At 40.8% G+C, this 122,668-nt stretch overlaps 1 protein-coding gene across 11 annotated transcripts; it reads left to right on the top strand.

Annotated features, from left to right (window-relative positions):
- The first annotated feature begins 10,412 nt into the window (after positions 1 to 10,412).
- On the top strand, positions 10,413 to 93,450 carry KLHL13 (kelch like family member 13). 11 transcript variants are annotated; one of them, XM_069015230.1, is made up of 10 exons: positions 10,445 to 10,517; positions 16,033 to 16,284; positions 28,178 to 28,236; positions 70,215 to 70,403; positions 72,407 to 72,548; positions 73,732 to 73,864; positions 74,121 to 74,317; positions 80,506 to 81,301; positions 86,974 to 87,087; positions 88,670 to 93,450. In XM_069015230.1, the coding sequence occupies exons 4-10, from the start codon at positions 70,369 to 70,371 to the stop codon at positions 89,155 to 89,157; spliced, it is 1,905 nt and encodes a 634-aa protein (XP_068871331.1). In that variant the 5' UTR covers positions 10,445 to 10,517; positions 16,033 to 16,284; positions 28,178 to 28,236; positions 70,215 to 70,368; the 3' UTR covers positions 89,158 to 93,450. The 11 variants fall into 11 exon arrangements, with proteins under 11 accessions (XP_068871338.1, XP_068871328.1, XP_068871335.1 ...); XM_069015235.1 differs by lacking the exon at positions 70,215 to 70,403; XM_069015228.1 differs by lacking the exons at positions 28,178 to 28,236; positions 70,215 to 70,403 and adding an exon at positions 20,688 to 20,752.
- The last annotated feature ends 29,218 nt before the right edge of the window (positions 93,451 to 122,668 follow it).

Below are 122,668 nucleotides of genomic sequence, written 5' to 3'. Positions count from 1 at the left end.
CTAGACGGACAGCAGGAACGGATGCTTTGATGGAGACTGGTCCCTTCTCTGATCCCAATCTCCAGGGTACCTTTCCCTCTAGCGTCCTGCAGCAAGCTCAACAGGTCGGCATGGCTGCCCTGTTGAAAACCATAGAGTTGTCTGTGCCCAGAAAGCGATATACTGAAATAGTTCAAGGGAGGTCAGAGTCATTCCTCTCTTTTGTAGAGAAAGTCGCTGCTTCTCTTGAGAAGCAGGTTGAGGATGATGGGTTAAGGCAGATGTTGTTAAGGCAGTTAGTGAGAGGTAACATGAATGAGGAGTGCAGAAAAATCATAGATGACTTGCCAGGGGATCCTGAGGTAACAGACATGGTCGAAGCCTGCGCTAAGGTGGGATCTGGGAACCAGAAAAGGTCTGCTTTGGCTGCGTTCCTGCAGCCTGTTCACGCATCTTCTGGTCATGAACCAAAGCAACTAAAACAGGTGAAAAAACAGAAACGGCCTAAGCCGAGCCAAAAAGAGAACACCCTGATCCCCCAGTGCAAGAGGTGTGGCAGGCCAGGGCATTGCTCAGACTATTGTAGATCTCAGACTCATGCTGACAGTCAGCCTTTGTCGGGAAACTTCTGCTGGGGTGCAAGGAGGGGGAATTGCTCTCCGATGCAGTCGCTCCCCCAGAGGGTGGCATAGGTACAGGCACAGGCCTACTCAGCCACCCTAGAGACGGCACCCAGGGATCAGATGGTTTTGACGTCCACACCACAGCTGCGGTCGTCTTAGACTCTAGCGGTATTTATAAGGTTCCCTTGGATGCATAGGGACCCTTGGCCCAGGGATCCAGTGCGATGCTGGTGGGAAAACCTGACATTACCCATCAAGGAATCTTAGTGCACTCAGGAGTTATTGATGCTGACATTACAGGTCAGATTCATGCTATGGTCTCCACGCAAAAACCCCCTGTCACTATTCTGAAAAGACCTGCCTTGCTAAATTAGTGCCTTTCAAGTCTTGTGTCCCCAGGATAGAACAACAAACTCACAAAGATAATGGCAGTGGATCTACGGGACTTCCACAGGCCTTCTGGACTGCAGACATCTCTGACCAAAGGCCACAGATGACATGTACCCTGATCCTGCCAAACGCCTGTCTGCCTCGGACTCGGCTTCGAGGTTTGATTGATATGGGTGCTGATGTAACTATCATCTCCTTCTCTGCATGGCCTCCCTCATGGCCTTTAGCCCCAGTGGGATTGGCCATTGCAGGATTAGGAGGAACCACACAGAGCTATTTAAGCCTGTGGTGGTGAAGGACTCAGAGGGACACACAGCTACAATTAGGCCTTATGTTACTACCACTTCCCTTAACCTTTGGGGGAGGGACGTGTTGGCAGCTTGGGGGGTACGGATTGGGATAAATTTTTGATAGGGGTCACTGTGCGTAAGGGCGCACAGTATCCTACACTGCCTTTGCAGTGGCTGACTAACACATCAATCCAAGTCAGACTCTGCTTAGTTAGTTGAATTAAGGGCTGTTATCATGGCTTTTCAATGATTCTCACAGGAACCTTTGCATTTGGTTACTGAAGCCGACAAGTAAACCTTTGTATAAAATTAATCACCTTACAGTGTCACAAAATTCAAATAATCCTGTTATTCTGAATCATTTTCTCTCATTGCAGTCTTCAGGAGATATACAATTGCCCTGGGCAAAAGTCTGGGTATGGAATTTACTCACTAACCAGTGGGAAGGCCCACATGAGTATATCGTCTGGGGTCGTGGGTATGCTTGTGTTTCCACAGATACTGGGGTACGGTGGCTTCCTTCAAAATGCGTTCGCCCTGACCTACGGCACCAGAGGCAGAACAGGCAACCTCCAAATGATGACCAGAACGCCAACCATCCAAATGGCGACCAGAATGTAGATTATCAGCCTAATGACTCTTCTGATGATGACCAGGATGTCAACCATCAGGCAGATGGTCCTTCCACAAGCAGAGACTGGGATGGTCCTTCCACAAGCAGAGACTGAACTTTAAATTTCTTGTTATGGATTCAGATAATTAAAGCCTGTTGGGATTTTAGGAGCTCTCCTGGTTATTTTTTTTTTCTGTTAAAGGAATTTTTCCAAACGTGTTGCTAGGGGGAGAAATGGCTGGGTACTCAAGAAAAACAAAAGAGCTGGCTACTCCTTTGTTTCACCTGGGTGTGTGGACAGTCGGTCTCAAGCGTTCGGACAGAGAGGGAGGCTGCTTTCTTCAGCTGCTTTTCCTTCTGCTGGAGAAGCCCCGGGATCCCAAAGCCCGCCTTCCCCGCCCTGCTGGGAGCCGGGCTGTGGCCACCCTGCCCCGCTGTTGCTTCAAGCCTTCGCTACATTGTAGCCGTGCTTGCCCTGCCTACCCAGACCTCCAGGGGGCTCCCCGTTTGGATACATCTCGTCTGCCACCCGGGATTTGTGCCCATCCCTGCCGCTCCAGCCTGCTGTTCCAGCCTGCTGTTCCCAAGGGTCCGGCCGGACACCGGGATCGGCTGCCCAGGGGTTTGTGAAGCTTTTTTGTTCCATCCCTTCCCGGGATCCCAGGGCACCAGTGCCGCGTGCTCCCCGAGCTCGCTCCGGAGCGCCCCCTGCAGCCGCGGGGGAACCATCGCACCTGCCCTGCTCACTGGGAGCCGCCAGCGCCCCTGCCGGCTGCGAGCGGAACTGCACCCGAGGGGAAAGGGCCGGACAGCCGAGAAGGCTGGGACTGGGTTTGGGATTGTTTGCTGTTACTGCCATGGTTATTGCTGTTTGTTTGACTGGTTATACACATATAGATATATAATAGTAAAGAACTGTTATTCCTATTTTCTGCATCTTTGCCTAAAAGCCCCTTGATTTCAAAATTATAATAACTCGGAGGGAAGGGGGGTTACATCTGCTATTCCAAGGGGGTTTCCTGCCTTCCTTAGCAGACACCTGTCTTTCAAACCTAGACAAAGCCTTAAGGACATATTTAGAATTAACAACTGATGTAAATTTCTATTTAGGATTAATAGTAGAGTTGTTATCTTATCAAACAAAAGGGAGAATTGTAGATATAAAAATGCTGCTAGCGAGGATTTTCTTGCTATTTTCTAAGTCCGTGAGAGACTTTTCTCTCTCACAGAAGAGGTAGCAGAGTTATGTAAACAACCAAACACCTGCAACCTTGAAAAGTCTTGTTTATGGTACAGTAGAAAAATATTTTGACAATGGATGTTTTAGGATTTTAGCCAATCACCCCAACGGGTGGCTGATCCTTTTTCCAATTAGACTATGAAGAAAAAAGTCTATAAAAGAGTTTGTAAAATAATTAAATAAATCAATCTTGCTGCACAGTTCCTGTCTTCTCTCCTCTTCCTCCCTATGGCTGCGGGACATGGTGATATGCGCTAGGGCAAAGGCCTGTGGTAATAGTTGGTGAGCTCAGCTGATGCATGGGTCATTCCACACCACTGACAGTCACTAAATTTGCTCCACTTGGAACCATTGAGCTACTCTTGCTTGGAGATGGATTTATTAATGTATTTCCTGACAGCGATCAATAATTTATTTTATATTCCTTGTGATCTCTAATTGGGACTGAACCTTAAAGACAGATTGCTTTGATATAAGAACTATCGTCTGCTGCAGAAAGCCCATTTAGCAGCTCACATTGAGGAGAATGAGAGCACACAGTTGCTTTCACTGCTTTTGTGATGTTAGGGGAGGTCAGAGGCAGCTCTTTCTGCCAGGATATGGCTAGGTTTTGTCACACCCAACTTTGGTCGGATCTTACAGCTTTCACACAAGCAGTGCTCCAGAGATCAGCATGAGTGTTTGCAAAAGGCAAGCAAAATCCAGCCTTTAATATCTTTCTTTTTGTGATAGGAGAAATAATTCACGACAGAAGTTCATGTCTTGTTTTGATATTGTAGTGATAAATGATAACTTATTAAGACATACAGAGGTTTCTAGAATTCCACATTTTCTATCCTTACTGCTAATTATAAGGAAACAAAGGTGCACTGCTCTCTTTACTATGGGAAGAAATTCCCAGATATCAAACCAGCATATGGATTATGCCATGTGCAGTGAGCAAACAAGGAGTGCAGTGCTGTACTGCAAGGCTCCATTGCTTCATCAGGAACTACTGCTCTCCCTACTTCTCCAGGGGCAATTGTATATATAATCCGTCCATCTGGCACAGGCCACTTCTCCTGCATCCTGGCTGAACTGTGTTAGCTGAAGCAGTTTCCTCTGCTGGCACTTGTTCCCTGTTCATCTCCACCTGTGGGAAAGAAAGGAAGATGAAAGTGATGTTATTTATCTTGCTGCATTCCTGGCCCTGTTGAACTCCCATTTCCTCTTGGTGATAAGAAAGACCTGTAACACCAGTTTTGTGAGTTAAAAGTAAGGTGATTTTACTCAAATTGAGAATTATTATTAGTGTTTTAAAATTCCTGTCATGTTCTGAAAGCTGCCCTGCAGTCATATGAAAGGAGTTAGAAACATTTGCCAGCAGGGAACAAAAGCATAAGCATGCAATGACAAATTGTTTCGCCTGGAGAATACACAGTCTACAGTGGTGGAAGTAGTTATCTGTGATGATTAGTAATTCTGTGCAAAAAGTGTTGTTCCAGTTGTTGCCCAAGCTAGAAGAACAGTGAGAACTTGCAGAAGACATTGATTAATCCAGCATTTCTGTTGGCTATTGGAACTTGTATATGGTGAATGCAAACATAATTATTTTATGAATCATAAAGTATCCCTCTGCTGGTACTTCAAAGCTCAATGCTGGTACATTCTGCTGTACAGACATTCAAAAAAATAAAAGAGAGATTGATGGGAATGATACCAAACACCTTATTGTAGTGCATTTTGGAAATGTATAGGGTTGAAAGAAAGTATTGTATTTTGCTTTTTTCGTCTGACATTTGTTGGAAGCACTTCCTAACTTGCACTACTTCTACTACTACTACTTTTTGCCTCACAGTGAGAAAGAATTCCATCTGGCTACTTTTTCCCCAGGACTGTAAAAGCTATAAAACAAGCCAAACTTTACAAAAGTTACTATGTTTACAATGAAGATACAAATCTGACAGTAAAAAAACCCAGATAACTGAGACTTTGAACTTGCTGATAATCTATAACTCAGACTTCAAATTCCTACCCCTCTCTGGACTGCCTCAAAATGTGTATAGGAAATCAAGATAAAAGCCATGTAGAGAAATAATACAACTAAAATACTGAGTTGTTTCACTCGTCTTTATAGATTTGAATCTCAAAGAGGGCAAGCAAGGAAAGACTTTACAGGAAAATTCCTGTATTAAAAATGAAAGCTGCTGTGGAAGAATGCCTGAATTACCAAAGAAATGTCTTGACTGAGTCCTGCACGAATTTCAGGCACAACATGCAGCCTGCCCTGGCTCCCAAATGGCTCTCTACTTCAGCTAAGGAAAAGCACTCTCTGATCTTTTGGTAGTGATGTTTTATTGTAACATATTATAGCATGAAGAAATCTATTTTAAAAATAGCTCTTCCTCTAAATCTGAAATTCTGCTTCGCTGATTTTTGCTGGAGGAAAAACATGATAAACTCCAAAATAACTTCAGAGGAAATGACAAGTTCCACTGCTATTTATTTTTTGAGTTAAATCCTTTGAGGTAAGGGAAGACTTGGGGATGGGACTGGCAGACTGCAGGTGGTAAAGGTTGTTATTTGTCAGTGCTTATGTTCCCAAGGAAGGCTTCCAAAACAATTTAGTCAACTGAAGATGAGGGAGTCCTTGCTGCAAATGGAAATGTTGTAATCATACCCTGCAAGACAAAGTGGGCAAAACATTTTGTGTGTCTACCATAAGAAGCTATATCCTGGGCAATGGATCTCTGACTGTCTGATCCCCACTTCATCCTTTTATGCACAGCTGGCGTGATACAGAATGTAAAATCCACTGGTATGTCTTCAAAAGGATAAGTCAATTAACAATTTTAGCATGTATGAATTTTAAAAATAGCATTAAAATGTCAGTGATGTTTTTATATCAGTCCTTTATGGCCTCGAACTACAGAGGTTATTGCTGCACTGGACAATGTAAGAATGTAAGTGGCGTATTTAGGTCAGATTCTCTCTTTGTAGTTGTTGGATTAAATTTTAGAACCACTCTGAATCCTTGAGGCATTTAAATCTCTGCCTGCTCTGGATGGCCTCCTTTCTGCCTGAATTCTAGTTACAGACTGTACTCCCTGCAGTCATCTTCTCTGATTTCCCCATCTTTCCTTCTACTCCCTTCACATTTCATTTGTCTTTCCAAACTCCTAAGATTTGGATCAATTGTAACCTAAATGTTTTCTGCCTTTTTTTTTTCTTCCACATGATGAATTTTCATGCTAGTGGCTAAAATAACTCCCTCTTCCTACATATTTTAATATTTTAACTATGTCTCTCCAGTGAGATGCTCCATTTACATTGGAAATGTTTCTCTGAGAGGAGCAATGACGTTTATGCTGAATTCTTCCCTGTTCTGCTGTGAGCTTACCTGGTAGAGAAGGGCAGGCTGTCCAAGCTGTCTGTGATTCTCTGCAGCCTCAGTAATTCCCATTTCAGTGGTGGGTGACTGTGTGGAGGGCAAAGAGAGACAAAATATTAAGAGGGCAAAGAGGGATGAGGCATTCAAAGTGGTATCAAGAAAAATTAATCTTTAGGTTGTTGTTTGGCCCTCATTTTTACATTTGTGAAAATAGCTGTGGATGGTGAAAAAAAGGTTGAAAATTGAGGCTTGCATATGCAGGATTTATCGGTATTATAATTTAATATAAAATGCTTTTGTGTGCTAGCACACATCAGGCAGTTATTTCCTCTTCCAAGCACCATGAACAACTCTACTATCTGGTACTTCTGTAATGCAAAGGCACTGACTGTGTAAGGAGAGACCTTTCAAATATCTTTCTAACAAAGCTTTAATAAATATTTTAGTGTCATTTGCTTTTGAGGGCTACCTGCAGCTGTCTGGGGAGGCATAGCTGTGTCTCTGCGCACCTCAGCTGGCTCTGATCTGACCAGTGCTCGGGTGGTGAGGAAGGTAATACCCATTTCTCTTCCCTAAAGCCTGAGGCTGATAGGTGCAATTTCCATTTTTCATGCTGGTCACCAAAAATATCTCATATTTGCATCTCAGGATAGGGAGAGAGGCTGTCAGCTGTCTTTCTTACAGGAAATATCTGAGAAATTGGGAGGCTTTCCTTGCTGATGTTCCTGGAGAGTGGCTCGTGTCTCCCGGGTGCTGTTGGAAGTGGAGATGGAGTAGGGCAAAGTTGTAGAGCACTGCTCTGTCCTCTAGGGACAGAAGGTTATTTTGATAACCTTCTTGGGGAAATTTCCAATTCACACCGTGGGGAAACACCAAGAATAGGGTGTAGGTACACTCCACTCTGAATGAAGATTTTTTTATGAGGCTTCATCAGCCTCAGCAAACGTGGTGTATTGCTGCTCAGATCCCTCTCTCTCTGTTGGAGGCTGGAGCGGTGCTCACAGAGCCACTCCAGATGGTCAGCTGCCGACCTGCTCCGTCTGCATGTCCCGGCCTTTGGAATGGGATGGCAGCCTGCAGGAGCAGCCATGAGCTCAGGATCTGCCTGAACTCAGCAGATGTTCCTTTCTACTCCAGCTCCATAGGCTTTGTTGTGCATTAGCGGGAGCCAGAATTGTCAGTGAACTTTGGAAATGCATCATGCGTGGCTGGAATCAAGATGTCTTGAGGGGGAAATTCAGCTTTAAAAACCCTTTAAATGAATGATTTCTTACCACAAAACATTTTCAGTGTTTACTGCTTGACAAATATGCACCTTGCCTCCCATTTTAGAATGATTTTAATTTTGTGAGGCTGTTATTGTGGCATGAATATGCAGATCTACACAGAATATTTTCACTATAGAAAAGGTATAAATCCTGAAAGTAACTTTTCTAAATTGCAGAATGAAGAAAGTAAGAGGTAATAAAAAGCATTCATGCAGCAGAGGAGCTCATTTCACATCTGGAAGCACACAGATGCCTCTCTACCTGTAGCCCTGCACTTGGAGAAGGGGTCATGGATGCTACAGTCCACTTTGGCCGGCAATGCTGGTTGAAAGAGCTGCAGAAATGCTGCCTTAAACACGTGTGGGTACTCACTACACGTGAGCTGCAGCTCCTCACATGCTCAAATCAAGTTCAACATTAACCTGCAGAACTGCAAATAGTGAATTAATGTTGTCACAAGCAATTGAAACTTAATAGAGCTTAGTTTCTCCTCTACCCAAGTTCTGTGTTCTGCTTTGTAATAGATTCTGTTACAATTTATGGCTAATGCTCAGAGTAAATTGTTTCAAGCTCAGGCAGTGGTGGGTACGTGTTTTCCTTTGAGATAAAATCGAATTGTATAATTTCTGAACAGGAAATACTGTTGCTTAATGGATATTGCTCTCTCTAATCTGTAATATCAATGCAAAGTGATTGTGAGGTGGATGTAAACCTGCTCTGCCTGAACTGGTAACTGTTCATTTTTTATACTGTTCTTAGATGCTGAAAACATAAATTATCACACCAAATTGTGTTCAGTATAATTATCAAATTGTATCAGATTTGTCAGCCTAAATACTTAGAATGCGGTTTTGAAAGGAACTATTCTGTAAGTAGACTTATACAGGAAATGTTTGTGAATCCTGTCTTGCTGTAATATAATATGTAATATATATTATAATTATGCATAAAGCTTACTTTGTAATTTGCTTTGTATTAGTAATTTTGTGTATTTTTCTTGTGCTATGTTTATACTTTGAGATGCCTGACAGAGCCTGCAGCAAATTTCTGGTGAATTTCTTGCAGAGAAATACATAACAGGCATCAAAGCTTTGTAGAAAAGTATGCTTAGAACAAGTTTTTAAATGACAATATAATATCTTAGCAACCCTAGTACATATATTTTCAAGGACTCCTTGGTGACAAAGCCTAGGTCTTCTGAACAGAGCTTTGCAGCCCTCCCCTGCACAGCTGGGCTCCTGGGGGCTTCCAGATACATGTTAGAATTTGGTGCTGAGAGGTCCCAGGTAAAGACCAGGAAAACTTGCCTGGTTTTCAAGGTGGAACTGTTGGAAGGACACTGGAGCACTATAAACAGTTGATTCATTTGCCAACTCCTTAGTAAAAAAAAAAAAAAGGGAATATTCAACTGTGAAACAAGATGGAACCTGGGCTGTAAAAAACCACTTTTGCCAGGTAAATGAGCAAAGAGGATCAGAAAGTTTCTATGCCATTGGAACTGTGGGCTTGAACTTGGGAGAATCCATGTTAAATGTGCATTGGAGACATTACCTTGGCTTGGGATAAAAAAGAGCAGTAGGAAAAAAGAGCAATATCTGGAGTGGCATGTGTTTTATAGCTACTGTCCGTCTAAATTTCACTTCCTTTTCTAATGGAAAGAAAGAAGCAAAAAGGTGAAGAACTCACTGTTGCAACCTTCTTTTTATAAAATATTGTGACTAATCACATTCCTATACTGGAGATATTCTATTTGGGAACATTTGTGTAATATCCACTGTGTCACTCTGTCCATGTCTCTTCCCAGGAGAGGTGAGTTCCTCCTAAAGTTTTGTAAAGTTAAGTTGAGACTGGCACTGGCTTATGCAAGAGGTCATTTTCAAGGACAGGAGTTGGAAAAATACACACAAAAAATGCTTTCTTCTGCAACTGAGATACTGATTTTCTTGTCACCTTCAGAGTAGAGGTGGTTTGGTTCCCTGTGCCTAAATTTGCTTCTGTTGCTCTTAATGATGTGAGAACAGAAGTGAACCCAAAACTGCCCATAGCATATCTCAACCAGGATATCTTTTGCTCTGAGATAGATGCTGCACTGGCTTTGATAAGCCAATGCAAAAAATGTCCAGATAAGAGAGTAGGTTTAGATTAGATATTGGGAAGTAATTATCTGCTTTGAGGGTTGTGAGGCACTGGCACAGAGAAGCTGTGCCTCACAACCCCATTCCTGGAAATGTCCAAGACCAGGCTGCGTGGGGCTTGGAGCAACCTGGGATAGTGGAAGGTGTCCCTGACCATGGCATGGGGGTTGGAACTAAGTGGTCTTTAAGGTCCCTTCCAACCCAAGCCATTTCTGTGATTTTATGACTGTTGCTGCCTCTTTCTGTCCTCCCTGCTGTTCCAGCAGCTCTCCTGATGCACCAAGCTGCTGAAGACAAGTCCTGCTAACAGAGCTTTTACCTGTGCACTGCAGCCCCACCCTCCCTCCTCTTTTCCTCCCTCCTCTTTTCCTCCCTCCTTTTCTCCGTCCCTCCCTCCTTCGATCCCTCCCGACGCTTACAGAGACCACGCCCCTTTCCCCACTGGCCCCGCCCCGCTCCCGCGCAGGCGCAGTGCCCGCCCCGCCGTGCCGGTGACGCGGGGCCGGGCGGGGCGGGGTCGGGCGCGCGCGGAGGAGCGGGGCCGTGCTCGCCAGTTCGGGGACGCTCCGGAGTGGGGCCGCGGCCGGGGCCGGGCGGCCGCAGCCGCAGGTGAGGGCGGGGCTCGGGGACGCCGCTGGGTTCTGCCCCGTTCGGGGGCCTGGCGGGGCCGGGGGCTTTGCGTCCTGCGGGGCCTCTGCGGCCGCGAGGGAGAGCGGGGCGCATTTAGTGAGCTGCGCGGGGGGCCTGCCTTGCACCGGAGGGGCTGCCCCGAGGGTCTCGCGTTCACCGGGGGCTGCCCTGAGGCCGCGGGGGGAGCGCTGCTGGCGGCAGGGACTCCCTGCCTGCGGGACAGGACCGGGCTGTCCCGGCTGCACTTTGGGGGGCGGCGGGCGGTAACCCCTGTGCCGGGGGGGGGGGGGTCGGCGTGGGGCAGTGGGGGGACCCCGCTGGTGGGGGAGGGAGGACGAGGGTGCCTCCATTTCAGCGGGTACCCAGCGAGGGGTGTGCAGGGGCAGAGCCAAAGTGCGCCGTGCCCGGCGTGGCGAGCAGCGGGGCAGGGACGGGGGGTCTGGCAGGACGGGGGTCCTGGCTGGGAGTGTCTGGGGACAGAGCGGGAGTGTCCCGGCCGGGGTCGCAGCTAGCGGCATGTGCGGACCGGGCTGCGGCGCTTGTGCCGCTCGGGAAAAGTATCTTTAACTCTCCTTTTCCAGGCTTCATTGTGCAGCCATTGTAATCGTTCTCTTCCTTCCCCCGGCTCGTTCTGCTCGTCACTGCTAATTGTTCCTTGGTCTTTAAATAGGCTGGACGAGGTCTGGGTGCAGGAAGGAGTTTTGGGGATTAGTTCTGAGAAACAGCCATTAGAAAGGGGGGCGTAGCTGTAGGTTGTAATTAACTTGCCAGTTTCCTCTTCTCCCTGTTCGCATAAAATTTAGGCCAAGCTCTGTTTTTAGTAGGTACTGGTCAGGACTTTTCACCTCCGTATGAAAAGTGCGGTGTTAAGAACTCTGGAAGTCTTGGCTCGGCTCCTTTGTATCATTCAGGAGACACAAGGTGCACATCTTTTTCAGTTTTGTATGGCAAAGATTTCTTCAGCTTTGATGTTCTGAGTGTTAATGAAACTGATGGTGTCTTGGACCTGCTGTGAAATCTGCATCAGAAATACTTCCCTTACCCATTTAAATATGCCTCATACATTTGAATAGAATGACACGGAGGAGTTTTCCTTATTCTTTCCCCAGTGAGCTACACATAGAGATAATGCTAAAGAATAACCTTCAGGGCACTCTTCCCACTTCTCTGATTTCATGGTAGAGCTTGTTCTGCACTCCTGTTTAATACTAGAGTATGCTGGAGAGTGTTGATAGTAAAAAAAGTTTGTGTAGTAATTTGGATTAAATGCTGTCCTGAATGCACTTCTGGTGATCTCTTTGATTCTATGATTTTCAAAATTGTGCTTCTAAACATTTTCCTTGACTTTTAAAGTTCAAAAAATTGTAGCATGCTGCTCTGCTTCAAAGAAGCAAGACTGCTTCTAGTGAGCCAATGACACTAGGTACCAAAAATGAATTAAAGTGACTTTGCCCCAGCCAGCTTTTTAAAAATTATTATTAATTTAAAGAATTTCTTCTGCTCTTTTATAGAAGATTCACTAAACTGAAAGTCATCTGAGGCCGTAGTTCAAATGTACCTGATCTGTAGCAGTAATAGTGGCTTGGAGCCTTCTGCAGTTCATGGTATCATTGGCACAACTTCTGGTGATGTATGAAGCAGATCAGCAAATGTACCCAGCCAGAGGGAAAGGGTTATGCCCAGATTCCCTGATCTAGTTTGCAGTGGAGTCCCCCAAACGACAGCAGAGCATGTCTGTGGAATGATGATGAGCATTGGAATCATCTCAGGCAGCCTGTGGGGGAAAAGCAGGAAAGGGAGTATGTGCAACTGGTATCACTACTGGGGAAGCACGTGAGGCTCAGAGGGGAAGTGAGATGTAGCTACTGCAGGAAGGATTCTTCTGCCGGCACATGAACTGTCCACAGGCATAGTGGTATTGGGCATACAAAGTAAAGCCTTGCCTTTTCTCCCTGAATTCCAGGCCAGGTTGGATGGTGCATTGAGCAATCTGGTCTAGTGGGAGATGTCCCTGCCCATGGCAGGGGGGTTGGAACGGGATGATCTTTGAGGTCCCTACCCACCCAACTTGTTCTACGGTTCTATGAATTCTAATCACAAGTGTGGTTGTTTCTTTGTTTTGTTTTCCAACAGGCTGAGAAAAATGCTGGAGATCTTAAAAAAAAAATCAACAAGCTATCTCATGTTGAATGTATCTTAGCATAATAGGATACTTGTATGTGTTTCTTTGACAATGGTGATCAAGCCCAGATTGTCTGGATCTAAAGATACAATCTCTATTGTCTGAATAAGAGATCATTGAAGTTACCTCCAGGACTGTATGTTCTTGGTGTGGTCCAGCTGTTAGAAAGGGATACTTAATCAACACTACAAAGAAAGTGTTGGTAGAGACTCCAAAGGAATCTGCAGGGTGTTCTGCTAGAAGTGTTTTTGCTAGCACTACTCTATCACCTCCACAAACACCACAAGCAAAGCTGTCAGAAATGCTTGTGTTTTTCATTGTTGTTAGGTTGCTGAAATAGCTGTGATGCCTAGTATATGGCTTTGTTTTAAACTCTTTAAGATGGTATGTCTGTGCTGGCAAAACTTTCTGTGAAACTGCACTATGGCAAAAATTGTTCAATTATGAAGTGTTTTAAGAACAGCAGCCTCTGAACATATTCAGTGTTTGGCTGTTTCACTGTATCGATAGTGCAAAACTTTTCTAATGACTCCTAAAAGCTTACCAGAGTTGATTTTGACAGCCTGGGTTCACAGGGATGGATGCTTTTGTCACAGATCTGGCATAGTGTTTATGGATGTTAGTGTGAGTGGGAGGTAAAAGCTTAAATAGCTGGGGCAAGTTATGTTCTGCTTTCCTTTCAAGGTTCTCTACTTTCAGATTTTTTTTAATTCTCACAGCTGTATTGCATTGTCAGAGTACTGACTGGAAGCATTTTTATGGTTTTCTTTTTAACGGTGATGCAACAGGTTTATTAAAATTGTGAGATTAGAGCTTTGTGGATAAATTAAAAACACTGCTGTGGAAGAAACTTTTCTCAGTATATTGGCTAGCCCTAAGCAAAGTATCTTTGAAAAACTGTGAAGTAATCCAACAATGTTAGATTGTAGTCTCTGGGAGCAAAGGCATGTTTTCAGTGGGCATTCAGGGGAATTGAAAAATTTTCTGCTTTTGTCTGAATTATTTTCATAGAGCTTTGTCTCTGAGGGTTTTACACAGTAAGGAGGTGTTTTGGGGTGTAAGTGTGCCTATGCCATGTAGTGCAGACAGCCTATATCCTGTATCAGGAGGTTCTGACAAGGAAACCAGGCTATAAATGCATTGGGGTGGGAGATACAGGGACTTGGAATGTGTGACTTGGTGTTGGTGACAGAAGTGGATTTCCTGAAGATATCTGTTGGATTTGGAGGTAGTAAGGCATCTGTTTGAACTGAGGAGGAGCTTGCAACCTGCAACAATATTTAAACCTGACTCCTTTAATTAGCCTTTGTATTTCAGAATACTAAGAAAATTTGGGTGATTTTCCATGTTCAGTGTCCTGTAATGAATTTGATGTCTTCGATGCCTGTTCTGAGAAGCTGTTTTCAAGTGAGTTGGCTGTACTATTTTTTGAAGAATACCCCAGCTACTGATTTGTATTATTGATATTTTTGCTTTAAACTCGCTGTAGGAGATATGTAATTTGATTTCTTTTTGTGGAAACAGTGCTTTGTTAATACTAATGACAATGGCCATATGATTCCTTGGGGCTTTTGTTTTACCTTCTCTGTGACTGATGCAGCTGCTCGGTGGTGTGCTCTGTAGTTGTGAAATGTGAGATTTGTTTGGCAATGCCAGCTATTCTGCTTGGTTTCTTTAATGTGAAATATTTAAAATATGAGCAAGCTCATGTACAGGAGAAAGTATGCATGAAAATAGCTTGTGACCAGAAGTTTTGCTTTTAAAGAAGTTCTTAGAGCTTTTGCCCTTACTTGTAGTTGCTTAAATTTTGGGGAAAACTTCAGACCTTTCTCCATTTCCTTATTAAAGAGCATTGATCTTACCAGGGACCCCATGCCTGCTTGAACTGTCAGAGTGCACATTTTGCCCTCCCTTTTCAAGGGCCCCTTCTCTGGAGGGTGCCCAGACAGTGATGCACATGGAAGGCTACTGACAGAGCAAAACTGCTGCTGTAATCTGTGCAGGTGTGGATGGGACCAGAGCAGAACTGGTTGTCAGTAGGTAAAATGGCATGATTATTTACCCGTGATGTCAGACACTTGCTTTGGCTCCTGCCTCCTGGCATATGTACTTGTTTGTCCTGCCTCTCAGAAGTCTCTTTATTTGCCTGAAGTGGGAGGTGTAAGCTGCTTTAGGACAGAGGTCCTGTCTAAGCTGTTCCACCTTGCAAGAAATAAAACAGTTGGCGCAAAGCTCGGAATGTGTTGCATGGATCTCACGGTTAAAACTGGGGTTGTGGTGATTTGAGTGCCTGTCCTTGCTCCCAGGACTTCAAAGTATGTGTTTTAACAAATATTGCAGTACTCAGCCACAAATCATGTGAGTCCTGTTATGAGTGTAAATTTCCATCTTTGCAGGGCAGTGAGGAAAGAACTTTGTTTGTTTTTTCTTGGTGAGGCAAATAAACTCATTTTATCAGATTGTTATTCAGAAATTGCAGACCAGGATTTAGCATCATGACAAGTGAAAACCATGGTGCATGGTAAATGAGCTTAATTCACACCATAACCATCTGGTCAAGTGCAAATTGTTATGAGGAAGGTGAGGTGCTATGTAATGAAAAAAATAAGCAGAATGAGTGTGAGTGATAATTATTCAATACTAGAATCTTACAGGTTGAAAAAAGCAAGGACAAACGTGAATACCAACCCAGTTCTTTTTCCATGGTTGTTCTTTGGGATCTCCATGTGAGTGATCTGTTCTAGTTTAAGTTGAATGTGTTCCACATGTATTTAATTTAGTATTGTGAGAACTTTGATTCCTTTGAATAACTGACCTTATCTGATAATGCTAATGGGAGGTATTCAGCAGTATGTTAAGATGATGATTTGAAATACCCAGCATGTTTGTAGTGTACTGGCTTTCTAAAGTTGAAACTCTGGTTCTGTCATACATGATTGTAGTATGTTTTTTACACTTTAAAATAAATGTGTAAGAGAAGAATGAAAAATACTTATTTTAAATTTCAAACTTCTTCATAAACTTGTTAGGGATTGAAAGTTAAGCAGAAGATTCACACTCAGACAGCAAAATCTGATGCTGGAGGCTTTGGAGACAGTTTGGTGCTGCAGGTACCTCATCAGATGTGCCTCTGGGTGGTCCTGCCTTGTGCCCTGATCTCCTGCTTCAGCTCCGTTGGCAGAGCTAATGTTTGAGTGATTGCAGGGTGTTTTCTTTCATGCTGCTTAGCTCATGGGAAACTTACCCACTCATTAATGTTTTTATCTGTTTGCTAACTCACCCTGTCACTATACCTTGCTATTGCTCTCACAGGTAGAGGCAGGAATTGTGTCTGGAGGTGAGTGGAGGGAAAGCAGCACATCTTTTCCCAGCAGATGAAGCATCAGATTCTGGGGATGAAGTATCAAACTCAGCTCAGCAGGACGAAGGCATTGCTCCCACTTCAAACTAGTCATGTTTCCAGATGCCTTTAAAGAGCTCTCCCTGGGATTGCTGTTCTCCAATTAGCTTTCCATCTGTGAGGAAGCCGCATGATCCATGTAATGCTTAAATTCGTGTTTTCAGGTAATGTTTATATTAAAACGGAAATTTTACACTACATTAAGGAAGGGGGATGACTTTTTCTCAGTTCTGGAGGATTCAAACACTGCCCTGCATCCTGCTGGCAGATACCTGGCTCTTGAAGGGAGCCAAGAGGGAGAAATGGGTTGCTCTTCTGCCTTGTCAACTTTTCGTTTCTTAGTGCCTGCCTCTAAACCAGTTTCAGTGTTATAAAACACATGGTTCTGGGCAAGTTTATGGCTGCCCACAGATTTTGAATTAAGGAAGCGAGTAGCACATCCGTTATTTAAAGAAAGCTGCGAGTGGCACTAGAATCCTACAGACGTGGACGTGTTCTGTATATGTATTTCTTTTTTTTCAGAAGCTGATTATCCACCGTGGTGCTGGAGTTGTAGAAGATGTGTGTTAATAGTTTATGCCTACCAGCCCCCTCCCTAATCATCTTTCAGCTTACTGTTAGCAACTTTTTAAGTAGTAGCAACTACAAGTTATAAAATACATGTGAGGTTTTATTGCTGACACTTATTAACAACTATATTTCATTGCCTGTTTATGTTGGAAGCTTTTAACAGTAACAGTGTTACCAGTTTTGTTCTCTTTAATGTTGAATTTATAATATAGCAATGATTTTTTGGTTAGAAATGTAATCTGGGCTCTTGTGTTTGCTGTTCTAAGCTTGTTTTTATACAGTGAAATGGAAGTATTTCCACTGGGATGTATGTCCTATGAGAGATACAAACAAAAGACTTTACACATTGAAGCTGGAAATTAGGAATTAAACACTTAAACTACAAAGGAATCTGAGGATAAATCTAGATAAGTCAGCAATACTGAATTTACCAGATTGCTTGAGCTATCTTATGCTGCTCCCTTGCTGGCTCTGCAAATCTGCCCAGTCTCTTGTGGTTGTTCACATTTGTCATGGGGGAGTAAATGTGCCAGCATTCACTGTCTCTGTTCCTTATTAGACTTGGGCAGTACCAAACACTGACATCTCTAATGATAAAGGGACTATTGTGGGGAGTTTTGTGATCCAAGTGAGGCTTGGTACCATATTTTACCCTTGAGTCTGAAAATTTTGTCCTTAATGTCCAAACAGAGTTCTGTTATTTAAAGGATAAGAGTAATGAGATGATCATATTATCACCTGTCTTGGGATTGGTGGAAGTGTTGTTAACTCATCTCTTATTTCAGTGATGTTGGTGGTATCACTTGCTACAAGAGAGCCTGGTCTGTATCTTTGCTAATCTTTTTCAGGAATGGTTTAGTACCTTGTCTTAATGTAAATTTTGATATGTGGAGGAGTTTGCTGTGAGGCTCTAAATGAACCGTGGTACAACTCCCCTAGCACTTCCCTTTAGCAAGAAGGTAGGGACTCTGAGATTTTGTGTTCGTACTGCAGTTGCTTATCTTTTTTTTCGTAGTGTTCTAGCTGGTGTGTCTACCTGATGATAATTAAGAGCCACAGTGATGCACCAAGACCTTGTTATGATAGTGCCTCCCATGTGCAGAACAAAAAGACAGTTTCTGTTCCCAAATCTTGCTATGCTGCTGTAGTCTTTCTTCCACTGGTTATTTTTCTGGTGTTTGTGGTGGCAGTGGGTGGGGTTGGGTACAGCTGTAAAAAACCCCCAGTTATTGTTGATAACATCTTAGTAAGCAAGTAGTCTAACTCTAGCCTGTGGTGGTAGCATTTTTCTTTCTTGTAGCCTTAAGGCAATGTGGTGGACTTTACCAGCATCTCTTGCCTTCCTCCAAGGGCAGGGGTTTGTGTGAAGTATTATTGTAGGTGCTCACATGGCTGTCCTGGCTCATGGAGCTCCAAGTTAACATCTTCTCTGAGAGAAAGGGTTGAGCAGATGTACACTAGACTTACTGTCCTCTTAAAATTGATTTCTTCAGTGATGAGTGTGCCAACAGCTCTGGCTTCTTTTGGGATGACAGTAGGGTTTCTTGTCTGCTGCTGGCTTTCTCTTGCTATTGGCTATCATTCTTAGTTTGTAGGAGGAGAAAATATTTCAGTGAGGGGGTTGTAAACCTTACCTCTGGCAGCATAGACATTTATGTGAGCTCTTTTACAGAATGTCAACCAAAATAAGCTGGAGTGGTTTAAACAGCCTGAATAATCCCTCTTTGTATTGGTTGATCCTGAGTAAATAGGCTAGAAAGTACTTAAGAGCAGCTCGGCTGGAGCCTTATGGCAGAGAGCAGGGACAGGCAACCAAGGGTGCTGAGCTCTTCCATGGCACAGCTGTACCTAGAGGAGGACATCCAAGCTCAACCTACGTCAGAGATTCACAAGTTAAAGGGCTGCTTGGAGGCAGAAATGTGGCTTCTCCCTGCAAATAACCCCGAGATTACAGCTGACATAAGAAGATCCCACTTCGCCATCCTCATGGGGAATGAGTGTATTTTCTGGTTAGGCTGTAATGATCTGCTGGTGTGGAGTGAAAGAAGTGATTAAATTTAGACATATTTCATGGGGAAGCAGGGGATGGCAGTGCTGGCACCTTTCTAGTAGTGCTGCCAGGCGCCAGGGCACGTGGTGTGGGGCTGCTGTGCAGCAGTGTCTTGTCTTCCCCATGTTTGTATAGAAGAGTCCACGTTATGGTTGTCACCAGCTCCCATTACTAGTTCCAATTGTTTATTCATTGGTAAAATTAATAGTAGGAGGGAGTTGGGCAGGAAAACATCAATGTGCAAGGTAAGAGGTTGCATGGCAGCACTTTACAGTCCCAAACAAGGAGTCAGGAATAATTAATGGCAGAAAAAGAAATGGGAGGAGGAAAAAATGCATGGGTCAGAGGAGAAAATGTTATCTTTGTATTGGCTTTATTGTTTCAGTGCCATCCCAGATGTGTCTAACAAGTCTGACATTGTTTGAGACTTTCATTACTAAGAGCCTTTCACAAGGCCCTGCAGTGTAAATGCTCATATGTGTCACTGGAGCAGCCTGACATGGCTCTGCCACCACGCAGGTTGGGCAAAATGTGCTTATAGGGGATGGGGGGGAGCTGGATCTTACTCCCAGTTTTAAAGGGCTTCTTGCCACCAGAAGCTACTTTCTAACTTCATGTCTTTCTGGCCTTCTTCACCAAAACAAACTGTGTAAGAGGCTTCCTGATGAATTGTGTGTCATTCCTGACACAATGGTATTTTAATTCTGGAACATGAGTCATTCTGATTGCTGCCATCCAAAGCTGTGCATATATAAAAGCAAAATAATTTGACACATTTTAAGGAGGAGCATCAAAAGCTTAATGAAAGGAGACTTCCATAGCCTCTCATCTTCAGATAAACTCTTTGTTTTGGTTAAGAAGTTTGAATGTCCCATAGTGCTTCTGATCCATTATTATTGGTTAACCTGCACTTTACTGTGTGATTTTGTTGTTAGTATCGTTTTATTGTTTTAACTGTATGAATAATTTGATTGGCAAGGGCTTGTAACTGAAAAAATACTGTTCATTCAATGAATGTTAATTCATTGAATTATAGAAGTGACCCTCAGTAAATGATGCTAACAGTGTGAAAATATGGGTTGCCAAGTGCAATGTTTTCATTTTTTTCTCTTCTGAGAGGAAATGTAGAGGAAACGAAAGCGTTATGGCCAGCATTTCTTCACTCTGCTTTACATTAAAATGAATTTAAAAAAATTAATGGTAGTGCAAATGACAGCGCTGCTGATTTTTCCTTGTATTTTGAGGTAACTGCCTGCTGTTTTCCTTTTGAATTGGTTGTGCTATCTTTTCAGCATTAAAAAGAAATGCACTGTCTCCTCCTAAGTCCCTCTATCCTATTCTTCATGGCTGTAAGATGACTTTTCACTGTAACTTCGTGCTATTTCAGCTCTTCTGTGACTGGTGCTCTCTGTGCAAGCCCAGCCAGAGCTTCCTGCTGTGGTAACAGCTGCTGGGGGGAATTTGTGAGAAGGGGGCTTGGCTTGGGATCACGGTGCAAGGTATTATTTCTGTTAGGACTTCTGTACCTCCTGTGACTTGTATGCATTTAGTGATTTACATGAAATGGTGGCTGTGATTCTGAGACAGTGACTGCATGAGTAGCTTCAAAGCAAAAAATTAGATCTGACTTTTTTTTCTTCTGCGCTACTGTTGAAATTGATTTTATGTGGAGCTGTGATCTTGTGGAATTCTGTATGAAATATTCCATATATAAAGAGCAGGATACCACAGATTTTTAGTGAGTTGTGTGAACTTTCCATTCAGGCAAGAAGCAGGGCTATACAATTTTCCACTCACACTAGAGACAGAGCTCAGAGGGCTGCAGAAGCCAATCATTAACTCTGTTGGAGATGCTCTACCCTGCAGTTCTTTAAAATAACATCTACTGTGGATAATGGTGTGCAAACTTGTGTGACAATTTTTTTCTCTTCCCAAACCTTGTTCTAGATGTCAGAATTAACCTGGACTACTTGGGAATGGCGAAACATAGCCCTGGGATCCTGCCATGAACAGTAAGAAAGTTGACATACTTTGTGTATGCAAATAATAATTTTCTTTTAGTGACTAAACTGCAGTGAAACTTCCTGTTCAATTAACACAACCAGGCAGCACATTGTGTAGCTCAGTGTGGAGGTGTCCATACAGTAAAGAAGCAGTACAGTAGGTCAGAGGGGTGGATCAGCAGGGGAGGATTCTTTGGGAAACTATAGTGGGGAAGTCTCTGCAGTCAGTATGGCATTGGAGGTGGGAAGCTACTATGGGTGGTGTCTTAGGAAATTTTTGAGGTGGTAGCTGAAGGATGCTTTCCTGTAATGTGTAATTATATTGGGAAACTCCATTGTTACCCAGTGTATAATTATATCAAGACTCCATTGTCATGGGATATCTTGAGTGCAAATTAGATTGAAATGTGATTAGACAAATTAATGGAAGAAAAAAAGTGAATTTTGAAGTGCTCAAGCCTGAATTCCAGATGCAGTTTGTGGGAGAAAGTCCCTTAAACCCTGGCCGAGGGAAGCTGCCAGAAGGCAGTGTTCTTTCACGGTCACTGCTCCTGCTGTTAGACAGCATGGCCAATTAGGTCTTCAGTCTGAGCTTTCCTGTCTGACTTTTGTGTGGAGCTTTTCTGATATGAAACTTGGTGTTTAATGGAGTTTAATTAAACAGTTCATGTAGCCAAGAAAGCAAGATAGCTTTAAAGATATTGAGTGTTGATCAAAAAATTCAGATATTTTTGTGCTCTTGGTAGCCTGAGACTTCCTAGTTTGAAGGATACATAAATATTTATGTATGTACATGCTCTGTATTCCTTACATAGCCTTTTCCAGATGTTACAGTAGACATCCTTAAATTAACACATTGAAAATTATTCTGATTAATTTTCCCAGTACAAAATAGATGACTTGAGAGACTGTGTGGGTGAGTAACATGTTTCGAAAGTGTCAACAATGTCTGCTGAAAACTTACACAATTTGTCAGCCTTCACTGGGACAGAAATTAGAAGGCTTTTGTGTTGTTACATATAATAGTTTGGACATAGTCCACTGGAAATGTACATCTCTTGAAAACTCCTGCACTCTAAACTCTTCACAGCAGTGTAAATACTTAACATGCAAATGCTCAAATGAAAAAATATTTAATTTTCTTTTGTGGGATTCTCTGACCATGTCATGTTTAATTCTTCCCTGGGAGCAGTTTTTTTCTAAGGGCTTTCAAAAGCTGGTTTATATACTTGAGCTGTTAGGCACTACTAAGGTCTTGAAAATATCAGAACTCTCTTTTGATGAACAAACTATAATTGTTAAATTCTTGTAGATCAAATTACAGAGCCTTATGTCCTTTATTAGGAGAGCAGACAAAGACACAGGAAGGTTTAGTGCTTTGTACAAAGTAGGATATGTAACTCAAGCAGATTCTGCTAAGACTGATTGCTTTTGGCTTTCTGAGACGTTTGTTCAGCTTATCTGAAAAAGATGAATGTATATATTTGTAGAATATTAAGTAGCTTTGAAATCTTACCAGAATGCAGCTAAAGCTGCATTGATCGTGGATTGACTGAGCTAACAATTTAAGCTGTGCTGCTCAGAGGTAAGACAATCCTTCATTTTGAACTGTCTTATTTAGCAAATTCACTGTTTGAGAGGTAAGATAAGAAACTTTGATGTTCACAGATTTGGTCAGACAAACCATTTTCTGAGAACAAATATCTGTAATGTCAGAGAATAATCACTCATTAGTGATGATTAAGAAAGAGGCATTTTAAGGGTAGAAATGATTCTTGGTACAAGTTGGGACATCTGGAATGATCCTGGCATTTTTTGTTCCCTGCCAATCAATTATCTAAAGGTTGTATGGCTTCTCTTCTGGCTTTTCTTTCAAGATGGTTATTGGAGCCAAAAAAGCTGGACTGTTACTGTACTGGTGTTCAAGATCCTTGTGTTTGGGAAGTTCTTAACGTCCCTTTCTAGCATAAGTGTAATCAGAAATCCAAATCTCATTTTGCTTTTAAAACTGTTGTGTTAGAAAATATCCATGTGCCACTAACTAAAGCTGAATGATCAACATGCAAAGCGCATCTCACTCAGCTCTCATGTCATTTGTGAGGCTTACGATAAGGCAGTGACTAGTGTTAGCTGTGTTGTGCGCTGGGTACATTTCTGACCTAGTGTGTCCTGAATTGTCAGTTCAGTGTTTGTGCCCTTTCAAGGTCTGCTCAAAATAGCTTTAGAAAATAAAGGAAAACTAATGCCTCTGAGTTCATCAGCAGCCTGGTGCTCCCTTAGCTTCCACCTTTGCCCATAACAGCACTGTGAAATTAGTAAGCTTGCTAACAGTGATTGGTGTTGGAAATCATACTGACTAACTTGATCTAGGAGTATTTTTCTCAAGCCTTTATTTGCATATGTAGATTCTTCTTCTCCCAAGGATGTAGCTTAGGTGAAGCTTCCAGGTAATGGACATTGTTGATGGAAATAACAGCAGGTGGGAGGGCTTGGAGTTCATGGAAAGTGGTTCCAAGGTGGCTTGTCACAAGGATACTTGAATGGTAGCAATAAGGAAATACCAAGGGTTCAGTTTCTCAGTGATGTGGGTGGTTCTGATACTCTGGTGTGTGATATAGGAGAGGGTGCCAAAAGGTTTTACAGCAGAAAATGGGAAAACGGGCTTTAATGTTCTGAGCTTTTTTGCTTTTATTGCCAGATAATGTATACTGGCTATCCAGGAGTCACTTGTGAAGACTGGAAGATTTCAGTCTGCTGCAGTGTATGTGCGTTGTTTTACTAGGAAGCTTCACAGGCTTTTACCTCCTGTTTTTATCACTTTTTCCAGTCTGATGTGAAATAGCCTTTTCATTAATGCTTCCAGAGTTCTAGTTGGTGCCTCTAAATCTGTGACATAGACTGTCCAGAATGGAGTTCCGGGCAAATGGAAACAATCCATGGAGGGTAAGACTCATAACTTTGTACTGTCAGCGCTCTTGGGAGATAATGATTAAAAATCTTCCTCCAGTCACAAGCACAGAGGCAGAAGCTCAAATTGCCTTTAGGAGAGAGGTGTCATGGAAGCTGCTTTATTGTCTGGACATGGGCAAACAGCAGGAGTTATGGGCATTGCACTGGTAGGGGCCTGCTCTGTGTTGTGGCTATAGGAGCAGCAGTAGGAGGACAACAGCATTTTGGGCAGCTGCCGCTGCCAGACCATCTGGGTGCTGTGCACAGCTCTGAACAGGGCTTGGAACCTGCAGCTGGGGATGATGAGAGGGTGCAGATGTTTGAGCCAAGGGCAGAAGAGACAGAGCAGTGCTGCTGTCCAGGGAACAGAGCTGATGTGAACCCAGGTGAGTCACTAACCTGTCAGGTCATTGTGGCTCTGGCAGGGAGCTGGCTAGTCTCACACGTGTTTTTCTGTGTTTTGGGGAATCGGTCTCTGCTGCATCCTTGTCCCCTCCCTGTGCTGGCATCTTAGACTCACTGTGACTGTGGTGTGTCATCTGCAGCCTATTCCTTGTCCCCCTCTCTTTGGTCCCAGGCTAGGATTGCTGTGTGTGGAGATGATCTTGTTAGGGCTCAAGGTAATGGGAGAGAAGTCCATTCATTTCTTGGGACTGGATTATGCAATGTTGAGAGTATAATATAAGGGCATCCAACCCAGGTCTGTTAGGCTTAGCACTGCTATTCAATGTAACATAGCATTTTCTTCTTGCCTATGGTGCCATTTTAAACTGCAGGTGTTTTACTTAGGTGTGGTTTATATGCGGTGTATTAATGACTCTGTCTGCTTCAGGGAACTGTTTTCTCTTTCTGTGTGAGTGAAATACTACACCAAGAAGCTTGGGTTTTTTTAATACTTGAAGTATTACTGAAGACTTCCAAGCTTGTGTGAGCATGCTGAAGCTTGTTTTATTTTGTGTTCCTAAAATAGGTTGAAAAAAATACTTATCAAACATATTTTTAAAGTACATTAATGAAGGCTATTCTGTAACTGCAGTTTACAAGCACGGTAGCACTGCTTTTGGTGGGTAAGACTTCTTTACAAATACAGTTGCAAAATTTCTGTTAGGATAAGATCTGTTCTGCTACCCAGAGGTGTGTTTCAACAGTTTGTCATCTTCCTTTATGACACTGAGTTTTTCAAAATGCAGGACTTTGGCTGACTGAAGCAAGTTGGTAGCTTCAGTTGTATTTTCTGTAATCTATAATACGGTGCTTCTTTTGTGTCTGGACTCGATTTTTATGGAAAACGTTTAAGTACTTATATACTTCTGGTCTGTGGGTGGAAGTTAGTAAATTATTCTACTTGGTAATGATTATCAGGTGATAGTTGATATAAGTTAATGCTGCTCTTGGGCAATGCAACTCTGATGCCTGTTATAAAAACTGGGAGGCTGTGCTATTCTCCAGAAATGTGTATGAAGTTCATGCTGAAAACTGCCTACATCAGGCTGGTCTGCATCTGACTTCTAAGATGATAACACTTTTTTAGGCATATATTCTCTGTGTTTAGAGAGGTTCTCTTATTATTTACTTAGAGATTAAAGCCATTCTTTTAAGAGCGTAGATCAATGTCAGATTTAATCAGTTGCTGCTGAAAGGGACAGTGCTGCTTCCTTCTCTCTTTGCGTGGTGGGTGCCAGGGATTTGCTGCAGCTGCCAGGCTGAGGCAGCGCTGGCTGTGCTGGCACTGCTTGTCCCCTGACAGCTGTTTTCTCTTGGATTGTGCAACTGGGTAGTTTGGTCCAGCACGAGGTAGGCAAATGGTAGTTGGGTCAAACTGAGTAACATGGGACTGTGGCCCTCAGTAGTGTTCCCAAGTGAGAATTCAGCCTCTTCCTCCCTTGGATTTCATGAGCACTCTTGTTTTCAGCAGTTGTGTTTTGTTAATTTTTGATTCAGGTTGTCTGCTGTGCTAGAGGAAGGACTGTGTTACCACTGTAAATCAGGCTTAATCCCAGCATCCACTTTGTGATTTCTGAGAATAATTTAAAAACAACTTGCCTGCTGTAGGAATGATGTTTGCTGAGGTCTGGCCTCTGACCTGATGAGTATTTCTCATGTTCCCTGGATGGTTGCATTTGCCCCTGAGGATGTGTGGGCTTGTTCATTTAATGGCTTCCTAGGCTGTGCCCTGTACACTTTGTCACTCCTTGGCGTCTCTTGTGTCACTAATTTGCTGTTGTTTCTGAAGAGCTGGCTGTAACTGATACAAGTAACCTACATAAGCAGTGGGCACTATCAACCCTGAATAATCTAGAGCTTCCTGACAGATGAATTACAGGCATAAAAATAAATTTCACAGGGTATCCACCATGTGAGCTGCATTCAACGGCATATGACAATGCATGCAGTGTGTTTGCTTTATGGAGTTGGAATTTGAAGTAGTGTAACTTCTCAGGAATGCTCAGCAATTTTACATGGGTCTCAACCACACCTCTTATAAATTGTCTTCCTGTATTCAAGCTAAAGATGGTTAAAACAAATGTAATCGTTTATATAGGAAATGAATCCTTATTCATTAATATATGTACTTCTTTTTGCATTTATGAAAGAATGATGGCAAAATATAACAGCAGCTACAACAGCAAACCCTGCAAACCAGAGATCTCAGGACCTTGCACAGTAATCAAAAATTCAGCCCCCAGCTCCTGGCAGGGGGATGCAAGTTTGTGCTGGTGATCAGATTTGTCCTTTCTGTGGCAGAGGTATAAGCAGAGGTGTGAATTTCTGATATCTGTATGCTGGGAATGTAGACTCAACACTGAGGGTGATAGAAGCTCTATTGTTAAAGATAAAAGTTAACTAAAATTTTTCTGAGTATGAAAAATTCTGTTTTAACATGGAATATTTCTGATCCCTTCATACTGTTGTGTAATGTATAGGTGTCATTAGAGAAGCCTATGCAATGCCCAGAGGATGGTAAAACAAGGACTGAGACTTCAGCATCCATCCTAATTGCAGTAACCACATTGCACATCACATAGGACTTCACAAATAACAGAGTAATGATGGTAGGAGAACAGCTCAGGTGATGTGGCACTTTCTGAATGCTAGTTTTGTGATGGAGGATGGATAAAACCCATCCTGTTTACTCAGCAGACTTCTTTAAGAGAGGAAAACCTAAAGTTTATTTAAAACAAAAGGATGTCCTGAGGTGTAGCAACACCAGGAGTTAAGAACCACTTTATTCTACCAACTGCTGTAGTGTCAGTGGGAGGGAATGGGCAAGTTAGGTGCTGTCAAACAATTTGCTTTGATGCTGTCTCAGTTGTGGCATATTTAAAGTATTGCAAAGCATACACTGAATTTATAATTCATGCTTACAAATACTGTGTGCTATTTCCTTCCGCTAAATGTCTAAGTCTGCTTTAGCAAAATAAGATTTTAGACAGGCTCTTAAATTAGGAGAGGTTGTGTCTATTCTCTGAAGTCAAAATTTTATTTGTCATGTTACAGAGCAGTTGAAAGGAAAAGGGTGAGATAGAAGCTTTTATTTTCTTTTATAGATAAACTGCTACTGTTTTGTGACCTTACCTAAAAACTTGCTTTTGTGTCTTAAAAGTATTGATTAAGAAAAAGGAATTTCTTCTTTGGGCTGTGAATTAATAGCAAATTGCTCAAAGAAATATCCAATGCATACAGCTACCAAGTTTTTATCATTCAGTTATGTTTATAAATGTAAAATATGTAAAAGACCAAAAATCTGAAGTGTGGCTCTTTTCAGGGGTATTGCATAGTTCATATTTTGCAATGTTTGCTAATAAATAAATGTCAGCAAATAGAAATGTTACAACTTTTTCACTGTCCCTTCAAGTGGAGGTATGATTTCACAAGCCAGAATATAGTCTGTAGTCTTTCATTTTGGTTAAAGGCTGTAAGATACCATACTCCTGAGACATCAAAAAAAAAAAAAAGAACTAGGAGTTTGTTTATCAACTGTAATATTGGATCTTAGAAATGGAAGTCATTAAGATTTTGGCCTCTTCTATACAAATTAATGTGATTACATCTTGCCTATAAATAATTTGAGCTGTTTCTCTCTCTCTAAAAAGGTGGCTTTAATGAGTCACAGCTTTCATTTTAGTAAATTGTTCATGGGATAGGCAGGCTCAGGAACAACTGGGTTAAACCAAGAGATTATTTGAAAAATCTAGGGCATGTGCACTCTGTTCACTTGATTAGTTTTCATAATTCATCCTTGTTTCCACAGCAAAGAGCAGCCTAATGCATGCAAACAAGAAGCGCTTTTCTTGCTTTTGTGCTCCTTCATCTCTGTAATTTTACCAGAGAAAGTAAGTGAAATGAGGAAACCGATAGATTGTGCATGAACGTTTGGAATAAATCTTGGTTTGTTTTGTGAAAATCCATGGGATCTGAGAGGCAGGTGCTATCTGTGGATGTCTGTCTGTGACTCTTCTTCAGTTCTTTTCTGTTTGCCCACAGGTACATGAAGAACAGAGGAGATATTTCTGCTTATCAGAGATGATGTGGAGAGACTCTTTGTGAGTAACTGACGTATGTTTTCTAAAAAGCCCAAAATGCTAATGTGGGAATTAATTTTTTTTTTTATTATTCTCTAACTTAGAATAACTGTGCCATTTGTCTAACACTTTCATTTGAGTCTGGAAAGCTGAGTGTAGAGCCCTTCATGGGAACCATGGACAAACCTGATTGTTGAAGGAAAGAGCTGGAGGACAGAGCAACGTATGGTTTCATAAGTGATTAACCACAATGCTTTACCTGTCTGTAGTGATCAGTCTACCAAAGGCTTTTACTGTTGACTGCTGAAAGTGTTCTAGACAGCAGTAAAACTGCTGACATGGTGGGTATGGGGAACCTTTAGCAGGGTTAATTTGTTGTTGCAGCGGGGATACTTAACACGCCTATATCAAACCAGGAGTCCGGTGGAAAAGAAATATATATGGATGGATTCTTGATAGATGTTTCAGAGATGTTTATTTCCCCAGCCGCATGGCCGGGCTCTGCCGAGGAACTGCTAGTCATGGGACCAAGGATCCTTGCCCACGCAGGAAAAACAAACCAACCAATGGGGAACGAGGCTGACCAGGGGCAGGGAAACCCCGTGTGTCTGTGCCCTCAGGGCTCCCAGGGCTACATGGCAGGGGAGGGACCCCGACAACTTGTTACTTACAAAAGCTTATTCTGCATGTCAAGTTCTTAACACTTTATTGTTCTCGTCCAGTTTTGCATTGCAAGTCTGTTACTGAGTCCCCTATAGTTCTGTGGCTCACATGCATAAGCACATAGACACAGGGATGGCTTCAGTAATATTAAGCCGATGACAAGCAGTTGAGAAGGGTCCTTGCTTAGAGTTCCACAGAAAGCAGTTTATTGCTACAACTTGTGAAGGTTTCTAGAGGCAAATGACTCTGAGCACGCAACAGCTCAAGCTTAAGTACAGGGGTGTGGCTAGCACCAAGAGTCAACCGGGGAAGCTGAACTGGGGTACATTACCATAACCGGACAAGGCATCCTGGGAGAGGCTTCTTTCCCTCACCATAACCTTAAGTCTTTGGCACCAGAGACTGTCTTACCAAGATCCCTCTCTGTCTCTTGTACCACTGGTCAATCGGCCAGCACACAAGTCTGCTATATCTGCCATAACAATGATGGGAATAGTAGCAGTCAATGGAAGCTTTCCTGAAAATCTGTAGTTCTTGTCTGCTGGAATAAACAACAATATTTGGGGATCAAGTAGCTAAACCACACTCCTAAAATAGGAAAGGAAGAACCTCCATTCTAACTGTACCTAATTAAGTACTTAAAGGATTTGCTTTTGTGGAGACAAGGTCAGTTTTAGAGACCACAGTTAGGTGATGCAATGTCATATTTTTCAGATGGATTCCATAAAAATGCTGTGTTTCTAGTGCTGTAGGCTCCTCAGCCAGCTCATTTCTTTGGAGTAATTAGTCCCAGTGTTTTCTTTTTTTTTTTTTTTTTTGCCAGATTTCCAGTAACAGTTGTGGATTAAGCAGCATCTTATTTTAGTATTTTCCATGATAGTCTTTGTGCTTCTTTTTTTTTGTGTAAGTGTAATATGAGTAATGTGCTTGAGTGCTTTCTTTTAAACCATAAACTTTGATACTCTGGAGCTGCTGCTTTGTTCTGATGATAATTATCTAGGAGAACAGTGCCTTTGTAGACAACTTCAGAGCTTTTCTTGGCACGAAAGAGCTCAAGTTAGAAGAACTGCTCTTCCCTCAGGCACCTTGATTTCTAAGTTTTCCTGTGTTTGTAGAATTAAAGCTACACAAAGAAAATTTTTTCTTTGTTCTTTTCTTAAATTAAAGAAAAATCCTTTTATTACAATAGACCGATAATTGCTTCAACTCCTAGGTAGGAACCAGTTTGGGTTCTTACATGTGATTGGCCTTTCTTGTTACCTAGATCTAAGAGAAAGGTTAAATGGTTTTTAGGCTTCCCTCTTCCTGGAACCTTTTGGATATTTTCATAGATGGGGTTTTGTGATTTGTTTAGTAACTAATTAAAAAAAAAAAAGTCACTATTGCTTAATGTCCTCATTCTGGTTTGGCATCTGCAAATAGTGCCTGATTTGAAAGGCTGTCTTGCTTTTACTCAAAAGAAAATCAGCTTAAAGGTAACATTGGTTTGTAGTCATCTTTCCCTTGGCTTCTTCCAGCCTCTGCTTACTGGTTCAGGAAGGCCCTGTGAGGATTTTTTTATAACAGTCTCCGGTCCAGATGCTGGATTCTATATGAAGCAGCCGGACAAATCTTTGTGCTGATCCAGCTGACTTACCCAGGAGATACTGTTGATTTGATTTACTCTCTTATGTTGAGATCACTTGTGGACAAGGTCCGCGAAGTCTCTGCTGCAGTTGGCTGAGTAGCAACGATAATGTGCAATATTCTTCATTATTTCATTATTTTAAAAATAAGATCTCTTTCATAGTATCTGCTTAATAAAATTGGAACTTGATAGATTTTTTTTTTTTAATCAAATGAGAAGTTTAGGTATAAATTTTCCAAGTATCGGTCTATATACCTTGAAGTGTTCTTAATGGTGATGCTACAGTTACTGATAATACATACATTTTTCTTGGAGCTTATTTACAGACGTTGACTGTATTTTAGTGAGGTCATTTTCAGAAAAGACTTTCTGTAAAGTACACAACAGTTATTTTGTGGAGCTGGCATTTAATTTGTGCAGGTGGTTGCTGTTAAGGCCATTTTAGTTGCATAGCAGTCACCTTTTCATGGTCTGCAGCACTGGGCTGGGTCAGGTTGTGCTCTGATACTTGAGTGGACAAAGCTCACAGCCAATGACACCCACCATGAAGAGTGTTTTGGGATTTGCCTACATTAATACTCCTCTCTGTCAGCACTAGTAGCTGCAATAACAGGTAATGTCTACGTGGACAGTTCCATTAGGTCTTACGGCATTATTGCACGGGTGAATGTGTGTAAGATATAATGGGATAAGTTGTGAATTGAATAGAGCTTAGTCTTCGGTGCAGGATGGAGCTGAAGGAACTGGTTCGTTTTCCCAGTTCTGCATGATCATAACCATGGCTTTAACCTCTATGCTGTAATATCTTGAGAAGTATTTTATCAAGTTTGTGGGCTGTATAAAGGAAATTGCTATTTGCCTGTTGCTATTGTTCTTCTTGTGGTTATTACTGTGTACTTGATGTGTAGAATTTCTGGTGAAAAATGGAAAAACATTTCACCTTTTGAATGCTCATGCGGAAGGCTTTTAAGGGCTTGAAATACACACTGCAACTTAGTCCATTAAGTTAAAAAGTAGCTTTTCTAATAAAGAACAAATGTACAATAAAAGGTTTTTAATTTTCATGTAATACTGACTCCTAAATTCATAAACTTCAGAAATATTAATTCTTAAGTGTAGTGGATAATATTTAACATGAAGTTCAACCAAAACACAGATGCACAGCATTCCCTATGCTGGTTTTTTTTTGGACAGGCTGAATGAGGGTGCCTTGTTTTATTTGACATCTGCCCATGTCTGAGTGAATCTAATTTGTACAATAGCAAAAGATACTTGAGCTGTGCCCTTGGTAGTCAGTAGATCAGGGGTGTGTGTGACAAGGTGGACACTGAAGGGACATGCTGTATCTAAGCTATTCAGTTTCCTCATGAATGGACTAATTAATATGTTCTGTTGGTCTTTCCTTTCTGTAACCATATAAAGCTTTATGCTCTTAAAATTATTGACAGTCAGCATCTGGTTTCATATCAGGATTTTTTTCATTTGGTAGTGAGGAGAAGCTGGGATCCAAATGTCATGGTCCTGTTGTCTTTGTGGAGACAATACAGGTTTTTCTTTCACTTTCCTGGATTTCTTACGTACAGCTTTTTTCTTACATGCAATGCTTATCTAATCAATATTTTGTCAGCAGAGTTTATTTCATCACTATGGATTTGTTAAGTGTAGGTGATAATGAATGAGCTTTAATATGCTGAAGTTGTAGCCACAGGTGACTTATATGAGGGAAAGGCTTTATGAGGGTTGGAGAGTGCAGATGAAATGCAAGTCCTTTACAGAATACTGAAGAGACGGGATATCTGTAAGTTCACAAACATTTTAAGAACACTTCTAAATAAATTGATTAGATGCTTTTGTAGCATGCGCTCGATCTAAATGGGTGGACAGCTGATTGAAAATGTTCGCTAATGCTCTTGTCTCAAGACAGTCAAAAAACAATTTCTTACTCTACCTCTGTGTTTGGTGCTATACCTAAAAATTTATGCAACTCTCCTTCTTAGTTTTGTCTTTGGAGAGGGTTCCCCAACACCCACCACAAGTCACTAGCAACCACCCAGGGCAGCTGTTACATTCGCCCCAGGGTCTCACTATTTCTCCTGCTACGGAGAGTGGTGGATCTGGCAAGTCCTCAGCTCCTTCACTCAGCCACGTCTGCAGCCTCTCCCAAGGCTTCTCAGAACGGAGGTCTCAGAGTTCCATCTGTTGAAGTAGTGGTGTTACTTTCCTCAGGAGCTGATGCTGACTGCGCCTTCTTGCTTTGGGGTCTTGTATGCATAGCATGGCACCACTTGCTGGGCACCCCTCTGGTCAGTGCTACGGTGATGACTTGTCCCTGTTGTTGCAGGACGTTTTGCAGCATTGCAGTAAAAGCAGTTGTTTGAGGTGACTGTTCTGCACGGCTAGCACGTACGAGCATCTCATCTACGCCTGCTTCTTGGGGCAGCATAGCAAGAATTGTCTTAGTTTGCCTATTAGCATTTTCAAAGTCAAATGTTTGGAACATTTGCTCTTGGAGCTCTTCAGAGAGCTCAGTTGCATCCTTTAAGGCTGCTGACAAATGGTCGATGAACTGACCGTATGGCTGTGACAGCCCCTGTCGGACTGCTGCATACAGGGGAGATTACTTCTTTTCAGGTACTGACAACAAGGCTTTGTGGGCAAGAGTCTGTGACAACTGGTGAATGACTATGGGCATGGTCAGCTGTGTTACTGTTGCCCCGTAAGCTCCACTTCCAGTTAGCATGGCAGCTTGGAGTGCATACAGTGGGTCTTGTGTATCACTTTGATGTTTGCTCATTTCTTGGTGCTTCTCCCCCTCTTGGGGCTGACCCCTGGCAGCCCTGGCTGGCTCTGGCTCTGCAGGCGATGAAACCGCAGAAGCTACGTTGCTGCCGGACGTTACTCCGTTGTTAGGCAGAGGGGCTTTAGGACCTCTGGGTTGCTCTGCCGCTTTTGGCTGGGCACCAGGACTGCCTGTGTCTCCTTGGCCTGCCCGTGCCCCGCCCCCTGGGTCGGGCGGATCTGCTTCTGCGTTCGTGGCCATTTCTCTCTCAGGCGTCGGAAGGATAACATCCTGCCTTGCCGAGTTCAGCAACTCCTGCAGTGAGCAGACGGGTGCTGCTGTGCCTTTAATCAGTTTTCTCACGGCCAGTCCGAAGGACTGTGCTACCCTGGACTCCACTCTGGTCTCTGGCCGCCGCTTTGTAAGACCCCCGTCTGTTCCTTTCTCGGAGCTGCTACACCCGGAGCTGCCATTCTCTAAAGCCTTTATGGCAGCTGCAGCCACTGTCCTCTCTGTTTTCATCTCTGCGAGAGTGCCAGTTACTGCTCTCCAGGTTAAGCCAAGAGCTTTTGCTTCTTTAGCTTTTTTTGAGCAATCTTGGGTCAGCTAGTTCCTTACAAAGGTTTACTTCTTTAACTCCCTGCTTTTCTAAAAAGCATAAAAATAAATCAAGGGTCACCTCTGTTTCCATATCTGCGTCCTACCGCAATCTGCGTCTTACCACTGTCCCTGTCGACAGGAATTGTGCAGACTTTATCAGGTTTGCCCTTGTCAGCCGAAATGGTGGACCCCTCTGTAGGTCAGTCCAGGCACGGATCAGACGCTTGCCTGCAGCTGCTGATCTTCTGCCTCCTGATCGCTGCTATCGGTGCCTCTTCAGTCTCCTGCCTAGTCAAGAAAAAGACGTGCCAGTCCCTGTTCGGGCGCCAAACGCTGACTTTGGCGGGGGAAAAAATGCAGGCAATCAATGTGATTGATAAAACAAGCTTTATTAGCAATACAGAGGCACTTATATAGTGTGAAAGTACATGCTTATCAGTTCTTTAATTAGTTTAAACTTACAAAAGCGCATTCTTACTGCTACATAATTGGGTTAGATAAAAGACTACATTTGGCAACTTCTATTATTTATGTTTTGACTTGAGAGATCAAAGATCTTCCTCCCTTCTCATGGTCAGTACATCTTATCAGCACAGGACTGTACCTCCTTAAAACTCCCTTTTGGTTCTCAGGCCTGTTTCTCACACAGGCATTTTCTCATGTAGGCTTTTGCTTGTACAGTTCTGTTATTGATTTGTACCCTTTATCAATGATCCATGTCCCTGATCCTCTAACCATTCTCCAACAGTTTTGGGCCAGCCAATAAGCTTCATAATAATTTGATTAATTTCACCATAGATATGTGAATTTAAATTTGGTTCATTATGCAAATCCAGGCAGGAAGAAGTTGATCATCTGACTTAAAATTTGGAAGAATATTTCATTGAAGACTGTGTTTTAATACACATACCTCAGCATTGTAAAAATTCTGCTTTCTACTACTTTATGTTCAGTGCAGTGGTTTAAGGCTGTCCTTGCACAGAGCCCTGACCTGAGGTCATCTGCTGCATGTAGAAATGGGGGAGTTTCAGGTCCCTGCCCTGTTTGAGGTGAGGTGTTGGTGGGAAGAGCTTCTGTCCCTGCTCTGTCTGAGGCTGCAGCAGGCTGAGCTGTTCACTTAGACACAGGGTAGAGGATGGAAGCAGCGTCACCTTCAAGGTCATTAATATGGACAGAAAAGCTCATTTGGAGCAGATAAACTTTAGAAGTGATGTACAAAGAGAGGAGGGACCTCAGATGACTTGTGGCAGACACAAGCTAATGCATTAAAGTTTCTGTAAAAGTGTGCTGCAGATATGTATTGTCCTACATCTCCCTTAATGTATTAACAGACAGGTCTGCTTCTAAACTTAAGTTACATAAATCTTTATGTAGAATGCCACCCTGTTTGCTTTGAAATTTTACAATGACTGGTATTGTCAGACTTGTCCATCTTGGAGTTCAGTTTAGGAATTGGCCCCTAAACTGCCAAGACAGGGATTGAGCCAAGATGCCAGTGTACTTAGGCAGTGAAATAATCCTGTTTAGCTTGGAAGCATAGAAGCACAGTTGTGTTCCTGCAAATGTTATGCAGGGGTTGAAATTGCTGAATGGTTTTGAGATTATAGATTAGATTTCATTAAGAGTGTAGAAGGATTTTCCTTTCTCCAAGTAACAGCACAAGAGGTTTATTTTGCTGTGGTACAATGTCTCAATAGAGGTTGCAGTAGCTATGCAGTGAAGCAGTTAATATTCTGATTTGGTACAGGTGTCCTTCTGAAATGTTTTGGGAAGTGTTTTAGGATGATGAAGGCAAAGCAATAGATCTTTTGGAGCTTTGCACTCTACACATTGGTACTGTGTCCTTTGCTGGGTTGCCTCCTGCTTGCTAGGGTGCGTTTTTCACAAGCCAGGTGTTTATGCTGCTTTAACAGTGCTCTGTGTGCTGTACAAGCTGATTTGGCACTAGAATGGTTTGCATAAAACAAGAATTACTTGCACTGATTTTAAATATGGATTTGTATTATGGAGTTCATTGTAGTGAATCCTGTTCTATTAGTCTCACTTCCTTTTTAGTGTGCGTGGCTTACCTGAAATTCACTGCTTGTAAATGGCATTTCAGGAAGTCTGAACTGATCCAGCACATGCCTACTATGTCTACAGCTGAATTTTGATGAACTCCTTAGTGCAACATGAAGTGTGTTTTATTTTTTTTTATTAACAAAACTTCCTTAAAATTTAGTCTTTGGACAGTTTTGCACAACTTATTAAAAATTGCTTTCACTTCAAGGAGCCAAACTGAATAGTTTTGTTGTTGATTTTTATTTTTTTCTTTTTGTAATAAGGAATGGTTTCACAGTTTTTTCAGTTAAAGAGAAAAATCCATGGGAAATACTTTTTAAAATGTTGTCTGATTCCCGCTTTAAATCCTTGCTTCTAAGCAGCCCTGACTCAACAGATGTTGCATGTGGGTATTTGCAGCTGATGGAAAGGCCTGAATCTCTGCTGTTACTGTGCTAGCAGAGTGCTCTGCAGTCAGCTTGCACCCCTTGTCATGGTTTTGGTGGCTTTTGATCAGAGATTACCAAGTTTTTGTACTGGGATTAAAAGGGGCAACGTGTTACCTTAACAATTGCTGCTTAATTGTACTTATAATGCTGTGCCTGTGCTCTGCTAGCCTGGAGCTCCCAATTCTTGATGTAAGAGCTTGTGGATTGTCTGGGGATTTGTGGAAAATCAACTTGAGTGCCTAAGAAGTGATAGTTGCCATATATCATCACTCTGACTGCTGAGTGCCATGTGCCATTGCCAGCTTGGTGTTGTTTTGAAGAAGAAATTATTATTGATTCTTCTTTTCTGGCACCTTTGTGCGTTAGGGGTCCCATGGAAGAGAACACAGAATTGTTTGTTGGATGCTTTGCCAAAGGTTGATCTAATTGAGGGCAAAAAGTGTTGCAAAACCAGCAAAGCTGAGCCCTGAAGGGCACTGAAAGCAGCTTTTCATGCTGGATGTGGTGAGAGAAACTGGAGTATTGGATGGATGTGCTGTAGTAAATTAATATGGCTGAAGAGACAAGGCAGGAAATCAGTTGAGTAGTTTCAAAGATTAAGAAATATGGGGCTTGTCGGAAGCTAGAACAATTTAATTTTGTGAAAGATGGACTTTACCTGACTAGATAACAAGGCAGAAAAGGCTGCATCTTGAAGATGATGTAGAAAAAGTTTTGGAAAAAGTTGTTGTCTATTTGCCAGTAACTCTGTACCTGCATCATACACTTCCAGAGGATGGCTTTTTCCCAGTTTATCCTAATTGATGACATAAATTGATAAAGTAATTTAGCAATGTAAATGCATTTGTTTAAGGCCCTTGCTGGTCTGAATGTGTAAGTTTTTTAGAGAAACAGCACCCTTCATGTTTCCTATGTCTTCACTTTCATGCCAAGGGACAGGATCCTGCAAACAAAACACTCTATTGCTCCCAGTAAACAAATTACCAGTCAGGCAAAACTGCATGTCCCTAGTGATGTACTGCTGCAGGCAAGATAAAAAGCATAAATGTAGATCTTTCCAAAACTCGAGGTAGCATGTGGATAGAAGAGATGAGAAGATTATTTTGATATAAATATTGTCACTTTCACCCAAGGCTTTATAAAATTAAAATGTCTGGAAATCTAGTTCAACTTTTGAATTTAATTTTAATTCTTGATGCTTTGTTGGCACAGAGAACAACTAGTAAAGCTTGGTGATTTTTTTTTTTTCCTTTTTTTTATAATGCAGAATATTTTCATTGTCTGGAATGCTTTGTGGTGACAAAAACAACTTAATATTGATTTTCATTGGAAAGTAATTTGGTTCTTAACACGTTTTCAAGAGAGATTTTTTGATGAAAAAATGAGGTAAGTGTATCCTTGTGAAGGGAACAATTCCCATCTTCTCTACAAGTACACTTTAGATATTGGAAACTTGTGTTTAGAAGTGATTCTGTGTTTTAGAATCTCTCATCTGCTTTGTGGCTTTCTGTGACTTAGGATTTTTTGAAACCACAAGACTTAATTTCTTATAGGAAACAGGAGATGGACTCCATAGATCTACGGCAGTCATTTAATACAGACTTGATTACCTTAACCTGACAGAACTTCCAGCAACCTTATTTCAGTGTCTTTTCTTGAAATTAGATCCTCACTTAAAATATAATTGTTCCTTTATAACATGAACATGGAAGCTATAACATTGTTTATATTATCTTGTGCTGTACTTTGCACACCCGTAATGGTAGTTTGGCTGATGTGGTTAATTTATGTTGGAGTGACTGGGTCCATTCTTTCAAAAAACCAAGAAAAATAATTATTTTTGTAGTGCAGGATGTTTCTGTAGGAAATTTTTGAGCTGCATGCTCAAATATCTTGATTAGTTTTCATGCATTTTGCAGTTGAATAGGGACATCATACTTAAATGGAAAGGAAAAGGTAAGATTAGGGGTCTTAAGTTTACAATGAAATGTGCTGCTGGCACAAAGATTTCTGGCACTGCTTTGTAAAGGAACTTTACATCCTGACATCCTGTCAGGAATGATAGTTTTGATTTGGTGTTTGTCTGAGAAAGTGATGGGGATCCATCATGTGCTTTTCTTCACCACTGTACAAAATGTAACAGCCTGGCTATGCGTGTTTCAGTATATTGGTAGGATTTATTTTCCTTTTAGGTGAGTGAAAATATTACTGCAGCAAAAGGCATCGTTCATGACTAGGATTTTCTGTTAATGCCATTTAAGGCTTCCACTTTTTTCCTTTGGATTGCTAATGGCATTTTAAACCTTTCATTTAACTAGATTATATAACCATTTTGAGCATTCATCTTAAGAATAAATGCTCGATTATTTCTGTTCCAAGGCATGTATTGACATTAAACAACCCTCTTTTAGCAAATTGAGACTGAAGAAATCTTATTAAAGTAGTTTCTGTAGTTTCATTGACTGATTTTGTGTACTTTTGTCTCAGTCTAAACAGGTAATTCATGGGAAAACAGTTTAAATTATTGAAGTTATGTCTTGGCAGTAGCTAAATCAGTCTTGAAGAATGATCAAACTCATCAGTATGCTGCTCTCTGCTTCTGGGGGGATTTTTCCTTACATATTTGATTAGAAGCAACAGATTTTCTGCCTTTTTTTTTTTTTTCTAAACAGGCACACAAGTACCTTTTGTCTGCTGGATGCATTTATGGTGATTTGAGCATATTTAGTCTCAGGTTTCACTTTTCAGACTTGCATACTGCTGTCACTCTGAGTGCACACAACCTCTTAGCAGTGTTTTGGTCAGTCACACTTCTGCTTAGTGTGAAAAATGGCTCTTTAATGAATAATGCTGTGAAACTTTGAAGAAAAAAAGTTATAAAAGCTTTCCTTAGAGCAGAGTTCTTATTTATGTGTTCTCTCCATCTCTGAAAGCTTCCAGTCTCTAGTAATTCCAACCAGTACCTATTCAGTCCTATTTCCTTCAAGGTACTCTTTTGTACTTCATTTTATTTGGCAGTCATCTCTGTGTTCTTAGCAGTGATGTTACAAATATTTTCAGTCCTCATTAGGTTCATGATTTTGTCCTTTGTTCACAGGCATGTGCACTTGAATACTTTAGAAGTCCATTGCCATTCAAAATGTAAATGTTGACATTGCCATGTGAAGCTTTTTGAATATATTAATGTAAGAGTTAAAATTAGAAGATAAAGAACTAGAAAATGTTCTGTGAATTTTTTCTTTTAAGGAGATGATAAATTTCTTACCTTATTTATTGGACACTTGTTTTTGTTACATCTGGTCTCAGTATGGTGTGTTTGACAGTGTTTATGCTTGTTAAGAGGGAAAAGGGTTCTTAATTTCAGTGGAAGGATTAACCTCTTCAGTAAAAAGTTTTTCTTCAGTAAATGCTTTTAGCTCTCCAAATTACCTTTTTTTTAACTGACCACTAAAATGACCTAAGGATTAGTAGAGTCAATATAGCTTTAGTGTTGACTTGCATTAAAAGAAAATATCTGTAATTTTTTTCAGTTGCCGAGGTAAAAGAAATGTTTTCTTTGTGATGGAATATTTGATAAAAAAGCAAAAGTTCCTCTTCTGTGACTAGAAATTAATATGCAGGCTTGATGAATGTATTGAAGCATGACACAGGTGTACTCCTGTTAATTTTTTTTTTAATTAAGAAAGAACAGTGGTTCAAAGCAGAAACATTCTCTTGCATATTTAAAAGCAGGGTTTTGGTTTGGGTATGTTTCTGGGTTAACTGCAGTTCAGTTTCCTCTAGACGTGGCTGTGCATCCTGCCATCTGTCCAAGTGCAGCTTTAGTGTGTGGTTTGTAAACCAGTGCCTTTTGCACATGAATTGTTTGCAACTTGGACTTCATGTGGGAAGCAAAGAGGTGTGGATCTAAAATAGGTCATATTTTATTCTAAGAAGGTCAATTGCTACTTTTAATGGGATAGGTGAGCTTGCAAACTTTACTGGCTGCTTGGAAGGTCTGGCTGGCTTGTAGGATGTCCAATATACTGTAAGCAGGTTTTTTCTGAAAATCTCTGACTTTGGAAAATTCTCCATCTGATGACACCTTGTTAGCAGTGTAGTGTAATCTCATGCTGATTGTCACTTTCCCTTTTGTTTCCTATCTCTGTCTTCTGTCACTTGGGTGGATGTCTACTGGTTCTAGTTGTTCTCCTGATGAGTGGTGGTTGTAGGGTTATGAGTAGTTGTTTCCCTGCTCTGTTTGCTGTTTATTTGAATGCATCAAGTTAAAAAGAAGGGCTTTAACCAAAGCAACTTCATGCTTATGGGTAAGATGCTTGAAAGTCCTAAATCTAAAATAATTTACTCACATAGTGGATGTAGCTTTGTCCCTTCGAGAGAGTATGGTATTTGTTTGTCTGCATGTAATTTATCCATTGTGATCCTATATTTAAACTGTGTGTATCACTTCTGGGTACAAACTGGCATAGCTCTTATATTGACAATGTACAAAACATTATAAAATGACCTGTTATTTCAAAAATGAATCATTTTAATATGCAGTTTTATCTGCCTTAGCTAGCAGCTGATCATTTAAATGAACACTTTTGAAATAAAAGTTGTAGTCTTGAAAAGCAGCAATGCTGTCTAAATTGCTTACTCCCAGAAAATTGTTTTGGTGCTGAAGTGTATCTCTAATCAATGTCCCTCCATTTATTCAAAATGGAAGAATTACATTATCTGCTATTCATAAAGGGAAGGGAAAAGAATAAATAGAACTTTTCTTTGGATGTGTCTGACCGGTTTTATTTAATTTTGCTGTTAACAGAAGAAGTGACCTAATTTTGAAAAGAGAATGTCCCTTTCTTCATGGTTACCAAATAGTTTGGTACTTTCTATACTTAAAACAAATGAAAGAAACCGCACCCCACCCCAAAACAACTGATGGATGTGCATATTTCTGCCTTACTTGAACAGAAGAACCCCCCCCCACCTGAACACAAAACCACCCTTGCATTATAAAACTCAACCAATCAAAACCTCCTACTTTTTTTTAATGCTAGGGGTGTTCTGCCTGTGTATGTTCATGTGTGCAGCTTGGTAATACATTTCCCATTATTCCATTGTCATTGGACATCTGGGATGTCTCTGATTCATGTTGTAGTTCATTTGGATGCAAAATCGGTCATATCTTGGAAAGTGATCTCACAGTGGTGGAGACTGTGCTGGAAAAACAGGATACAAAGTCTTGCTTGTGTTCATTGTATGGAGAGATCAGTTTTGCATCTGAAACTGATCTGTTTTAATGAGCTGCACTATAAGCTTACTAATGTTCTTAAGGACATCTTGTAATAATGAGAAGTGTTGGGTTATATTTACATTAATGTTCTGTTCTGGAGGATGAAAGTTGAAGCAACTATTAAGTTTTCATGTGATCTTCAGAGGTATTATACAGGTATCCTGCAGGACCAGTGAAAGCTGTTCAGGGAAACGGCTCAGTTTTTCAAACTGTGTGTTCTACAGCCTGGTGACTTCCAACCCCATAAATAGACACACACAGAAATCTGAAATCCACCATCACTATGATTCCTGCAGATAATAGCAAATTTAATAACTGAAGGCAACAGTGCATTGTTAAAATGTCAATGTCTGTCATGGAAAACCTTCAGCTATAACTACTGCTGTTCTGCCTTGTCACATTATTATGTGTATATTTATGCCTGACTTTCCTATGGCATTGCTGAAATTTGAGCATCTTGCTAATCTCCTTCCATTTTCCCAAGCTATGTTATCGCATCCAGCTCCATCGTGTTGGATTCCAAATGTTTTCAGCCTGCAACTTCCCTGTTCCAAATTCCTGAATTCTGCTTTAATTCTTCTGCTCCAGCTCACCTGTTACAGGGTGGTTGAATCCAAGCTGACAGCGGGGTAGGTGGAGGTGGATCAACCAAGGATCTGGGAGGAAATTTAATTTGAAGTGAATGTATTAAATCTTCAGATGGTCTCATTTTGCTTCTTGTTGTCCCAAAGAGCACAGAGGTCATGTATCAACAAGTCAGCAAGACCCTCAGAAGCCCAGCTGGACAAGGAGCAAAGCCGTGTTTGGTGTTGCTTAAATTGATGTGACTTGAGTGAGTCAGAGCAATATGGGAGTGAAGCGGAACATGAGAGCTGAAGCAGAGGAGTTTGCAGGCTTTGTAAAGCTGCTCTCTCCTGGCTGGAGCAGCATCTTTGCCTGTTGTCTGGGTTCCTCTTTGCTCTCACAGCCAGGTTTTCTCCTCTCTTGTTCTGTCTCCCAGTAATTAGAGTGCCAGTGTGACTCTGTTCAGTTCTGTTTTCAGATAATTAGAGCTCGGCCCATACAGCAAAGTGTATGGTTGTCTGTGTTGGGTTTTGCTCAGGGCGTTTGCCAGGACATCACTGGTCTGTCATTGGGAACCGGAAATCCTTTTCATTGCTGTTCTGCAGTGGGGTGTGGCAAAGACTTTGGCTGATGAGGAGTAATTATGTGATGCTGCTGGCTTGGTGTGCAGTTGGAGCAGCCATCCCTCTGCTGTATATGCTTCAGGAGTAATGAGCAGTGATGCTGGAGAACCGGAATGGCCTTCTTCTCCAGCCAGTTAACTGGATTAGAAGACTGTTGCAGAACTCAGAAGGAAAGGGAGGGAGGAGGGTAAATGAATTGAATCACATTGCTGGAATTTGCTGTGAAAAAGAATTTGTGCATTCAACACCAGAAAGCTAAGGCTCAATAATTTTAGTTAATTTTACTTCTGCTCTTTGGATTCTGTAGGCTTTCATCAGATTAGAATACTGAAGTAAAAGCTTAGTCACATTGCACCTTGTGCATTGTTCTAGAGTGTTGATAAAAAACAATTATAAATAGGCTGCTTATCTACAGATACTGTATTTAGTGATTTTACACCCAGATGCCTGATATAATGAGTTAAAATCCTGAAAAACTTCTTAGCTATTTATTGAATGTAATTATTTAAAATACTTGATAGTCTTCAAATAGGTCTTTTCCTTTTAATAAATCAGTCTTTGATTAGTGCCATCTGCACACCCCCCTGTCACCCAACAAAAAAATAAATCCCTGAATGGACATTAAGTTCAAGATCCAGCAAAATTTTGTCATGTTTTAGAAATTTCTCCCCAGCAGCTGCTTTTTGGACAGCAAGGTGTTGGTATTTTGCTTATGTTTCTACTTTAGTGAAAGACTCAAACAGAAGAAGGTATGTTTGTGCATGTTGCTTGATTCAGGATATGAGCTAGAACATAAGTTCACAGAAATTTGATGAGAAGCATTAAAGAAAGAACGGTCTTCTGTAACAGTGTTTATGTAAAACTCCTGGGTTCATAGTTGCTGTAACTGTTCATTTCCCTGCAGGGGAGATGCAGGGAAATGTCAGTGTTTACAGGAACTCTTGTGGCAAATGTTCATCTTATCTTAAGCTACTAACTGCATTTTGCTTTGAGTTCAGTACTGACCCTACTGAATAAATATCTGGTTTACTGCTTGCCTTCCTCCCTTCCTGATCTGACCTCTGTATCCTGTGCTTTTGGAGTACTGTATGTTTGTATCAGCAGAGGTTTCCCACCTGTCCCCAGAATGTCTTGCTTTCTTTTCATGTTTTCAGTATATGCTGTTCAAAGGCCTCCAAAGCTTCAGCTTTCAAGAATTTTAGTGTCATGAAAGTGCTGAGTTCCTTTGAGATTGCCTTTTGAATCTCTAGACACCAACACTGCTTTCAGTATAAGGTTTGAAATTTAGAATCAGTGTTCCAAGTGAGTGAAGAAATGCTTTGGTAAATTGCAGAAATCTACTCGTTTCCAGTTCTAAATGTCTGTAGATACATGAGGACGCAGGAGCAGCTCAGGCATGACTGATGTTAGTGCATGGCTTTTTTCTAGAATTATTTTAACAGTTGTTTATGTGGGATTATGGTATTGCATTTTCCTGGCAACACTTCATGCAATATGCAACAAGACTTTGTTCAGGTGGTTGCAGTCACATTCTGCCTGGTCTGAGTTACTCTCATGATTCTCCTGAAGTATTATTGTGCAACTTTGCTGTTGTATTAGTTATTTCAGAGGTTCTTGTAAAATCTTTCAGGCAAATATAATACTGGTTGCAGCATGATTTATGGTGTTGCTTGTGATGAAAATCATGCTTTGTATTTCTCGTGGTGTGTGTATAGGCTCCTGCATATTATCATTCTGTCTTGTGTGGGCAAAATCGTAATTTCAGCATCTCCAGAAAGTGAAACTGCTGAACTTCAGAATGAGTAAAATATACTGTTATTGGAAGAACACATCAAAGCAAAGCTTTGCTTAATGTAAGTTTTGCTTTGTTTAGAGATCCAGAAAATTGTTATACCATGGGACACATACTGCAGAGAGCTGAGTAAACATGGCTGAAAGAATATGCAGAAGTTTGTGGGAAGATGTGATGAGCAAGTGGGCATGCAAATAGGTGTCCTTGTATTTCAGCTGTCTTATGTTTTTTCTGCTGTTTGTACATTATTGCCTGAGCATGGTCTTGGGTTTGTCTGATTCTTACACCAAACTTCCAAATTCTGTTTTAAATTCATATAGTTAAACTTTGTAGTTCAAAATTACAGTGGAACATTATAGTCAGAAATACCTACTTCTGTGTCAGAGATTGTCTAAGATTGGAGAATCACTAGATGTTTGTCTCAGGAGGGATTGTGAAGCATCAGTTGACACACTGGAGTCAGTTATCCGCTTAATTTGTAAATGTTACTTCATACCTAATTCTGTGTCGTCTTTCTTCCTTCACTGAAGCTTTTTCTGCTTCAGAAACTGTTGGTGGAAATTTGACATCTGGAAACAGTTTTATATTGAAGGCATAGGTTGGAAACTATAAAAAAATTTATTGAAGTCATAGCTTAAATTCATCTTCCCTTGTGTTTTTATCAGTAGAGTTAATTGCATAGATCCAGGTATAATACAGGAGGAAGGGGGTTTATAGTTGTTTTTACATAACCATGCATGTGTCCCACTACAGCATCAAGGATGCTTTGGGTAGTGGGAGGTGAGGTGGAGAAGTTTGATTGCTGCCTTGTATGTGAATTCTGAAGTCACCTACAGAGCACTGGGTACAAGCCACTTCTGTTTTAAACTGTTTTTCTCACTTTGCTTCAGTGAATCTGTTTTGTAATAAACGGTTATTGAAAAACTGCTGGTGGGATAGCTGCAGCATGTTATGTGAACACATTTCTACTGTTTTGTTTTTTATCCACCAAACCTCTGCTAGTATTAGTTTCATGCAAAGCTTTCTCTTTATTGTGTAGGAGAGCTGGTGAATAAGCACCTGACATTTACTGTGCTTTTTGTGATGCTATATACTCTCAGTGTATTTCTTCTTCCCTCTCTGCACCCCATGCTGTTAAGTCCAATATAACAGTTGATTCTTGTACAGAAGCCATTCCTTAAGTTTTCTCAGCCTTTTCACTCTCTGACTTTCCCAGTTCTTTGCTGTAGCTGGTGAGATGGGGCAAAGGGCAGAATAGCTCATGTCTCACACCAGGTAATGTGTGGGAAGGGTACTGTGTTTGTCAGTAGGTGTCATAGAATATCCTGAGTTGGAAGTGACCCCTAAGGATCATCAGATCCATCTCCTGGGTAGTACAGGCTGAGGAACTTTGAGGCTGGGCACAAGCTAGTCCAAGCTAGCTAGTCTTAGCTGTGATGTTGCACAGATCAATCAAAGCTTAAAAAATGTAGTATTTTTCATTGGTTTCGTAGATGAAGTGAGTTTTGTGTTTGTACTGTTTTGGTTTTTTTTCCATTTAAAATGGGAATGTATTAAAATGTTTGTCTTGTCGAGTAGTTCTTGTGAATACCAGAAGGTGGCATAACTCTTTTCCTAAAAGAAGAAATTCCAAAATGCAAGGAATGTGCATGATTCTACTACTCTGATTTTAAAGCTATTGGTGAAATTTTGATCTAAGGGAAGTTGGATCGACTTAGATCTTAGCATTTAAAAGAATTATTTAAAGGTATACCCATCTGCCTTTTTTTTTTTAATGTGAAATCCTTATGTGCTGGTTTTTATAGGTAAAGTTTTTGAAGCTGGAAGTAGGTTACCTGAAAATGCAGGAGGGAAGAAAGAGATCATCCAGTATGTGTGCAGTGAAATTCTTTCCTGAGCTGTTTTACAGAATCCCAGTTTCCCATGAACACGTTGTTTAAATAGCTTACTTTATCAATTTGCAAAATGAGACCAATTCCTGTTTACTATAAGCTCTTTAGCAAGTGCTATAAAAGAGTACATTATTAGTATGGTAACATATAAATGATAGTTTTGTGTGGTAGCACCTCCAATCACAGGCAGATTCTTAGGCATACTAACATTAAGTGTTAGAAACAGTAAGTATCGATAAGAGTGTGCAAAAAAGACCAATGAGCCTTTTAATGACAATCTATTTTCAGGTAATATGTATCTTGTTCTAATTGGAAGCTTAGTCTTTGTGCAGTGTTACCCTGCCTTTATTGACAAGCTGATGTAAGAAAGTATTAGATACCATCTCATTTGATGCTTTTCATATTAGTCTGTCTCTCAGGCAATCATCTCCACTATGGTGTTGATCAAAAAGTAGTTAAATACACTTTATTGGAGGTATTGTTTCCATTCAAAGTTGTAGGGGGACTCGCTCCTAGAGCAAGTGCACTGGGCATGATGGGCAAGGTTTTGGCAGTGGGGTGTCAGTGCAGGGGTGCCCTGTGTCAGACACAGCTGGGGTTAATTTTGCGTTAACCCCTCTTTTTGTTAGAATACTTACATTAATTGGTGTAGGACAACCGTAAAACTTCTGAAGGAATGAGATACATGGGATTTTTTCTCCTTCCTTCAGCTCCCTCTGGCAGACAAAGTCCCAAATTACACCTGCTTTACTTACCATTATTTCAGAGAAGGGCTTGTCCCAGCTCAAAGTTATCACAGTTGCTTGGTGTTCTCTATGTATGCTTCAAAAAGATATTTTCAGCTGTAGAAAAGTACATTACTGCAGCTGCAGAAGGTGCTGAAATACAGATATTTCTTGATTTAGCTGACTCTTGCACTGTGACTTTGTGTATCACAGCTGTGCAATGCTATTTCACCCCAAGGACCTCTATACCACACACATCTATCATTTTTTTTTTTCCTCTAATGTGGTCTCTCTGGAGCCTGCTGTGATTCACTAGAGCAGCACAGATGAGAACGATGTGACTGTTTTGCATAGGAGCCTAGAGTTATTTGCAGAATTTAGAATGTTTTTTTCCTGACCAAATGAGGTGGGTGGGTGGAAGTGGTGCAGCTGTGCTGGTGGTGGCTGTCACTGGGCTGAGCCTCCCACCCACCTCTCTGCAGTCTTCCTCTGAGCTTCATTGATTTATTTTCAGTTCTGTGTTTCTGAAGGGGGGTTTGCCAGGTAAAGGGATGTGGCCATGTGCAACACTATAAAGATGTAGAAAACTGTCAGGAGTTGTGTGGAGTGCTGGTAAAATGACCTGTAGAAGCTGCTACATGGACATTGGTGAAAGCACTGAACTTCGCTTCTGAATAGGAGTCAGATGTCTGAAGTTTTATGAAATAAAGGTTTATAATCAGGAGACTTTAAACTATTTGATTTAAATAGTTCATAGTTTTTAAAAATGCAAGTAAGATTGCCATTCTTCCATGGGTCTTTCTAAAATCAGGTTGTACTTTTCTTGCTATGTACAATTATTTTATGAAAAGAAGCATGTCCTCTTTTGATCCTAAATTATCCAGATTGTCACTAAATAGATAATTGCAGAGTTCTTCCAATCTGCTAAGTGAATATCTTAAAACATTAAATCTGCTTTTGGAAATGAATTAGTACCTTGTATATTTGCCCACCACAACAAATCTGAAATTAATAACTGGCATATTTCAAAACTTTGTCTAGGAAATGCGGAATTTTCTTTAAATTTATGTTCTCAGAGCTGCTAAAGATGAAAGCAGTTTGTAATTTTCTGTCCATAATTTAATTATTAAACAGGACTTTTGACATTTAGTGATTTAGAAGTAGAACACAGCATATTTCAGAGAAATTGAACTTGTTTTTGTGATCGTATTTTTTTGTCTTCTGGAAAAATCTAAATGTGAGCAAGGCATGCATTTGGAAAGTTTCATGTGTTTTTTAGGTGTTGATGACCGCTCAGATTGGGCTAATTCTGTGGCATGAACACACTCATTGGTTGTACACCCTCCCTACACCCCATTCAGCTCAATGTGAAAGGGCTGTGGCCTTGGGTCCTTCGTATAACAGCACTCAACAGCGGGAACTTGCAGAAAACCTCTTTTTGCCATAAGGTGATTAGATATTTTCTGAAGAGGTAGTATCCAGCTCTGCTGAAATCTTGCAATTAAAGCTGTTCCACACATTTAGCACTGCAGGGGTGGTTGCAGGTATCCTTGAGGTGTGCATGATCATTGAGCTGCAAACACACATCTTCAGTGTCTTTGCTCATGGCTGCCTTCCAAGTGAAAGAACCAGTGAAAACGATCCATTTTTGTCAGTTGTCGCTGTTGCAGTTGGGTAGGGAAGTGCCTCAAAACAAGAGACCTGGTTACTTGACTTTACTTTCCTTCTGGGAGCAGGTAATGTGGAGGTTTTCACTGGCTTGGTTTGCTGAGGAAGGGAGGATCCTGAGCAAATGAACCAGGGAGTTACGCCATGTTGTCTTTTGGGAAGGAGTCTTTGGACTACACCTACTTTTGTCAAATGGGATGAGTTGATTCCTGATTGCCACTGGCTCTTGAGGGGTGTGGGGGGATCAAGAAATCTAAAATTTAGTACGAGACTCTCTTTTTCCCTGCACTGCCTGTTCAGCTGTTCTAGCTTTGGTACTAATTCTACCTGTTCTGATGGCATTTATTTGAAATGATCTGTGGTCTTGAAACTCCTTTTTTAGTGTAGAGAAATTGCACTTTTTTTCTCTCACTGAATGTGAGAAATTAACACTAGGGATAAACAATTAACATTAGTGACAAATTTGAAATTGAACTTTTTGCTGCTTAAGACTTTCACATGTCCCTGTGTGAAGGCAAGCTGAACTTTAAGGTCAAATTGCTATTTCATAAAAATTTAATATTCTTCAGAGTGTCTGATAGCAGGTAATTAAATTGGTTGCATCTGGGTGTCTCTTTTGTGACTCCTTGAAGGAATCCGGCTAGCTGCAGTGCAGTGGCCATGGGCAGCAAGGTGCCCTTCAGAGACCTTCAGGTCTCCTTAGGAGATGCATTCCTGCGACTTTTATGGCTCCCAGGTTGCACACAGTGATTTTTGACAACCTGGACTTGAAGCATCATCATCTTGAAACCTTTTCAATCTCATTTTTTGTCAGTCTTTGTGAGGGATTCTGGCCTTTGGATAAAGGTGTCAGGAGTGCCCACAGTGGAGATTTTGTGGATTGGAGACATCAGAAGTGACAATGCAGTAGGAATTCCTGTGTTCAGGAAAAGTTTGTGGTTTTGGCTTTTAATGAAACTGAGTCATTACAGAAGCACACAAGAGCAGTGATCAAGGGCTTCGTTCTTGCCTTCCCACACCTGCTCTTTTCATCAGGGATACTTTCTGTAGGTGTGCAAGACCACAAAAACACACTCCAGTGGATAAAGATAGTAAGATTTTGAGAATGAAGAGGACTAACAAGATTCCATGTAAGTAATGCAAGAATGAAAGAAAAGCCTGCAAGCTTTGATTTTAAGAATAGTTCCAAAAAACTTTACAACACGTGACTCCTGTAGTTTGCAGTTTGCTGTCTGTGGTGCAGGAAATACTGAAATTGTTCATGGCTGGTGCTTAGTCCTGGCTTCTGTTCCATTACTAAATTGTTTAATATATTTGCATGATTTGAGTCTGATGCGTAAATGTGTTTAGGCGTTTAGACTTTACTAAAATAAATTGAACAGCCAACAGACTATAACAGCTGTGGAGAAGTTGTTTAGAAATAAATACTTTGTAGTTCAGTTTGACCTAATAAAAGTAACTGTTGCTTCAGACAATTATCTTCAGCAGGGTCAGTCTGGCTGCTGTAACTGTACATTCATGTTTCTGTGTTGATTTATTAAATATAATCACCTGGGGAAGATGAGCCAAGTTCTCTGAATAAATTGGTGCTAATTCAAAAGCACTGCTTCTTAGTGGTGTGTTGTCAGTAGAGTACATGGGCTTAGATCAAAAATTGGAAACCTTCATTAGCTCACTTTGATTTTACCTCCTACTAAGTGTTTTAAGACCTTATTTTACCTAATAACTTTTATGTAACGGTAATTTACCCAAGCTGATTTTTTAAAATATTATAACCTGTAGCTTGTAATTAATAGTGCATCTTGACAAATCTTACCTCAATTTTAGAAAAATCTCTCTTCAAGAATACACACAAGAAAATGCAAGTCATCTGTAAGTGGCATAAAATAAAACCCACTTTCATGGTAAGAAACACACACTTCAGAATAGATTGGAAATATTTCTGAGACTGTGTGTAGTTACCAAATATACCTGAGACAGGTTTTAATATTTTAATATATTAATGCTTCCAAATATTAAAACTGTGAATACTGCAGGGACTAAGTTTGTTCATTGCTTGTCTCCCTTTTCCTGCAAGTTTTTGGGAACCTGACTTAAGATTTAAGCAAAATTATTTTACTTAAATGTAAAACTTTAAAACTTTAAAGGTTTTAAAAATAGTTGATTGTGACCTTATAGGAAATGGCCTGAGTTTTTTTGAATGTTTGCTGTTGTTGAATAATTTCAGAAGTTTGAAACTTACACTATCAGATTTTTTTTTTTTTCAGTTATGAGTGATGCAAAGACCAGGGTTATGGACATTTGAAGAATATGTGAAATGGAGAAACTGATTTCTCAACGTGATTCCTTCTCAGCCTCTTTGGTTTGTTGAAGAACATGTACTTACTTTGGTAGCCTCAAAATCATGTGAGAATTTGAACCTCTCCTATCTGAGGTGTCTGGAAGGGAAGGGGAAGTGGCTGCATCAGATGCAGGCTAAATGTGTATTTGTCAAATATATATAGAAATAATGTATGTCTATATATTGTGTGTATGTATGTGTATATATATATATACACATGCTATATACACGTCTATAGATATGCTATGTATACATCTCAGGTCTGTAAAATCATTATACATAAATATACATATGCATACTATACATATATATAGTATGCATATGTATATTTATGTATAATAATTTTCACTGAAATGATGCATCCTAAAATGTTACTGCAGCAATTTCCTCATTTATACAGGAAAAAATGCTGAGTGAGTGGATAGAAAACTGTAGCAGTTCTTGTTGAACGCATAGCACATGCCCTGACTGCCTAACTTAATATTTAAAGATTTGGGGATTTTTTTTTCCCATTTGAGAAATGGCCCCACATATTGCTATAGAGACTGGAACCTGCACTGTTTACAGCATTTTGACAGCAGGAGGGGTTGGCTGCAAACCTGGTTTATCTCACTTCTTTATGATTTATGATTGATGATTGTTCCTTGTTCCATGAGCAGTCAGCCCAGTTTAAAAGAATTAAATGTATTTGATAGTAACTACTTTGTAAGCATCTCTGATCCATTCATGAGGCCACATGCATTGTGATGTCTGCAGTACAACTGCTTCTAAGAGATGCTGTAACTTACACCTGATGTCTGAGGGCTTTTTTTATCCCCAGTTATAAAAAAAATTCTTTGAGACAGCACAGTAGGTAGCAAGTCAAAGTACAAGCATAATTGTCAGAACTGTCTGTAGCGATTTTAAAGCTAACTTCTTAATGAAATATTAAAAAAAATAATTGAAAGACTGTTTCTTAGTAAGATACTTATTTGGTGTTTCTACAAAAGTTGCCATTTCAGTAAAAGCGTTACCAGGTGCACATTGCCAATCTTTTTCTATACTTCAGTATTTGGGGAGTGTTACAGTGTTCCTGTGCGAGGACTGCAAATGTGACTGCAGTGGTTTTGAAACTTTGGATTCCTCCTTAGCAGATATTTGTCTTTCCTTCATATGAATTTTGGTGTGAATATTTTGACAATATATGGTCAAAGAACTTGTATTAATTAACTGGCTCATATCTAGGGCAAGTACTGTCAACACCATCTTTTAATTATTCTCTTCCAGTAATTGGAACAGCTGCAGTTTAATAGACTGAAAAGCCAGAGGTAGAGGCATGAGAAGCACCCATGTGAAGTGGAAAGAGCTGAATGAGGAAGCCAATTAAATTATCACACAGTTTTTTAGGGAACCTGTAGAGAAATGTTATACATCCTTATTTGCTCCTCTTCAGTTTCTAGACTTGCACAAATAAATTGCTGAAATGATTTTGGTATTGAAATAATTATTGCATTTGAGCTCCATGGCTTTGGGAATATTTTACTGGATTTTGGGGTTCTGCTTTATTTTATTCTGTATCAAAATGGTCTTGTGTAGCGTAGGATGCATCAGCTCAGCAGGCTAGTGGTTTGAAGATACAGAAAAGATGAGAGCAGTTCCTCCGAATGTGAAACTGATTTTCTGCCTTTAGTTTGGAGCGAGCTTTGCTAGTGCTAATATCATAAAACAAGGATTTTACCCTATAACAAATGTGTATTTTAAAATGGAAACATGCTTTTGTATCAATGAATTTTTAGAACACAGGTGTTGGGGAAAAGAATCTCAAAATTTTGAATATGTTTACTGGTCTTACCACTATCACTTTAAGGTATTTTTCTTGTTGTTCAGTTTGGCATCTTTTCTTATACAAACACTATATCAATAGAAAATAGTTTGTGACACATATATTTAGACCTTTCAATTGTCTACATTTCTAGATGAAAATGGGAGATATACATCATACTGTCACTGTAGCTTTGACTGTTTTTCTTTCTGTAAATCTAAAGAAGCCTGAGGTTCTGGAAGAGAGAAGACTTTTCAGGTCATGCTAGAAAGGGTTTGGAAGACTTAAGAAAGTGCTGATATAGCATAACCCTACTTTTTACCTAGTGCTTTCGGTTCCTCTGTCACTTAAGAGATTAATAAAAGGAGAGAGGCAAGTAGCCTGTTTTAGTGGAACAGCAATTTTTTTAACTGCAGCAAATCACTTGAATGAGCAAGTATTTTTTTCAGTTTTGTTTTTAACAGTTTAAGAACTGAGGAGAAAAAGTTAAACTCATTATTTGTGCAAACTAATGAAAATCCAGTGGCATCTCCAGAAGTTGACTTCTGCTTATTTTTTGTACAAAAATTCAAGTGGCATTCAAAGGCTAAGAATAAATACTTTCAGACTAGTACAGTTTTATGTTGCCTGGGCTCTGATACAGCTTTCTGCCTGTGCCTTTTTCTTCTGTTTGAACAACTGTGAAGGGAAGTCTTATGGGAAATGCAGAGATGGTTTAAAAGTTTTGTTGGAAGTACAGATGCCCCAGAAATGTGAACACAGTGGGCTGTAAGAGGACAGCATGTTGACAGTTGGTATGTATGACAAAATGTGGTAGCAGCTTAGCATTCAAGTTGCACAAAGGAAGGAAGAGGATATCCTCAGAAAAGGAAGAGAGTCACAAGGGACATGGTTTTAGCTGCATTCCTGCCTTGAATATCAGGGAGAGCTTGCAGAAGAAAAGATGCTGTGATCAGTGCCCTGGCAAGGGGGGCACTGCATGAGATTTGGTCACGTGCTTGCTGTGTGTGATGCTGTGTGCCTGCTCTTCTCCTTTGGGGCAAATTTTGCTTGTTGGTCAATAGTGAAGCAGGATTTAGATGCAGGGATGGAGGAAGAAGGTTAGGAAATGCTTTCCTCTCTTAAGGCAAGCATTTTTCAGTGATTCTTCTCTGTGGACAGAGCTGCACTGCTGTTCAGCCCCAGTCAGTAGCTTCTGTCCTTGCTTAACATCTCAGGTCTGTAAAATGGCACCTTGGGATCTTGCCTTTGGTGGCATTATTTACTTCTTTCTTCTTATGCCACCTGTTCCTTTCCTTTATGGCCAAGTTTTGTGCAGAAGTGCTTGGTACTCTGTCAGTTACTTCATCTGTGCTCAGTGCAGCTTTGGAAACACGAGAATGGAAATAGTTGCTTAAAACCCAAACACTTTCTCATCTTTTGTACACAGAGTAATAGATGTGTGGGACACTTGGATAATAAGTAGAATATAACTTTAAGCAAGTTATAAATAGTAGATGCTTTTAATTTTGAATTTGAACTTGCTTGTGAGAAAACTACAGAGACCAAGTCCTTTGAATGGTCTCAAAATGATGTTTAGTCTGTGCAGTTATAATGGGATTTTAAGCATTTAGGAGTTTTAAACTTAAAGCACATCTCCAGTTTGTGTGCCAAGTTGGTGTGTTTTCAGAGCACTTGTCTGGGAATAACTGTTTTCTCAACAAGGAGCATTCTGCACACAGCTGTAATTCTGCTTTTGGTGCTCAGGACCAGTTCATTTGATGAGTGACAAAGCTATGTAATATGAGAACACAAAATGTATATTCATTGGGTGCAATGCACTCCAGGAGATCAGACTACTTTTCCTATATTTTAAAATGTGCAGCTAAACTGTTATGTTGAAGTCTTAATTAAAATATCAGAATTATATACTGTGATTTTCTGTTGTCTTAGGAGTAGTTTATGGAAAGCATAAAATACATAATAATAGTATTTTCCTTGTGAATATGCAACCAATCTCTGACTGTCAGGAAGAAAATGGGATTTGATTTTTGTTTTTTCTCATTGTGTGTGGATAGGTGATTCATTTCTCACATGGTTGTTCTTTAGCAAGTGACTAGCATTTCCCTATTTTTAGAGTATCTGACACTGCTACTTTCTTCAGTTCTGGATTTTGTACATGGGCTGTTTGGTGGAGTAGTTTGTGCTGGACTTCAGGAGGGGATTTGGTTGGCAGTGCTTGAGAGTCCTGTACTTTCAAAAAAATGTTTACTGTTACTGGTTTTTCTGCAAAGGTTTTATTTATGTTGCCTGTAGAGTAAGTGGAAAAATAAGTGAGACCAGAAGCACACAAAGGAGAGCAGGTACTTGAGGACTCATGTTGCCCTCTAGGGTGAATGGTCTTTGGGTCGAAAGTGAGAAGTAGCTCTGATTTCTGTGCCTGTGTGGATTGACATAAATGTCAATCAATACTTGGGAATGACTTTGTGGCTCGAGTTGGATTTTATTTTACAAATCAGAAGGGTATTTCAGGAGTTACTTCTGAAAAAGGGGTCCATTGATTGTCTTTAGCCTCATTCTTTTTTTTTTTCGTATTAGTCATGCTGCTCTTAATAAATAAAACATGTGGTGATCTCCTTGGGGGTGGCAGAGCAGTAAGAGACTTTACAAGCAGTTACCAGTTGGTTGCACTGGCTGCACTTGGTGTGTGGGAGTAACTTTGCTTATTGTATCTTAAGACACTTTCTGTATAATGGTGAATGTAAAAGCAAAGTTGAGTGTATGAATGCAAACCCATTATTATTTTTTATTTTGTGATTATAATAGCTGTTATCTGACATCTTTGAACCTGACTTCTAGGCCTTCAGTGCAGAGCTGGCATGATGTAGTAGTCTGGTGGTGTGTCTGTGTGAGAATGGACACAGTATTGACCATGTATGTAGCCAAGTGTGTCTGTTTGCATGTAGATGCTTGAATTATTTTGCTAAAAGTATGACTGTGCTAAAACTGCATGGTTGTTTTTGCAGGACTAGTGTTTCTTAATAGTCATAGCATATAAACTCTTGTCATACACGGTGATGTCTGTTCAGCATCCCAGTAGCAGTTCCTGCGAAATTTGTTGCCTGGGTTAATGCCACTCATTTGTAATTTAGAACTTCAGAGAAGTAGGAGAGAGGCCCTCAATTGTTTGTCCAAGGGGTGCATCTGGTTTTGAGTGAGGTTGTGCTGGGTTATTTTAGTTCCTTGCCTTTGGTTTTGGTAACAGCTTCAGAAGCCCAAAACTATTTTGGGCAAACATTTTCAATAATGGTGATCAGGATCAGCAATTATTCCCTGGTTATTTCAGCCCAAAATTGAACTTTACATTGTATGTTTCATTGTTACAAAAAACCTCTCAAAGTGTTGTTAAATGTTACTAGAATGATTAAATTTATAGTAATTTGTAGAAATAGCTCCTGTCCTGGTTCAATTCTTTATTGCTAGGTAGTGTGATAGGGTGTTGACTTTTTAATGAGAGGATTAAGCTGTCCTGATGAATAGAAAAATTGTCATGCTGTATAGAGACTATTCTGAAATCTGTAGACTAAATATCTTAGTGTTGATTTTGTCTGCTGTGGCAATACATTAGAGGTGATTTATGTTTTTCCTGTAAGGTGATCAATATAGCTGAATCTTTGCCTTCTTTTCCCTAGAAACCTGCTCTGCTTCTGCATAAGATGCTATTAAATTCCCTATTCCCTTTTTAATAGTTTGCCTTCCCTGCTCCCCGCTGTCATCAGCCCCAGGAGGTCACCAAGCAGAGCCCTGAGTTGCTGAGTGGTCCGTGATGGGGACCTGCCTGACCATCTGCTTCATCAGTTCTGGAGGCAATTTGGGAGCTGCGGGGGGGGAGGAAGGGGGGGGGCGTTGAGAATTAGATTGTTGATAGCGTTCCTACAAAGACTGCTGTTAACAGCCTGCTAGTCTCTGCTTCTCTACTGCAGAAGACAGAATGATATTTGTGTTTCCATATCATGTTGTAAAATGCATGAGATTTTGCTCTTCCTCATTGGAAATGAGAATAGGAAAATGAGAGCATCCTGAACCAGAAGCTATTAGAAGAGCATGAAAACCTGCAGTGATTTCTGCTTTATTTTGTCTTAGCTATGGATTAGAAGGACTGATTTTTGCAATGGGCTTTTTCCATAATGGCATTCTTGTATTGTTTGGTCAGAGCTTGCACAGGAGGAAAACAGGCTGCTGAATTTAGCTACTGATCTCTATTAGCCGTGGCCTAAGGCTATGCTGAGATTTATATCCCATTTATATTGTTGCAGCTCAAAAGAAGAATTTTCAGAGGATGACAAATGTATTCTGAGTAGGTATGTTGTTTCATTTTCATATGAAACCCATTTTTTTTGTTTCTGCTTCCATTGGTCAGAAATGAGGTTAATAGGAAGAGAATATAGTACAGTGCTGCAGTGTCCCTGTTAGGGTAGAACAATAGCATCAGAAACAGTTCTTTAAAAATTAGCTACTTTTATTAAATAAAGCTGCATTGTGCTGGTGTGCAGAGTGCAGTCTTTTTTTTCTTAACATATACTGCAGTCAGTGCTTCCCTAACGAGGTGGCACTATTGTTGAGTTAGAAGGATAGAATCATCATATTGCTTTAGGGGACAGCAGGATTTAAAAGGAGATGCCTTACAGCCCTGTTTTACAGATTGGAAGCATCGGTTTAGGGGCATTGGCAGAATCATTTCCTTGTTCTTAGCAGCAGCCACTGCTGTGTCAGTAGTGTGTGGAATGGAAGTCCTAGTTGGTAGTCTGTTATGGAAACGCTGTTTACTGTTATTGTAGTACCGTGGTGACAACATGCCATTGAAATGGAAAACGAGCTCTCCTGCTATCTGGAAATTCCCAGTTCCTGTGCTTAAAACATCCAGGTCATCGCCACTTTCTCCAGCATACATGTAAGTGAGAGAAATGAGGATAATAAGGTGGGAATGTTTTTTGTGAGACTACCCTGTGGCAAAATACCCTGTTACATATTAAATGACATTGGCACTCAGAATTTTATCTTGTTTGCTATGTAGACGCGTCCGTCCCCCCCCCCATTTTTATTATGGATGTTGTGTCAAGTCTTCTCTTTTTGTTGAAACATAGAGAAATTGTGCAGATTAAGCCATATTCATAATGATATTGTGTATGTTCATTTGAGAAGTTTGTGGTGGTGTTAATTTGTAGAGCTGATCTTGAATTGACAAGTTAAGCTTTGAGGCTGGCAGGCTTTCTTTATAGTGTGTATGTGAACATTTCCTCCTCCTGACTATTTCATTTGGAAATTGAGCTTGAAATCACCTGCTGTATTGTACTGCATTTCTGTTCGTGTGAGTTCTTGTAGAGATGAAATCATACTGCTTTGGTCTTGTTTTATTCTTTGAAGTCTTAGCCTTAATACAAATTGAATGTCTTCATAAAAAGTTACACAAAAATCTTAAAACATAAATTTGAATCATTCATATCTGAATACTTACGTAGTTATACAGGTTGTCAGTGTAAAGTAGCTTCACGATATGCCTTTGTCTTGCCAAATCCTGATGCAGCTTTTGTTCACCTATTGTTGCTGTGAGTTTTGTGTTAGCATATACAGGTGGCTTTTTTTTCCTTCTCTGAAATAAAACTACTAAGCACAGGGTACTGAATTCCTTCTGCCTTTATTTAAGGAAGCTCTTTCAAAAGGAGGAAGAGTTGCTTTAAAATGCACAGGTAGCAGTGTAGGTGACTTTTCTATCTGGAAATTGCTGTAAAGGCTAATACTTTTCGATAGTATTCCAGCCTAATACCTACAATATTAGTAGTTTTAAGCTTGCATTGTCTGCTTGCAGATAGGCTTTTGTTTCAGCTACAGTAGGTACATGCTGTAAGAGAGAGGTGCACAGGTCCTCTAAATGTCTTTTTCTTTGTTGTTGCTGAGCATGGCATTGTTACTGGTGGGGCTGAAAGAATCCAGTGCCATGTGCATGGTCACTATTGTTCTCAGGGAGAAAGGCTGAGGGAACAAACCTGGTTGCAAAAAACCTGTACTGGGCACCTCACATTTAAGATTAACTAATCTTATGACAAGATGTGGGTGTGCTTCAGTCTTTTTACCGGAAGCTTCAAATATACTTAAGGCTACCAAAAGAGAAGGTATTTCCACCTGAGTTGTTAAAAAATATGACTTAAATATAAGGAAAGTGTCATTATGATAAGAGTTGTGAGACATTTGAACCTATTTCAGGGAAACAGTGTCGTCATTGTTTTATCTTATGCTGTTGTTTTTAAACTGTAGTACTGTTAAATACAAGAAAAATCAGAACTAGCCCGGTCTGATGTCTCTGCTGCCGAAATGGAGCATTTCTTTTGTGTGTTGCCTTTAAAGTGCCAATCTTAGCCCTGAGAATGCTCCAGCCTTTGTGATGGGGATTGTGTGGCTGATTATGTCAGTGTGTTGAAAGTATGAACAGGTTTATTGATCATGCTTAAACTATATGATGCTGAGCTTATCTGGAGTATGAGAAATATGTGCTCAGCAGCCTTCATCTTCTCTTGATAATGAGTCAGTGTATCTCAATGTTTATGAAGACATTTCTTCACTGGTACACAGACCTGACATTAGGAGGACTCGTATATCTCACGTTAAAATTATTCATATATATTATTATAAAGAATGAGAAACATTACAAAATGGCACCTACTTGATTAGGCAATATAAATCAACTAATTAAAAAATCCCTTGTAATTTAGGTTGACCAGTAAAATAGGTTATGGGATTAATTACCTTCATTGCAGAGATAACAGTAAATTTGCTACTGTTTTATATAATCTGATGTTTTTCATATTCATATTTATAAATTTTCTGTCATAAGTAGTACTCTGCACACTAGCAAAGGGCTTATGTTTTGAGTAAAGGATTGAGGAATAAGTGGTATGTGACATGGAACACATATTGATGTAAAATAAATGGCCATAAAACTCTAGAATTCACAGATGAGCACTTCAATACTAGGTATTTTGGATCTAGGGTATGCAAAGGTATGATTGAGCTTTTAATCCCTTTAGTACTTGACATCTCCATCTTACAAAATAGGGGGTTTAGTGTAGTTTGGAATGCAAAGTAGAGAGGTCTTAAAAGTGCTTGGGTTTTTTTCTTGTATTTAAAATGAAATTCCAGTTTTTCAGATTTCTCTAGTAAAGTTGACCTTAGCTTTAAAAGCTTCACCCTGCTTATGATTTACAGGCAACTTACCTAGAGAGTAACCTGATGATCAGGTCACATATATTTTATTAGTTTTTTTTGGTCTGTGTACCCAATAGCTGAACTGTGCCTTAGTTTCCCTGTCTCAAAATGCTGAGACTGGTGGTTGTGAGCAGGTTTGGCTTCTTGGATGAAGCACCTGTGTACTAAGTGCTGCTGCAAAATGTTCACTGTCCTGCAGCTGTGCAGCTGAGGTGGCTTAGCTCAGTCTCTGCTTGGAAAGTTTGTGGTAGTTAGTGATCTGGAAAAATGAGTGTGAGGAGCTCGTCTTGGAGAGTTCTGTGCTGGGGGGAACTTGTGGAAGGGTAGTACCTGAAATAAAGGACCTGCACAAGCTGAGGTGTGATGAATTTGTAGGTGAGGATGTGGTTCTGTTACTGGGAAGTCTGTTTGGTTTGCAGGGTCTGGTACCCCTTTCCTGGCAATGGGAAGGAGCAGCAGGGACTTGTTGCCTCTTGGCTGGTGGCTTTGTATACCACCAGTTATTTAGTAGGGATATTTTCAGGACATCCTGACTGCAAGAGGGAACTCTTCGCATTATTCAGAGGGTGAAGGGTTCCGCTGATGGGGAATGCACACATTCCCTGTCTTCTGATGAAACTGATCCAGCGTAGCTTGAACTTTCCCCCAAGCTGGAGAGATCCAGTGACATTGCATAGGGGAAATTAGGCACTATTAGAATTGGAACACTGGCATGTACCAATATGTGTAGGTGTAGTGTGGCTGGCCTAGTGCATGAGTTAGGAATGTGCAGCTGTGGGTACATGCATACACCTTTGTCAGGCTGCATTTTCTTTCATGGCAGCTACATTGCTGGGATTTAGAATATAGATGACTTTTGCCAAACATTGGGAAAGCTGTTACAGCAAGTTTATGCACCACTAGTCAAATCATATTCATATTTGTGGTTGCGTTGACTATGTGGAGAGAGACCTAGGTGACTTCATGTATCATGTGGACAGTGTCAGCAAGCGAGTAAGAGGAAAGGACAAAGTGAGTAACACAGAAAGTGAGTAACACTTGAAAAAGTGGTGTTCCATGGCATCATAGCTGTTATTTAACATGATTGCCAAACGTTAAAAACAAAAAAGCAACAGGGACTGACATAAGCAGAGGTTAAGAATTAAAGCACTACTATAGTGAGGGTGAGGAACAGTTCTGAATTGTATTTAACAGTTTTGAGGCGTAAAGGAACATGAGTCCCAATTATTGTTCATGGGGCACAGCATCTCGTACATTAAGAACTAAGAGAATTCTTTCTTATTCACACCAGTAATGTCGTATTTTTTTAAAAAAAATTGTGCACATCTTCCATTAATACAAATGGAAACAATGTTTGTGGAAACTCAGGAGATTAAAGTGCTATGATGAGCATCTACAAAAAATTCAATAATGCAAGAATACTATTTGCAAAAACACTTTACAGAGGATTGTTCTATTAATGTTGTGTCATGCAAGAATATTCTTAGCTGCTTTTTAAAAAGTTAAATGTTGAATTAAGTGGTTTTATTCACCTGCATGCCAATTTTAAAGGTAAGTAAAATAAAAGAAATCTTAATTCAGTATAATCAATTTGTAATCTTAGTGCCTTCTATCCTTTTACATGGAATAGTGAGTTGATATTAAATGGCAGCTATCCTTTGCATGTGTTTTCATAAATAACTGACAAATGTTAGGAGAAATAAACAGATGTGGTATTCCAAATATATTGCTATCAAAGGGTTTGCAACACAGTGTGTCTATCCTGAGTCACGTGGTTGTGAAATTTTTCTGATAGGAAATGCTTTGCTCTAATGGAAATCAGGTACTGTGCAGGAAAGTAGAATAAATTCTCAATACTCTGGAGTAAGCAGCATTAGTTTTAGCTGCTTATATGGTTATACAGGTTAATGCTTTTGTGTCTTCTTCCAACTATCTGATTTGCTCTACAATTGAATTTATGCTATACAGTGATATATACTTAAATGGGAAAAGGTGTGTGTGTGTAATTCATCAGACTACCTGTATTAGTTCTCTTTGGTGAGACTACCCTGTGCATGTCTGCTGTCTTCAATGGTCATTTTTGGTAAATGAGCCCTTTTGTTGGGCTCCTGAGCATTTGGCAGACTACACAATATTCACACTCACCTGTCTTGGGCAAGATTTCCATTTTATGACATTGCTTCCTAGATATGTCAAATTTCAACATGTTGAAAGTCCATGTGCAGCTCACCTCAAATATTTTTTAAACTGATCTGACAGTACATGCAAACAGATTAATTGAATGAGTGGGGAGTAAAGGGGGCTTCTATCTTACTAGTAGGAGACTGCTTTCAATCCCAGAAATTTTGTGTATGGAGTTGTCTTGGTTTTGAAAGACAGGTGTCTGCTAAGGAAGGCAGAAGCCTCCCTTGAAGTGGCAGATATAACCCCTTTCCCTCCGAGTTATTATAATTTTGAAATCAAGGGCCTTTAGGCAAAGATGTGGGAAAATAGGAATAACAGTTCTTTACTATTATATATCTATATGTGTATAACCAGTCAAACAAACAACAATAACTATGGCAGTAACAGCAAACAATCCCAAACCCAGTCCCAGCCTTCTCGGCTGTCCGGCCCTTTCCCCTCGGGTGCAGTTCCGCTCGCAGCCGGCAGGGGCGCTGGCGGCTCCCAGTGAGCAGGGCAGGTGCGATGGTTCCCCCGCGGCTGCAGGGGGCGCTCCGGAGCGAGCTCGGGGAGCACGCGGCACTGGTGCCCTGGGATCCCGGGAAGGGATGGAACAAAGGTTTCACAAACCCCAGACAGCTGGTCCTGGTGTCCGGCTGGACCTTCGGGAACAGCAGGCTGGAACGGCAGGCTGGAGCAGCAGGCTGGAGCGGCAGGGATGGGCACAAATCCCAGAGGATAGACGAGATGTATCCAAACGGGGAACCCCCCGGGGGTCTAGGCAGGCAGGGCGAGCACGGCTACAATGCAGCGAAGGCTCGAAGCAACAGCGGTGCAGGGCGGCCACAGCCCGGCCTCCAGCAGGGCAGGGAGGGCGGCTTTGGGATCCCGGTGTTGTTTCCAGCAGAAAGAAAAGTAGCCGAAGCAAGCAGACTCCTCTCTCTCTCTCTGACGCAGAGAGCAAACTGCCCCCACACCCAGGTGAAACAAGAGTAGCCAGGCACACCCCACTCTCAGTGGGTAGCTCTTTGTTTTCTTAAGTATCCAACTATCAGCGATTTGTTCCCTTAGCAACATGTATGGGGGTGGGGGGGGGGTGGGGTGATGGAATTCCTTTAACAGAAAAAAAAAGCTAGGACTAAACTAAAACCCCAACAGGAGTTCTCCTTTGTGCCTGTTGATCTTTCTTCTGCTCTTTATGTAATAGTTATTTCAAGAGATTATTCTAAGTTTGAAATGTGAAATTCCATTGCTGTAGTAAACTGATAAAAATGAGAAAAAAACTCCAACTTGTTTGTCTCCCGGGGCTCATGTTTTTTCTGGGGAGATCTTATAGGGGATGATGTAGCTAACAGATCCCCCAAAATGACACACTTCTCCTTATACAGTGTGATGTTGCAATATTGGCATTGTGTTGTGACATGGTAAAGCATCTTTATTGAATTATCTAGAATTGTTACTCAGCCTGTTCTGCCAGCATGTCAGTTCTGCCAGTTTGTTATTTTTGCCATTATTTCTTTGTTACTGTGAAAAAAACTTGTTGTCCAGTCACATTCTACTCACTGACTTTTGTAGTATTTTCTGTTAACATTTGGGTGGGGCTACTTATGGATTTTCAAAAAGTGCTTGGTGAATATTTGGGTTTTAAAATAATAGTTGCTTGTTCTAAATGGTAATAATGGGAATTTTAGTGTAATAATGTGTAGCTATCACATTAAAGTGGAAGTGCACATTATATTATTGCTGTAATATTTTGTCCAGCAGTGACAAAGATTGTAACAACATTTAAATTGCAAAAATGTGTTTTTTCATGGCATGAACAAGTCACATGCCCTTATCTGGCATGCATAGATCTAAATGCTTTATCATAAAGGGAAGAATATTTTACAGTTGAAAGTAATTAATGCCCCTCTACACCCTCTCCTGCAGACTGCAATAAAGGAATGCTAAAACATCTGTGAGAAGTAGCAGAGCAAGAGAAATGGTAGAGAAGAACACAAACCCTAATGTCAGAATCTTACTGACTTTTAAGGTATTAGAATTATTCTGACCAGTATACAGGGAAAAACCCTCCAACACTCTTGGAGGGAGTAGTTCGTAGTTTAGTTACAGGAATACAGTGGGATGTATACTCTATGACCAAATATTGAATGTGCAGGTGCCTCTTTAGACTTAGATTTGTCTCTAAGGAGCCATTCTGTTAACTTACTGATTTATGTGTGTGAAAACTAAGGACACATAAGGTACAACTGTAATCTGCTGGTGCATGCAGAATGGTTTTTGTAAGTGTTTTGTAATACTCAGGAAGTATTAAGCTGCCTAGTCAAAATTCTTAACTTTTGAGCACTTAAGACCAAATATAAAGGGCAGAAAATAGGTGCAGTGTTAGTCCAGCCTAAACTATGAAACCTCTGGCTATTGTATTTTATCTTTTTCAACATTAAGGGAATAAAATAGTTCTCCTTATGTAGAAAAGCTACAAAATGTGTATTTCCTTTGCTTTTTCTGTTTCTAACAGTCGGAATCAATAGACAAATGCCAACTTTAGCAAAAAGTCATTAGAGAGCTGTTTCTAATTTAGCATCATTAAACAATGTGAGCCCACAAATTTAAGCTGCTGTTGGTTCAATGAATGCAAACCCTTTGTCAAACAGATAAATGTGGATGTGATACTAAGGCTCCCAGAGAGATTGAATGCTGTAAGGAACAATAGCTTTATAGCACTGACTGAGCCAAATACTGCTTTATTTCTGTGGAAAACAAGTTTGAATTAACCAGTGGGCTGTAGTTATGCTGCAAACAGCTTGAGACCTGTGATTGTTTAGTTGTTTAAGAAGGAATTTTGAAGAGAATATTTTCTGTTTGCATATTCTTGAGAAATCATACCAAAGCAGTTGATGATGTTGCTCAGTCCTCCTCTTCTGGCTTTGTGGCAACTGATCTTGTGCTGGCTTTGGTAACAGTGTGGCATTACTAGAAAGTGATTCAAAAAGGTTTAAGTGATGTTGGGAGTATCTTTGTTTCTGTGTTCTCCTACTTTCCATTGAGATCCACTGGTGCTGGGAACAGTAACAATGTATTCAATCATCTGAGTGTTTATAGTAGCTCTCATAATTTCTGTGGATGTGGGCTTGTGTGCTTGGGCACGAACTTTTTCTCAGTATGGTGATTGTATGTTGAAGTCCAAAGAGACTTGACTGTATTAAAAAAAAAAAAAGGCACAAAAAGGAAAGGTTAAGGCTTGACATTTAAGTACTAGTCTCCAAAACTTTGCTTCTAGAAATAGCTTCAGTCAGTTACCTGGAGCCTGACTGTGGTTGAGCATGGGTCAGTGTCCCTGTCCTTCAGGTGAAGTTGTGTTTGTTGTTCACTTTGTGGCCTTGCTGCCTTTGGTGATGGTGCTGGCAGAGTTGCTCAGGCTATATTGCTTCTGTACTGACTTTCCCTTCACCTTTTTCATCTGGTCACTGCAATGCATCTCATGCTGTAACTGTGTCAGAACAGCAGGTAAAGCTGGTGCACTGCCTGCCTGTCTCTGGTCATCAGTGTGTGCCTAGAAATGACGTTTGTCCTTCTCTGCTGATTTTGGGGGGTTTGCAAGTCCTGTATCCTCATCTCCTGTTTCCGTTAGCCAGAGCCTTGTAAAAGTAAAAACTCACTTCTCACTGCTTTGGTCTATTGTATAGAGCCTGTTTTTATTTTCTCCTTTTACAGAACACCCTCAGTTTGGAGGAAAGGTGGAAAATGTGGGATCTCTTTGCTTTTGAATTTAAGTAACAGTAAGATCTATTTTGTGCCTTTCTCCTGGAGCGGAGATTTAGAAGAGCTCAGTATGAAGTTACTGAGCAAATGTTTTTAAAAGTTCTGCTGTTACTGCTGCCCTTCTAATGTATGAAAAAGATCAGGACTAAAAAATGAAATATCAAAATATAAACATCAGAGCATTGCCCAAAATGAGCAGTATTCGGCACTAGCTGCCACAGCTGTTTTAGGAGATTGTATTCACAGTAGTTACAATGCAGTGATAATTTACTTGAGGCAGAAGGTTTGTAAACTTCTGGTTGTGGTGGCCCCTTTCAAGTGAACAGAATTAAATAGCATTTTAAAGAAATTCAGTAGCCTGACAAATACAAAGTGTTTTTAGTTTCAGCAGAAGCCTCAAGTTCATCTAATAAAAATATGGTCTTTAAACTGTCCAGTAAAAACAGTGACATCTGAAGCTGATAGCGTAGGACAACTGGTCATAGTGATAAAGGAAAAAAAGGCATGATTCCCACTCCTAATGCAGTGTGTGTCACAGAGATGATCCCCGCAAAGCAATTTAGGTCTTGCCTTCCAGTGTTGTTCTTGTGTTCATCCTACATTTGGCTCTTATGCAGCAGTGGTGTCAGTACCTGTGTGCCCCAAAGCAAGAACTGAAGTTTGAACCTACCCGTTGGTCTGTGAAGAGGAGTTAACTTGCTTTGTCAACCTACTGGAACAAAAATGACTTTTCTCTTTCTTTTCTCTGCTAGCTGGAATCGTAGATCTATTTTAAAATATGAATTTGTGTTTCCTATAGAAGCTTTTTTGCAATAAAAAATCATTAGCCAAAGATAAAACTGGTTAGTTTTACTGGGTTGCCGATACCATAAAAGAATTAAATTAGAAATTCTTGATAAAAAATAGTAATAAAAGGAAGAGATGCTATTTTAGGCAAGGACAAGTATAAAAGTAACTTCTTCACCTGAGTAAAGGATTTCCTGAAATTGTATGAGTAGAAGATATGGAATGGATATGTGAAATACCATGATTGCATAATTTTTTCATCTACTTTATATTAATATTTGGATTTCTTAAAAAAATATTATGAGATTTTCTATAATACAATGCTGCCACATCAGTTCTGCTTACTGAGCTCCAAGGTGGCCAGGTACTTTGTTGGGAAATTCCTGAATTCATTACTCATGAAGTTGGAACATCTGTTCATAGTGGGAAGACAGCAATATAGTCAATATTTTTTTTTTTTTTTGAGACTGAGCTTACTAAAATAATTTTTGACAGATTAAGCATATAAAGTAAAAAATTGTTCTATTTTTAATAGTAAATGAGAGTTTTGTTGTATTTAGTGGCCTTTTAATTAATAGGTTCATTAGTGAATTGCATCCATAGGTGCATGCACAGGATAGCCCTGTACATGCCCTGTACAAAAAAACAGGGGTTTTTTTGATAGGTAGTAAAATCATAAAGATTTGGCTTGCAGTAAGAATAATCTGACATTGAAATCTCTGTCCTTATTACCTGATAAATACCAGTGTCCTGGCACATGCCAGGGGTGATTGCATCAGAAGCCATTTTACCAGTGACCAGAACACCTGTGGTCATGGTTCATTGAAAAGTAATTTGACATAGAAAATAAGGTTATAGTCCTTTCAAAAATGAGGTATTGAGCTTCACCAAATTAAGAACTTACTCTCTGGCCAGTATGGCTTTGGCAAAGCTTTTACTGAGTTATGTAAAGACTGGGTTTTAAATAAATTGGAGAACATGCACTCTAAAATATCTGTAGCTGTAGGCTGATGTCCTTACTTTGTTTTCAAAGAGTCCCTACAATAGTCTGAGAAACATGAATGGATTACTGATGGAAATGGACAAATCCTTAATAATACTCTTAGTTGCCTTGTTTCTGTTGCATCAGAATGAACTCAACTACTTCTGAAAAAAACATCATAACAGAATATTGGTTTATTTCATTTGTGCCACTAAACTCTAAAAAATGGCAACTCCATAATTAGAATATTTTAGTTGAGAATAAAATTTGTCACAGTTTTCACAGATCTTTGCTTATCATGGGTCGCCTGGATGCCTCTGAACCTTTTTAACAGGTTAACAATTGCTAAGTGGTTTAGAAAGCAATTTGCCTCTGTGAATCATGTAATTCCAGCCAGTTAAATCTGTCAATATTTGCTGGAAAGTTAAAGCATATTAATATCCATGTAATGCACACTCCGTTTTCATCACTACAAAAATACCGGTTGGAAGTACTTGGAGGATTAACTTGGAGTCATGAGAAGAGCATGTTTGGTTACAGCCTCTAGGAAAAAACTATGCTGTTGGAACTTGAAAGAACCAACATGCGGTTAGAAAGAAATTTCTGATTGAACCTACTTTGTGATAGCAACTAATTAACCTCTGGCACCTTTTTCTGAACTACAGGCCACTGCTTCCCAGAGGTTGCAGAAAGTCAGGCAGCTCCTCTGCCTTCCTCTTGCAGTGTTAATATTCATTTCACATTCAACTCCCAACATTCCCTTGTTCTTACTACTGTGATGTTCAATCCTCTCCAGACCAAGTGTGTGTTGAAGGTGGTTTTAACATCCACATTTAGAGCAGCTTGTTGTGAATTCTCATTACATGTTACTGTAGTTTTAACTTCTTTTAATTTTTGTTTCCTAACTTTCTTTAAAGTCTGGTTAAAAATGGTACTGCTGCACTTCTTGTTTAATGATTTCTGTTTATCAGAACAATAGAATTAATTAGAAAGTGAATTAACTTTCTCCTTTGATAGTATGCTTAATTGTGATACAGTGTACTTAAAGTAGAAAAATCAATATGTTTACATTCATTACTATTGAGTTAATTATAGTGCTTAGTAGATCTATGTTAATGAATGTAAATAATGCCTTTGGTAAGTGTCCAAACAAGACAGATCTACTGACTGTGGTTTTGTTGGGAATTCAGTTGGACATTCAGTGTGCATTTCCCATCTGTTCCGGGTGTGAATGGCAGAGTTATTTCTGAAGCTTAATTTTACAGCCCCAGCAACAGAAGCTACATTCTGAATACTTTAAAATTTTGTTGCAGGGTATATGATGCAATGCTTGGGTTTTGCTCTGTGTGTATTGCTGTTAACACAGAGCTTAAGCACTGTTGCAGTTTCGCTTTGTCTTATAAAGACAGGTTTTTGTTGTGTGAAGATAAATCCTGAAGTGCTACAAAGCCAGTGACAAAGGCATAATTTGTGTTCACTCTAGGAATGCTCTTTCCCTCTTGGTGAATGTCACAGGGCTGGAATTCAGGGGATCAGTGCCTTATTGCCAGGTCTTATTGCTAACTTGCTTTGGAACTTCTGCCAAACCCAGCTCCTGAATGTCACCTTCTGCAGAAGGGAGAGGGTGCTCAGCCCTCCAGAACTGTTAAGATGTAGATTAGAAAGGCGCTGTTTAACAAGAACAAAACAAACAAAAATCCCCAAGTCCCCACAAACAAACAAAAAAAGCCCACATCACTCTTTTTTTTTTGTCATGGTTTTTTAGATATAAGACAAATTGTCATGGTTTTTTAGATATAAGACAAAACCCATATAGGATTAATATAATCTGCTTGTCTTTATTCACATGGAATCATACACAACCAAGTTAATGTTTAAGACTAGAATTGTAACAGTTACATTCTGGTGAATTTTTATAGTGTGGAATTTGCAGTTTTTAATGCCGTAGTCACATGTGCAGGTTTCTGTCCATGCATAAGAGCAAATGTGGAAGAGAAATAGTGAAAATCTTTTCTGCAGAAGAGCTTCAGGTGGTGAGCTTCTGAGTTTGTGTGTGATATAGAGAACTACTCATTATATATTGAAAATCAGGTAGAGGAAATAACTGCTTATAACCACACTAGGCATGTTGAATGTGTATTTTTAGGTATTGCCAAGTATTTTAAAATTTATTATATCCTTTCTGTTGACTGAGCAGTTTTAACAAAGTATTGTGTTCTATACAGGACAACCTGTAGAGGACACAGAAGTTGTGTGTAATGTTCAGAAAAATGCTTCCATTATCCCAGCTGTTCTTGGAATAAATGAATCATAGTCAAGGTCTTTGCCATCATTTGTAAAATTTATGAATTACGCTGTCTGTCAGGAAATCAAGTAGCAATGTGGCAAAAAGCCCACCCCAAACAGCCAAGAAGGTTGGTTTACTTGTCTATTTCTTTTCGTAATGATTTTAAACGATGTGTTCACTTTCTGTTTTCTTCTGAGTTCAGAGAAAGTAGTTTAAATACTCCTTCGTGTAACATCTATCTGATCTGACATTTTGGGAAGATGCTTTGAGAGCAGAGAGTCAGATTCATGCTTGTTGAATCTGTTGTTCTTCCCACCCATGCTTGCAAGTCTCCCCACATTATTTCATATTTCTTAGAAAGACATGTACAAATTAAGAGACTGGATGTCCTTTGAATTTATGTAAGACTCTTGCCTCCATGCGATTGTATGAAAACTAAAACAAACAAAACGCACCAAACCCAAAACATCCTAGAACAGAGTGAACAAAAATATTTTGGTCGTGAGCTAGCAACTTGCTTTGCTGCTCTGTTGCATAGTTGTATTTGTTGGATGCAGAGATAGTCTGGAGAGCCCTTTTCTGAGGTATACCCTGTAAACTTTGTTTAAATGACTCTGGATTTGTTTTATAAAATAGAGATAACTGTGTTTCAAAAATAGCACAAATCTTGCATGCTGCAGTTCATCCACATTAGTTTATTCAGCTGAGTACATTAGAAGTCACAGCTATTTAGATGTACCCTTGTTCCTACAATGTTATGTCTGTATGCATAAAATTTCACTGTTTCAAACCCCTGTACACTGTTGAATGGTGAATTTGTTTTAAATATGTTTTTGTAGCTGACCTTTTGTACTCATGGGTTTGAACAAGGCACATTGATGCTATGAGGGTAATATGTGAGTTTCAGAAAGTGCTCTATATGGTCTTTGTACCTGAAGAAGGTGGGGGTATATATTTTTTAAAAAAAGGAAATTATAAAAATTATTTTTCTTCCACAAATTCCAAATTTGTCCTTACACAGTGATCATAATCAAAACTGGGGAAAAGGAGGGGGATTTAAGCACATTCTTGTTACCTAATTTCTGAAACTAGCTTGGAGGCCAGTGTTTTAACCTGCATGTTTAAAATCTGGAAAACTTCTTATATCTGAAATTTGCAGCAATTACGTCAAATGACCATGAATCTTTTTTGATATATGGAGTCTTTATTAACAATGGAGATGCCCTCTTCTGTGGATTAACAGCTTATGTTTGCTAATTAAAACTGTGTATGTATTCATTATACCTCTGTCCAGGCTCATAGGTAGCACATTAGATCCCCGAAATTATAGAAACTAGTTGTTGTTAATATTTCTGTAGATGAATTTTATTTACATTGTAATAATAATGACAGGTTAGCATAGTTAGGCTCTCAGATATAACCTAATTTACATCTCAAGATTAAAATAGTAGGCTAATAATACTGCAGTAATTCTTTAACAATTCTACCTAAAAGTAGCTCATCCTGTCTAGATTTGGACAGTAAGTGCTTGGAATCAAATCTTAAATTGAAATTATGAAGTGTTTCCCTGCACAGTAGCAAAATACTGGATATCATGTCCTGAAAGAGTTCTAATTGTGTGTTTCTAAAAGCAGGTTAAAGCTGCAGCTTGAAACTCTATGATGTATATTTTCTATTATGAATAGTCATGCATGAATGAGGTAATGCAAGCTGTAAGAATGAAAATACTTTCTTTAATATTATGCTTAGAGTTTCAATGTTTCACCAGTTTGCATGGAAAAGCTAAGATGCTTGATTTTGGAAACCAGATGAAACCTCTACAAGCATCCTATTACTGGAATGTAGAAATAACACACTGTGCAAGTGTCTAAATCAGGGAGTCAGGGATGGAAGGAAAAGGAAAAACTTAGTAGCCAAAAAGTACTTACGCCTTTTTAGAGACTGTTAAGGCTTCACTTTCTTGAATTAGCTGAAGGGAACCACTAAAGACTGATTCTGTTGCCTGGTGATTTTTTTTCCTGTAGCCTCTCTGCTGTTACATTTCATCCCAGAAGACTGTGGGTTTAGAACAAAAGATCAGTGAACGAAAATGAGTTCAGTCTTAAGGTTTCTCTGTTCCAATTTTCTTAGATCTCTGGTGGAAGAGGAGGATCCTCATATGAAAATATCTCTTGGTAGCAGCGATATGGGCGTCTCTGCCCATCTACAGTCTTCAAAGACAGGAACCACAAGATTCTTCACCAGCAATACTCACAGTTCTGTGGTATTACAGGTAATTAAATATTCTCATGCCTGTATTGAGCTGTACTGAGAATTTTGGCTGCTCTAAACAATGCATCCACTCAACAGATGCATTGTCTAGTAATTTCTGTAAAGCCTCAAAAATCCTCATGTTTTTGTGCTGTCAATGCCCACAAGTAAGCATTGCTTGGGACTTCTTTTCCTGTGAGGTAGAGGTTCAACTTTTAGCAACAGCTTGGAAAAAAATCCCTGGCCTTTTCCTGGGGTCATATCCCAGTCCACTCTCAAGTTCTAAGAGGTAACAATGCTTAAACTCTGACCTGACAGCTGTATCAAAGAAGCTCACTTAAATATCATCATGTGATTACATTAGACATATCCCTAAGATGGCAGAGCCCTGCAAGGTTTGTTGTAATGCCCTGTGCTGGGTCTGACTTTGGCACTACTGTGTGGTAGAGCACCTATAGAGACAGTATTTACATTCTTGCTAATATTAGAAAAATACGAGTTTGAAGGAAAATGTTTTATGTTTGAGCTTCTGTTCCACACTGAATGAAGGAGTGTATTTAATCCATCCTCTAGTACCCACAACTGGGTACATCTTTGGAGGAAATCTTGTTCTAGGAAGTCGCTGTAGATGACTTTATTTTTTATTACAGTTAGATGTTATAAGTAATTCAGATGAGATCAGATGCATAATGGGAGCTTATTTTGGAGTTTTTAGCCTGTCAGCTTTGGTAACAAATTTGATAATCATAGAACCAGGTAACAGCTTTCCTTTCAGACCACAGACTTTTGCAGCCTGTTAGGTTGCAAACCCCTTAAATTGCTGTGGAACAGAATTGTGTCTAGAATGCATATGTGACCAGAAGGGGTAGGTCCAAAAAAGATAGCAGTCCCTACCTGAAACAAGTGTTATTGTGAAAGCTTACAAAAGAAACTCTTTTCTGAAAATGACTTAATTTTTGGCCCAGTGTACTTTGCATTCATCAGCTGTATCTGGAAAATAATGATTATTCTGCTTGTTTTCAATGAATAATAGTCATTGATTATATTAGATGGTTTTAAGATGGTGAATTATTTCTTTGTCACTTTTTTGGACCTACGGTACACATGTACATAAAATTAAATAAATGTTTACATAAGGGAAATAAAAGAGATTCCTACTCTCCTCCCAAATTAAAGGGATGCTTTACATTGTGCTTTTCCTGCAGGGTTTTGACCAACTTCGAGTGGAAGGTTTGCTCTGTGATGTGACACTTGTTCCTGGAGATGGTGATGAGGTGTTTCCTGTCCACAGAGCAATGATGGCTTCTGCAAGTGATTACTTCAAGGCCATGTTCACAGGTGGTGTTTTTATTAAAGCCATGTACTGCTGTCTCCAAATTGCTCTCATTCGGGCACTCAGACACAAGTTCAGTGCTGTGTGTGAATCAGTCTATGATTGCAAACAACACTGGCGACTAAACATCTCTTTCTGTACTGTTGCATATGGGGTTTTTAAATTAAATTTTAAATTGATATTTTAATTATCTCTAAATTTATGAAATAATTTCAACCCCATCAAAACTATCATATACATTTACCTGCATGTCTGTTTCAGGAGGAATGAAGGAACAAGATTTAATGTGCATTAAGCTTCATGGTGTGAACAAAATAGGCCTAAAGAAGATCATTGATTTCATCTATACTGCGAAACTTTCCCTTAACATGGACAACCTTCAGGATACTCTGGAAGCTGCCAGTTTTTTGCAGATTTTACCTGTTTTGGACTTCTGTAAAGTATTTCTTATCTCTGGGGTAAGACTATTTGTTTCCCATTTACAATGTTTAAGGCCTTGGTATGTAGTTTTGTTTTTTTTCTGTAATTACACTGACTTACATAATAGTCACAGTTATGTCTAAAACTTGCCACTATTCATGATTTGGATTCACAGCAAGCAAGTCTGCTTTGTAGTTTTCTTGAAAAACTTGGTTTTCTTCTGAGTATTATGTACAGTGTGACTTTGATACAAGTGTTTCACCACATCAAAATTCTTCACTTACATGTCTGATATGTTTCAGTCTCCCTGCATGACTGCACTCACTCTTAGCATTAATCCACTTGCTGCATTCATTAGGTGTGCTTCAGTTACATTCACTTTATTGCTATCGTTACAGCACTTCCATTTCAGAATGGGGGTGCAGTTATCTGTTTTCTGACTTAAACACAGTATATAAGCAATACCTAGACCTTCAGTACCCTTCCTTGCCCTCCTGTCCTGCCAGCAAAGAGGAGCACCTGCTCTGTGGGGCTGTAGAACAGCAGGGGTGCAAGAGCTGTGCTGTCAAAGCAGTTCTGCCTGGAGAGACACTCTGCGGTTATTTTTAATGTTTCCTAGGGGTTTTCTAATGTTGATGTTAATTGCTTATATACCTTACTAGAAATCTGACTTTAACAGGAGACTGGTGTGTTCCACACGAATTGCAAGTATTATTTGGAATTCAGCTTTTTGATTCTATAATGAGAAATACAGAAGCAGGTATTCCTGTTGCTCTGCAGAGTACAGGCTTAGAAATATGACCTCCCTAAATGAAAATATGTACCAGGATTTATGCAAACCAGAGGACTCCAAGCTGGTAATAACAGCAATCTGTTTCATACGAGGTGTTAAGAGACATTTAGGCTTGATAATGCCCTGTTTTGCTTTTAATTTGGAAATATTTTCCAACTGACCAGTCATCTGATAATGTTTCATTAAGCTTAATACTCTTCAGTCCTACCCCACCTATTTTATATTGCTCAGTGGTTTTTCACCCTCCAAAATGATGCCTCTCCAAGTTTGACATTGCTATAAATACCAGCTTGGAAAAAGGTCTTGGTGGTGCTTTGAATCAGGTATTTGAAAAGGGCTCCCTCTGATGGGAGCTGAGCCCTGGGGACACTGTGTTGCCCTTTCTCCTTTCTGGGTAGGGCAGCTGCTTGTTTATTTTGTTTTGTTAAGGAAAGAACTTTTTTCATCGTAAATTGTGTTGCTGTTTAAAAATGCTCACTCTCTGAAAGTATGTTCAGTTGTGATGTTGACTCAGTCACTGTTTTTGTTCAAATAAGAAGTATCTTGTTTGATACTGCATTTTCAAAGAATTAGGAAGGCTTTATTAATTCTCTTAATTTTATTGATTTTTTTTTTCTGGAGTACTTTCATTTAGACCGATGTCTAAGGGGACGTAATCTCATTCATGGTATAGCTCTAGAGGAAGTACAAAATTGAGGTTGTGCTGTTAGTCTAGTTATGTTCTTGGCATCCTTATGTAAAGAATTTTTGAATGACCTTACTTCTGAATTTGTTGGAACAAGAGTTGGTGTGCAAATGAGCTTCTTTTCAAAGGAGCATTTCTGTAATTTAAATGAATATTCTGAGCAAGTATTGAGCTTATTTCTACTGAAGTTAATTGGCTTGAGAGCTGATGTAACCATTCTGAGACAAATGCTTAATTGTCTTTAAATTGTCTGGGGAGTCCTTTATTAAAAGATTATAGAAGTCAGTTTATGTAAGGCATAATGTAATTGTCTACTTAAGGATAAGAGGATACTGGAAATATTTACAAAGAAAAACTGAAGCTTAAGGTAACAGCTTAATTTGTGTAACAAAAATAATGAGACCTTCAAAGAATAGAATCTGTTGTAGCTGACTTTAAAGTGTTATTTATTTGCTCTGCATTTACACCCCTCCTGTCAAGTAGCCCATTGCTCTGATAATCTTTGCTCTGCAACCAAACAGATTCTCAGAGAAACAATGGAATACTTCCTAAGATGTTTTCAGTCTTACTGTTACTATTGGTTTAAAATAATTATAGCTGTACAATAGTCTAGGACTACTCTCATGTTCACATCAAAATGAGCCATAATGTAACTAAAATTCATAAAAATGGCATGGAAATATTTTCAGAGTAGTGAGTTCTAGACACAATACTGATTTTGCAAAAGTAGCAGCAGTGTACAAAATGGAGAAAGATGAGAAACTTATCCAAGTGAATTATAGCACTCAGGAAAATCACAGGGTAGTGGGGAAGGGGTTGTTACATGGTAATTAAACATTCCCAAACATTGAAAATGAATGTCTTGGCTGTACCTCCATAAAAAATTTATTCCTTCTAGAATTTTGTGCTTTACGCTTTTGCAACTACTAGGAAATAGTCAGATATGGAGGGCTTAATACTTGGAAGTCATGTCTTGTCAAAAACTTGGTTATCTGAGGATGGAGCAAGTTAATCTGTTTTATAGGAGTGTGGGATTTAACCCTGGGACCAGCTCTGACAGCCATCAGAAATTTGACTTTTGTACTGCAGGGGTACAATGGATTCTGTTTTCTGAGCTGGTCAAACTTCTGTGCTGTTTCTTCTGGGCTTCTGTGTATGGGAGCCCACAGGAAAATTGAGGGTTTCAGGAGTATGTTTGCTGTTTTAACTTTGACCCTTTGAAACACTATTAAGTGCTTCAGTGTCTAACAGTCATTGAAACAAAACAAAGTTAGACACCTGATTATTTTGTGGTACTGGGTTTGAGGGCCTGATTTTTTGTGCATGATACTGGTCTTGATCTGTTCTCCAAGGCTCTCATACTTACAATCATTTTGCTGTCTCCATTTTTGTAGTATTTTATAGTGAATAAGTTTTTCTGCGAGCTTGGGAAGTGGTTGCTTCAAAATTCCAAAGAATTAAGTGAACTGCTTTCTCAAGAAAGTACTTTGGCTTTTGGTTTGGATTTTTCAGGTTGTCATAACACTGTGCTGTGCTTGAGCTTTCTTTTTTGAAAAGCTTTTTAGTATTTTCTGCAACTTCTGCTTTGTAATGAGCAATTGCAATGTGAATGAGCAGCTCTGCTCAGTAGCCAAAGTCCATGTAAAATAGGATTTATTTAAATAAAATTCTCAACTCCTTGTGCAGCTGCTTAGCTGTTTGAATGTTTATGGCTTTTAGCTCTTTCCTTGTGAATATTTTTACTAGTTACTGGATACACTATACAGTTAGTCTTATATTTTCACCTGGTATTTCCATTCCTCCTGTTTACTTCAGTGGGATTTCCAGAGTAGCAGTTCCTTCTCTTCGTTGAAGAGCTCCTGATTGACTGACTTCCACACAGGACTATAGCATGAGTCAAACTCCTAAAAAAACCAAAAACCCCCAATGTTTGGGTAACTGAAGTATTTATTTTAATAGCATTATTGTACTGAACTCTGTCCAGTTTTGAATATTCAAGTAGAAGTAGCTATTGCATTTCTTTCTGTTGAATGATTATTTTTTTGGCTCATGATTTAAGAATCTCTAGAATATATATTTTTATGACTGTTAAGTCTTTGCAATATAATTTAGCCTGGTACATTGATTATTATCTTAGAGCACAGTAAAGAGGGTAATAGTAATTTTGCAAGAAAAATAACCTCTAAGACAATATTTAATATGACACACTGATTTAAGGTGAGTGGTGGAATTTGACAGTGAGCCAAACATAGTGTACAATTTCATAAGCATAATGAGAAGTACCTGCAATCATATATGAAAAAAACAACCCTGAGTGCAGTACGGTCCCAGTGGATTGATAAAGGCAGTATAAAGTAAATTTTTTGAGAATCAGGGATTGACTGGCAACTGCTGATGCCATGTTTATCAGTCATTAACAGTGTGTAATGTGTCAATAAATTTCTCAAACATAAGAAGTCCAGGAATATGCCCAGTGGCATAGATTTACAGTGTAACATAATTATGGTAATACATAATTTGATGCACGCTGGGCACTTGATAAGTGGCAGCCAGTCAGCAATGGCTCCAAATACTTCATTGCATCCTGAACATGTGCCAATGGTACAGAACCTGTACAGGTTTTGCTTTGATCTTTCAAGTTCAAGTGTGCCTTTCTTGTATATAATAATATCTGACTGCTTACTTTGATGTGGAGGAAGTGCTGCATTTCTCTTGTTTGGTGCCAGTAAATGTATTCCCAAGTAATTTTTAAATACAGTAACTGTATAGCAAGAGTTAAGATTTGTGGTATACTGCAGGTCAGCTGTTTGTTATGGGGTGATTTTTCCATTGCTTTATTTTTGTAATGCAACTTGAAAGAAATTTTAGGAGTAAGAATGTTCTATATAATTTACTTAATTTATGGCATGCAGTTATGTCCATTATGCAGTTAATTTATGTAAATTAAAATACCTAAAAGGAAGTGTGCAGAAATTAGAATCAGAACGGCCTGGGTCTGAAGGGACCTTAAAGATCATTCAGTTCCAACCCCCCTGCTCTGGACAGGGGCCTTCCACTAGACGAGGTTGCTCAGAACCCCATCCAGCCTGGCCTTGAACACTTCAGGGATGGAGCAGCCACAGCTTCTGTGGGCAACCTGTTTGATGCTGACCCTCAAAACCAGTCAGAGAATGTTTTATGGGCTGTTGCTAGTTGGTGTGATTATATTTTGATATAAACAATGTGGTCTGTCTTCTAATACAAAAAATTATTTCCATGTATATAAAGCACAAATATTTTCATAATAGAACTCCTGACAGTCTGCTGCACATTTTATAGATAGGATCTGATTGCAGGATTAGTAAGCATTTCAAGGTGTGTGAATGAAGACTGGATGACTGTAGATCTTAACTCTAGGGCAAGTTATATCAGTTTCTAGTGAATTAAGAAAATCTCCTCTTCTTGTACTCATTAGACATTTGAATTGTCTGGTATTAAAGGACAATTATCAGATTGAGTTATACAGTATTAAAATCTTCCAATCTCTGTCATGATCAGAAGGTCATTCGAAGGTTTTTGAATTCTTAGGCTGCGGTTGGGTCATAGTCCTCAATCTTTATAATCTTTTAAAAATAACTGTGAGATTCATAAGCTTCAATTCTTCTGGCATTACAAATATAATGAGAATCACAAAGCTGTGGAAATGGTTGACACTGAGTAGGGCTGACATGCACAGAGACTAGAACATGTGTAAATGGAGCTTGGATTGGAATAAGGTTTGAATGCAAAAAAGCCGCAATTCTCAGCAAGAAGCATTTGATTGACTTCCTGTGCACATGTACCAGAGAGCTTGCTGAAATGAACTGACTGGGTTCACTGAAAACCCACCTGCAGTTATGCCCCATACCTGCCGTGTTTCTGCCTCTTTGTGCCTTGGATCCCAAATGACCTCAGAAATTCAGGAGCCAAAGATATAAAAAGGTAGATGCAGCTACAGTGTAAAACAGATGATTACCAAGATAAAGTCACTCGAGTACTGAGTTAAATTAGGGTGTGATCCATACTGCTAAAGCATTTAATGAGCTGGGTATTTTTAGGAGAAATCCTCCTAGGTTCATTCTTTTAAAAAAATTATATATAAACTAAAATCATTACCTTTGTCTTATTTTTGACATATATCTAATTTGAACAGAGTCTGTAAGAACACTGCTTTGATTTATTAAAGATCCATTTTTGTTTTGAAGGAATGTATTCATGAGATTGAACACTGTAAATATAAGTTGTCTGAAATACGTGGCATGCAGGGGTTGGGTGTGCCATTCTCTTTGGTTTTATTATGCCAATACAATTTTAATAATGTCAGAAAATGTTGAATGGTGAGACTTTTGTTTTGCTCTCTGTAACCTTGGGCTGATCACCTCTCCCTTTTATTTTCCACATCTTTCTTACGAAGATATTTTCAGAGTTTTTCCAAAGATGAAGTGCTATATAATTGTTATGCATCATCATTGTATAAGGCATTTGACATAATATATGCCATCTGCTTGTTACTTGTCTCATTTCTTTCCTCAAAATAAGAAATAAATTGGGTCTCCCTTTGCAGTCATGAATATATATACTGCATTGAATATTTGGTTATGTGTAAATCACCTTGAGCATTGTGAAATGCTGAAATATTGCTGATTCTACAGTATTCATTAAATTTTACATTATCATTTAGACACCAAATTAAGAAAGTGTTTTGATTCCTTTTTCTGTTTGCTTAATAGGTTTCGTTGGAAAACTGTGTTGAGGTTGGGCGAATTGCCAACACATACAATCTCACAGAAGTGGATAAATATGTTAATAATTTCATTCTGAAGAACTTCCCTGCATTATTAAGTACTGGTGAATTTGTGAAACTCCCCTTTGAACGTCTTGCCTTTGTGCTTTCAAGTAATAGCCTTAAGCACTGCACTGAACTTGAACTCTTTAAGGCGGCATGTCGCTGGCTACGCTACGAGGAACCTCGCATGGAGTATGCTGCAAAGCTCATGAAGAACATCAGGTTTCCCCTGATGACACCCCAGGATCTTATTAACTATGTTCAGACAGTGGACTTCATGAGAACTGACAACACTTGTGTCAACTTGCTTCTGGAAGCCAGCAATTACCAAATGATGCCATACATGCAGCCGGTGATGCAGTCAGAGCGGACGGCCATCCGCTCGGACAGCACGCACCTGGTGACCCTGGGGGGAGTGCTCAGGCAGCAGCTGGTGGTCAGCAAGGAATTACGGATGTATGATGAGAAGGCCCACGAGTGGAAATCCTTGGCTCCCATGGATGCACCGAGGTATCAGCACGGCATTGCTGTGATCGGGAACTTCCTTTATGTGGTCGGGGGCCAGAGCAATTATGACACAAAAGGAAAGACAGCGGTGGACACAGTCTTCAGGTTTGATCCTCGCTACAACAAGTGGATGCAAGTGGCATCTTTAAATGAGAAGCGGACCTTCTTCCACCTAAGTGCCCTCAAAGGACATTTGTATGCAGTCGGAGGTCGGAATGCAGCGGGTGAGCTAGGTGAGTTCTCCTGGAGCCAGCCCCTTGCCTTTTGTTGGGCCTGGAAATACCCTGCTGCCCAGGGAATGGGTGGAGAGAAACAAGTTGATGTCATTGGAGTGCTGCTGCTTTCTGGAAGTAGTTCAAATGCAGAGAGGAATTTGTCTGGATAGTATTAGAAGTTAATTTTCGAATGGATCCCACAAAAAAAAATTCCAAATACATATGTCTTGTGTATTGATGCATAACATCCAATGTCTTGGCCTTTGCCATAAAACATGAAGTAAGCATGTATGTCTGCCTGTGAAGTGTGGGGGAATGCAAATGCAGTTTTAAAAAGAAAAAAAAAATTAATCATTACTTTTGCTGAGAAACTAAATCCACTCCTAAGGGATACATGGCTCTAGCTGAAACTCACTGTTGAATGAACATTACATTTTAAAAGACACAAATTTTCTGGAATAGTATTTGAAATGCCAAGGGGTTTTTTGGTGTGTTTTTTTTTGTCTTAGTTTAATGACAGTGATTTTTTTCACTCACAGATTAATGAGATTAGATACTCTGATGTTCTGGACTTTTTAATTATTAAAAATCTTGTATTTCACCTATGATCTTGTGAGTACACAAGTAACTTATTTGTATGAATGACTGAATGACTCGGTCCTGGTGCCTCTTCTTTTCCCCCCTTGCAAATGATATTTAATTTAGCTTGACCAAAAAAACACCCCAACCCATTAAAAAGAATCGACAAAAACCCCCCATATCAATTTCCAGGAAACAAGATAGAAACAAAGAATAAATACATGATAAGTTATAGTTTAACAAAAAAATGCAGAGGATGACCCCTATTAATCTACTGCATTGTGCAAAGCCATAGTGATATGCCTTTAGTCAAGTCTGGGATAGTGGACTCAATTGTAAATTTATCTGTGCTTTAAAATGGAAATGTTACAAAGATTATGCTTGGAAGTTTAATTATTAGATAGATAATATTATATCTAAACCAGATACAATATCTCATTATTTGGTTTGCTGCTTTCAGCCCAGTACTCAACTGTCCTTGCTGGTCTTTGTGGCTTCTGCCTCTTGCTTTTCAGAAATGCACAGGTATCTGTAAGTGCAGTGAGAAACATTTTTAACTGAAACAATACAAAACCTGATTTCTACTGCAGGATCTGTGGCTTCTTAAAATTACTGCATCTCGGTTATTCACATACACAGGTTTTTTTTCATTGTCATGTTGCAAATTTTCATAGGAAACATACAGTTAAACTGCTTCCACCACACAGAAGTGGCCTGGCTTTGCTATAAATTTAAAATCCCTTCCAATGTTTGATGAAATGGGACATTTAAAAATGCCTCCTGTTCCAAAAAGATGGGAAACTGTTTAGCAGTAATTTGTTTTCCCTAGGCAGCCATTTTCTGATGCAGATCCTGAGGTTTTCAGAATTTTTTACTATGTGTCACTTTATTTACCTGAAAATACATCCTAAACAATCTCAATATCCTCTAAAAGACCGAATGTACAAACTAGCATGTATTGATCTTTATCTTGAGTATCAGAAAACCTGGTAAATAGCTTCAGTGAGCTATTTTTTAACAGTGTGAATTAATAGCAGATAACAGATTGCTGACCTTGCGTACTGTACAATCTGAAGGGTTATAAAAATGTCAGTGAAAAAGTTGCAAGTCTGACAAAATCAATATGAAATAATACTGTCACTAAGCCAGTGCAACCTGTATATGAAGGGGGCTTTGAGGGCAGCGTTACCTTAAATTAGATCAAGCAGTATCATTCTGCTGACCTCAACTCTTCTGCTTTCTTTAGTTAAAATACAAACTTTATCACCTATCTAAAATTCTTCTGTAAAGATATCATTGAAATACTGTAGCAATTTGCACACAGACCTGAAAAATGCCACTGGATCAGTCTGTGGGAAGAGCACTCTAAATGCTAAATATTGTAGCTGTCTGATGCTTTGATTTGAGGCTTCAGGTTCTTTCCTTGTTAATTGTGAGGCGAGTCACTTTTCATTTTCATGTTTCTTTCATAAACCTTGACAACTGGAAGCTGAAATCCAGCTTAAACTTCCCATTCTCTTCAGAAGAGAAAAACTCTCGGGCTTTTCATAGAGGAGAAGGTCAAATATGGGTTGGACAGATATTAAAGAAGTTGCCCTTGGGTTCAAACTAATTCCAGTCTGTTGTTAGAGAGGAAAAATTCCCAAAACCTGAATTCAGCTTTCTGGAAGATCAGCTTTTATGGAAAAGAGCCAAAGGATTAAAGTTACTAAAACTAATTTTTTTTTCCCCCTGAAGTTCACAGGAGTAAAAATTATACTTTTTTGAGGCTTTTATCAAGCCTTTTCAAAACAGTTTTCAGATGTTTCATCTTCTGAGAACTTTGTAAATGCCACTTTCTACATCTGTAATACTTGCTTTAGTGTAATAATGAGCTGCTGTTTTACCAGTGCATGCCAATGAGAAAAGTTTGGTTCACTGGAAAGGATGAGTCAATTCCCATGTATGTGGTACATGTGTTGGACTTCGGTAAATGTATCCTTTAAATGTCCTGAATTATGATATTACAATTTAGATTTTTCAACCCTGTGACAGCTTAGGGCTATGCAGAATTAAGCACCACTCCTGGAAGGATGGTAGATGATTCTGGTTAGTTCTCTTTAAATGTCAAGGCAGGCACCTGCCAGAGGTATTCCTATAAGGCAGGAGAACAGCACTTGGACGCAGGGAGGAGCCCAGCCTGGAGAAAGCAGGTATGCAGAAAACGAGAGTTTTTGAAAAAGAGACAAAGGCAAAACCAAGTGTGGCTCCCAAAAATACTTGTGAAGCAGAGCACACTGGCAGATTAAGTGCTGAACGCTGGAGACCATTTTCTCTTCTGAAAAGTAGATTTTTGTAACTCATTGTAAGAGTTGTGCTGCTTGATGACAGCAGAAGCTGTGCCTGTAAGTACTAGAAAACTTGTGCATTTAGGTATTTTCCAGATACTTCAGGCTCTGCTGTTGATAGGCTTGAGTAGAGTTTGGGGTTTTTATATATGGGCTTTTCCTGAGCTCTTAAAGGGATGTTGGGTTGTAACCAAACCACAGATTCATTCATCACGCTGCAATAAAGACAGAAAGAGAAAACCGGCAGTCCAGGCCAGTTACCTGTTCTTTTAACCCTCTGCCCATCAAGTTGGAAGGTTTTTCTTTTCTAGACGCCCGCTATGATGTTGAACCCTCCTTGTTTATGTAAAAACTTCCCCTGTGAGTGTGTGTGTGTGTGTATATATATATGTATATAAAGATATAGCTAATATATTTTAAATGATGTTGTTTGATATGCATCAGTACCCAGTTGGGCTGTTTACTGTCTGAGTAGTGTTGTGAATATCAGACCAGAGTGTGAACTAGAGGACGTCTTGTGCAGAGGCTTATTTTAGAGTGGCTCCTTGCTATGCTAGGACAAAATTAGTCAGGACTATTTAACCAAGTCAGCTTAGAGTTGTACAGAAGCAAGCTGTAGTATAGAAATAATATAACAAAATTAAGATCCTGGGTTTTGGGACATTACAGAGTTGCTAAGTGCTGCTGTAATAGACCTCAAGACGTTTTAGGAAGCTACTGACAGAAAAGTGTTAACTATCTGTATACTCCTCAAATAGCATCACAGATGGCACTATAAAATGAGTGTAGGCTGAAAATCCCTTGGGACTGCTAAAGCTTTGTGTCTTTTTGAGATTGCTTAATTCTATTAAAATGAGGCCTGTCTTCCCTGGATTATGCAGACACACATGACTTTGGTTACTTTGTATTGGTTTGCTATTTTTTGTCCATCTTACACATCCTGGAGGTGGCAGAACTGGGAGTCCTTGTGTGAGGCACTCTCACAGATCCAGATGCATTTCAATATTTCATTACTATTTTGAAACAGTTTCAAGAATATGAAATTATTAATTTCATACATGCAAATCAACATATATAATTTGTTTAGAAAAAAAGCAGAAATTTAGTGTGTTTTGCCTTATATCATGAACCTAATGTTCTGGAATGGCACTCTTCTGTATTTCATAATTTTAAATTTCAGCTCCTGTGTGGGGAAAAGCTGAAGTAAATCCAGTGTGCTGTAACAATTTAACAATTCTGATGTGCAAAACAGATTTTTTTATTTTTCACTTTTAGCCTTAGATGATGCTGAGCTGATTGTCAAACAGTATTTCTAACATTGGAACTGGAAGCTTCTATTTTCAGTGTGTGTACTTGAGACGCTAATTGCATGGAATTACACATGATCATCCCATTTTGCAACAATAAGGAGGTTATGCATCAACTAAAAGAGAATTTAGAAGGTCACTCTAATGTGCTCTGTACTAATTTTTTCACGACTAGGGATTTTTTGTTTTGTAGTCTGAGACCATAGCTATACTTCACTCAGCCAAAATGATCCAGAGGATGTTTTTAAAACAGCTTTGGAGTTCGGGTGTGGTGTCTTATATTCACTATGTAAGTGTTACTGTCTGATGTTCTTTACTCGTCTGGTCCATAATTTTGCAGGCTTAAACGAACACTAACTAGATTCTGCCTTTATAATAGCAAGTTTTTCAGATTCTAAGGGTATTTTTTCTCTCGGTTGATGCATAATCTTGCACTGTTAAGTCATCATCATTGATTCCATAGAGCTGACTCAGATTTTCTGCCCTTGTTTCAATAAAAACCTTGTTTTAGAGCAAATAAAATGCCACTTTTAAAGACAGATTCGATTTTTCTATGTTTAGTTCATTAACATCCAACAGAGTTTAAGCAGTCTTTATTTTAATTATTTAAAATTAGGTTTGTCTTTAAGATAACTTAATTATTGATAGTTGCTCTGTGCATCGTAAAGTCACTATATTATGGGGTTTTTGAGGATCTTGTGCCCCTCTGATCATACTGTAGTATTCAACCTGCCAACACCTAGAGCTTGCTCTGTTACTGAATCTGCTTTCTATTTGTATTCTCTGTGGTTGTTGCACACCCTTTTCCTGCAACCTGCATCTCTCCCATCTTACATTGAAGAGAGGTTTTCTTCTCAGGAATCCATTTTGCACTGACTCCTGGGCAAGGGTTTCTTCTTAACTTAGTACTGTCTTCTGTGATTTCTGATCTGATAAATCCCGTGATAATTTTAACATTCCAACTCGCAAAGAAAACTGCTCAAATAGAGTTATACATCAACACAGGCACTGCTTTTCTCCTTTCCAGATTCATGGATGTTTCATCTCTTTTTTTTTTTTTTTTTAAAGTTGGCTTTTGTAAATTGATGTAGTGACTTGCATATTCTGTGCTGTATATTGCTGCGCAAATCCTTAATAAAACCCTGCAATACAACAGAAAATGAGTCAGCAAGGGATAGAGTGTTCTGTCAGCAAGTTTGCTGATGGTACAACCCAGCTGGACAGGATCCTATGCAACCTGTTCCTGGTGACCCTGCTTTAGCAGAGGGGTTGGACTAGATGTTTTCCAGAGGCCTTTTCCAACCCTGTCTGTTCTGTGTTTCTGTGTTAGTGCTCAACAATTCCCTTGAGACTCCCTCAGCTGAACAGTGTTACTTGTTGGCACTTCCTCTGTGAATGTTTCTGCCAGTGCACTGTGCTCAGCACCAAACTGCCGTGCTGGCTTCAACACTTTTATGCTCTCATTTGTTTCCAACAGCCACTGTGGAATGTTACAACCCCAGAATGAACGAGTGGAGCTACGTCGCAAAAATGAATGAACCCCACTATGGTCACGCTGGAACCGTGTATGGGGGCTTAATGTATATTTCAGGTAAATCATGCCTGTGATATCATCTCTGTGAAACAGAGTTTCTTATCTAACAGTTACTTATCCAACTTTTTCTGTTTCAGCAGCAGATAGTACAAATTAGTCTGTAGTTGCAGTAGGATTGCCATGGTATCAGTAGTGATGCAGTTTCATATGAAGCTGGTCAAACAGCACTTATACTGCAGGTGCTGACAAAATTGTTGTAGATAATATTATGCTTAGTAATTGAATAGCTCTGAATTCCAAAGCAGTTACTCATTTTACCAATCAGAATAGTTTTCTGTAGCCACATATATAAATTTATATAGTAATATAATTAAATATAATCTTGTTATATTTTATTATAATTATGTGTAACAGTATTAAATAATTATATAATTGTATTATAATATAACAATGTAATTCAACACACCCTCCCTATAAACTTTGGAAAGCACTGGAAATTTTATTACTTTAAAGAACAACTTTTGCCTTCATGGAGGTAATAGAAAGGGCTAAGTTCTCATGTTAATCATAGTATGTAAGTGATATCGGTACTTTCACTGTTTTTTTAATTTGGAATTTGCTTGGTCCTGTATGTCACTGAGGTTATAGTTTCATTCAATTTTTTTCCAAATGGGTTGTCTGAAAATCTGCTATTAGCTTAATTTTTAAAGAAGATTCAATCTGTCTGTCAGTGATCATTGCAGAGATCACAGGCCTATATTCTCCTACTGAAATTTTAAAGTATGTCGTCTTAAGAACTAAACTGAAATTCAGAGCAGGAGGTGGGACAAGGTTGCTTAGCTGACAAGAACTGGTGGGGAGATGTGCTGGTGCAGCTTGATTTAGGGACCCTTGTGCCAGTAGACTAGGTGGAATTTGTTTAAGAATTTACTGTAAGGTACAGGTGCTTATTTTTCTGGAGCAAGTCCATTGAACTCCTATTGCTGTGCTGTTACCAGTTGTGTTTTGTCCATTTTGCTTGTTTTACTGCAGATGATACATGAATATGCTGTTTGCTGTGTGTTTTTCATGTAGATCCCACAGATTTTTCTTTTCCTTTTGTCCTGAAGCCTCTCCAAATGCTTTTGCAGGGAGCTATGGAGAAAGCAAATGTAGAGGGAACCATACGTAACTATTAACAGAAGAATATCTAAAATGTGTGTCCTCTATTCACTTGAACTTGTTGAAAAAAGTTTTCTCATGAAAATTCTACTATGTGATAGGACTACTTAAAACACAGCAGCATAGTATCAAAATTTGAAAGGGAAATGGATTCTTTATGGTGAGAAACAAAACTAGCAAAATGAATGAATATAAGCAAAGAAATAATTTTACAAGACAGAAGCATAGGTAACAGTTTTTTGTTCCTTTAATCTGCCAGTATAAATTGTGTAATGAGGTGCAGTGTGAGACATGGCTTCTGTCCATATTCCCATTTAAAGGAACAAATGTCATTTGAAATGGAGTACTTCCATGATAGTAATCTAAGCTAGAGTGAAAAAGTTTTAAGGAAGATGGAATTCTTTCAGTAAAATGTATTTTTTTTGTTACTTAATGTGTATTAAGGTAAGCACTACTCTAATGTGTTTTGTTTCTCTAGGGGGAATTACCCATGATACTTTCCAAAAGGAACTCATGTGTTTTGACCCTGACACAGACAAATGGACTCAGAAAGCTCCGATGACGACAGTCAGAGGTCTGCATTGCATGTGTACTGTAGGAGACAAGCTGTATGTTATTGGTGGAAATCACTTTAGAGGAACAAGTGATTATGATGATGTTCTAAGCTGTGAATATTACTCGCCAACTCTAGACCAGTGGACTCCAATTGCTGCCATGTTACGTGGGCAAAGTGATGTTGGGGTTGCTGTCTTTGAAAATAAAATCTATGTTGTTGGAGGATATTCTTGGAATAACCGGTGTATGGTGGAAATAGTTCAGAAGTATGATCCAGAAAAAGATGAGTGGCATAAAGTATTTGACCTTCCAGAATCCCTTGGTGGCATTCGAGCGTGCACTCTCACTGTTTTCCCTCCAGAGGACAATACAGGGTCACCGTCTAGAGAGTCTCCTCTTTCAGCACCTTAGAACCATCCCTTGACTTACAATGTTGTAGTAACACCTCTGCAGTGCATCATGGGGTCTGTTATTTTTCTTCACTAGTTTCTATTAGGCTTAGCCTACAGCATTTCATACAATTACTGGAAGAAAAAGACTTTGACATTATTTGTGCTGTTTGTTTGGCCTAGAATGTCTGTCAAGTGGTTAACAAAAAACTATGTACTTGCCCAAGCCAAATGTTTAACAAATGAGAGGATATTGTCTATAAAATGTATGATCTAGGTACGTTATTAATGTTGTATGTTGGGTGTGAGGTACCTTATAGCTTACATTTGGGAGCCCAGTGAGTCAAATTTGAAGACTTTATATTGAACATGTCACTAAATTTCATGTTGAAATCCTTCTTCCTTTCATTTTTGACTGTAGATTACAAGGGTAGGTAGACCACATCAATGTGAGCTGTGTCTGAAGGTTGCCAAGGGACCTGAGCTACCTCCCTCTTTTCACAGAGTATTTTTGACATATCTGTTTACCCACCTGACGTTGTAGGTGCTTTCAGAGCATATGAAGTTTCTTAGGCAGAGGGAAGAAATAAAGTAATTTTAAAATATTAGCACTGTACAGGAGCAGACCTTGTAGAAGCCGGGAGTTTTTTATAACATATATCGAGTGTTTTTCCTGAATCAGCTGAGTGATGCTTCAAACAAAACATCTTAAACATGTTTTCTAATTCTTTTTTTGTTTTTTCAGGTATTGGCTTCCGCTTGCATGGGAGCACACACTATTAACAAATGGGAATTCAGTACAGCTGTGAATTCTGTTGTATGGCTGTACTGAATATAGGTAGTTAAGGGCTAGAAACGGTAACTTAAGCCACTGAGTTTGACCAAATGGTTCCATCAGATCAAATTTAATCTACCTTTTCTCCTTTGCTGTTGAGATAACTTGCATAATGTGTCCTCTGTATAGTCTCAGTTAATAAGGTTATTTAGCACAAAGTGCAGCTTCAGCAAGAGAGCTACTTTTGCTCAGTGAAGCTGGACTACCACATTTTACCTTCTTTTGTTCAATAAAACTTTTAACGGCAGTTACCCAGTCTAAGCTACCTCATTAATGTATTTGGTTTTCTTCCTCTGCCTCACTGTCTCCAGGATACGCATTACGTATATCTGTGTGGGTAGATGAATTTGCTAGGAAACCAATGCAGAAGTGATAATGAATGGGTATTTTTGACCTTCTTTTAAGAAACTGTTTTGGTCTGATGTGTTCATTTTATTGTTAGGGACTGATGAAAAAACAGTCTTAATGTTTTTTCCTTAGAGAACTGCTTATGTGTGCAGCTGTGCAAATTCTCAAGAATCTTTACGTGCTCCAAAATACAATGCACTGCTGAGAAACTGCAGCTCTGATTATGCCATTGTGCTCGTTCTGAACTTCCCATCATGTTACAAGTAATTTTGCTAATGAACACAGTCACAGGGGTATCCTCTGGGGAAAACTGTTTAAACCAGCTTATTGTGTTACCTATTAACAATAACCAAGTAAAGCTTAATAGACTTTTGCTGGGAGTTTGCTGTTTGTGTTTTGTCCCTGCTTGGTGCATCAAGCAGCAGGATTACTCTGGTGTCAGTTTTGGAAGTACTGATATTTATTTACTCTTTATGCAGTTTACTAGTAATGGTCACTACCAAAATCTACATGCAAGCTTTAGGTTTCATAATTGTTTTGGTTAAAATCAAAAGCAGTTCTTCCTCTAAAAAATTGAAGTCTTAATTCCATGTGGTTGGGCAAGGTCTTGTTTTAGGTGGTGTAGTGGCGCCAGTGGATACTCCTAGAAACTGGCTAGTGAAGATAAATTGACTCATCTAATACTAAGTATTAGTATTAGATGAGTCTACTCTTCTAAGAATACTCTTCTAATGCTGTGCAAAGCACTGGATAGAAAAATATTGCTCTGTTTAAGGATTTGTCAGTCATTTAAGTGTCACATATACTAATTTTTTTTCCCAGCTCAGAGACCAGATTTTAGACCCTGCTAGAGTTTAAGTACCCTGAAAATCCATATTCAGTGTCTCTTTTATTAATTAAACTGAAAAGTGTTTGAAGGAGTTGCAATTCCTTCAGCATAGTGTAAATATATCCTGCTGTTTGTATGCTGAGGATGGGGGACACACTGTTTAAAAGTGGGTATCTTCAATGGTATTCTCTGTTTGGAAGAAGCTTAATGTGGGTTCTGATCATTCTGAGGCGGTTTAAAGTCAGGATGCCAGTTTTGTGTCTGAGTCTTGAATAGCCAAGAGCTGGTATATGGCCACAATGTTGAGATTTTTTTTTTTTTTAAGTGACTCATTATCTGTTACACGTAAAGCGGAATAATTATTTTTGAACATTTTGTCATCAGTGGATTAAATGTAGCGCTTCAATCAAATTAATCTTTGGTGTTTTTTTTTTTTTTTTAAATTTCCCTCCAGATTAAAGTGTTTATAATGACATTAGTTAACATTTACTCATTAGGATTGAAAAGCAAACATCAAAGACTTGCCCAAAACTGCAAACTGGTTTCTTCTGTAATGTAGTATAAAATGACTTGATGCTCATTGCATCTTTCTAACCATAGCATAAGAAACCCTTTCCATCTCTGAATCCACAGCTGTAGGTAAACATATGGATATAGCAAATACCCATCTCCATTTCCAGTCAGGCTGCCTCTTCATAAATCTTGAATTCTTTCATTTTGCAGTTGTAGTACCTAAATCAGAAAAGCATCTGGATAAAAGGCAGTTATAGCTATTTGACTTGAATGAAATAAGACTACACGGTGTGCCAGCTGGGAGAGCGACGGGAGCTGTCTGCCGTCTCCCAGTGATGCAGACACAGACTGCAAAATTCATTCAGACTTTGCTTTTTTGGTGCCCAATTAGCAGCAAATGCAAAAAGTGCTCACTTCTATATACAATTTCCTCAAAGGCCCATCTGCAAGACCTAGCACTCTGACTCCAAACATCTGAGATGACATTTCCCTTGTTCTGTGTTTTGAGATAGGACAAGAATGATGGGGAAGAAGACCTGGGAAAATCCAGGTTATGTAAAGTTTCTTTGCCCTGTTCACATCAGAGAGTTGATCATCTATGGATGTCCATTTTTCTGTGATCCTCCTCCCCTTAGAAAGTTGTAAAGTCCAAGAGCCTGGTCCGGGGAAAGCAATTCCTGCCAGGACCCAGCCAATCTCATGGCTTCTTGGGATAATGGAATTGTGCTGACGGGGTGAGCACTGGCACAGCAGAATGTGGCTGTCTGACAGCCTGGCTATGGCTCTAGAGGCCCCTTGTGTGAAAGAATCACTCTACATGTTCTCAGGACAAAAGTGTGATGTTTTCTTATAAACAGTGCAGTTTTTAAATTCCCCATTCTGTTTCTGAGGGGTGGGATCTCTAAGGAGTAACATTTTAGTAACAGTCTGAAGCTCAAACCAGTAGTCTGGTTCTTTAGTGGAATAACGGAAATCATGGATTAGGGCACTTTGCATGCAGATAAATAAAGTTCTTCCTAAAGGCTTACAGTCTTAATCTCATCGGCTGGTTGGACATCAAAAAATAATTCAATACCACAGCAACAAGTGCAGTACAAATGTCTGGAGAAGTTTGTAACCAAAGAGTTGGGGATGATTTGATCAGGAAAGATCATAGCACTTTTCTTTGCAAAGTTCATTCTGCCTACCAGAATCGTTGTTCCTTCTCAATTTGCCCTCCAGCTGGTGATTGCCTCACCTTAATGCTGGTGTCTGACTCTGCTGGTCACTGTTTTTTTTAATCCTTTGGTTTTGTAGCTGACATCTGTTACTTCCTCTGCTCCTGGTAAGAACAGATAAAAGCTGAGGCTTTTTTAGTGGCACTGTCATTATGTCAAGGGAGAAAATAGCCCATTGTTGATAAATGTATTTGTAATTCAGCTTGTGCATTCTTGAAAATACATAAGCAGTTTTAAGATAGTAAAAGGTATGTGCATGTTGCAGGAGTAAAGCCGTTTATTCCTGGCTTGCACCTTACGTGGTGTGTGTGGGGTTGTGTGTAGTGGTTACCCAGAGATCTGGAGGGAGAGTCAAGCTCTCATGTGGCACTTTATGCTTTCCATACTCTGTAAAAGTGTTCTTTACTTGCACACCATATGTAGTTTATTGGGTATTTTTTCTTTTGTATTTTAGTTTAAACGTGAATAATGATTCTTTTTGTGCAAATGTGGTCAGAAAAAAAAAGTCTTAAACGGCAGAGTTATACTTTGCTTAACTGATGAATTTTTTGGTCCTGTGAGTATTGCAGGACCCATTCAGCTGTGAGAAGCTGATTGCAGTTTGAGAGCAAGCTAGGAAATTCGGATGGCTTTCCTGCCTGTCACCAGTTCACATGTTCTTGTTGCCAGTCTTTTACAGGTCATTAAGTGAACTTGTCCGTCCTAAGGCTCCATATTTTGATGTCCAGCTCTGTTGGACCTGCTGATTACCCACTCTGGGGAAAACGTGGTGGGATGTGTTTCACAATCTATCTTACTGAAACAACATGGCTAGTTTTTTTCAGGAATTGCACTATCAGTGACACACAGGAGTCCTCCAGAGTTCTTTAATGACCTGGTAGTTTGTATAGATGATGTAGCCCAGATAACCTGGGAGTGGTGCTACAGCAGGAGCCATGAGTGGCTGACATTCCTGAGGGGATGGTCTCCAACTATATGTATTATTTTGGCTCAAGTGCTGTTTTTTTTCTCCATCTTTGGGAGTATTTATTGCTGCTGTCTGAGTTTTAAACTTTTTATTCATTAAATGAGTAATGCCTCTGAGTCTGTAGTGGGAGCGAAAGGTTCAGGTGGCTCTTTCAGAACTTCATGTTATTAGTCTATCTACATAGTTATTCAATCCTTTCTATTTGGAGCTCTGTTTCCTAACCATTTAGAAGAAATTGGTTTGCAGTGTGAAAAGATGTCAGATGAAAATGTGTGTGTGACTGGAACAGAAAGGCATATTGTTTTAGACTTTTTTTGTCATGATTTAGAGGTTAGTTTGGACTTGGAGCTCCCACAGACTGAATAGGGAGTGAGATATATATATATATATATATATATATTTTTTTTTTTTTTTTAATAACTTATAGTTGGCTTAAGTGAGTCACAACTCAATTGTTTGTACCTGCTTGCACTCTTGGCTGGCTGGTTGCTATATTCTCCATCAGACCACAGCATTCTGTGCTGTCTGCATCTGCTCCCTTGTGTAAGAGCATCTTCTGTCTTCCCTGCTGGCTGTTGATCGAGTCCCAAAATAAATCTGAGCTTGGATTCTTCTATCTGAAGTACCTGTGGAGCTAAAGAGCATGTGGAGCTGTGGATTGAGGGCCATGGCTTTGACACTTAATTCCCCACCAGTCCCTCACTGCTTTGCAAGATGTTCCCCAACCCAGCTAAAATCTGTGTGCAGGATGCAAATCTCTCAGGCTGAAAATTTTAGTAACCTGGGCGTGTAAAGACCACCCAAGTGTCCTCGTCCTTTTTTCAAGGAGAGTTGTGCACTTGAGCTACTGAGTGCTCTGGAAGGGGGCAGACATGGGAGCTCCTTGGGTAACTATACTTTTTATTGGCCTTTGATTCTGCTCTTTCTTCTTTGCCCAGATGGAGATCTTGGGAGGGAAGGTCAGGATTTGGTCACACTTTCCAGCTCTCAGTAGAGAGCAAGCTTGTTTATTCTCATCTGTCTGCACAACACTGCAGGAAAAAGAACTGTAAGAGCAGTTCAGATTTTAAACATTGTGTCACAGAACAGTATTAATTAATAAAGGAAAAATTAGTCTGTTTTAACCTGTGTTCATCATAACCGTGATTGCTCCAAAATACTTGGCTTCTGTTGAATTAACAACTTTGCCTTTACCTCCCTTGTTCAACATTACTGTAAAAAAAAATTTGCTTGGTTTCTTTTCCATTTGTTTTTCATTGCTTGTAACCTTTTCTTAGAAATGTGGAAATAATTTTCCTTAAATGTTTTATGCACCGAAATAAACACACCACTGATCACCTCCCCATGTTTCTTACTCAGTGCCTGCCAAGTGTATCTTTTCATATTTTTACCCAGATGTTTGACAGCTGTCAATAAATACCATTACAGAGTCATAAAATTCCTGCTGATGGGTGCTGCATTTTTAGTCATCTCTTTTCTTAAACACTTCTGGAAAAAAATTGCATTGAAGAACGGGCCTGCCCTGTTCCATACTTTTAAATGCAGATTGTTTTGGCCTGTGCTTGTTAACTTTAGTTTTGAATATTTTAATCTTTCAGATACATAATTGCAACAAGTGCTTACAATAGCTGTTTTATGGAGTGTGTATTCCCTGCTTGTACATGGGTGAAGCACTAGGTGGTGAGGTTTCCTTGGCCCCTGCCTCTGAGGTTCCTTTCCTACCCAGAAAGACTCATTGAATGTGATGTTCTTCCATCTTCAGGGTAACATCCTTGTGTAACTGAAGAACCTCTACCAGGGTCAGGAGCAGTGAACTTAGAAGGAAAATCAAAGCAGCTCCCTAACTACAGTTAAAGCACAGCTCAAGTTTCCAGAAAGGAGAGAGGGAGCTGCTGTCCCTTAGGCATGTTTTGTCAGGAGTTGAGGATATTAGCAATGAAGAGATTGTTGCTGTAATTAAAGACAATTAAATAAATCCCTACGTCTGTCCCCAAAACAGAGAGAGATTGCTTCTGTTGGTATACCACACTATTAATATTTGACTTTGTGTGTATATGGGATGTCTCAAGTGTTCATATCACATAAGTGATGCCCTAGTCTCATTAGTCACATTGTTTTCTATCTAGTCAATTCTGAATAATGTTTTAAATTAACATAGAATATTAGAGGATACACTTTTCTGGGTTTTTCCTAAGCCTTTTTTAAAGAGAGTTTATGTATCTAGTTATTTCAGCATTACTGCATTTAATCAAACCCAGGAAACATGAAATGTCAGGTTTTGTTTAATCATTCAGGTCTTTTTGGAGTTTCTGCTGCTCCTTTTCACTTTACAGAGTTTTAAGGAGGGGATGTTTCTTCCTGTGGCAAGAAGAAACAAAGAAAAGGAAACACCAAATGCAACTGAATAATAGTGTCTGCTGTCAGCAGCTCTGCCATTTGGGACAATTTTATGATTTACAATCCTGTCAAATTTGTCTTGTCTAATAACCCATGAGGTTTCCATTTGGCCTGCAGTGACACAGTGCTGACAAAGGAAAAAACCAAACATCTTTGCATTATTCCCTGCTCTGTGACTTTAGTCTTACACTATGGAATAACAACGCGTACTCACCTGCACTGAGGCACCAGAGCCTCAAATCCCATCCCTGCTCCTCTTGGGGGGGATGGGTCCTATCCCCACTGTGACAGAGCTGCCCACAGCAAGGGGCCATCAATGGCCACTTCTGCCCCAGCTGGGCTTCAGCCTGTGGCTCTGGGAGGCTGAAGGTAAGGGATGGAGTGTGACTTTGGGAAGACAAGTGCTGCTGTGCCTCTCTGAGCAGGGACCAGCAGGGCTCCACTGTGGACAGCAGAGCCATAAAAAATACTTTCATCCAGCTGCATGGAGGAAGGATTTCTTTTAATCTTTGATTGTTCATCAGAATACTTTGAATCTTGGCTCTCCAAAGTGTAGGACAAATCTGAGCTGCAGTCATTGCATGTTGAGGTCACTAAGAGTGCATGTCTGAGTGATCTCATCTAGTTTTAGCACTCATCAGCCACTGGTTTTGGAGAGAGTGGGGATTTGTCCCCCCCTTCAGTTTTCTGCCAAGGCCTTAAATATTTCTCAGACCTTTTGTGAGTCTGATTCCAGGCAGGTTGGGCCATGCAGAGGTTTAAGTAGTTAGGGACATGATTGAGACCTCTTCGTGTCACCAAGCAGGTGTCCTATACTTAGGGATGCTGGTGAGAAAAAAGCTGCAACACTGTTTGCTCTCCCTATCTTTACTTCCTTTTCAAAGAAAACCCATCGTAATTGTAAACTAGCATTTTCATTTGACCAGGCTTCAGATCAGGAGTTTTAAAAGATGCCTCACATTCTTCATCTCACTCTTAATTTTTGCTGTCTTTTCGAAATTAAGATGAATTTTTTTTCCTAATATCATGTGGCAGGAGAGACCAGTGCCATTTGATAAACAGCTGCAGCTTGGAACTTAGGGTTACAGCAGAAGTTACACTTCTTAAAGAATCACATTTCATTTTCCTCTTCCATATTTATACACTTATAAATGTGGGATTTCTGGAATTTAGATAACTTGATAGAGATGACGTGCCATATGGTCTTTAGGACAAATTCCAGCTTCATTAACAGTTCACTGGCTGAAGGGAATAGCAGTTAGTCTTTTATTCAGTCTAAAATCAGCAAACAAACTAAAAATTACTGGAGTTTCTTTTTACAGAAGCCTCTGCTCTGACTCTTCTCCCTACGCCCCACACAGTGCTGACTTTACAGCATCAAACCAGTAGACCCTGTGTTCATTGTTACTGCTTTGCCACTGGAAATGGGTCAGGATTAAGAAGAAGAATCTCAGTGTGTGCGACTCAAATATGAAAGCTAAGAGGCAAGTGAAACCTCTGTATTGCTAAATCTTATGGGCATCGTGCTGGGAGTGGAGGGAGGGACCTGCTGGAAAAAGCCATGAATGTTGTAGCTGGTGGGCAAAACCAGTGCCCTGAGTGCAGGAGTGTCATGAACCTCCAGGGAGAGGTAATGTCCTGCAGGATGGCTCCTCAGCTTCCCTGTAACCAGCACTGCCATTTGTTCAGGTTCTGAATGGGGATGTGGGGAGAGCAGGGCCAGAGTCTGGGAGGGGCACCCTTGGCCTGGCCTACCCACGGGCTGGGTGTGTTAATTTAACGCAACCTGGACTTTTAGTGGGGGTGGAGGAAGGCACGGAGGCTGCTTCTCAGAGAGAAGCTTCTTGGAACTTCACTATGTCCAGCAGAACCAATCCCTGAAAGCTCTGATGATGGACACATTGGCTGGCCCAATTAGAGAAGTTGGTAACGCCTCTGTGGTGACATATTTGAGAAAGGAAAAACCATGGGAAGCTCTCTTTCTTCTTCCGAGGGGTGGTGAGGCAGGGGCCTTCCAGAGACTGGGACAGCATGGCCAGAGCCCTCCTGAGGCCGAGAATGGTGTGGCTGGGGCTGCCTGTGCGATGCCAGCACAGACCATGCAGCCAGGGCTGCCCATGCCATGCCGGCAGAGACCATGTGGCCAGTGATGAAAACATGGCGAACAATTCCCCGATATGGAGCCCAGACAAAATCGACCTTTTCAGCGCAGTGAAGCTCTATAAGAACTTTTTCAATTGATGGAACTTGAGAACAAATAAACCTACAGACAGACACCAACTTTCTTCCAAGTCAAAGTCAGGACATGTGAAGAGAACCAACATGGTGGCACCAAGGTCAGTGAAAAGAAGGAGAGGGAAGAGGTGCTCCAAGCGCCGGAGCTGAGATTATTCTGCATGCTGTTGTGAGGACTATAATACAACAAACTGTTTCCCTGTAATTCATGAGGTGCATGGGGGGACACAGACATCCACTTGCAGCCCGTGAGAAGGAGTACTCACTCTGGAGTGTGTGGTTACTGAAAAGCTGTAATCTAGTGAGGAACTTAGAGAGAGAGGACCCTCACTTCCAGAGATAAAGAGAACCCTTGTTTCCAAACTAGAACAGCTTATCCTTAAAAGACTAAACCCCATGAATTAAAATGACCCACGCTAGGTAGTTGTGGGAAGACTACTTGGCCTGTGGGAAGGACTCACGTTACAGCAGGTTGGGCAGGCTGCTGTTTGTGAAAGTTAAAACCACACTGGAAAAGTTCACAGAGAACTATTTCGCGTGGGAAGGATCCCAGAGCACAGCAGAAGAAAGAAACTCTTTTCCTTACGTGTACTGAAGAAAGATTTTTAAGAAGTGAAAGACTGACCAAAAACCCCATGTTTTGTCTCCTTGCAAGGTCGGTGGAAAGAGGGAGGGACTGGGAAGGAAAGGTGTTCTAAAGGTTTGTTTTAGTTTTCATTACCCTTTTTACTTTTAATTCTGATAATAAATTTTCTTTATACTGTTTAAGTTTTGAACCTGTTTTGCCTTAAAGTGTTTTTCCCCTAATCCTTATCTCAACTCATGAAGTTTTTGTTTTAATTCCCCCTCCTCTGCTCAGCTATAGCAGAGGAAAATAAGGGAATAGTTTTTCGTAGGTGTCTGGTGCTTAGCATCAAACCACGACACTGGGTCTTGGTCAGAGGGTATGATACATCTTTATTTTCCTAGTTCCGTTTGCTGGAGGAAGACCTTTCTCTTTCCTGTTTCTTTTCTAAGCCACCTGGGAAGTTTGTATTCCCTTATACATGACATGGGAACAAATAATTTATTACACTCTTCTGAAGCTGGTTATCAGCTAAGGTTTGAAAGACTTGTTTTCTCCAACTGTTTATTGATACTACTTTGTTTTTTTTCTTAAAAGCCCTAACATCTTGTGATCTACCTGAAGGTGGATGGGGGGTCAGGTGACATTTTTGATGTCAACAGCAAAGACTATGCTGTCAAGTGGCTGTATTGGCCACACACAGAAGGCATAGGAGAACCTCATGACCACTGGTCATTTTATGAAAACAGCTCTTGAACTGCTGCAACTGGGTTCATTACAAGAGTAAGTGAATGAAACTCTACTGTGATCAAGTATCTAGTGTGGTGCAGGCTGCCCCTCCTGGCTCTGAACTCATTCCTGTTGGTTAATGCCTCTGCAAAATGCTGTGCATGGCTGCTGTGATGTGAACCATCAGCCCCTGAACCCACCTGTGCTGTTCTTGCTGAAAGTGGGATGCCCCTTGCTCAACTTCAGGTTTCTACACTCTAACTGTGGACTTTATCCATGTGATTTGACAGCCTTCAATGAAAACACTTCACCAGAGTAGTAAGTAAAGCCATCTGCCCAGGCCTGAGACCCCATTGTCTGCAGATCCTGGACAGCACATTCTCAGATGTGTGGTACTGATGGGTGGATATTGGATGGCCTCGTGTGCCTTTCAAAACTGGGGAGTAATATTTTGGAAAGACCCCATCAAATGACTGTAAAGTAGCTGCTGCTTTGGATGTACCTGTTGCTTGATTTGGGGGACGGTTGAGAAGCCATAGCATCGTAATGTGAAGACCCTGGCAAGAGAGATTCCAGGTATCTGAATTTGCCAGCGCCAGAGATGCTCATTTAGGTTTGTTAGACAATTCCTCTGTTTTTTCTTTGTCCTCCCAGTCCTGACCCCTTTGCCTGGAAAATACACAGATGACTCAATGTCTGACAGCTCTGAATACTTGGAGGGGAGCGTTTCCCCACAGGCAGCTCTGCTCCTGCAGCTCAGAGCAGCTGTGGGACTGTGCTCCTGTTCCCATAGCACTGCTGAGGTGGCACCAAGGACAAGGTCACAGCACACAAGCTGAACTTCAATAATTTTTGTAACTCTGCTAATGAAAGTGGAACTGAGCTGGAAATGTTCCTGTCTGAAAGAGCTGAGCTGCAGAAAACCACCCACTTTTTCTCTGTAATTCAACAGAAACTGGGTTTGCCCCTAAGTGCAGCCAGTTTTGAAACCAACCCTCGTCTGGACTTGCAGGGGTTAATGCCCATCTCCACTGTCAGATGGAAACTTCCAGGGCTGGTAGGGATGATGGAGCCTGCAGAGGAGCTCACAAGGCCCTTGCGTGTTGTCTGCTGTGCTGTCTGCTCTGTATTTAGGCTGTCTTGTCTTGCTAATCGCATCACATCTGTCAGCTCTCTGTGGCTAGAAACAAATTGTAAACAAGATGTCAAGGTGGAGTGGAATGAATTGTTTTAAAAAAGGGGAAAAAATCAAACCAGCTTGAATGGCTAAAAAAAATTTTGAATGGGTAAACAGCAGCTGAATGTTCCTTAAAAAAATTATTTTTAGTGCATGTTTCATTATAGCTAATGGATGATGGTTTATACATGAACATTTGGTTGTAAAGATGTGCACCATAGTGGCAAATCTAAAGCAGTTTCATCCCTTCTTCTTCTCAGGGCCTGTAGCAATTGCTTTACCATTTTTCCACTGTTAAGACACTGGAAAGGGCTGCAGCAGTTTAGTAGCAACTTGTTCTTGCAAACAGTACAACCCCACCAAGCAACACCAGCAGCATTTACCCTGTTCATGCCTTGCAGAATGCCTGATATTTCTGTGCTCCGTTTACCAGGTTTGCCCAGTAGCAGGACTCTGATAATATGATCACAGAGAATATAAGAGACAATATGTCCTTTAGGCACACAGGAAAGATTCACAGTTTACTTATTCAGTAAAAGTTACTTTGGTTACTAATTAGAACTAATTTTAGTTACTTCTTAGAATTTCTGTCACCAATAATTGTATGTTCACAGCTGAAGAAAGTGATGAACAGGAAGGATGTAACAAGGGAACTGTTTTTCCTCAGTTGAAGAAGATGCAATGTTAAATACTCAAATGCTATGGTTTATGTTCATTTAAGGTCCAATTTCCTTCCAGCTCCAGTGAATGATGTGGAACCAGGTGAAATGTCTGTGTGTGGGCCACAGATCAGATTTACATATCTTGATGGAAAGCTACTTCAAATAATTTTAGGCTTAGAAAACAAATCTGGAGCACGTTCCCAGCATTACTATAAACATATGAACAAGTTTTGGTTGTGGCCATCACCAAACAGGGAGTGAACCGTTTTCACCAAAACAATTTGATAAAATTACAGGTAAAATGAGTTTTATGAAAGCTACAGTGATTTTTAAAGAAGCGTTAGGAAAAATACTGCTTATCTTTCAGCCTGTTTGGAAGGTTCTTAGGGTTTTGCTGCTTAAGGATGGTGGAGGCCAGGGAAGCACTCAGGTCTTTAAATGCACTTTGGCAAAACTGCTGGTACCTGAGATCTTCATACCCCTCTTGGGGCACAGCTTCCTCCAGGCAGGGGAGCATCTCACCTGCAGCCTCTGCTTCCAGCTGTGACAGGGACTGGATTCAACAGTTTTGGGCTGCCCCTTGTTTTTACCAGCTGCTCCTTGCTGAGCTGTCCTTTTGGGTTGCATGATGGACAGACAGGGAGAAAGGGAGATCTTGACCAGCCCTGTGACCAGCACACTCAAAGGAAGTGCTTTGTATAGTCTTAAGAATTCCCTGTTGTTTGCTTTAACACTTCTGTAAACATGCAATTTTTTAGCAAATTGAGCCTTTATGTTGAAGGGCAATGCAGGGCTCATGCTGCATCTCACAGTGTGGAGAACTTCTGCAGGAGTGATGTGACAGCATGGAAAAATTCAACAAGAAAGTGCCTGTAATTCAGGGCCAGTGTCTTGTGATGAAGAGACACTGGAAAGCTGTGACTTAAACAAGAACTGAGCCTGACACAGGTGTAGAGCTCTTCAGTGAAGTAGTGATTCCAGCTGGCACAACCCTGCCAGGTCTGTGCAGCTCCCGTCAAAGACCTCCAAGATGCGCCATAAAGGGAATAAAAGGGTGTAGCTGTGGGTACGACGCATGGTCTGAGCACAGGGAGGGGTAGGCGCTAATTTATACCTGCACAAGATTATTGCTGGGTTTCGCATGTGGTGGTCTGGTGGTTCTTTTGTATTATCACAAGAAAATAACGGATTGCTCTTACTGTTTTTACCTCACAGAAAAGCAGAGAGCCATCATTCAGTTTCTTTGATGTATTTTTCATCTATATTAGTCTGTGCTGTTGTATTAAATAAGAGTAACCATGATTTGCTAATGAGAATCACTGTATTCCCAGGGATAAACCAAGAGTATTTTCAGCAAGGGGATAGACTAACGAGGTCACCAAGAGGATATGTGGTTGAATTAACTATTGCTATTTAATATACAGACATTTTGCAAAGGATTAGACATTGTAAATCCAGTGGCCTTCCCAAGGAGATAAATACCATTTTGAAATTATATTTATTTGTCCACTCTTGACTTTTATGTCATTTAGTGTGTCTAGCCATACTATTAGTGACTTACATCAGGAAAGGCCTGCTGTGACCTTACAATACACAAACCTCTAGACAGTTCCTCTTTATTCTTCCCTCTGGGCAGTCTGTTGTTCAAGAATAAAGGCTTGGCATAAAGGAAAATAAAATTTACCTGTACCAGTGGGGGAAGGAGGGGCAAAATCAAAGGCTATCTTTATGTGTAGAAGAGCCCTTGAGGCTGATGGTCTCAGAAAACGTGGATGTGTCTGATGGCCTGGAGCCCCCTGAGCTCAGGATCCAACCTATCTCAGAGAAGGTTCTGAAGCTGCCATTGTAGAAATTAACCTGCTTTAAGGCCAAGACATCTCTGGTGAAAAAAAACTAGGAATGGGGATTAAAATACTTTCTTAAAAGTAATTAAATCCAGAAGTTTAGCAGTAACTGCAATATGGGTTAATTCCCAGTTGGAGTTGCTTCTCACTAAGCATCTGATGGCATGAGAGCTGACACACAGTGCTCCCATTGAACTGCACTAAATGAACTCCTGATGGCTTTTCTCCTCCAGCAGGATTAAAGCTGCCTCCCCCAAATTAAAGCTGCCTTTTTTTCATGTAAGGAGTGCAGCAGCAGAACTCGCTGGGGGGTGAGCAAGCTGATCAAATGACTAATCACCCTCAGTTGTGGAAATGATCCTTGAGGGCTTGGTTGCAAATGCTCAGCAGTGATGAGTGCATCTACCTACAGCAGAAGGACCATCAGAGCCCTGGAGCGCCATGGCCTGGCATTCCAGAGAGTGAGGTCTCAGGATCCCAGCTGTCCCTGGGAGGAACAGCTCTGTTCTTCTGAGACCCCAGTCCTGGGGGAAGAGGCTGCAATTAAAGCACCCATCCCTGTCCATGGGGAGCAAGAGTCCTGGCTCTGGAAGAGAGTGGAATATGGAGATCACTGGCATGGCAGACTCAAGGCAGCAATCTACCACAACTGCCATCATGAGGGGCACAAGCAAAGGGAGCAAAGTCACTGGGAGCATAAGTTTTAAAAAATGTCAGTATGTTCTCAAGGTGAGTTTGCTTTATATAATTGCTCTGGGGCTCCAGTGGTCCTTTTGCTTAAGGTGGATGCACTTGTCATTGCTAAGGAATTGGTAAATACCACCACTGTGATATTTCTTTGTGTCTGCACAGACACAAGCTGCTCCTCTGCAGCTGCTGACTTGGATGGAGCCTGGGACTTCAGCAGGAAAAATGATAAAGGACCTGCACTGCCCAAGCTGCTCTTCGGGAAGCTCATGGGTACACATTAAAACGTGAAAATCCCAGCAAGCTCCCAGCTCAATCCCAATGCCTGTGGGATCTTTGGGAGGAAAGTGCAGTGATCAGTCATCCATCATTGTGTAGGGTTTTGCTAAGATAATTTTAATTCTCCTTCTTCAGGTGAGAAGACCAGAGCTTGTGAGAATGATGGTGTGAGCAGGGTCACCTGCTGCCTGCAGCAGGGAGAGCTGACCCAGCTGTGCAGCTCTGCAGTGGGAGGCAAGATTGAGTCTGCCATGGTGGGAAGGAAAAACCAGAATATGTTAGAGATCTAAAAAAGTGAAGGGAAAAGGAGAGCTGTAACAGAAGAAAGGAAACCTTCAACAAAAAGGAAAGATGTGCAGGGGAGAAGGTTCTTTGATATCTTTCTGAGAATGTCTCAGGTGATGGGCACATGAGGCATCATGCCCTCGGCCCTCAGATGCTCCCCCTCTGGCATGGCGTGGCACCAGCTCCCAAATCATGCTTTGGAGAGTCTCAGTGGTCTGGGATTTCTGATCTGTGTGTTGGCAGTTCTAGGGAGGACAACTACTGTGGGCACACAGTGGGCAGTCTGCACCTTCCCAGTGCTAGTGCTGGGAGCAGAGCTGAGCCCTCTGGTTCCCTCTAGTCTCTGCACTTGCCGTGGTTGTGAATCTCAAACCTCAGGTCATAGTGATATTGTCATAGACAACAAAAAGTGGTAATAAAGAAAATAAATCAGTGTCAAAAGCCATGGTTCTAATTACTCATATGCAGTATGACACCCCAGAATTGTAATTAACAATTTCATTTTCTCTGGCTGACCACAGATATGAATTCATTCAAGTAGCAAGGAAGGAGTTAAGTGTTAATTTTATAATAAGGAAAGGCTACTAAGGATTTAAATTAGATTTTTAAATTAAGTATAAACCTGTAAAAGTCTTTCTGAGTGTTCTCAGTTCCTCTCCTTGATAATTCCCTACAGCAATAAAATAAAATGGTATTAAGTGTCTGGCAAAGTGCCAAGGCACTACCCCAGTGCAGCAGGATAGGAGACAGCCCAAGCTGGGAGCAGCTTGAAGTGCTTAGCAGGAGTAGGTGGGTTCAAGGTATGGCCTGGGCTGAGCATCATCCTTCATCCTCCACCAGGGCTGTACCTGGCAGCAAGGTATCGAGGCTGGCATATCAAGTTTTAAATGGAGCTTTAAAAACCCTTTCTCTAATGGAGCATCCGATTGTGATCTGGTAATTAAAGATCACGGTCCCAGCAGCTCTGTCTGTGGAGAGGGAGGCAGACCCTGTGTGCCTCTGCTCACTGCTCTTATCTTCCTGGCCTGGCTGAGGAGGCTTCAGCGACCTGAGTGCAGATAAGGACAGAAGAAAATTAAGATTTAGAAATTTCTTCTGGGACTTTCCTAGGCAAAAAAAGGTTTTTAATTGGTTTTCAATTCTGCAGCAGCCAAAGGTCTTTAATTAGATTTTACATCATTCTCCATTATCGCTCTCCTTTTCTATGTTTAGCCCACTGTGATTTGGGTCTCTTTAAACAGCTAAAAATTCACTATTTGTCCTTGTTTCCAAAAATCAAGGTGCTGAATGATGTCAGGTGGATGCTAATCAGCAAGTGAATTGTTGAAACTTAAGCCTGCTAAAGCCAATGCCTTAGTCTAATACTGCTATATTTAGCTTGTCTGGTACATGTAGTATTAAAAACCGGGTAACTTTCTTTTCAATTTTGCTTTTTCTTCTTGCACTATTTAGCTGGCAAACTGGCTTTAACGTTTTTATTTGAAGGTCCCCCTTTTTAACCCACTTTCCCAATTTATAAAATCTTTAAAACAGCCTTACAAATATCCTGCTTTGCAGAGCTCTGCTGCAGCATCGACACTTTACAGAGTTAATATTGCCAAAATTACAAAAAATAAAAGTATGCTTGTATAATCCTTAATCAATTGGGTTTTTAAGTGGAGCTCCTGTTCTGCAGAGTGATACCTGAGACTGGTGGGTGCTGGCTTTTACCCAGGCTGGTGGACCAACTCCTAATCCCATTCCCTATGCCTGGTGCCTGGGGCAGCACAGCCTCTGGGAGGTAAGCCCTGACCAACACCTTCCAAAATCAGTAAAATGGTACTTCTGTCCTGAGTAGATGGAGAGTAGGACCAAACATCCATCAATACTCTGCTACAAGTCCAGGTGGTGGATGATTGCTCAACTCCAGATAATATATTTGTTAAAATCCAACCAACCAAGTGTGGAACCACACTGTCATTCATCCTGTCAGTGAATATGAACTAACTCCTGAGACTAAATTATTTTCTGGGTGTTTCCATTGATTCATTTGGAATTACTAAGAGTGAGTGCTCCTCTGCTATATGCATGTTGTCAGGAAATAAATTTATTAGTAGATGGGGAGATTTGTCTCTGTATACTTATTTTTTCTATCCCCAAAAGCATTTTGATGCCCAAAATCTGCAATGGTTTTGGAAGTTGCTCTCTCCCTTTTGTTCACATCTGCATGTGGATGATGTGATGATGTGTCTTACTAGTGCAGTTGTTCTTAATCATGGTACAGGCAAAAAATGTGGATGAATATGTGAGTGAAGATGAGCCTGGGGGAGCTTCTCGGGACAAATGCCTTGCTCAGGGGAACATCTCATCTTCAGCCAGAAGATGCAGCACCAACCTGGGGTGAAACTGCAGCTGACAGCACTTCTGTAGCACCAACCTGGGGTGAAACTGCAGCTGCCAGCACCTCTCCAGCACCATCCATGGACACCATGGATGCTGTTTTCCTACTTGTGACCAGCAGTGCCATTTTGATAATGCTTCCAGTCCCCACAGCTTACACAAAATCCTGGATTCCTTGGGCATTGGTCCCCTGTGCTGGACCCATGTCCCCCGTGCCTGTTCAGCTCCCAGCAGTGCAAAATAGGAGGCTAATCCCAATTGCAATAAGGGCTTATGTTAATAAATAAATTATAGTATAAGGGCTTTATCCAGAGGAGGGGAAAACCCCAAACCTATGATTAAATCACATTAGTTCCACTATTTAAAATTATTATTCCATCTGCATGGTAGAAGTCGCTGGCTTTGCTAGTATACCTCGAAGAAAAGCCTTTACATGTGCACCTGGGTGCTGCAGGATCTGAAGGGAGATGCTGCTGCCTCTGGCTTGTGGAATGGAACAGGCCTTGTGCTTTAACACTGTTGAACCTAAATTAGATAATGAATCTGTGTTCATTAGTCAGCATCTGTGGCTATACAGTTTGTTCCACCCTCTCTCCAGGGTCTTGCTTTCCATGCTATCTGACAGATTTTCTTTCAGGATACCCCCAGTTCAGCACAGCTGCCTGCAATGCTGAGCATATCTGGGCAGCAGGAAAAAGTTCCCTGAATTTGTCTCCACTCTTGTTCCAAGGAGGAGTTCACGTCTTACCAGTGCTCTCTGGGAGGTTCAGTGCTCTGCAACACCTTGAGAGTGGCTTTGTTGCTGTAATTGTTCCAGGAGAGCAATTACATGCTGCCTCCCTGCCTGTGTTTCAGCCACTTATTACTACTTCGGCGATGCAGGGAGGATCAGCATTAAAATGGATAAAAATGTGCATTTGGCAAGGGAAAGGCTCTGGACTGTATGTGCAGTATGTTGTACAAACACTGTAGTGCAGCCTCAGAAAGGGCTGATGGGTGACCAAAGTGTCTGCAGTGCTGCTGGTCTTCCTTGGGACTGCTCTAAGACATGAAGGGATCAGTCTGGAGGGTAGATTTCCTTGGACAAAATTAGCAAATAGAGTCTGCTGAGAAGTTCTGGACATTTTACTTTCTGTCCTGGGAAATGTTGTCAGAGGAGTGGATGCTCAGCAAAATCTGTTGCTTGATGCTGACTCCACAGCTGATCCAAAATAGCAGTAAACTTTCCATAGATATTTATAAAAGAGGTTTTCATGCTTTAAAAATCCTGTGGAAATACTTCTAATAATTTCTGTTTATGCCCTGTCTTGTAATTTTTTTTCTTTTTGGCCTTCTTTGAAAATTGTGGTATTTTCAGTTTAAAAATTCAGTGGGAAAGAGTGAAAAATGCCACCTGTTTTTCATCTTTTTCTCTGTGAAAACTGCAGTTACTGATGAGCAGGTGTTCTCTACCAGATGAGAGAGGCTGGGTGGCTGTGCCTGCCCTTGGAAGAGCCCAGAAGTCTCTGTGCCCCAGATTGCTGCAGTTTGGGATCCTGCTCAGGTCCTTCAGCTCGCCTTAAAGTTGCAGAGGCATTGGGATGGTTTTGGAGGCAAAACCATCACCTCCCCTCAGCCAGGCACTAATCCTGCTCTGGGGATTTCCTGCAGTGGCAGTGAGCAGGGTGTCTGCATCCCCCATGCTGCATCTGGGTGTCAGGGAGCTCCTGTCTGAGCTTTGGTTCCCCAGCCCAGGGCTCATAGGGGTACAGAGGTGCTGCTGCTTTAGGAATGAGTTGCTCTTTGTCTCAGTGGACACTGTCAGGTGAATGGAGTGTGCGAGCACAATGACTCCAGCATAAATGGGAGAGCATTAAAATTAATGAGGTTTGTTCCTGTAATAGGTAGCTCATTAGGGTGAGTGCTAAGCTTGTCTCCTGTGGTGCTCTGGTCCAGAAGCTGCCCTGGCCAAGGCCTTCCTGGCACTGGGAAAGGACCTGCCTCAGCCCCCGGTGCCCTTCCTGTCTGTGCCACTGCTCCTGCTCACCCCTGTCCCAGGTGAGCTGAGGAAATCCTGCACACTTCCAAGGATTTGGTGAGCATAGGCAGGTCACAGCAGGGCCTCCTGGCTTGGTACAAGAGTTCTGTCAACCCTGTGTAGACGAAATGCTTTGTACCAGCTGAGCCTTTTGCACGCTGTGAGAGAGAGCCCTTGAAGACATAGACTTCAGCATCTGGCATTACAAAACCCCTTTTTCCTCCACTGCCTGATTATTTAGAGGTGAAGTGTTTCTGGGAGGCAAATGAGAGCATCTCATACACCTTTTCCTGCACAGAGAAGCTCAAAAGTCACCTGGGCCCCAGGCTCAGCCCCAACAGCAGCAATACACTGACCTGTGCAGGTCTAGTTAGCCTAGCATTAGCCTGAGCAGTGATTGAATGCTAAGTCACATGCACTAAAGACACTTTAGCAGCAATTCTGATGGCTCTTCAAGAGCAATAGTTCTGGTATAGTGGCTTTTGATTTGTTGCTGGCCCATACATCTCTCCTCTTCATTATGGTAGTAGAAATTGCTTCATTATAAACTCTTTCACTGCAGCAGACTTAAAAAATTTTGGAATTAGAATCAAATTGCACTATTGATTTCTTTTTCCCCTCATGTGGTGGCCAGTTAGCCTGCAGTACAAGGGACAGAAAGAGTTCTCGGTAAGACAGTCCCTGGTACCAGAGACTTCTGTCAGGTCATGGTGAGAAAAGAGGCCTCTCCCAAATGCTTTGCTCTGTTATAGTAATCTACCCCAGTTCTGCTTCCCCAGTTGGCTGTTGGCCACTCCACCCCCTTGCTACCTTATATGTTTCATATCCTAGAAAGTTCTCCACTCCAAGTTCCCCCCATTGGCCCTTGTCCCTCGCCACTCCCCCAGCGCTTCTCCATTGGTCCCTGGCGCTTGCCCCACTCCCGTACTTAAACCTGAGCTTTGCTTTGTTCTCGTCTTTCCCTCTGGAATCCGTCACAGTGTGGAAGCAATAAACTGCTCCTGTGGAAATCTATGCAAAGATTCTTCCTGCCTCTTTGCCGTTGACCCATATTACTGAGGCTACCCATGTGTTTGTGCGTGCACGTGCGTGTGTGTGGCTGGTCCTGCTGAGCGGATTTGCTTTGGAGATGCTTTTTAGAGATCACAACACCTCACGCTCTGGCACAGAAGCTGCAGAGCCCGAGATAGCGATACCCCCAGGTCTTGAGTCTTCAGGAGCTGAAGTACATTTTTAATTCTTCCTTCACGTGGGCCTGGGTCAGTGATCACCTACTCCATGTGGAGCAGAGCTGAGCCAAGCTGTGCCTCTTTGCAAGGCATTCTCTGTTTTATCTGTACCAGTCCCTGTGATGTCACCACCTTTTCTCTGAGACTCAGCCTGACTGTTTCAAGGTTTTAGAAAAAGAAAAAGAAAAGCCTGGTAATACAGTGCTGTTTTACACAGGTTTGATGTTATGTCTCCATCTGTAAGACAGCTCTTGCCTTGAACATGAGCCTGGCATGTTCCTTGAACACCACAGCTGCTTCATGGACCAGGATCGTTAATGACAACCATGAACTGGATTGTCATCACTGATAATGCCCTTGCTCTGAGAAGTCTCATTTCATCACAGCCTGCTGGTAATCCCAGTGGAGCTGGTTCCTGCTCGTAATTCCCAGCCACTCCATCTTCAAGCAGTAAGTCACTTAAGGAGATTTCACTGACTGCCATGCTCTGGATAGGTGAGGACAAGTGTGTTTCCCCAGTCCAACAAGGAAGTTTTCTTATAAGGAATCGTGTACTGTTGGTTAGGCATGATTTCCCATGGATGAGAGCACATATCATTTTATTTTTTTTCCACTTGTTTTTGTCCTGTTGTTTTACAGATGATCATTACATTCTAACAGAACAACAGAAATGCTGTTCCCCTAATCAGAGTTACCACAAATGTCCAGCCTCCCCAGTACTGACAATTAGCAAGTGTTCTTCAGATGAAGGTGATTGTCCAATCTGGGAACATCAATAAAGCAATAACGTGATTAACAAAACACTGAAAATGTATGGATAAATCTGAAGCTGTCTGATCTGGCTCTTCACAAAGAAAGCAAGCAAATAGTAAGGTTAATCAGAGGACAGATTCATCACCATTGTGAAACCAAATTGGTTTTTATAGGATTATGTGATTGAAAGGATTCTTGTGGGATGATCTGGCTGGAGGCCAATGAGATGTGACTGAAGGTGTTTGGGAGACTGCAGCTTCTTCACTGTAGCCTGCAGTAATTACTTGGAGCAAGAAAGGTAGTCAATACCCATGTACGTCTGTTTTTCATGCTGCCTGTAAGTCATCTAATCTCATATGTGCATCTCTTCAAGGGTATTTTTTGGTTCTCTGCACTGTGGCAGAAAAACAATAGAAAAAGATATGCTTTAATAGGAGTTTGCATCGATTCCTACACCAGAGAACTGCTGAGGGGATGGCAGGCTGTGCTGTGCAAGCACTGCTCTCCATGAAGAGTGTTTTGGGCTGTTTGGGGAGGTGGTGTTGGTCAGCAATAGGAAAAGGATTACAAGGAAGCCTGGATTAAACTTCTCCCTGTCAGGGTCTCCTCCCCCTGCCATGTCACCCAGGGAGAGGGGCCCTGAGGGGACAGACACGGGGTTTCCCTAGCCCCTGGTCAGCCTCATTCCCCATTGGTTGTTTTGTGTTTTCCTGCACGGGCAAGGACACTCGGTCCCGGGATTGTGAGAGTTCCTCGGCAGAGCCTGGCCATGCGGCTGGAGAAACAAACATCTCTCTGAAACATCTACCAAGAATCTGTCCATATATATTTCTTTTCCACAGGACTCCTTGTTTGATATGCGTGTTACAGTATCCTCACTGCAACATAATGGTGGAGAATTGCGAGCAGAGCGATCCCCGATCCCTAAGCAACTGATTTGTGTGAGTAAACCCTGAAAACTGTGGATTCCTCTTGTTTTTGTTTTGCTGTTCCATATCTAAACTATGGAGGAACTGTGGGAAGACTCTTGGCTTTCAGAGCCGCATATGGACGTTTATCTTAAACTTGAAAAGATTCTTGGACAACGATTTATAAATTTTAGCTTAATTCAAGCTCAAAAAGAACTGAAACACTTCCTGGCATGGTTGTTTAATAACTTCTTCTATGTTTCTTGGGATTTAATTCTTACCAAAGATTTTTGGAACACTGTTTGGACACAGTTAATTTTTGAGTCAAAATATATGCCGATGGAAGAATATTTTCATGAATATTATTTAATTTCCAAGACTGTTGAGCAATGTCAGCTGTGTCCTGGTGAAGGGAAGCCTGGCTCAGGGACCGTGAGACCCAGGCCACGTGCACCGAGCGCTCTGCAAGCAGCAGCGAGGCAGTTCCCGCGTGCAGGTGGAGCCACGCAAGCTGCAGTGTTGGCATCAGAGCGAGGCGCAGCGGGAGTGGTGCGACCCGGCGGTGCCTGCCCAGTCCCATGCAGCGCATGGTGGAGTGAGCCCCGTGAACGCCCGACCCAGAGGGGCGGCGTGCGGGCAGCAGCTGGCGGCAGTTACGGTGGAGCGGAGCCACACCCAGCCGAAATGCGCACTGGAGCAGGGCACAGGGGAGTCGTCGCTCGGGGGCCCGGCTGAGACGTGGATGCAGCGCCTGGCAGTGGCAGCGAAGCTGAGACCAAAGGAGGCGACGTGTGGAGAACTGAGCAGCACAGCCCGGCCTGGCCCGCCCCGCATGGCCCAGAATGCAACCCCAGGAAGAGTGTGCAGGCACGAGCAGCTCCGGCAGCCCTGGCAGAACTAGCAGCCCTGGAAATTCCAAAACAGGAGCGAGCGAAAGAGAAAGCAAGAATGCAGTGAGACAGAAAACAGCAGCCACTCGGAAAAAGGAAAATATCACCGTTGCTAAGGTTTTAGGAATAGTAAAATGGTATAATGTTAAACAAAATTATGGTTTTATAACAAGATGTGACAACCAGCAAGACATATTTGTTCATAGAACTGCTATTAAAAAGAATAACCCTGAAAAACGCATCCCAAGCTTGGGAGATGGAGAGGGGATGGAATTCAAAATTGTACAGGGTAGAAAAGGGTTGCAAGTATCGCAGGTCACTGGGCCTGATGGTGTTCCTGTAAAAGGCAGTATATATACTAAAAATCGTAGTCATGTTAGACAATATCTCTATTGTAGGCCTCCCCTACAGTCTCCCTTTCCTAATCCCACCTTTCCCCTTTATCCTATGTCCTATTACCCCCAGTGTATTCCCAATACGTTTTTTCATCCATGGTTTCCCTCACAAAACCATGCCTTTGCCAATTGTTTCCCCAAAAATCCCTTTCCAGTGCCGAGTGGGGGATGAAAAGGGGGAGGGAAGAAATTAAAACTCTCCTGCATCAGTTTCCCCACAAAGCATGCCCGGAGAGTCGTGTCTCCCTTCTGCTAGCCTTAAGATGTTCCAGAAAATCTGTTTGGACATTTAAAGACTCAGGAGGGTGGCTTGTATTGTTTTAAAACTGTTCTTGTTATGTTTATCCAGTTGTTTTCAATGTTAAGTTTTAAATCTCTTTTTGTTAAAAATAAACGGGTGAAATGTCGGGGTCTCCTCCCCCTGCCATGTCGCCCAGGGAGAGGGGCCCTGAGGGGACAGACACGGGGTTTCCCTAGCCCCTGGTCAGCCTCGTTCCCCATTGGTTGTTTTGTGTTTTCCTGCACGGGCAAGGACACTCGGTCCCGGGATTGTGAGAGTTCCTCGGCAGAGCCTGGCCATGCGGATGGAGAAACAAACATCTCTCTGAAACATCTACCAAGAATCTGTCCACATATATTTCTTTTCCACGGGACTCCTTGTTTGATATGCGTGTTACAGTATCCCCACTGCAACATCTCCCCAGATAAAGCTAACAACTGTATCTAAGCATTGTGGAATTTCACGGTCAGTCTTGCAATTTTGCCTTGTTACTGGCAACTTTATGTGATGCTGTAGCAGGTATCTTTGGCCTCTGGAAAGCTGGGCATCTTCCTTTAGAGCCTGTTACTTTTCTGCAACTGCTTCAAGCGCATTTCTGGATCTAGCCACCTATCTCTGACCAATTAATATATTTCAGTCTATAAGATTTCCTAGATAACGTCCTGGCACAAATAAGAAATCTGAAGATACACAGACCACATGGGTTGTTTGATCCCAAAATTTCTCACTCCAGAAAGCAGGGAGGTGATTTCAGGTATCAGCTATTCTTTGCTGTCGTCTCCGTCTTGATTTGTTTCTTGCCAAGTGCTGGAAAGTGGGTTGCTATTGTCTTAGGCTGCTGTTTGGAAGTATCAGTTCCATACCTAATTATGTATGAAATCAGACTGGTTTTTAGACACTTTGAAGTTTTTACAAGCATGACATAGAGGAAAAATAGTGCAGAAATAAACCAGTATTTCCCCTTACTTTGAAGATACTAGATGCACATCTAATTACAAAGTGATTAAGACCGAGTCACCATGATAGGTCTCTTCTGAACATAGTTTCCAAGCCGTATAAATACTCTTAAATATAAAGCCTTTCACAAATAGGAGAGCAGGACCTGTGAAGTTGGGCTCTCTGTGCAATCTTCTGAATTTTATACTGAACTTCAAGTTGCCTTTCAGTGAGTGACAGCATTACATAAAACATCAAAGCCTTTCTGTGTGCTGCATGTAAAAAAAGATCTACCTGCTTAAAAAAGCAGAATTGATGATGGAAGACATTGCTTAGTTTTCTGTTTCTACAACTTTTCCTCGTCTTTTTTTAATAATAATGTATTTATAAATTGTAGCATTAATGTCTGAGCTGCTTTATAATGAGGACCTGGGGATGCTCCAAGGTTAACAATCACATATTTTTTTTTATTTTCATAATGTTCTATTTCAGTTAATAAAAGCTATTGCACCCAGTGATAACAGTTACCCAGAACAACAGATAGTTTAATAGGTTTAATGGAGCTTTGATTTCAAAATACTTGCTTTGAATGGCAATATGCAAAGTTAAATAAATGATGGATGAGCAAGATAAAATGGAAAAGAACTCTAATCTGCCTTACATTATATAGGAGACATTAATATAATTCTAAAATACCTGTAGTTAAAGGCTATGAATGTCATAGTCAAGGAGAACACATTGACACCAGCAAACCTTAATTTGTGGTCTGGGCACAGTTTTGCACAAGCAGGAGCCCCTGAGCAAGCTGGATTTGGAAGCTGAATGCCTGAACACATCCATAGGAAAGCACAGGCCTGTTCTGACTCAATGGTAGCGACAGCTAATGGACATGTGGTTTAATTATGGGTTAAAACCCAGGTCTTGTTGGGCTCCTCTAGACTTTTGCTCTGCCCTCCAGACCACTGGGCCCTCAGTGTTACAGCAGTTGTGTCCTTCATAATGGCTACTTTTGGAAGACAGATGAGATTTCTATAGAAGTCCTTAAATTACCTTTTTAAAGCCCTTCAGGTGTGAAGAGAGCTGTTGAGACAAGGTGCTCTTACCCCACTGCTGATTTAAACAAAGGCTCTCAGCATCATTTTAGAAACAATGCAAGGTTGGTGAACCTGGCAGTACTTCAAAACTATTTTAAAGAGATCCATGAAGATCATTCAGGGACTTATAAATCTAAGAAATGTCAGGTAAGCCTTCCTGCTTGTGTACAGCCCAGTCAAGGGAAGAAGCTGATCACTGCTCTCCTCCAGCAAAGCTGTCTGCAGCACTGTCTGAAGTAATGGACTTCTCCTATGTTACTCTCATCTCAGGGAGGTATTTTCCTTCTCTCTCTGCCGGGAGATACTATAGAAGAACAGGCAATCTCTTCATATCAGATTTGTTCTTTCCGGTGTTGGCCAGTGGGCCAGGGCTCAGTAGGTACAACAAAAGCAATTAGCAGAGTAACATGGGGTTAGAATGGCATTCCTGTTATGTAACAAGCCAGAAGAAAATAGTATCAAAGTAATAATATGGTTAATTTAAAAAGTCACAAGTCTGCCCATATCTGCTTATGCACTATTAAGAAGTATAAAGGGACTGAGAAATTGAATGCAGTTGCTTCCCAACATTTTTCAACAGGAAATCCCAAGTAGGCATGCAGTTAGGAGTGAAGCCAGAAGTGCTAGGGAATGGAGGGCTTTAAAAGGGGAATGGTATTGCCAAGCAACATGTTCATTGTGATCTAAGACCTAGGGAGAGGCCATGGCTTTATGCATTTGGAGCTGTGTTTGTCCAGGATGTGGAGACGATGCTTGCAGGAAACCTATTTTTTTGTCCTGATCCCCCAGACTCTCCACACATCTCTCTGCAGGAGTATTGTGAACTTGGTGTGATCAGGGAATATGCTGCATCAATGCCTTCTAGTAGTTTTGTCTGTTTTAGCATTCCCAGTTTGTATAAGACTGGCTTGAATCAGAAAAGAAAGATATACTCTATGTTCATCCTATTATGACACAGCTTTCCTTCTAGACAGAGCAGCACTATCCATGCTCATGCACAGTGGGACAGTTTCACTTGGGACAGTTTCAAATTCAGTTCAGAGACATTGCTTCTGCCCTGAGTCATCTGTATCAAGAAAAGGACTCTTTTCAGCCACCAGACTAGGATGATAATAAAGTCTCATCAGACAATATCAGGGTCATGGGTTAATAAGACTGAAGTAAAGAAATTCAGCCAAATTAAATTTAATAGAAATAGATTTTATTCAGCGGCCGAAAGATCGGTCACACAGAAAGCCACGATTGAGAAAAGCAGCTCTGAGCCCGGGGTCGGAGCTGGGTGATCTGATCTCTATCACACCAGACCTCCCAAGTTCACAACTGCTGCTTCGGCTGGTCCCTTCTTATACAGTTTTTGGGCAGAGTCTGAATTAATTATATTCTTCTCATAATTTTAGCATATTCACAAAGTTTTCTTGTCCCGGAGTTGGGCTGCACAAAGCCTTTCCTGGGTCTGCTAAATTGTCCATCCTGGGTGATGAGTGGGCCATTTCTGGTGATGGAAGGGCCATCTCTGATGATGGATGGGCCATCTCTGGTTCCTGGAACAGTTATTTTTAGTTCCTGGAATGTCCGATTCCTTATCAGATGAGATGTAGATATCAGAAGGTGGTAATCAAGTTGTCATGGTGCAAATGTCCCAGTGATAAGATCTAACCCCACCTAGGTGGAATCCTCACTTATTGTGAGAGAACTACTTTTAGCGTTGTGAAATTTTTCTCTCAGCCAGGCTGGTGGAGGGATTTTGAAACTCGGTCTCTACATGGTCTGATTACATTCCAGTTTTATACATAATAGCACGAATTACATACTTTATTTATAACAAGACCATAAATCTCAGGGTAATTTCTCTGAAAGCTATGGTGAAGTCATAGTCTTTGGCACAAAACGTCAGCTGTATCGTTCCAACCTTATTTATCTAAGAAAAGCAGTTGTAGAGAATTTGTGAATTGTGCAAAAACATGAACTCATGAATAATAATCTTAATGGAGCTTGTTTACTTCTTCTTATGCATAATTAGCAAAACATATGATCTGAGTTGTTCTCATTTAGAGCTCTGTTTTGGCTGGTTGACACAGCAGAGTTGGTGTTGCCAAGAGCTATAGTGGGTAATGTTTTCTGATAGATATAGTATAGGATGTCTGTGCACAGCAGTAGGGTCTGTAAATTTACAACAAGAAGATCAGGGCCATCATAAACAGTAATATCTGCTGCATACCAGAGCTGCAGGTCCAGCATTGGCATTTCCTCCATGCCCTGCACAAGTAAGTGTCATCGGCTATGTCTCATATGAAAGCTTAATGCTTGAGTGACTGTTTGTACCATAGCCTTGAAATTGTGCCTTCTAATTAGATATGCAAAGTAAATAATTTTAGTTCAATTAGGTGTTGCTGGTTGGACAACCAGTGGTTGTCTATGCTAAATGTTATTATTAACCTGTTTCATGTCCTTGGTTACTGATTCTTCGGCACTGGAAATTGATATTTTGGATTGTTTGGGATTTTGTGTTTTTTTTCCTACTTTGGCATTATTTTACAGCATCCAGCTAAATTAAAACCAGCAGTATGTGTTATTTAACATCTTTCTACACACTTTATAGGAAAGCAGCATTGTTTATATGTGTGTAGCTGTGTTGGAGGTTAGGATTGCTCCATTCCTTTTCTTTCTCACAGGGAATTTTCCCACATCTGTTGCTAAGAGACAATAATGACTGCTACTTAAGAGAGACAAAAGAAGTTGCCACAGTTCAGGGGAAGGGTGTGGCTGGCTACTCTCGTAGCTTTGGGGTTTCTCTTGGAGGGGCAGAGATACCGCGAGATTTGGGCTGGGGGGAAGGGGCTGGGCGCAATACTTAGTTCTCTCACTGTTGATGTCGGAGACAGGCTGCGATCACTGTAAGGAGAATTTGCCACCACTGGGAGGCTCTGCCTCCTGCTGTTTTCTACCGTGAGTGAAGCTCTGCTTGTGGGAGCAGCCATTGAACTGGGACCTTATTAGCACCCGATGTCACTGGAAGGGACCTTCACTATCCACTTGGGTGCCTCAGGGAAAACCCGCGACCTCGAGCCCCAAGCCCCTCCAAGGGAGCCTCTCCCAGCCATGTTCAGGAGCTGGGCTGCGCTGCCCAGCCCCGCCGCTTCTCTGCCGCTGCTCTGGATTTTCGCTTCACTGTAACCCCACAGCCCCTGCCCCCGGTTCCAGCTGCAAAGTTTCTGATACATTTCATTTATTACACTGGGATTTTGCTCTCCTCTGCCATCCCAGCCGCCGCTCCGAGGTTCCTGCTGCAGCCCATTTCGCCACCCGGAGAGGCCCCGGGCCCGCCTGCCCCTGGGGGTTTGTAAAGGAAGCCCCTTTCCCATCCCTTCCGCCGGCCCGCCGCCATTACCCGCGTGCAGAGACAGCCGAGCTCGCAGCACAGCGCCCCCTGCAGGCGCGGGGGAACCATCGCACCCGCCCTGCCCGGCCGGGAGCCGCCAGCGCCCCTGCCGGCTGCGAGCGGAACTGCACCCGAGGGGAAGGTGCCGGCGGCCGAGAGAGGCTGGCGCTGGGCTCTGGCTCTGTTTGTTGTTGCTGCCGGGGCTGTTTGTTTGCCTTGTTATACATGTACATACTAGTAAAGAACTGCTACTCATTTTCCCATATCTTTGCCTGAAAGCCCCTTAATTTCAGAGTTACAATAATTTGGAGGGGAGGGGGTCATATTTTCCATACCAAGGAGAGTTTCTGCTTTCCTTGGCAGACACCTGTCTTTCAAACCAAGACAAGTTGTTATACTAGTTCTGAGGCTGATCAAATGTTTGTTGCCAATTAGGATTCAGTGAACTCTTACCTTTTTTTGCAGCTTCTAAGCCAGTGGTGACTCCAGCAGATGTAATAAGTTTCTGACTAGTTGTTTATGTAGCCTGCTCCAATGGGAGACTTATTTGCAGATAGATCTCAACAAGTAACCCCTCTCTTACTCCCTCGTCATCATGTTGCAATGTGTAATTTGCTTGCTAATTACACTGTTTACTCCCTTCTTGGATTTATGAAGCTCATTTAAAAATCAGTAGGTGTTAATAATGCAGGTGGATGGGCTCTCTCAGAAAAGGATAGGGGGGATAAAGACTTTTGGGTATCAGATACTTGCCCGTTGTTGAGAGTGCTGCTGAAAGGTGAAGGTGTAGCAGGAAAAGCCTACACAGAATAGATGAGGAGAGCGCAGCTGAAAGGATCAAACTTCGCAGCCCCAGGATGACCCCAATCAAACCCCCATTCTCAGGCCCGCCAGTTGGACTCTGCCACTCAGTTAGCCTCTCCCACTTCTTGGAGTTTGTGAGATCCTCTGCTCAAGGCAGAGCTGAACCAGGGAATAGGAAATGCTGGGTTGTAGCTGTTCCATCTCCAGCTCCACAACTTCCTCATTACGCTCAATGGTAACTCATTTCAGCTGCTTGACAGGATATACTGTGGCAGCCTTAGTGTGAGAGTATCCTGACTCTGAAGGGAAGGTAATCATGCTTCTCCTTGACACCTCCTTGTGTTTTCACCCTGCTCCAGGATCTCCCTCCTTTGGCTTTGATGCTTTGAATAATGACTGCTCATTAGCACAGCAGAGCCAGGCCTTAATTCCCCAAATCAAAAGCTTTTCCTGGCTCTGCAGTTTGTATGATCTGCCCAGAGGGCACATACGCTGGAGCTGTAGAGAACAGATCTGCCTCACCTGCAGCAGAGTTCTTTGTGTGTTGGCAGAGAAATTGCTTATCATGTCTTGCTAGATATGAGGTTATGCAAGTAGCAACTGAGCTCAGCATGGACTCTTTCTGAGAGTCTCATCTGAAACCTTTCACTTTTGGAGCTTGCTCATCCCACTGGGCCTTAGTGATACTGTCCTGTAGTATCTGCAGCACAGGCTGCTCCCATCCTACAGCTTTGCTTCAGGTACTGCTTGGAGCAGGTATCCAAACCCCCTAGATGGGCTCTGTATTATCCTGCACACTGTGGGGGTTTGGTGCCTTACTAGTTCCTAAAAAAAAAAAAATTTTCCTTGGTATATCAGATATAGGGCCAAGATTTTGCCAGTAAGGTGCAGTTAGGGATGCTCTGACATTACTGCATTGTTACTGTCCATGGGGGTAGAATTCTGCTGGTTGGATTCCTTATGCTGCAGTGCAGTGGCACAAACCTTGTCTTGGCTCATCTCCTCTTCGCAGATCTCCAGGACCTGCAACACGTGGTACTCCTGCAGGACTGTCCCACTGCAGGCCCTGTGTCTATCCACTACCTCTGCTTCCCCAGGGAACACCATGATCCCTGGGGAATGATGCCCATGGAGCCAACAGGCAAGTCTCCCAGAGCAGAACAAGTGATGAGGGGTACAGTGTGGGATTTTCATTCAGACATCCCAGGGGAGGATGAAATTCCCCCCAGCATGGGGCCATCAATACTATGCCTTTTTGTCACCACCATGCTCCCTCCTAAAATCGCCTGCATCCAATCCTGCAGTGTATTTCGGGAGATGCCAGGCTGTTTCTTTGTGGTTGTTTATGGCTTCAAATGTCTTTCCTTTTACTGCATACTTCAGATGCAATAAAAGAGAAATGAAGGGGCCATTAAAGGAAAATGCTCTTCCCTGGCATTATCTACTCTGTGGGATATTTCCAGAATTGCTTCTGAATGAATGTTCCCTGTACCCCTGCACCATTTGCCTTGTTACTTACAGCATGGTCCCTTTCCTAGCTGGTGCTGCTTTTCTGGGCTGGTTTCCCACCCCTCCAGCCTGCAGTGCATTGAGGTCCTGCCCACAGATTGCAAAAAGAGTAGATGCTGGAGCCTGTGGCTAGGGGCAGCCGCAGCCAAAGTGCAACTGCTGCTCTGGGTACTTCTGCATCCTTTTTGAGCCAGGCCAGCTGGTCTCAGCCTTTGCTGAAAAGCTTGGCAAGGTGCTGCTCATTCCTGAGCTTTCCATGTTGCTACTAAAGATTGGATACTCTAGGAAGCAGGCCTGGAGCATAAACCTTATCCTTATGGTCTATGAATAGAGCTCCTTCTAAATGTGTGAATCATGAACCAACTCTGCAGCATGTCCTGCATAAGTCTGGGAATCTGAGAGAGAGAAAAAAAAGAATCATGCAATTAAAATTGATCTGACCCATATGCACATGGAGCATTCCTTGGAGTGCAGGATTTCTGCATACACTCCCCTTAGTGTTAGGGAAATTCTGGACTGAGCCTGGTAACTCGTCAGGGGGGTGCAAAAGGCACAATCCCACTGTTAGTGTCCTTCTCCTGCCAATTTTCATGGATCAGCTCCAAAGGCATTAAAGAAAAGCAACTGGGGACTTATTAGCAGGCAAAGCAACACATCTTCCCCTTTCCTTGGTCCTGGAAACAACTGAGCACTTTGGAGACTTCTAAAACAGCTCAAGTGGGATGTGACCATTCTCTGTGAAGGCCAGGGGCAAGGAGCATCAAACTGAAAAATGGATACCCTCAGCACCAACAAACAGACACCCCACTTTTTCTCTCCAGCACTGCTGTAGAAGGCAATAAATGATGAGACCGCCATTCATTTTCTAATTACATCTCTTGCCTTGTGACTTCTGCCATCTGCTAGGGGTGAAGATACCTTGAAGGCATCTTTATTTTAAATCCTACTTCATAATGAAGAAAATATTAAAGGAGGGCAAGATAACCTTGTCAGACAAATTTGATACTGGTTTTCTGTTTGTTTTCTTCATAACAAGTTTATAACAGGTTTATAGCAAGCCTGATTGATTAAGGTAAAAGAATTGTAGGAGAGTCTCTCCCAACCTTGTGGATCTTTCCTACTTTGAAAATGACATCATGAAGAATTTATAATCATCAGCAGTATACTTTATATATACCAGCACTGGACTGGTGTCGAATAAGCTGATTTTAATGCAGTTAAATACAAGGCAAGGTACAAGGCAAAATAAATGTAGGCTGTGTAGGAAAGATAGTGAATTTGTTGCTTTAACAGAGTGCTTCAGAGGAAAAATGGTTTACAGTTGCCAGATGCTTTAGTGTTTGCAATGGCCTTGGGTGTCTAACTTGGGGGTCTGTTGTCTGCTCAGTGAG

Source organism: Aphelocoma coerulescens, chromosome 4A (assembly GCF_041296385.1).
Source record: "Aphelocoma coerulescens isolate FSJ_1873_10779 chromosome 4A, UR_Acoe_1.0, whole genome shotgun sequence".
NCBI lineage: Eukaryota > Metazoa > Chordata > Aves > Passeriformes > Corvidae > Aphelocoma > Aphelocoma coerulescens.
Note: the sequence above shows the minus strand (reverse complement) of the source record. Positions and strands in the feature narration are given on the sequence as shown.

Coding starts and splice junctions, on each gene's coding strand:
- KLHL13 (XM_069015227.1), top strand. CDS start 20,688: ATGTCAGAATTAACCTGGACTACTTGGGAATGGCGAAACATAGCCCTG. Junction 20,753..72,406: donor CTGGGATCCTGCCATGAACA/GTAAGAAAGTTG, acceptor CAATTTTCTTAG/ATCTCTGGTGGAAGAGGAGG. Junction 87,088..88,669: donor GGGCTTAATGTATATTTCAG/GTAAATCATGCC, acceptor TTGTTTCTCTAG/GGGGAATTACCCATGATACT.